The 121,896-nt window shown below is 36.9% G+C and overlaps 3 protein-coding genes across 4 annotated transcripts; 1 reads left to right on the forward strand and 2 right to left on the reverse strand.

Moving 5' to 3' along the window:
* The first annotated feature begins 47,585 nt into the window (after positions 1-47,585).
* Positions 47,586-52,328, forward strand: LOC145693948 (E3 ubiquitin-protein ligase MARCHF2-like). The gene is made up of 2 exons (XM_081770105.1): positions 47,586-48,265; positions 52,168-52,328. Exons 1-2 carry the CDS (start codon positions 47,649-47,651, stop codon positions 52,310-52,312), a joined length of 762 nt encoding a protein of 253 aa, XP_081626231.1. The 5' UTR covers positions 47,586-47,648; the 3' UTR covers positions 52,313-52,328.
* Positions 52,329-58,309: 5,981 nt separating this feature from the next.
* LOC145694543 (sin3 histone deacetylase corepressor complex component SDS3) lies at positions 58,310-87,773 on the reverse strand. Its single transcript, XM_081770859.1, has 8 exons — positions 87,495-87,773; positions 79,543-79,603; positions 78,217-78,330; positions 72,719-72,920; positions 67,164-67,341; positions 63,575-63,674; positions 60,442-60,526; positions 58,310-58,626 (listed from the first exon to the last, which is right to left on the reverse strand). Exons 1-8 carry the CDS (start codon positions 87,628-87,630, stop codon positions 58,531-58,533), a joined length of 972 nt encoding a protein of 323 aa, XP_081626985.1. The 5' UTR covers positions 87,631-87,773; the 3' UTR covers positions 58,310-58,530.
* Positions 87,774-103,997: 16,224 nt separating this feature from the next.
* LOC145694544 (uncharacterized) lies at positions 103,998-121,064 on the reverse strand. 2 transcript variants are annotated; one of them, XM_081770860.1, is made up of 6 exons: positions 120,921-121,064; positions 116,864-116,991; positions 112,150-112,334; positions 109,366-109,498; positions 105,712-105,875; positions 103,998-104,456 (listed from the first exon to the last, which is right to left on the reverse strand). In XM_081770860.1, exons 2-6 carry the CDS (start codon positions 116,957-116,959, stop codon positions 104,375-104,377), a joined length of 660 nt encoding a protein of 219 aa, XP_081626986.1. In that variant the 5' UTR covers positions 116,960-116,991; positions 120,921-121,064; the 3' UTR covers positions 103,998-104,374. The 2 variants fall into 2 exon arrangements, with proteins under 2 accessions (XP_081626986.1, XP_081626987.1); XM_081770861.1 differs by having other exon boundaries at positions 120,937-121,038.
* Positions 121,065-121,896: the final 832 nt, after the last annotated feature.

Genomic DNA, 121,896 nt, shown 5'->3' on the forward strand with positions numbered 1-121,896 from the left:
ATAATTACCTGTACCTTGGGTAGAAAGTGCTCATACATAAGCACTATACCTTATAGAATGGTAATTTAATAATAACAAAAGAAGAAGGTTTTTAATATCTGTAAGATATGAGAGTGTAATATATAGTTCATTGCTATGTAATTGTTTATGGATACCTAATTCTCGTGTATGTGCACGACAGTGTGAATGAAAAATACATTAAAAGTGTATCAACTAATAAACCATTTAAAACCGTTCATCTACTTTATAATTCTGATAGAGAAGGTGAGAATAGTGTTATATATATAATTATAAAAAAATATTTTTACATGAAAACAGTTACTAACACACAAGTTCTTTATATCATCGATCGAACCAGGTTGACGACTACCCTTGGTGAGTCGTTGTAAAAATTTTGGTTTACCTCACCCGGGATTTCTTGTAAATTCACTACCCGAAGCAAAGTAAGGGTGAATTTACTTTTGTAATAAAGTTAATGAATACAAATTTCACAAGACTGAGAAGTGGTAGAAGGCTTGTGTATAGCCCGCTCCCCCAGTTCTTTTTCACCGGAACTGGAAGAGTCACAACTACTACTACTGCTACTGCTACTACTATTACTGCTAGTATTACTACTAATACTGCTACTACTACTACTACTACTACTACTATTACTACTACTACTGTTACTACTAATACTAATACGTATATCAAGAACAGAACCGAACCAACCCCTGCGGGGCTTCTAACCCGTTCCTACTACTACTACTACTATTGCTACTAACTACCACTACTACAACTACTACTATTGCTACTAACTACTGCTACTACTACTACTACTACTACTACTACCGCTACTACTACTACTTATACTAAAACTTCCTTACTGAAAGATTTACATCTTAAATCTTTATAACATGCGATTCCGATTCATTATGAACTAGCATGGATCGTTAGAATCACTATGATTCGTTAAAAATCACTGGGGGGAGCGGGCTATACTCAATCCTGGTAGAATAATAATAAGAAAAATGAACGGTAACGCTATGGAGAATGAACCCAATGATAGTGACAACGGTGAACATAGTGTAACACCAGGAATGACACTAGAAGACCGAATCTGGTTAGCCTTACAGCGACAAGAACAATATCGTAAAGACGATTCGGAAGCCATGAAGCGACTGGAACAAAATTTGGTTCATATATCCAACAAACAATACGAAGAATTGAAACAGACGATAGAACAGAAGTCCGAAGAAAACAACAAGCAATACGAGGAATTGAAACAGACGATAGAACAGAAGTCTGAAGAATCCAACAAGCGATATGAGGAATTAAGTAAACGAATGGAACAGAAGTCAGATGAAACGAAACAATCAATTATACAGGCGATGGATAACATCACCTCCCAGTTCGAGGAAAAGTTAAATAGAATATCTGAGGATTGTCAGAATAATCACGACCACATTATACAAGAAATCAGTGGTGTAAAAAAGGATTTAGAAGTAATGGAATCTTCTGTTCGTCAGCAAAAGGTTCAGATCACCAATAATTCAAACAACATACGTGCAAATACACAACTGATAGCTACTCTACAGGAGGAAATGAGGAAGCTACAGGTCAAGGACAACGCACACCACAATAATACGGTCAGTGATCATTTGGAGTTTCCCCATTCACAAGAGATGACCTCGCCTCCACCCACATCTGATGAGGACCTTATTTTGGAAGAAATTCATCCGGAGAGTACTGATAGACGGATAATAGACGGTACAACAACACATCACGTTATGGATAGGAATTGTCACCCAATAAGTACTCGGAACGATAAAAGGAAGGTAAAGTTAAGCGTTAAGATGAGTGAAATACGTGCCATGAGTAAATTCAGTGGTAAATGTAATGAGAATGCTACTTCGTTCCTGGAAAAATTTCAGGACGAATGCAATATAATGTGTATAGATAGATCACAATATATGAAGCTAATCCCTCATTTATTACTCCCACCATGTTCCTTATGGTTTAAGGCAATACGTGATCACATCAATACATATGAGGAATTCAAGGCGGCGCTGATCGCCAATTATGAAAATGATTTTTTGCTTGCAAATAGAGATGCCACGATTAGAAATCAACATTTCAATCCTCGTTTACACAAATCTGTTGTCGAGTTTGTTGTAAATACCTACAACGAATTAAAAGTTGTTAATCCATTGCAGTCGGAATCTAGAATAATAGCATCCATTCGAAATTTGCTCCCATTTAAGTTACAACAAATCTTGTTTTCTACTCAGTGTATGAGTTTCAACCATTTGTTAATGCTCGTTCAATGTTATGAAACTCAATACCATGCTTTGAATCAACAAGCAGGTGTGAGTAAAAATAAGAATAATTCAGATCATTTTGTACCTGTTAGGAATCTAGATATCCGTAGTATGAACGATACGGAATACAACCGAAGTCGAGTAAATTCTAGCAATCCAAACGAGCAAAATAGGCAAAGCTATGTAGGAAATCAACCTAACCTAACCAATCACAATAATAATTATGTCAGTTCACCCGATCGAAGTAGACATAAAAATAATCGAAAGATATGGCGAAATTTCAGGAATACGACAAATTACGTGAATAGACATAATCGCTGTTCAAGAGATGGCACTTCGTATCAAAATCAGAATCACGATGCAATGCATGTACAACATATAGTGGAACCTAATCAAGATTGTGCCGTACAATGTACCTTATTAGAATCATATGCTAGTACAAATTTAAACTGATTCTAGTTAATGAAGTTAGGGTTAAACTCATATCAGTTATATATTCTTGTGAATTTTTATTTTTAAGTTTATGTGTTAATATCAATAATGAAAACAATTCTTATAACTTCGGTATACAGACAATATGAGGAATTATAATTCGGTTCCTAATTGATTAAAAGCAAAGATTATTTATATTAGATTGACTTGTGTTGAAAACTTAATTGTCAAAGATTATGTTAAGTATAAGATTCATTCTTTTAAGCTAATTATTCAACGACTATCTTGAATAAGATTCTTCATTATTCTGATGCCTTATAGATCCAATGTTTATTTTGAAATATCATCTAAAATAATTAATATATATATAATGCGCCCTGCATCACGGTGACTCATGTATTAAAACGTAATTGATTCTTACGATTTTGACTTCGTACCCTTCAAAAATTATATATTAAGCGACAACATTTAATAATAAAATATAATAATGTAATAAATGATAATGAAATGAATATAATTAATGTAATAAAATATAAGTAGTAATGAAATGAAAGATTTGTTATAAATATATATATATATATATGAAATGTAATGAAGATATACGAGGGACGATCAAAATGTACAGGACATATGTAATGTAAGATTTCTATTGTAAACGGACCAGTGATTCTTGAAGATAAAAGCCAAGTTCGTTTATGACTTTTATATTCAGTCCCATCGTCGGGCGACATTTTTATATAACGAAATATTGGATAGGTTAATAATTACCTGTACCTTGGGTAGAAAGTGCTCATACATAAGCACTATACCTTATAGAATGGTAATTTAATAATAAGAAGAAGGTTTTTAATATCTGTAAGATATGAGAGTGTAATATATAGTTCATTGCTATGTAATTGTTTATGGATACCTAATTCTCGTGTATGTGCACGACAGTGTGAATGAAAAATACATTAAAAGTGTATCAACTAATAAACCATTTAAAACCGTTCATCTACTTTATAATTCTGATAGAGAAGGTGAGAATAGTGTTATATATATAATTATAAAAAAAATATTTTTACATGAAAACAGTTACTACCACACAAGTTCTTTATATCATCGATCGAACCAGGTTGACGACTACCCTTGGTGAGTCGTTGTAAGGTAATGTTCACTGTTAACTTTTTTCATCACTTTGTGTTGGAAAGTAACGGCCCTTTTTATGGCCATGTTGATATCTGTAAGACTGTAGCCATTCTCTTGTAGCGTCGAATGAAGATGGTTGTGTTCCTCTTGTAAACTTTCCTGGTCATTTACAAAGACTGCTCTGTAGATCAATGTGTTTAACACGTAAGACGTTCTGACTTGTGGTGGAAGCTGCTTGCGTTGAGAGTGCTCTCAAACGGGTCGGGTCGGGTCAGGTCAACTCGGGTCGGGTTGTCGGGTCGGGTCAGCTCGAGTCGGGATGTCGGGTCAGGCTACTCGGGTCGGGTTGTCGGGTCGGGTCAGTCGGGTCAGCTCGGGTCGGGTTGTCGGGTCAGGTCAATCAGGTCAGCTGGGGTCAGGTTGTCGGGTTGGGTTATTCGGGTCGGGTCAATCGGGTCAGCTCGGGTCGGGTTGTCGGGTCGGGTCAGTCGGGTCAGTTCACTTTGGTCAACTGAGTTTAGGTTGAGCTTAAACTCGGCTGGAGTCGAAAACTGCTGTTTTTCACCAGCTGCCTAATTTTCATATAGAAACCATAAATCTATTTTGAACACTTGCAGCTAGTGTTTTTATGGTAAATGCTTATTTTTGTACTTGTGTGTACTTTAATTTTTAAATGTGGAAGATTGATTTTACTAATCGACTGTAATATTAATATCTACGCCAATATGGAGTCTGGATTTAGAACAAAACTAGAAGTTGTTTAAGCAAGGTCAAAAGAAAGATTGGATACTGACGACCAAGCCCAAACAGGGCTGCAGTGGCTCAGTGGTAGAGAATTCATCTCTGGTGCATGGTGTCCATGGTTCGATCCCAGCTTGTGCTAAGTAGGCTTTGTGGTGGAGAAACGCCGTGTAGTGGGTTTTCTCGGGGTTCTCCTGTTTCCTTCCACTTTCTTCATTCCACCATTTCATTCATTTCTCATGGTCACCATATTCCTTAGCCACGGTGCAGAATCGAGGGACCTTAAACTGAATATTTCATTTTATTTCACCAAGCCCAAGGACACCGATACAAGAACAAGATAAAGATTGGATATGCAAGACGAATTGCATAGTAATCTTGCTCTTGGCCTTGTTTTGGTGATCATCGAGTAGCGATGAGCGTATTTTCTTGCTTTCCGTAGGGTCTATAGTATGAAAGACCATAATCAAATCACACTTGGTCTTTATTTGTACCGATGAGGCGAGCATTCTTGGCTCTTGTATAGCATGAAAGACCACCAAGATTACGAAATGCAGGACCAAGACTTGACTGCAAGACAAAGAATAAGACGCAGTATTGATGACCAAGATCCAGGCACGTAGCCAGGATTGCGTGAAGAGGGGGGGGCGTGACATGAAATATTGTGGTCATCACACCAGGGCTCCATCATTCTAAACAATTTTATTGAAATATATATTGGTTAGTTTAGCCAGGATTTTGTAACGGGGGGGGGGGGGGGGCGTGACATGAAATTCTGAAGGAGCTCGATCAATCTAAACTACTTTACTATCAACATACAGATGGTGATCAGAAAAATGGAAACACCTGTAGTTGGCAACACGTCAGATGTATGAGTTGGCAGTGGTGTCGTGGCGCCCGCAGCGCCGGACCGCTGGTGGTGGTGTGTTAGATCGGTCTTCATACTACGTCAGGCGCAGTGAAACAGCAGTGTCCTGTGACTGCAGCAGACGGAGGTAGTGTAAAATTGGAGACCTCTCAGATTTTCAAAGAGGGCAAATTGTTGGTGCGTGGTTATGTGGAGTGAGTGTGACGGCAGTGGCTACTGTGTTAGGTGTGTCGCGTGGGACAGTGTCGAAGGTGATGACGGCCCACACAACACACGGGAAAACCACATCGGGGAAGCGGAACAGTGGGCGGAAGAAAATCATGAGTGACAGGTCACGTCGGGTATTAAAGCGCATTGTCACGCAGAACCGTCGTGCCACTTCGAAGCAAGTGACGAAGGAACTCAATCAGCACCTCCCCCACCCTGTTTCGACAATCACAGTCCGCCGCGAATTACATGACATGAACTTACGGGGTCGTGTTGCACGGGCCAAACCGCTCATCAGGGATCATAACGCTTTCGCACGCCGCAAATGGTGCCGCGACCATGCAACTTGGACCGTCGAGGACTGGAAACGTGTGATATGGTGGGATGAGTCATCCTTCACCCTATTCCCAACCACGGGCCGTGTTTATGTGTGGAAAACGCCCAAAGAAGGTTATGATCTGCAGTGTCTCCGCCCAACTGTGAAACATGGCGGCGGCTCGGTGATGCTGTGGGCCGCCATATCATGGTTTTCATTGAATCCTGTGGTCACACTTAGCGCACGAATCACTGCCAACGATTATGTTGCAATTTTAGGAGACCACTTGCATCCTATGGTCCGGATGTTGTTCCCGGACAATGACGCCATCTTCCAGGATGATAATGCACCCATTCACACAGCTGGCGTTGTTGCAGCGTGGTTTGAGGAACATCGGGATGAAGTTCAACACCTCCCCTGGCCCGCCCAATCCCCAGATCTCAACATAATTGAACATTTGTGGTCCGTCTTGGAAACACGACTCCGGCGATGATTTCCACCTCCATCCTCTCTCACAGAACTGGCCGATGCCCTGCACGAGGAATGGTGTAAAATTCCACTTGCTACCATTCACGACCTCTATGCCTCCATCCCACGTCGCATCAAGGCTGTTCTGAAGGCGAAAGGTGGCCCGACACCATATTAATCTGGTAAGTTGCAATTTCAGGTGTTTCCATTTTTCTGATCACCATCTGTATATTGTTTTGTGAGGATATGTTGGTAAGTATTTTAATAAACTATGAAGAAATCTCAAGTAAAATTAAAAAAAAAAGTATTGAAAAAGATTATACAATATTTACATCCTTCCTCTATTTATTCAAATATAACAATTTTCTTTTCATTATGAAATTAACTATTATAAAAAGTACATATTCACTATTATAAAAAGTACATACTCAATAATGTCTTGTAAAATATTCTGCAGTATCTGCGTTCCTTTTTCTGTTGAATCAAATGTTAACAGAACTTTCTTTCCACATACATTTTTATTATTCTGTCAACTACTGTCTGTTTCAAATGACAGGTTAAGGCAGCAGTAGAAAATTGTTTTTGAAATAACATGTTTGATATTGCAAGGATGCGATGACGAAAAATTATGATAAAAAATGTCCATGCTGTTACACAACGGCACTATGCTTTCGGAAGCTTGAAATCTCCCTGACTAGTAGCAGAAATTCTGAGAATTCCGCAACTTTTCTAGAAATTTCAAATTCCCTGACTCTTCAAGGATCATCTTGTAACCATGTATTGCAAGTAATACAAATTTACTCATAAGAAAGAGTAACCAAAAGCTTCATGTAGTTTATTTTTAACGCTGATCCTTCTTTTTCTCATTTTATTTTGTTTCATCCTTCCTTGATTTTTTCATTTCTGGTCTCGAAGGGGGGTCCGGACCCCCCGGACCCTCCTTGGCTACGTACCTGCAAGACCCAGGGAGCGAATTGTTTGAATTTCATTTGTTGGGCTGAAAGTGATGAAATAAAATTAGTACTTTATAATTAAATATCATACTGTATTTTTAAATTTTAAATTACAAAATTCATATTATATATCTTCTTACGTGCAACTATATATACTGTAAAATACGTTTTAATTACCGAGAAAGTGGCACGGGTCCCGGAATCATAACAACCTATTTTTGAATGAAAGTTGAAGGGTTGGAAAAAATCAGAGGTGTTCTCCTGTTTCCTCAACCCTTATCATTGTAGTTAAACGATTTCCTTTTATCTCCGCGGTTTTCAAAACCGAAACCGCAAAAGCGCTTTTCAAAACCGAAACCGCAAAAGCGCTTTTCAAAACCGAAACCGCAAAAGCGCTTTTCAAAACCGAAACCGCAAAAGCTCTTTTCGAAAGCGAAAGCCGCCCGAAACCGTGTTTGCGGTTTTATAAACGAAACACTATTTGTCCTTTTGAAAGCAGAAACAATGTTTGATGTTTTTAATTACACCTTTTAACAATTGTGAAAGCATCTATCGATCGAGACAATTGTATTGATTTATGTCTGTGTTTCCACTTTTTTTATTTGCTCCAAGACTATTATGGTAATATATGCAGCACTGTGCGAAAGGGATAGTTCGATGGTTGTACAAGTCACAGCTAAATTAGGGTTGCAATATTTTAAAATCAGAAAAGTGTGGAGTTCTAAACCGTAAGTACTGATGTGAACTTGTGTGTTACAAATACTGACCTGGGATCCTTCGCACTTTTTTTTAGTTACTTCTTTGATGACACTTCCAATGTACTTTTCGGCTGCAGGGAAGCAAACTGGACCCCACCTGATTTTTATATATTTTGTAAAGTAGAGCACGAGGAACACGAATCTGAAAGAATTTTGACATTCCGACTTCCCGAACTCGAGATACTAGAACTTATACAGTAGTTTTACATAGTATGTATAAAATTAACGAAAAAAGTTCTGTCGCTTTTTGACCTATAACCTTAGAGCATCGATATGTCACCTAAGACCAAGGGTGTAGCCAGCAGGTTTCTGTAGGAGGGGCCCGTCGTTTTTCAAGGGGGGGCAGCTACAATCTTAAAAAAATGCGTTGCAGCTAGTGTTTTTGAAGCCTGAAAAAAAATGGAAAATTTTGGTTTCCTTCCGGAAAACTAAAAACACTGTTTTTAGCTTCTTCTTCTTCTTCTTCTTCTTCTTCTTATTATTATTATTATTATTATTATTATTATTATTATTATTATTATTATTATTATTATTATTATTATTATATTTTCATTATTATTATTATTATATTTTTATTATTACTATTAATAATAATAATAATTTCATAAATTATATTACAGATAGTTTGTATTATGTTTAACCAAGATCTACTGCCCCCGACCAAACATTATACCTTTATGCATAACTATTTCAATACACAGAACCGATCTATAAAAGTAAACAAGAAAGTTCTATCGCTTTCTCACCCACCACCCCCGAACATTCATATGTCACCTAACACGTATCTGGAAGATCAAGAATAGATCGACAACCTTCTGCAAACGTTCTGGAAGGCCATTTATTCCATCGCGGTAGAGGTTGGTGTTCCGGGAAGCGAAGAAGGTATCAAGTGCATTTTGCACCTCTACTTGGGAGTTGAACTGGAGTTCTCTAAGGTGAGTGTCCAAGGAATGGTTCAGGTGATAATCGGACGGTGCAATGTCCAGGGAGTATGGCGGTTGCAATAGTGTTTCCCATTCAAGGCGTAGGATGGTGTCCCGGGTCACTCTAGTCATGTGAGGCTTAGCGTTGTCTCGTAACGGGAGAACCCCTTAGCGATTGAGAAGTGCTGGCTCCAGGGTTTTGAGTTTTTCTTGAACACGGCTCAACTGCTGACAGTAGACAGTTGCATTAATGTTCTGCTCTGACCAGCCGGTAGCAGTTCCCGATGCACGATGTCGCGAGCAGTCCACCAAACACACAGCAGGACTTTCTGCTGCATTACTGGTTTCAGCTGTTTTGGAACCAGTTCATGGGATTTTAACCAATGATGATGACGCCATGGAGCTTCTCATCACATGTCAACATCCTGTCCAGAAATGGCTCCTTCCTCAGGCGAGACAGCAAAGAAACACAGGTGTCTGCTCGCGTAGCCTTCTGGCCCGGAGTTAATTCATGTGGGACCAATAGACTCAAATTGTAGTGCTTCCCAAGTTGATGGAGGTGCTGCCGGATGGTTTCTCTACTCACATTGAATGTTAGCCCCAGTTCCTCACAGATTTCTCCACTGGTCGCCTCAATTGCTACCTGAAAATCTTCATTTTGTACATGTGTTGGTCTGCCGTGGTGCGTCTTTCGTGAGTGTTTCGTCCTTAAACTTTCTAAACCACCCTTGCACTGTCTGAGTAATCACGACACCCTCACGAAAGGCCTGAGATATCTTCCGCCCCACTGCAGTGGCGTTTGATCCAAGTTTGAACTCGTACAGCATACACGCCCTTATGACGCTCTGTGGAGGTTCCATATTCACTATGTCCTTACACAAGTTCACGTTGTAACTGAACTGCCACAAGCAGGTAGAATGTTGGATATACCCACACCAACATCTGACCTTCGCCTTTTCTCCATTTGCATTCAACTCACGGTGTGAGGATCAATTGAACACAGACCTCCACAAAAAGCGACAGAACTTTCTTGGTTAGATTTATATATCTCACAGGACATAATATGTTTCGTATAGAGAATATATCTATATTAAACTTAGTTTTAATATCTCGAGTTCCGGAAGTCGGAATGTCAAAACTCCTTCGGATTCGTGTTCCTCGTGATCTAGTTTACAAAATATATAAAAGTCAGGTGGGGTCCACTTTGCTTCCCTGCAGCCTACTTTTAAAACGAAATTGAGTTTTCCAGACATTTGCTTCAAACTGAGTTCTGCCCTGGCTAACATACGTAAATTCGCTTCTATAAAAGTCGTTAAAGTTACACTTGAAATTGTCGTTCGGCATTCTTGTAGCTTGAATAATTCAAATATGTTTGTCACAACATCTACAAAAGAATATTAATTCGTATAGAACCTCCAATACATTACATTAAAAACACATGAACTACACAAAGAAAACTTTTGTGCATTAGAGCAGATCTCTTATTAGCAAATGGCCCTACACCCGCGCACTGCTCAGATAGCTCACAGCCTAAGCCTGAGCGCGAGTCCAAATTTAAGTCAATCGCGATTAAGATTGTCAGAGGTGTAGCGGTTTACGTTGAATATACCAACACTTTATCCACTAAGTCGTCTTAGATTTTTCTCCAATCCCAAAAAGCGGGTGGTTTTTCGTGATTAAGATAGCGAAGGACGAATATAGAACCTGACAATCGGGTGGTACCCGCAAAAATCGGGTAATATGACAACACTAAGCTAAATAGAAAATAAGGTATAACCCTATTTAAGATCACTACACCTGCAACTCATGAAATCCAATTTGAAATCTCACCCACTTGGACTGAGATCTTTTATATTATCATTACTCTTTCACCTTGTTTCTAAACAGTACTGCCCAGTGGCGTAGCAGCTGCCCCCGCAACCCCCGCAGTGCGGGGGGCCCCGACGTATAGGGGGCCCCGAAGTCTTGCGATGAATAAAGATTTAAAGAAGTAGAACTTCAATCTTATTTCTATCGGCTTTACAACTAGGGCCCCTTCTCTATAGTTTGCGTGGGGGCTCAAAAGTGTGCTACGCCACTGGTACTGCCACTCTTTCTTTTGTTAACAAAAAACACCACCTCCCTTTCTTAAAAAAAGAAAAGAAAAAAATTAGATCGCAATACACAATTTTATTGTTGATTTCTTGCCACTCCGATAAATGTGAAGGTTGTGGTTTTGCATGTGTTGACTGGTTTCTTATCGCAAGTCCCAGACACCTGCAATAGTTCATACGTGAAGGGAACACCGATCATATTTTATTCTATATCTTTTTACTTCCCAATAACGATAGTCGTGCCTCTTTGTGAGAAACTGCAACTTATTTTTTTTATTCTGCCAATTGTAAAAGAATACTAAACAAGAATTTCCCTACACATTAAGACATTTTAAGAAAAAAAAATCTTTCACCCCTGCAAATTTTGAGCTTTTTTTCCCTACGCCGAGGGAAATTTCCCTCCATCTGGCAACTGTGAGCCGAAGATGGGATTCTTTGCTGTTTTCTCGTCGTTACTTGATATTAGTGCTGTCGAATTTTTGTGACTTCTGCAGTTTTCGGTTTTTGAGAAATCCGGTTTCAAAACCGAAACCGCAAATGCGGTTTTCAAAACCGAAACCGTAAATGCAGTTTTCAAAACCGAAACCGCAAGAGCGGTTTTGAAAACCGAAACCGCAAATGCGGTTTTCAAAACGGACATTTCGGTTTTATGAAATTTCACTTTTTTCAAAAACCGGTTTTCGGTTTTTTCAAAAACCGATTTCGACAGCACTAATGAGAACACTGACCTTGAATAAAAATTTCGTCACATAGAACTAAAGCAAGAAAAAATAAATAAATTTCTCCCACGTCGGACATTGGTATCAGTTATAAAAAGAAATAACCAAACCTCAAAAGTGCCAAATATTCATTAAGATGCATATACAAATTCCCCGCTTGATCTAGCTAGTGGTTAACGTATAATACTTCGGTACACGTGGTCCGGGTTTAATTCCCAATGGGAGTGCATTTTGGCGTTCACCCAGTGTCGTGACCATAGTGCTCTCAAACGGATCGGGTTGACCCGACCCGACCCGACTCGGATCGAGTGAGCTCGGGTCGGGTCAATCGGGTCAGCTCGGGTCGGGTTGTCGGCTCGGGTCAATCAGGTCGGATCACGGTTCGGGTCAGTCGGGTCGGGTCGGGTCATCGGGTCGGGTCAGTCAATTCGGGTCACGGGTCGGGTCGGGTCGGTCTTCAACCCGACCCGTTGAGAGCACTAGTTGAGATGAAGATCCGGATGTGTCTGCTTCTTATGTAGGCCCTATATTACATAAAATAAATAAATAAATGTACTTACGTCTTTCTCTAAAGTAGTAGCTGGCAAATTAACATGTTCTTTGGATTTTTTTCGCTATTTCTCGATGTCTTTACTTTTGTATTTTGAATTTACAATGGTATTGTCACTTTTCTTTTCAACAAATTTTCTAGCACCTGCTTGGGCATCTTACAAATTGCGAAGCAACTCTTAATTCGTCAACCCACAAAGAAATTTTAAACACTACTAAGCAAATATTTTCAAAGTAATGGTTGTATTGAAATGATCATAGATTGCTGCAACATGCTCATACGCTACAAGTCCTTCTTGACTTTTGTTTTCTACCCCCTTCTGTTAACAAATTTTCTTCAAATATTTTTTATCTGAATGAAACAAAAACAACACGGAAAATGTTTATTTTTATCCTCTCCCTTTTTTCTCAGTAGGTTGCGGGAAAACTACTACTACAGTACTAGCTGCTGAGTATTTATAGAAATCAATTTCCTCTTTCTGTGATTTCAATTGCGGCCACAAATGAGTAGTACTAATCCAAGGCTCGCTGTTGTAGTGCATGATATTGGGAACAACAGTGAATGCTTCAAATTAGCCCGACGATAGTTCACATGTGTTATTTTTGTGGGGGTCAACGACTTCTTGGCGCAAATATATTCATTTAATTTCCTCTTAACCTTTGAACTAAAGTAAAGACCACATTTTTTGGGACCTCCTTGCGTGATTAGAAAGGAGCTTGTTCCATCTCATACTGCCTCGCTCTAATTACATCAAATTGGCAGACTTGAATTTGGATCAAAGTGGGCATGAAAACTACGGTCATTTCTATGTAAAAACAGAAAAAAAAATCAATGTCACCTCATGAATATAGACTCTACTCCTCACCCTCAACTCTATCTCCCACTAATCTTTAGAAATGAAACAGTTATACACTGATCTTTAGAAACGAAAGAGTTCTGCACTGATCTTTAGAGACAACGCATCTGACATCTTGAGGAAAAACCACTGCAGGTTCAGAGTGTTGTTCTTCATTATAGAAGGGATTCTCGGAAAACTCGGTTCTCACACCCCGAAATGCAAACATTTTAAAATAATTTAGACATCATTCGGGGCAACAGCCTGACAACCAGCTGTTTAGTGAGATTTTTTTCTTTTGAAATACAGTACATGAAAAACAGTTGTTGTTTGTTCCAATGACGTGAGAATACTATGGATCGAATATAGCGTATATCTGCGTACTTCCTAAATTTTAGCTGGCTATACGATAGTTCCCAAACATTAAAGGTGGATATACGCCGCATACCCGCGTATACCCTCCATTACATCCCTGGTTGGGATGATATTCTTGCATATAAAGAGCAACCAAGGCAAATCAGATCTCGGAGATTTTTGCTGTTCTTGAGTTGCCATTTTTGTGGGACATGCTAAACTATCAGAATGTGGTTCCTAATGTCGGTACCAGAAAATACATAATTTTCTTTACAAATATCGATAATTTGTACTAAGTACTGACACCGGTACCGTAAGTCCAACATCAATATTTGTAGACTGATGCAGTTTTGTGTAGGAAGTGAAATGTATAAATACAGGAAAGAAAACATTGCACATAAACATTATGTTCGTATGTTGCAGTAGCGTAGCGTGGTATTTCGAAATGGGGATGCCAAAGTTAGTCTCTTGTGTGATACAATACAATAAAATACATTTTCAATGCGTGTTCTCCCTAAGAAGTGAAAAGGTTTACTATGCATCAAATGTTGTTTCGATGACTCATGTTTTCTAGCTTTATGAAACTACCCAAATCAGAAACACTGTTTGAATACCACTGTGACCCCTTTGCCCCAAACATAATGGAGACGAGGGGGGTCGCGGTGGCTCTGTGGTAGAGCGTTCACCTCTGGTGCTTGGAGTCCTGGGTTCGATCCCAGCCCCCGCCAAGTGAACTTTGTGGTGGACAAACACCGCGTGCGTGGGTTATCTCGGGGTTCTCCCGTTTCCTCCCACTTTCCTCATTCCACCATTTCATTCATTACTCATCATCACCGTTTCCTTTAGCCTAACCGGCATAACCGTGGGACGTAAAACTCAAAGATTTCATTTCATTTCATAATGGAGACGAAACAGAACATTTTATTTCTTACAGAGGATCCAGAAAGCCAAGAAAACCTGTCCTATCACGAAGACTGAAATGTTCGCGAATGATTGCTAGCTGTCGTTTTTATGGAAAGCTTGGGGTAGGTCGTCTCCCTTTCAGAGATCAACGCTGCTCGTAAGTCAGCCGAGATACGGGAGTTGTTAACAAAAAGTCAATTAAATTTGTGTCTGGTACTGTTATCGCAGTCATCATTTGCTAAAAGTTAGTAAGCTACTATACCTTGTTGCAGCCGAACACTTTCCACGCCTTTGTCTATTAGTTATAAATGTAATTTTCTTCATACTACACTAAACAATAAAACAACTATTAACTTCAAATCACAACGCAAAAGAAACTCTATACCGCCAATTTTTTCTTGACCACAAATGATCAGTGTTGCTAATCAAAAGCATAAATCTACTATAGAATGCAAGGGTGTAGCCAGGTAGGGGGGCCGAATCAAGCCCCATTTAGGGCAGTGAAGGTGTGAAACCGATTGACATTTTTAGGCGAATGAAGGTTCAGTATGGAGATGCGTGTTTGTCACAGCCACAAATCTATGAATGGTGCCGGAAATTTGCAAATGGTGTTACGTCTGTGGCTTCAACGGCTGCAATGGTCTCTGCAGTCACTACGCGCCGAGCCTGGCCGGGGCGTGGAGCATCGGCCACAGACGTAACACCATCTCCATACTGAACCTTCATTCGCCTAAAAATGTCAATCGGTTTCACACCTTCACTTCGCAAAAACCGAATCACAGAACGCTGCTCCTCGCTGGTGCATGTCGGGTGCATGTGGCTAGGGGGCTGCCATTTTGGAACTGTTGTTGCGCCGGTGTTTGTGCATCTGCCGGCTGCTGCCACCTAGGAGACATCCGTCATACTATCATAAACAGGCATGCCAACTTACAGCTCACTGGCGCCATATGCGGATTTTTATTTCTACTTTTATGGTTTTCATTTGACTCCCCCTCGTATTTAATACGACATAATTTGCGCCCATCCCAAACGATCACAAAACATAAATAGAAAATTAATAACAAATAGGCCCTACTATACGGCTGAGTCTGCTCATTAAGACCTGCAACCAACCACTAAAGTTTAGGGGAGGGGCATACATATGCTAGGGGTCGAATCGTCACAATCCTAAATCTCTTTGTATCAATAACTACTACAATAATTGATTTGGGAGGCCAAAAAAATTTAGAGGGCCAGGGCCCCTAATTGCATGCCTGGTGGAGCATACAGAAGCAAATGCGTGGATTACGTTAGAAGCCAATAAGCAATTGTCTCTGCTCCTTCTGCTACTAGCGTTGTGACGAGAAAACTCGGTCCCACTGATGTATGAACATTGTTTTCAGTATAGTTTCCTTTATTTCTCTCCTATGTGCAGCAGAAGAAGTTTTTTTTCTCTTATGTTTTTCGCATAACATACTTCTTGTTCTTAACAAAAAAAAAAAAATGTCGCCCCTAGAAATTTGTCATCTTGGGTCCGGACCTCAGGTGCCCGTTCGTGAATTTTTATCTCCGCACTTCTCAACGTCGTCTGCCCCAACAGCACAATTACATAGCAGGCATATGCCTATCATGCCAAGTAATCTTTACGAGGGGCGGGGGGGGGATACTGGCTCTCTTAGCCTACCAGATCGGCGACAGTGATTCTACAGAATGCATTATATTTATGCTTGTGTATGTGAGCTCCGACAAAGAGTTTCTGGCTACGCCCTAGGACATAATATGTATTTATGGTGTAGATTAATAGTTTGCCTTTAATTATGATTACAATTACAATACATTTAATTACTATTAAAGCACAACTATTTTTATACTATCACTTGCATAAGCGACTTGCTTCATAATGGCGTTGAACTAACCATTTGTGTTTTGTTCATTTTCCTTTACGTTAGCGCTCGTACCTTCTCTACAGAAACCATAGCTTATTTCAAAATAGAGCGAGTTGGCAATATTTGAGAATACGCCAACTTATATCTAAAGCAAAATGTATGGTTGTAAGGGATGACGAGGGGTAGGAAAGTGGATCTGAAAAGGTAAAGGGGCGGTAGGTAGCGGAATGACGTGACGCCGTTCCCCCTGCCTATCTTTGCCCATTGTAATTTTTCAGAAACTGGGGGGGACGGTATACATATTTCTTCGAAGAGGGAGGACGGCGTCCCCTGCGTTCCCCCTCACTTTTACCCCTGGCTTAAACCACGCTGAATCATTTGTTATTCGTATCCAGTGGCGTAGGGAAGGGGGCACCAGGGGCCGGGCCCACCCCAAAGAGGTCCGACAATGTACTTTGGTACTTTAATGTTTGTAATTTTTTATATATTTTTATGTTTATATATTTTTGTTTGTAATTTTTCTATATGTACCTATAACAGCACTCCCCCCAAACATCCTCGCTACGCTACTGTTCGTATCCAACCTTAGTTAGGGTGTGGAATTCCCACCATGCAGCCAGATTATATCGAACTATTACCAGAATGCTGTTGGTGCAAACAGTGGACGTGTGAAAAGGGCGTTTGGACGGAGGATGAATTCATACCAAGGTAGAATACAAAAAGAGAAATACCAGGATAGATTGACAGGGAACGTGAAAGTATGATTGGAGAGAAAAAACGTAGACAACACCCGTACTTCACGTAGCCCCCCGATGCAATGTCCTTAATGGCAATAATCTATAGACAGTTGCCTCTGACCCACTTTTACCCGCTGTTAGAGTACGTTTGTTTTATCTTGGCACGCTTCTCGCCTAAAGGATGGATCTGTCTGCAGCGCATTCTAGCAGTTGTGAGTTACAATACGTTAGGGAACAGCAAACGCCACACCACTCACAAATCACTGTAACATACTTGTTCATGTGTGGAAACTAAGCACTTCAACTACCCGCCAAATAGCAATGACCTCATTTGATGGGCCGGCTGACAACCAACGCCACCTACACGACAAGCCAATACGACGTCTATTGGATTAAAACGTTCACGTGAGTGCTAGTAAAAAATCTTTAAAAGCCAACCAACTGCCGTTTCCTAGCTGTGATTGTGATTGCCATAGACACAGATCACCATTTGGTGTTTGCCTGTGGTCTATTTCCAGTTCTGTGACAAATGCTATAAATATGGCTTATATTCTTGCCAGCTCCGAAATCCCTGAGACAGTATTTATTAGTTCATTTCTAGACGTATGAAATTTTAGTCCATAACCACTCGCTTCCATACAGCAAAATTCAAATGATTTTTTTCAAGTGCATTTTTGTATAATGTACACTTTTGACATAATAACATACAAAATTATGTATTTGTCAGCCTTCTGCTAACCGTTTCATTTCCAATTCAACACATTGCCAACGATACAGGAGCGGGCTTTTTTTTTTTTTTTTTTTTTTTTTTTTTCATTTTAGCGCAGATCCGCCTTCAGGTCGGTACTTAAAGATAAAACCGTACTGCGTTATCATAATTGAATATTTTCCTTTATTTATTTATTTTCATATCTATATTTTTAAGTTGGACATGGACAGGACATGGACAAAGAAACGCGACTGGTACAGATGGAGAGAATACAAAACTCACAATACAAGAAAAAGTACTCAACAAGGAAATAACAATACGTGAACTTGGCTAAACATTTCCCCAACGAAATCATTTTATGTGTATACGTATATATTCAATACTAAATATTACTACTAATACTTTATTTATTTTAAGAAACAGTGGAATCAAAATTTATCTTTATGGTTTAAACCTTATCATTGTTTCAAATCATAGCATGAAAGCTTTTTTGTAAGTGGTTCCACTTCTGATGTAATTTTTAATCTTTAATTCTCAATCTGTTTCACATTGTTTGGTTTATCTCTTGTTATAAAGCGTGTTATTCCAGTTGTAATTGGTTAATTTCTAGTATTATTTGCACACTTGAAATTTTAAGCTGTTTCATATTATTTCGTTTCTTACCTGTATTATGTATTAAGGCATTTTAGGCTATTTGTTGGTTATGCGCTTGCTATTATTTTTACACTTTAAAGCTGAAGCTGTTTCACACTGTTTGGTTTCTCATGTGTTTTAAAGCATGTTACCCCAGTTCAGGGGCGGATCCAGGACCGACTTCTGGGGGGCGGTGGGTTGTCATACTGCTACTTTTAAGGACTCCAAACTTTGGGATGGGTTTTATTTATACATATAAAATAAGAAAGCTTCCTATTCTGGGGGGCAATCGCCCCGATCGCCCCCCTCTGGATCCGCCCCTGCCCCAGTTTTTATTAGTTATACTCCTGCTATTATTTTCACACTCTACATCTGAATGTGTTCTGCGTTGTTTGGTTTCTTATGTGTTTAGAATACAATTGGGTAAGTTTCTCATCTAGTTACCATATGTTTGACGGAGTTTTCCATATCACTAGCAGTCTTAACACCTGTATTACATTCACGGCAATTGATACATGATCTACTATCACCGAATAAAGGGCATTGATTGATAACACATCGCGCAACATAGGCCTCAAAATAAATATGTTGATATTATGTTGATTTTGAATATAACAGATAATTCAATTCTGAAATAGGCTACTTCCTCACAAACTCACTTCTTTTACAGAGGTTGTTCAGTCTACATTTGGCCAATATCGACTTACCTAAAAATTTAGAAGAATCCATGGCGCCAGTCCGTAAGTGCTCGATGTGTTTCCCTTGGTTCCTAACAATAGCCCGACAGCGTAATTTCCACTGTAATACGCTTCTCTGAAGAACTGGAAGGGGAATCTTGTCCCATTCCCTTTGCACAGCTTTCCTAAGTCCTTCCACAGTTGTCACACGCCGTTTTCCCGAAGCCCGCTTCAGCAATCCAAATCCACAATAGTCCATAGGACTTGCATCCGAAGATTTAACAGGTACCTTATTGAAAGGTATCACCTGTATACCACTTGCCTCCTCCATCTCCCTGGAGAATGCGAGGGACGATCGTGAGGTATGTGATGAGGCCTTGTCCATGTGAATGCGCATCAAATTGGCGTCATTTCCGTACATTGTTACAATCTCATGCTCGTAGATCGGCCGCATGATCTGCTCCTGAAAATACTGCGAATTTATTTTGCAGTTCTTCGCCACCATACGAATCTTCAGTTTACCTCTTTAACAGTAGCCAGTAACGACCACGAACCCTTTTGGGAAATATTCTTTACAGACACGGACCCACCTTCTGAAGTTCTTGGCGCCTTTCTCTCGGTACATGATGGCTCTCGGTTTGCCGCAGTCGGAAAGATAAATCCATGCTTCATCGAGCGTTACGATGTACATCCACCTTTTCTTTTGCCAGATGCCGTTCGTACAGCTTCCGGGCGTTACACTTTCTTTCCTTTTGGTGGGCATCCGTGAGAAGATGGCCGCGAGCTTTCGTGACTTTTTCCAACTTGAGTTGATGGTGTAACGTCCGGCTCACAGTCCCCAAAGACACGTCAAAACGACTAGCCATACACCTTTGTGTTGGTGGATTTTCTTGCATTGCCATTTTGCGAAGTTTCCTCTGCATGGTGGAGGTGGCCTTGGTGCATTCCCGTTTCTTAGGCAACTTCGTTGGTGATTCAAATGGTGGAGCTTCGTTGTCCTTGTACTTTTTAATAACATTTTTTATTCCACTTAAACTGATGTTGCAACCATTCTTCTTGCATTGTTTTGTAATGACAGAAACACTAAAGTGGGCGTCATAAAGAGCCGAAACATAGCCTTCCCAAAACCGGCTTAGTTTGGGCGACATTTTGGTCACAGAGCGGAAACCCACACACTTGGAAACAAATTTAACACAACACTCACAACAATGGTCCTGTTTTGTGTGTTATTGTCGTCCGCGCGGAAAAACAACTCCGTTCCCAGGAGTTGAGAACGCTACAGGACGCTACGAGCCAGGTCGGATGAGTCCGTTCTGCCCGGGAGGAGGAAGGAACGAAATCGGCCAAACGTAGGCTGAACAACCTGTGTATAAATACCACTATCAGGCCTACTGTCCCGTCCGTTCGTTTGCTTCAAGAACACCGCTACAGCCGATCTTCGGTCATAGTTTGCAGTACCGTTCCATTTAGTGATATTCGTTCCATTTTGTCGTGTTTTCACTCATCGACAACGATAAATACTTCAAAGCTGATTATTGTGTGAAACAGCTCGTTCAACTGACATCCTGTGAGGCGATATTGCAAGTAAGGCAGCAAGAAGCTTCTGCAGCATTCCTGAGGCGACTGGTAATAGTCTCCTCAGTCTCACAGAATATTGCATTCCTGCATCAGCACTATCCACTAGTAATGGTACTTCTTCAATTGCTGGCCAGCTGTAGCATACATTTGAGACAAAAGTCTGTACTCCTTCTTTTCCAAATATTACTTCTACTAATGGACGAGCCGCATTTATTATCGACTGAGCTGAAGATGCGAATAAAGTAATCTGAATGGAGCTGAGAATGCCGTAATCTTCTATGTTCAGTCGAATCCCAAGGAAGTTTAAGCAAGACTGTACAGTTTCTCTTCGAACAGCTTCCCAGTTTCTGTTCTGACGAGTCACATGCGTGTTATCAGTTGTACGGCACTGGCGCCTCTGTTCATTGTCATCCACGTCCTTGCTAACTACGCAGTTCTCCTTTCCACCAGAAAGGGATTCTCCAACATTAAAATGAGTTTCTTTAATGCTGCATCCCTTGCTGTAAGAACATCAGGCAGTAGAAGATCAGACCGTGGAAGAATCTGCATCTGCATCTGCTGGAAGATACTGGTGATATCATACATGAGAACTGTTAGCTTAAACTGCATGGAATTTTCTGCCCAAGGCGGCAATCAAAGTATGCAAGTGGTCAGCAAATCGTACCTCTAAGTAGGCAGGAGAGATATGGAAATTAGGCATTATTTTGTACAACAAATGTTCTGAAGTACGCTGGAACACTTTTCAAACTTGACAGCCAATGTGTCATTTCAGGTATTTATATATGTGGCAATTGTCTCCAGATTGGATATGTGGCAATTCTCTCCAGAAAACATACAAGCAGAAAAAAAAACATGGCAATCTAACTAATTCTGTCGCTCTATTTCCTTCCTATTTACCTTAAACTCCTTTTCAATAGACAGGTTAGCTTAACCTCAAATATGTTCTAACACATTGGCCTACATTATAGATAACAGAGGACAATCCTAGCTTTGACTTCGCATAGCATACATTAATGATTCGGCGTGAGAAATTTTCACTAAAAATCCATCTGCGTCAACACTCTGAATCAGCAGCTCCTGCTTGTTATACATCTCGCAGTTTTCGATCTAAGTTTGTCAGGTCAAAAACACAATTGGTTAACGTCGCAACGCAAAGTGTTTCAGAAAAGTGTAAAAGTTCTATTCACAATATTTTATCAGAAATAATGAGTCTTAATTGTAACGAACCAAAACAGCGTTGTAAACAAAAAATAAGTAAAGATTCCATTTCATAAAAAATTAAATATTTAAATAGCAAGTTGTTTTCTTTGTTGTTATTTTCTCTCAGGGAGTATCCAAAAGGTAAGCCAAAAGTCATTGGACCGTTACATGTGAGAGTTCGGCTTCAATCTTTCTACCTCCTTAGGCGGACTATTAACTTTCTCTCTATTAGAGTAGAATAAAAGTGCTAGCATTACGAGATAGACAAATGAGTATGCGAAACGAAGGAAAGAGGAATGGCTGAAATTTCAAGAATGAAGCTATCCACAGAATACAAGCTAATACATATAGTCACAAAGCCAAAGTATATTGAAGTAATTTTAAATTTACAGTAATTCAAGTAATTTATTATTCAAGTACTCTTCTAGTAATTTAAATATTTATGAAGTGCACTGGGTATCCCAAACTGCTGGGCCTGGGTATCCATTTGGATACAAAAAGGTAGCTTAAAAAATGTCCTGGGTGTTTGGGTTTCCTAATTTGATCCCAGCGCACACTAACTTTTTTTTCGTATTCCTAGCGTCCTGCTGTACTTAACAGTTTACATTCCGTGCAGTATCAACACTCTCTAGGGGAATATCTATTTCCTATAGTCATGAAGTTACTAGATTAACGTACGGCACCACCGTACTAGAGAAGATTTTTCTCTTCGTGTAAAGCACCAGTTTCCTTGATTCATTTTTTTTCAAGGCGTTCGTAACGAGTGTTAGTCGGCCGCTGCTAATGTTAACTAAGAAATCAATCCTGACTCTCGTTAAGGTAATGCGTGATGACTACTGTTGGTCACTTGTATCGTTGAAATCAAGACGAGAAGTAAGTACGTTTTCTAAAGTTCAAAACGAGATGAGAAATTTCACAGTTTCGTGGCGAACACTGGTTCATCTAAGCTTTAGATCTCATACACTGTTTCAGTGTTACGTGCTCCATCCTCTAAGAGCTATAAATTGATAAAGTAATTGTATGAACGCAATGAAGAGGATTCATTAACATTTAAAGAGACTCAAGTCATTACACAATGCATTTCAATAATAAATATGGTTTAAATGGTGTTATATCACACTGTTTGTGCAGCCCTAGTGGCGCGGAAAAATTCAAGGCATAAATTTTGTATCGATACATTAATTTACCTTCTGATAAACATTAATGTTGAGGCACACGATCTGTGCGCCATCTATCGGATTTCATTGCATTTACCGTGCTAGAACTAGCTCTCTTTCCACTTTCGTCCTTCTGTGTAGGGAGGGCTACCATCTATATCTTGAAGAAATGATAATGGCAGCTGTTCATGTTAAACTACTGTACGAGGAAGAAGGGGTACGGGTAAATTTGTAAAAGTGCAAGTTTCAGGTTACGTTGTTTACCCGGGCGGCCTAGGACAAATCTGCCAATGACCAAATGCGCCAATCGTGAAAATGGACAAATCTGCCAATTGACAAATCCGCCAATGGACAAATCTGCCAATTACCAGATGCGCCAAACGCGAAAATGACCAAATGCGCCAATAGTGAAAATGGACAAATCTGCCAATTACCAAATGCGCCAAACGCAAAAATGACCAAATGCGCCAATTGCGAAAATGGACAAATCAGCCAATTGACAAATCTGCCAATTACCAAATCTGCCAACTACCATATCTGCCAATTACCAAATCTGCCAATTACCAAATGCGCCAAACGCGAAAATGACCAAATGCGCCAATCGTGAGAATGGACAAATCTGCCAATTGACAAATCCGCCAATTACCAAATCTGCCAATTACCAAATGCGCCAATTGTGAAAATGGACAAATCTGCCAATTGACAAATCCGCCAATTACCAAATCTGCCAATGGACAAATCCGCCAATTACCAAATCTGCCAATGGACAAATCTGCCAATGGATAAGTCACCGAACTATCATTTTACTTTAGATGTATTCTTCAATCATCGTCCCACAGTATTAGAAAGAAGAAGAGGAAGGAGATTTTATGAAAGAGCGGAAAAGGGTATTTTAATTTTAATGTGTGTTACTTTTATAAATTCGCAATTATGTTTCAAAATGAATGTTTACTGATGTTGGTTTTTGGAGTTTAGTATCCCATTGCTCTACTTAGGTTATATGAGACGTGACGTAACACGTTTGAATTTTAATGCCCTCTCACTGGGAATCGAACCCGAAAAGATTAATGTTTGTTGTAATTATTGGATAGCCAACAAGCCTATTTGGTTTTTCACTTAAGTAGCTATTGCTTCAATTCTGTTCACCCGATTATCTTGGTTCATATGCCATTCACTTCAGAATAAACCAAGCTTGCAAATGGTACTATGCGCATGTGTACATGATGTATAAGAAGAAGGAAATTCAAGGTAAAATTGGGAATTTCCCGTCCAAAAGTCCCTTTGTTCAAATGTAGCACCCCCTGGTACGGCCCCAACTAAAGGCACCCAAATATAATATACCTTTAAAACTACTGTAGTTTATAAATAATATATGTGCCAAGTTTCATTGTAATACCTACAATAGTTGTGACGGAAAAAATATTTCTCAGTTCTGCTAGACAATACCAAATTCCATATAGAAAGAAAGTGAGATAACTATAAAATCAAATTAGTCCGAACAGTATTATTTATTTGAAATGAAATGAAATCTGAGTTTTACGTCCAACGGTTATGGCGGTAGGGCTAAAGGAGACGGTGATGATGAGTAATGAAAAAATGGTAGAATGAAGAAAGTGGGAGGAAACGGGAGAAACCCGAGGAAACTCACACACACGGTGTTTGTCCACCACAAAGTTCACTTGGCGGGGACTGGGATCGAACCCGGGACCCCAAGCACCAGAGGTGAACGCTCCACCACTGAGCCACCGCGGCCCTATTATTTATTTGAGTATCATGACTTATACGTCATTCTCTTCAGAATAAAACAGGCTTTCAAATGATATCATGATAATATGTGTGTGTGTGTGTGTGTGTTGTACGAGAAAAGGGGAAATTAGGGTAAAATTGGGAATTTTCCGTCCAACAACAATCGGCAAGAGCAGAGTTGCTCCAGTAGCCCTGATATCGTTTCTCCATCATATATATAACTTGGTAGAAATGTTTCCCATGTTCATCAATGACTGCTCCGCAATTTTCTGGGAAGAAATCTATGTGGGAGTGGAACATATGTATTTTTAGTGATACATTACACCCTATTGCTTGGTAAAAGGTATTAGGTGCAACTCTACTTTCTTATAGTTCTGAGACCGCTCGTTTTCCAAAACATTCGTCACCACTTTTCGGAAAGAATCTCATGCAATCCTCTCTTCATTTTCTAACACTGCATCAAATTCAGGATCATTGAGGAGTTGAATTGAGGAGGCGAATTTGAGTGCCAATAAGGATTCATACCTGATTTTAGTTTCAGCAATTTGTGGAAGTTTACGCAGAATATATTTGAAGAATGTTTTGATGCGTCTGTGAATAGCCGCCATTCATTGAGATTATCGTCTATGTTAAGTTTACTCATAAGACCAGTTAGGCCTACATAGTTACAACGTAATATGTCACTTTCCACTGAAAATACTGTTTGGAGATTCTGACCTGTTCAAAACACGAACACTTTTAGATCTTCAGAATAAGCTCCCCACTTCTTGAGTTTGGATGCCAGCAGTTCTGCGCCACTTTTTGAAAACCTCAGGTAATTTAATTCAGGTTGAGTATCATATGGTGAATAGATAATGATATTTTGGTTTTGTGAGGTTAGAATCGTTGGAAGACGATGAATTTGCAGCAGAATTTGACAATGTGGGTCGACATTGTTCACCTTTTGTTCTTCATCGGGTAAAACACTGGAGTAAGGTACGAGAAGTTGTGGAACCTTTAGTTCTTCAGAGTGTATCTTAGTGATGAACATTTCAAGGAATATTTGAATTGAGTAAGTAGCAGTCCACTTTTTTCTTTTTTGGATATACCTTTAATTGGAAGAACTATGCAAAAATAGCAGTTTGAAGTATGATCTGTCTGTTCTCTCCATATCATTGGAACTGCAAATGGCACGCATGGCCTTTTTCCGTGTAGCCAGTCCCGCAAATTTGTAGAACAAGTATTACAACATATATGTGGTGCTCAGTTCTTGTCCACATCTCCCACTTTACAGCCAAAGTACAAGTGATAGGCTTTCTTTATGATAGGAGCGAAATACCTTTTTTCGCTTCACTTCGTTAAAAACAACAATTTGCTCTTCACTGCAAACACATTTACGCGACATGTTTCTGCTTAGTATAGTCATAGAAAGATAAATAATAATAATAATAATAATAATAATAATAATAATAATAATAATAATAGCAGCACCCACCCACCCGCCCAATATACCACCACCACTACGTCCGAGATGGCAAATTGTAACTACAAAATAACGTTACACAACATGTTTTCTCTGTCAAACTCTTCAATACAAACTAAACCGTGAAGTGGTTGATATTTCTTTTTCAGCGATGAAGTGCGAGCAATATGAATAGGCAGAGACTACACAGGAATTTATTTCGGGAGGGGCCCTAAGCTTTTCGGGGGTCCAAATACAATTTGAAGCTAAATTATATTAAAATTTGTAAAATTTAACCTGAAATTAGACTAAATTTACAAACAAGTCGGGGTGTCAAGACCCACAGGACCCACCCCTGCGTATGTTTCTGAGGGTAGCAATTAAACTAACCGTCAATCAATGGAAGTTTATTGAAATAAGTAGACAGCTTCTGTTGCTACGAACCCTTAATTTGCCCAGCAGAGCACATCGGATGATAACGTATTTCTTTGAAACCCGAACCAATCTTCAAAAACGAATTTCATATTCGTTATCAGCACCCTAAAATTAGTGAGAATTGATTAGTTTTATCTCCGAAGCATTTTCACTGTTGACCAGTGTTTTCAGAGCAAGTTTCTCTTTATGTAGTTAATACGTTTAATGTGGATTAAATATGATCCAAGATTAGTTGATATAAAAGGAAAATTAGTATAATTGAGTTAACTTTTCATCTATTAGTAAATCCACATTAGTAACTAGTGTTTTGTAACTTGTATGCTTAGTGCATAAAATAATTTTGTGATCTTGATAACAGATTCCTAAAGTGAAAAATATTAACTGCTAACAATCGGATTGTACCTTTTGTTGCTTGATTTCTCTTAACACTGACACACACATTTCCAAGAATGATACGCGTAGTCCTAACAGTCTTCCAATGACGAGACATATATCATTCCATTGATAATATTGAGGTAAACAAAATGCCATGTAAAAACCCGTATAAACTTTTCTAGAACATGTACTAAAACATCCTATTCGTAGATATGAAAATTGATGCTTTGTTACAGCTACTTACTGATATAAAAGTGAAACTGAATTATATCGTCATTAACCATGCGCGCTGATCTTGGGGATCGGCCTCCCAGGATATAGATATCTTTATTCGAATTTGTGACAAGGAACTACACATATTTCAATGCCTCCCCAAAGTTATATAGAAGTCGTCGTCTCTGTCATTAAGATCTTTATTACACCAATTCTAAGACTACATTACTCAGTTAATGAAATATAGTCCAGAATGTTGATTGATTTTCTTCCTTTAAAAATTATATATATATATATATATATATATATATATATATATATATATATATATATATATATATATATATATATATATATATATATATATATATATATATATATATATATATATATACTGTATATATGTCAAACACATTATATATGTATAAATAAATAAATCACATCGAACCAATTAAATTGAGATGCTCGAGTACACGTTTACATGTTTAGTTTATTTTTTAAAAAAATATGCTGCACTAACAACTGAATCTTTCGTTGCCAATAATCAGTGACAGCTTTCATTCATTGTCCTTTCAGTAGCGAACTAGCAGTTTGCTTGTCTTTTCGTAAGGTGACACACACATACGTTTTCGAACATGCTAGTTGTAATCATAGGTAATAACAATCAAGTTAATTAAGAAGTCTTGGTAATAAGTATTTTCAAATTGGTTAAAATGAATCCGAACCTGTTTTCGGGACGGTTAATTTGAATAGGGACATCAAAATATAGGCCGTCACTTTAGAATCTTTTTGAAGAAAATTACAAAAGTGTTTACTTAAAATATTTACTTTATTTATTATTTACAAGGCTATAAAAATATTTATTCACATTCTTTCAAATATTCACAACTTTCACAATTACAAATTAGAATTTCTCACTAAGTACAAGGTCGTACAAAAAATAAATACCAAAATTTATAGTTGTAAAACAATTTCTTCTATTATAACTTTCGGTTTTAAATTTCACGACTGTAAATCAGGTCAAGAGGACAACAGTTACTTGTAACATGGGCAAAGTTCCTAAAGTCTAAGAACCCAGCAAAGCTGACTCTCAGTGAACTATAGAAGCTGCTGGATGTATAAACTAAAGTCTTATGATAATGTAGCTAACTACGAGTGGTGGTGAAGCTAGAATTAGAATCACAATGTTGAAATTCTTTCTTCTTTTTTTTTAAGAAAAGAAAAAAATTAGGAAAAGTGCTTCGTAGTTTACCGTACTTAGTACAGCATTGCATAAATTGTGTTACATCAACTGGAATTTTTCATGTTACAGAAATAAAAGTATACTGTCACTCATGTGTGCCCGAAGGAGGGGCAGGGGGTCGCTCCCCTAGTTAACGAAAGCGTATTAAATTTCTTAATACAAATAAAAAATATCAAATGTAATAGGGTATATAGTAACCAGGGAGATGAGTTCCCTAGAAAGTTTTCATCGGGTACCCATGCTGTCATTATTTTTTCTGGATAAATGAATTGTTAGATTTGAAAAATATTTCTGTAAATATTTTTATCTTTAATTTTGTTCTGAGTACCTATAATCTGATCTGGTGTCTTGTTAATACATTTGAGCGTTTAATAAACATGCAAAAGTTCGATACTCTGGAAGTTTGGTGACTTTTTTTTTTTTTTTTGGAGCATTGATGCCACTGTTACATAATTATGCAAACAGGTATTTATTAATTTGGGATAGCGGATACTGGATACTGTAGGCAATGTTGTGAGAAGTCATATGGTTTTACACTTGTTTAGTCATGGTTCTGGCCATTCTAAACTATGTTGTCGGGTGCCTGCTTGGTTATCTGAAACCGTAATAATGCGACTAATCGAATGAATCTCTGATTAGAATATTTGAGGTCTATTAGTCTACTGGTACTCATAGCGAAAATACATGCGATAAAGCTAGTCTTAACACTGCAACAGAATATCGATTTATGAATATCTTAAAAGGACATGGATGTTTGTTCCAACTACATTTTCAAAGCGTGCGAAAACTCAGCTATAAAATTCAAGAAGTAGTTTTTTTTTTTTTTTTTTTTTTTTTTGTATGTAATATCGAATCCTCTTCTGGTGTTTTGTTCAATACATGACAAAATTGGTAATTTTGAAAAGAAAAAGCAATGTATGTTCAAGATGATATCAGAACAAGGGTTCGATATTACAAACTAAGAATTAATTTCAATTTTATTCTTATGGATGTTATGCACGTCGTAGGTGCAACGCTTCTTTCATTCACTTTTGTGTTTTCTTTAGTTAAGTAGTCTTTAACACCAGTGGACCAGCGTGCACTCTAGTTGCATCCATCCAGGAAAAATTATTGCTAGCTAGTGTGTGTACTGATGCAGTTTCCAGCAATTCGATGAAACTTGGGTCAATATATATTGCCCAGCAAGAATTCTTACTGGATCTAGCAAGAGGGCACGCTGGACCGGCAATGACCTCTAGATAGGGAATCTGTGTGATAATTACCGTAAATCTTGTACGGTAATAACACACCTGTGCTTTTTTTTAAAAAAAACGATCCCTAAATTTTACGGTAAATTACCGTAAAATATACGGTACCAAATTTGTTTCTAAACACGGTTAATATTATTTTGCTTCTAAATATACGGTCTGCCGTTTTTATGAAAAAAACGGTGGTCCGTAAAATTTAGGGTAATCGGATGGCAGCGAGAGTTGACGGTAATCGGTCAGTAAATTTAAGGCTAAATTTTTTACAGTGTATATGAAAAATAACTAAATATTCTAAACTTTCTAAATATAGTACTCAAAAAAGAATTCAAGATACGTGTTTGTAAACAAGTCATGATTATACTAACTACTGCTTACTTATTAACGATGTTATTATTGCTATAATAATTACATTTCTTCTTACTTTCCTTATCCATTTTCTGTTAAAGATTATAGCTTCTTATTGAAGACTTTTTATTATTAACTGATTACCAGCTGCATTCTTCTATTATAATAAGGAATACATATATTGGTTTATTTCGAAAATATAAAAAAGAAGCTGACATCCGCTTAATGAATTAGGTCAGCCATAGACAGGGCTGCTCGTAGGTTTTATGGTCTTTTACACAAATTCTATGAGAGGTCCAACCAAACTTGTGAAATCTCCATCCCCGTAAAGGTCGTCAGCACAGTTGTAACTTTGTTTTTGTTGAAATAGTAAAGTAACAATATTTATATGGTTCAAGTCCTTTTTTATTATTTCTTCCACTACTTTTAAAGGGCCTATGATACATCCATAAGGTGTCTGGGCCACAACCCTCGATTTTGAAGAAACTTGGTAGATTAATAGGACACTTTGCAAAACTAATGTAACTAGCAGGAATTTGTCGAAAAAGCTGTAGTTTCTGAGATTCGATTCAGAGCCAGTAGACTCATTAAAAATGACATTTGTCGTGATATCTCGGGAACGGTTCCACCGAGAACAAGCAAACTTTGCAAGCCATAGTAGATACATGATACCTTTGAAACGAAATTAAAACGAATTGTCTGCACCTACGCAGAGCGTAAGGATACACTTTCAGGCCTATGATCGCGGTCTATTGGAACACATCAGGGTGATGCAGCCATCTATGCATCAAAGAAACATGCCAAAATCATAGCCCATAGGGTTACCTATATATAATTAGTGTTGCCACGAAACGAAACCTTTTTCATGTCTCGTCTCGTCTCGACAACGAGCAAACACTTCGAGACGAAATCTGTCTATTATTTGCAAGACGAGACACGCGACAGTGTTGTAAGGAGACAAAATGCGACAGCCCCAATATCCCGCCTCGTCTCGTAGCAATACTACCCAATTGTATAAAGCAAAGGCTAACGTAAGAGATCCGCGACGGTAGTTACGCAGGCTTGTTCGGGTCACGACTAGCATATAGTCGGTTTTCCCTTCAATTTTATCATGAGTTTTGTCTCCTAATGTTCTACGAGACGACACGACACCAGGCACAGGCTTCGAGACAAAGACACGAGACGACACCAGCATCTCATGTTTGCGACGAGACTGTTTCACGCGACGAGATGAGACAACACCAAAGGTTTCGTCTCATGGCATGCATTATGTTATACTTGTCATGTAGTTCAAACTAAGCAAGAGAAAAATATATCGCAGTCTTCACGTTTTCGAGATATGCGAATGCGCACAATTATTTTCGCATTATGCGCAGTTTTGCGCAGGTGCAAACAATTCGTTTTAATTTTTTAAAGCTATCATGTATCTACTATGGCTTGCAAAGTTTTCTTGTTTTCTGTGGATTCGTTCTCGAGATATCACGACAAATTTGGTCTTTAATGAATCGACTGTATCTCAGAAACTACAGTTTTTTCGACAAATTCCTGCTAGTTACAGTAGTTTTGCAAAGTGTTCTATTAGTCTACCAAGATTCATCAAAATCGGTTGTTGTGACCCAGATACATTATGGAAGTGTCACAGGCCCTTTGAAAATTGAAAGAGCTTTTGTGTAAAGTGTATCCCTCTCATAGTGGGCTACTTACATGATGGTGCACCACAGGCACTTCGTCGGTAACTTCAAACTTGAAATACTAATAACTGAATAAACAAAATAAAGAAAAGAAATAAACTGGCTCCCAAAAGACTTGTCCAACAATATTTGCTACGGTTACACCCTTTGTGGTCATATTAGTAAAGAAACGCAGTTTGTCCTTTACAAGATAATATTTCCTCGACATACATTTACAGTCTTTTTAAGATTAAATAATCGTCTCTACCGTGACATTTTTTTAAAAAGGCATTTTTTTCGCTCATTGAATCACTTAAGTTACATTCTTGCACCTGGCAAATTGATGTAAGTTAATTCCCAATAAAAACGGATTTTCAGTTTAAAGTTTGGAAGACATGTTTCACAAAGTTGTTCATGTCAGGAAGGTTTATGTTCACTTACGAATTTGTCAGAAATATAATATTCACATTGCAGGAAACATATCTGAGCGTAAGTACAATGGATGGGCGTAAGTTGAATTCAGATCCGTATTAAAGCAATTGCAACTTCAAAATAAGCCACATTACGTTATATATTTTTTCTCCAATGCTTTATTGTAAGCGGTGAATAAATAAACTAAATAATGTTGCAGTTTATGGCATTATTGGCCTTTCTTAAGTTTTACAGTGTGTATGGATCTTGTAGTTGAGATGAAGAGAGTGATCAGGATGGACTGTGTTTCGCTATCGGATTAGGAAATATCCAGGCTTTTGGAGACAGACGACTCTGGACACTCCGTTACTGATATTAGACTATCGTACGATAGCGATGCCGACTTGGATTTTGAGGTGGACAAAGGTGAAAGTACTTCAAATGATGAAATGCTAATAGAAATAAATGTGGCCACAAAATCATCACATGCATCCAAAGCAAGGGACATACGAATCCCATGAACTGGAAGAAGAAGAAAGCCAAACTTAATCGTAATTTGTGTAAGAAATATGTTACCAGTGCTGGCAAAATTCGTGATTCGCGCAGAGTACCCAATTTTTCATGTAGATGCGTGTACAGTTGGTAACAAATTATCAAAGAAAAAAACCTGGAAATTTGTGCATCGTTTATACTGGAAACTAGGAGACATACATAGACAGAGAGATTATCTTCTGCGTCACATGAAGCGAAGGTTAAAGTTACGCGGAAAATATAACACCACTTCCAGAAGGCAATACACAGTTGACTATTATTTAACTATCGATGGGAAAATGATACAAGTTTGCAAGCAGTTTTTTCTTTGTACTCTTGACGTTAGTGATAAAGTGTGTCGTTTCGTTTTGCAGAAAGGGCTTTCTTCGGGAAGTACAGGTCACGAGCTTCGAGGGAAACACAAACCGAAACACAGTTTAACATCAGCAGTCAAAAATATTGTAAAAGAGCATGTGCTATCGATGTCCCGAGTTGACTCTCATTATTGTCGATCTTCTACCTGCTATTATTATGTTGAGGCAGGACTGTCGTATGTGAAACTTTACAACCTTTATAAGGAATACTGCAAGGAGAAGAAAGTCCCACCTGGAAATGTGATGGAGCTTACTTCATTCTGGAAAATTCTGAAAGAAATGAATATCAAGATACACAAGCCGAAGAAAGATCAATATAAAACTTGTCAGTTTTAAAAATTTGTCTTCTGAGGAAAAAGAAAGAGAGAAATTGGTTTATGAATAACATTTCAAAAGAAAAGAAGCAAGGTAAGAAGAGCAAAAAGACAAAGAAAAAGCAACAAAGGACGATACTCATATAGCTATCTGTTTTGATCTCAAACAAGTCTTGACAACGCCTTCACGTAAAACGGGTGTTATGTATTATGTTCGTAAACTTAATGTTTACAACCTCACCATCTACAATCTAGCCGAAGGGGTTTGTTACATATGGGATGAAACAAGGGGTAAGAGAGGCCCTGATGAAATTGCCTCCTGCATTCTACTCTACTTGCGAAATTTACCTCCTGGAGTAAACAAGTGACGATGTATTCAGACTGTTGTAGTGGACAGAATTTGAACAAGGAAAATGCAGCAATGTGTATGTATGCAGCCATAATACAAGTGTAACCTGTATTGACCACAAGTTTCTTGAACCAGAACACACTCAGATGGAAGCTGATTCCATGCATAGAGTCATAGAACGCGCAAAGAAGAACATTGATAATTATACACCTTCTGATTGGTGTATAGTTGCTAAGATGGCAAGACGAAAGCTGTAGTCATTCACGGAACATTCGATGACAACAGAATATTTCTATAATTTTGATGCAGCAAAAAGCTATTATAAGTTAGCTACATTCGAAGATCAGAACGGTGTTACTTTTCCATGGCAAAAGTTAAGATGGCTGAGATTCACAAAATACGAAAATAAGATTCTCTTCAAGGAAAGGATGACCGAGCCTTTCAGAGAATCCTCACATTCAAGATCCTTCCGAACACCTAGAAAGAAATACAATCCTTTTCATCTGTACTCAGGACTGCTACCAATTTCCAAGGAAATGAATGATTTAATGAAACTCTGTAACACTAAAGTAATCCTGTAAGAGTATCACAACTTTTCCATAAATCCTGTTACATTCGATTACGCTAAGGACTACTTAGAGATTTCCTACTCGGGCACTCAGTAAAAGTACTTGTGCATAATCTGAAATAGCTAATGAAGATTGGAATTAATCTTGTAAGTATTAATCAGCACTATTGAATCTCACTATTGCATCTCTATGTATGAAAAAAAAGTATTGAATATTCTCCTTCGTTATCTTGGTTGTGTAAACAGAACATGGTAAAGTCCAATCTAGAAAAATTACTATTCCTCTGATAGAAAAAAGTACTGACGGAAAGGACTACTGTTATAATTGTGTTTTTAATTCATTGTGTATAATGTATCATTGTGTATACTGTTTTATTATTGCGTAAGTAAACAACAGCGGTATGTAGAAATTCATTTAAGTACTTTGTTGGAAATAAATTGTTTATGACATAAGGGCGTATGTACGACACTAACATGTAGAAATTCAATAAAAAATGTTATGTATGAAAATGCACATGATAAAAGGCATAATAAATAAACTTTGACCTCAAATATCAAAATAACAAAAAAGATTTGTGTTTGCTTCTAATCTGAGAGAGTACCGAGAGATTCAAATCAAGCAAAATCTTTTTCTTCTCTCCTGTAAAAAATTAAAAATGCAAATTACGCCCCTCTGCCATGTGGCCGACGAACGTTACTCACATATTTATCTTCATACTCTCTTGTATTTCTTTCATTATAATATATTCGTGGGCATGTTCAGTTTCGTCCTTTGGAACAAATGCTATAACTTCAATAAAAGTATCACAAGTTGCCTACTTATAATAAAGTATATATAAAGTATATATATTTTCTTATTATTCGGGTAAGTGTTATTCTCTTACAATTTTCACTTTATGGTTTTCAATGAATAGGTTAGGTTCTCTAAAATAACGATTCGTATGACATGTTCCTTTTTCTGTACTTATAAATTTATTTATAACTATAAACTTATTTACACAAAACTTAACATTTCGTATTTCTTTGATTTGCATAACTACTGTAGTTATATATTTTTAATTAGTCATTTCGATAACCTGAGAATAGATATAAACTATAAATTTATAAAGTAAGTAGTCGTAACTTCGAAATCAACATGTATTCTTCTTCCATTTCTCATTCAGTCACCTTGTTTTAGATATATAATGTAATTTTTTTTACAATTGCAAACATAATATAGAGTCACAATTACACAATTTAATGGCATGTATAAATATTATAGTGTCTTACGTATGTTCGTTAAAATGTCATACATTAAAGCTTATACATACCACGTTCTTGATAAAGTTATTACAACCTATTGCATGCCAATAGAGGCATCTTAGGAAGAAGGGCAATGCATTATACGACACTACATTAGTAGAATCGCTTTTGGTGTTCTTTTAGGTACCTCATCGCAACCACAACATTGGCCTACACCACGGGATGTAGAAAGAGTAGAAACAACATTTTGATTTTTTTCCAGTGATTATGTAACAAATTTAAGAAAAAAGACGATAATAGTGAAATGAAAATGAGAGGAGCCGGAAATAACTAGAGAAAACTACACGATGTTTGTCCACAAGGCGCACTTGCTGGAAGCTTGGATCATAGCAGGGTCTTCCCCCTCCAAAAAAACACTAGATAACTTTGTTTAAGTCTGATGAAGATACTGTTATAGTTTTGAAACTTCTCATCTTATACAGTGTTTTTACTAAAAAGTGTTGTACCTTGTTACGACTATTGAGTTAAATATAAAATATGTTTACAAGGTCTACAGGTGGTTTATTTAACGTTAGAAATATTTTTTGAACATATCGTTGTGCATGTTAAGGAGATACAAAGAATTTTCACCTATACAAAATTAAACATCACTTTCATTACTGCTTACAGTAACTGTATACACACGTAATTTTCAACTTAACCGGTGGTTTTTATTTGATAATCAGACAAAAGTGTCTAGGATAAGCGCATATTATAATTACACATGAGACTGGATTTGAGACAGGTCTAGTGCCTAGGATATATCTGCCACACAGAAGTCCTGGGTTCGATTCCCAGTGGGAGAGATTTTAAGTTTAAGCGCATTGCGGTGGTTCGGATCCCATCTCAAACTGTAGGTCCAAGTTATATATAGCCTCGGTGCTGGAAAGAAACGCTAAACACTAATAATTAACTAATAAGATGGGTGCTTCTAGGATCAAATATTTATAGAGGATTTTTGATAGGCGTTCAGCACCCGTAGAATTTTTCGCTGGAATTTATTCCGAAATTTATCACTCTGATGCCGATCGATGCACCAATGAATATCCCTATTTAATTGCACGAACCACTCTTAAAACGGTAGTTACAATCAATCCAACCCACTTTCCCTCTACTGTTTTTATCAGGCGCATACACAGCAATTTCTTACTAGAGGGGGGTCCAATTTCAATTTGAGAATAAAGAATTTTAAAATTTGTAAAATCGCTCCTAAAATTAGACTAAATTCACAGAAAAGCAGCTTTGGGGGGAAGCTGAGTCCGGACCACCAGAACCTATCGCCTGTGTATGTCCCTGGTTTGTATTTTATTAGTTAAACTAGCTGAAATGCCCGTTCGTCGAACGGGGAGATCAGGTTTATTAAAATATTTGAACTCCCAACTACCCTAACAATATACATTTCAATAATTGATTACACGGTTCATCCCGACTATACATGTCATCCCCCATGTGACCCCGAAGGGTTGATAGGGGTTTATTAGCCACATTTGGACAGAAACGCCATCGGGTTTGGCACCATTCATCTCCACAACCCCGAAAACCATGGATTCCAAACAAATATCGCTCATTTTCGATTATTTGTACTTCATTCCCCCTGTGACCCCCCTAGAGATGGTAGGGGTATCTGACCTCCACTGAGACTGAAACGCTATCTGGATTGTCACCATTTATCGCCGTGACCCCGAAAACTGAGAAATCGACACTAATACCTGTCATTTTCGATTATTTGTATATGTCATCTCCTTGTGACCCTCTTGGGGATAGTAGGTATATCTCACCCCTACAACATTTTGTGTTGATTATAAGTAATATGTGTACCAAATTTCGTTAAAATTGCTCCGGGCGTTCCAGAGTTATGCTACACAATATATAGATACATACAGACACACCTACATACATTATTTTTTTACATATCATCCTCCTGCGACCCTCCTAAGGATGAAAGGGGTATCTTTCGCCCATAGTGTTTGTTTCCTCACTGTAAGTAATACGTGTACCAAGTTTGGTTGAAATTGCTCCAGACATTCGAGAGTTATGCTCGAACATACATACATACACACATACATACATACATACATACATCCTTTTTATATGTATAGATAATGCCTTAACAAGTTTGAAGTTTTTAATCTACGTACAGTATAACCTCGTTTATCCGGCCCTCGTTCACCCGGATCTCCGGATAATCCAAACCGGATTTGTAGAAACTTTTTAAAATTTAATGTTCACATAGATAATAATTTTTAACTATGATAGCAAGAACGTAACCATAAGTACGACAAACATTTTCTTTTTGTTTTGATTAAATGTACAGTTCGTGTATAGATTTCACAGTAAATTATGGTAATACTGTACATAAAATGATTCTTATCGAGTTTTAGAAAGCTTTACTCACAAGACGTTGAAGTGAATTGACTCAGGATTTGTTTTGCTTATTATCCATATTATCAGGATTATTCGGATTTTCGATTTTCCAGATTGCCTTTGGTCCCAGATAGTCTGGATAAACATGGATGTACTGTATATAAAAAATACGTATGTATGAACGGATGTAGACCCTATGTGTCTGTGTGTATATGTTCTAGCATAATTCTAGAACGCCTTGAGCAATTTCAACCAAACTTGGTACAAGTATTACTTACAGTGAGAAAACAAACACTATGGGCGAAAGATACCCCTTTCATCCTTAGGAGGGTCACAAGAGGATGATATGTAAAAAATAATGTATGTAGGTGTGTCTGTATGTATCTATATATTGTGTAGCATAACTCTGGAACGCCCGGAGCAATTTTAACGAAACTTTGTACACATATTACTTATAACCAGGAAAAAATGTTGTAGGGGTGAGATACATCTATCATCCCCAAGAGGGTCACAGGGGGATCACATATACAAATAATCGAAAATGACTGGTATTAGTGTCAAATTCTTATGTTAGTGTTCGGGGTCACGGAGATGAATGGTGACTCCCAATGCCATTACCGTAAAATATTGCCTCCACTGGTATGGGAAGTGAGGGGGGAGTTAAAAATAAAAAGTCACAGTGAGTATGACATGAACAAAGAATAGATTCAGTCGAAATAAACCGGATAATCAATCTTTGAAATGAGCATTATATGGGAAGTTGGGGGATTCAAATATTTTGCACAAACTTCGTCATACTGTGCGAAGAACTAGCATTTTAGCTAATATATATAGTGAAACTTGTATAAAACAGAAGGCGGTGGGTCCGAATTTTACTCGAAGGAATAACAGCGATAAGGACTGCGAGGAGTTTCCGTTATAGACAGATTTCAGTTTTATTCAAGTTCCGGTTTCTACAAGTTTCACTGGATATATAATCATAGTCAACCATTGTCAATACACTGCTGCGTGAAGGTCTTTCCAACTCTTTTCCGCAACAACCTATCTTCCACTTCCACTTAGGGGGCGCGGTGGCTCAGTGGTAGAGCGTTCACCTCCGGTGCTTGAGGTCCCTGGTTCGAGCCCAGCTCGCGCCGTGTGGACTTTGTGGTGGACAAACACCGTGCTCGTGGGTTTTCTCGGGGTTCTCCCGTTTCCTCCAACTTTCTTCATTCCACCATTTCATTCATTTCTCATTATCACCGTCTCCTTTAGCCTAACCGGCATAATCGTGGGACGTAAAACTTAAAGATTTCATTTCCATTTCCACTTCTATTTCCTCTTCTAAATGGCTTGTAGTAGGAGCATACACTTGAATCACTTGTAGTGTATATCTCTGGGAGAGTTTGACTTCAACTCTTGCTACTCGACTAGATATACTATCAACCTCAAGCACCTTGTTTTTCAATTTTTCGTTGATAAGAAATCCCACTCCGACAGTCTTGCCACATTCTGATCCTCTGTAGTAGAATAAGTGACCTTTCTTCAATTCGATTAATTCTTCTCCTTTTCTTCTTACTTCGCTCAATCCGACGATGTTCCAGTTGACTTTCTGTAGCTCTTCTTCCAGCTCCTGGAATCTTGCTTCTGAAGCCAGGGATTTTGCATTGTATGTAGCCATGACCAGTTTTAAATAGCAACCTAGTCCGTAACTCCGGGGATTCTTAGCACCCTCTGCCTGCATGTGATTCTGAACGTTGCCTTGCCCAGACACAGTTCGGCTTTCGGAGAATAAAGGTCTTCTTGGCTTATTGTGTCCTATCATGATTGTTTAGACAAGTTGAAGGTATTTGGCAAAAATCACCGTGCCGACCAGGCATGTTGGTGATAGCCCTCCGTGTTCGCCTTCCTATCATTAGGGAAACCTGTAAGTTTCACCGTGGACAGGAAGTTACCAGTCTGCACCACTAGGAGGTACGGATAGGACATAAGTGGCTAGCCCAGCCGGTTCTATACGTTGTCGACTAATTCTCAACGTGCGGGTCTCCTTCTGGTTTACTACTACTAGACACCATTTTGCATATATATATATATATATATATATATATATATATATATATATATATATATATATATATATATATATATATATATATATATATATACCGGGTGATTGAATAAGAATGTACCAGGCCTATATCGCAGCTAATATTGCACGTAGAGCCTTCAAACAAAAAATTGCATCACCAAATCGTGTGTGTAGGATGCAATAAAAATAGTAGCGAGACCAGTGGCTTCTCGTGAATACCTCCAACGGGGAGCAACTTCGAAATTTGCAATGCAAAGTGGTATAACTGTTGAAATCGTTCAAAAGGACATTAAATGCCATGCAAATTTTAGAGGACAAACTTTGTTATATCCCTTCCCATTTAACCGCTAGAGGCGTTGTTGCAGACTTGTATCTGAGTACCCGTAGCAGGCCTTTATCTCAGCTAATAATGCACATAGAGCGTCAAACAAAAAAATGAACTACTAAATCGTATGTGTAGAATGCAATAAAAATAGTAGCGACACTAGTGGCGTATCGTGAATATCTACAACGGGGGTCATATGCAAAATTTGACATGGAAACAGGGGTTGGTTGTGCCTCCATTGAAACAAGCGCATAATGGGAGAAACGTCGAGAGGAAACATCCTCGCACCATCTGACTTTCACCTAGTAATGCGACCGTGTTGCTGCCAACGAGGAAGAAATATGCCAAGGTGTTTCCTCTCGACGTTTCTCCCATTGTGACCAGAGAAAAACAAAAAGAGGAAAGGAAGCGAAACCTTGCATGAAGCAACTGTAGGAAGGGGGACACCTAGCCACGTATTGGTTAATATCACCGGATGTAAAATGTTGCCAACTCAACACAAAGTTGTATTTTTTGAATAGCACTACGTTAAGTTATTACAAATTTTAAGTCTACATACAAATCGAAAACAAACAATACCACTTTTATTGTTCAGTGTTGCAAACTAATTATGCTATAATATCACAAAAATCCAGAAACATCCCAATTTTGGAGGTCTCTATAACAGTGATGACGCAAGTGAGACGGATGGTGCATCGCACATCGAAAGCACCTTAGTGTCGAATACTATGGTCAGCATATGATGTATTTCTATCAAACAGAAGAAAAAAGCTACAAGGAATTCAAAACTTGACTTCTTGCAAAGGGCTTTATTTCGAAAAAGAGCTTAGATAAGCAGTGTGCGAATTAGATAACCTATATTGGGGGGGATAAAATTAGGCCAAAGGACATAGTCTGAAGGTTCAAATTTCAAAATGAGACAATAAATGCCTTACCCCCCATATATATATATATATATATATATATATATATATATATATATATATATATATATATATATATATATATATATAATGTATGTATGTATGTGTGTGTGTGTGGCATGTGTAATAAATAAGAGATTTATTAATTTAATAAATCTACCGACAATAACTATGCACATATATATTGTCTGACATACACACACCCCACTAAATCTTTCTGAACGTGTTTTAATGTTGTACTCACTCTTGTCCCCGTAGCTCTCTAAGGTTTATTTAGTTAATAATTCGGCTCGAGCGATAGCCATGATCACAAGCATATGTTAATTTTTCCACTCATATTGAAAGCTTCCACTTTGCATTAATACATACAGGTTGCGAAAAGAAACCTACTTCAGTCTTGTGAAAACCACTAAGAAAATCTAGATATTAGGCTATCAAAAAAGAAATGGATTGTTGCTGGTCCCGATTTCTCACCTCAAGGTCAAATCGAAGGCCAAATATTTCAAATCTCTCAATTCAAATTTCGAGCTTGTGCTTCTACTTCCCGCTAAAGCTGTGCTCATCACGACTTTTTTTTTTCTCCAAATATCGATTCCGTGATGGGCACGGAAAGTCAACACTTAAAAATTACTTTACTGTTAGGTTGAAGATGAGTTGATTCACTATGGGCTATGTTATTCAAATAAAGTAAAGTAAAACATTACACTGAAGTTTTTCAGACAACATTAATTGCGTGGACAGCAAACTGTACAGCGAAAAGATGGAAAAATGAAGGGTTAACTTTAAAAAAACCCGCTCCAGTTGAAATGCTTATACAGACACGGACAATGACACGGAGAACCAGTCGTATTAACAAATGCTGAAACCCCTCTTCACCTAAAAATCACCTTCATTAACATGTCTGCTCACTAGAAGCGTATCCCCCAGCGTGTACGTTAACATATACTTACGAGAGAATACCTATATCTCAGATTTTGAGTACAGTTTCAAAAGTTCATTTCCGTAAACTGTAAAAGCAGTGATTACTATGCTAATTATCACAAATTAAATGCAACTTTTGAGTTGCATACACACAACCTACTAGGGAATGAAGACCTGTGCTAACAAAGAGTACACTGGAAAATGAAATAACCTGTTATAACAAAAATTAAAATAAGATGATAATCGATACAAATATAGAGGATGAATATGACATATCCGAACTTCGCCAAGTGTGGTAGAAGAAGCTATTTATTTACTTCTTCTTGGCCAACCGCTAAGAACATTTATAAATCTATATGTGGCTTTGTTATACGCAATTAGTACATTCAAATTCACAAACGATGACGAACTGAAGGGTACGAAGGTACAGTTGCAAGTAACAATCGTAGTCATAATAATATAGTTCTACTAAACAACGTTGAAAATAGTGGGTAATTAGGTGGTAAGTAGAAATGACCAAAACTGAACAGTTTACATCGATCATTTCGAAATACAGCTAGAAGATTAAATTTACAAGAAATAACAAAAATCAGTGAAATTTGGAGTTATACTAAGCATAGTTTGAGGGGGAAAGCGAGCATCCCCGGTGGGGATACTTCAGCTGACTTCTTTGGGGGGAACAAAATGTGATTGAGGGGGAAAATCCCCCTCATCCCCTCCGGTAATTCGCACCCTGTAGATAAGTATCACATCTAATTACGTAGATTATTTTCAAAAGATGTAATGATCATAATGCCGTTTACAGCAATTTGATATGTTACACCGTTTTGGAGATGTGATAATGAATGTTAAAGTTGGCAATATTACTAAAAGTCGTGAAATTAGGAGAATATGTGATAATCACAACTACCAAAAACTGTTGGTCAAGTATCAAAGGTGCGAAAACAAGCAACGATCGCTTTATAAATTTCTTGCAACTGCGTCATTTTAAAAAGTATTGCCAACTGTAACATGTATATATGATGTCTAGTGATGGGTAAATTCCCGGGAAGATATTTTTCCGGAATATTCCCGGGAAGATTCCCAAAAATGGGAATTTTCCGGGAATTTATTTACAATCACAAATAAAATTGCATTCTATTATTATATTATGATTTCAAAGTTAAATTCGTTTTTATATCACAGTATATTATTACTCTTGTTCCCAGCGGAGCCTTTAAAATGTATATTCTGAACGATGTTATTTTATTAATATTTTATTATATTTAGAGAGTACGCATAAATCTATATTTATTTACAATATGTTTCAAAAATGGTATAGTAAGTCCACATACTTTTAAACCGCTAAAAAGTTTAAATTTACATGTAAGTGGATTATCTGAACTTGACTCTACTACTGATATAAACATATTAAATTTTTAAGTGTTATAAACAAATTAGGTTGGGTAACTGCCAGAAAACACATGTCCCACCATTTTGTCAACATTTGCGATTGCAAGATACTTTCTTATCTTTATAATTTTGCATGTAATATTGCCATACACGACATTTTCCTACCCATTTCTCGAAATTTCATGCTTTAATTCACATGTAAGAGAAGTCCGAGTACCTCTTCAGAAATTCGAGTCAGCGACAGGAGACAGACCGACGTCTATTACTAACGGTGGTTCAGGGTTTATTAATAGTACTTCATCTCTATTTCTACATAATTCTACATTACTTTACAAAATGGATTCTTTTCATCATTTGTAAATTAGTACTTTGCTACTTTTGGCTATTGTTTAGTTTGGTGGGTCCAGATTTTAACCTACTTATTTTTGCGATATTCTATTCCGATGCGGTTGTTTTATGGTTTCATACGTTAAATTACGTTCCCAACATTAAATTCAGACAGCATTGCCGAGCGAGAGTTAGCGAGTGAAGGCGGGGTAGAGCCCCGCAGGGCACGTTGTTTTCTATCTTCGTTACCAACAATTCACCTTCTTTTCTCACATAAATCGCTTCCACTTACCTTTACGGTTTGTACAAATCCCCTACTGTCCTAAACAAAATTGTGTTCAATACTTTCTTGACTACTTGAACACTACTATCAACTCATTTGTTCCATAAATCGTCCTACTTTTTGCTAGTTTTGGGCCCCCAATACTAAACAATTACCCTACATTTTAGTGCAAATGGAAATGGTACTTAAAAACTCATATTATTAATTATGTCAAGTACATCAAAAAAATTTTAAATTTTTTAACCTCCAAATCCTTTAAAATCTAAAAGTAAATCATAATATATTAAAATAATGTAATTAGTCATACGGTTCTAATAATTTGGAAGATAAAGTAAAGAAATGGATATAAATTCCTTCCCGGGAATTTATAGGCCAGGAAAAAACCCGGGAATATTCCCATTTTTTTAAAATCCCTTCCCACTGGGAATATTCCCACTGCCCATCCCTAGTAATATCCAAGAGGTCGGGCGCCCCAAAATATAACCTCAGTGCAGAAAGTGGCCAATCACTTCAGCAAATAACAAAAACATTCATTTTTAACAGTTATAAATTCATCAAAATTAACACATAATTACAAGCAAATTATCTCTCATTGCCTTAGAACATGTACGATTTATTGAACTTTTACATCATATGTCTCTCCGGTCTTCACAAAATAACCAACTTTTTAAACATATAGGAGAGACCGGGGCTGGTTGGCGAACTTTTCATTCTTTATTTTTTTTATGAGCAGATTGTGCACTGTATTGCAATGTAATGGATGTGTACGGACAGACCAATGTTTCCTCTAATAAATTCCATTTTTGTTTTTGTTTTGTTGCTTACAGTTTTCGAGAAATAATTTTTCTTTCTTTTAAAACGGAGTATGCCAACCGACCCCTACTGAGGGTCTGGTTGACTGATAGCTTGGGGCTAGTTGGCACTTGCCAACCAACCCCAAATGCTATACGCCAACTAACCCCAAGCCCATTTTGTGCAACAAAGTCGTAATTACTCAGCAATTGTTTGGCATTTTCCGTTTTATTGTTTGAATGTCCATAAAAACAAAGTTCAGATGTAACTAATGCTATATTACTTACTTCTGTACCCCAAGTAGTGACGATTCTGTGATGATGTAACAGAGAACTGAAAAAAATACTTCAGACTGGCAAAAACACTCTTTATCTAATATACACCATAATCCGCAAGTTACAAATTCCATATAAAGGTGGCAACTGCATCCATAGGTCGCTCTTTTATGACAGTAGCCACAGCTCATTATGTTAATTAATGAAGGAGTTATATGCAGTTCGTCAACCAGCCCCGGTCTCCCCCAATAAGTAAATGTTAATGCTATTGTAAATGGTTACCTCGTTCAAATCCTCAAATATTTGGGCGATGATTTGATTACTTTCTCTTAATTACTCTTAGTTTCTTGCTTGTTATTCATAAATACTTTCTTTCTTTATGTTTTTACTAGATTACAAACAGAGTTGGGTGTTTTCCGTTTGGCAGAATTGTCAATTGGAAGATTTGTCCATTTTCACGATTGGCGCATTTGGTAATTGGCAGATTTGGTAATTGGCAGGTTTGGTAATTGGCGGATTTGTCAATTGGCAGATTTGTCCATTGGCAGATTTGGTAATTGGCTCATTTGTCCATTCTCACGATTGGCGCATTTGGTCATTTTCGCGTTTGGCAGATTTGGTAATTGGCAGGTTTGGTAGTTGGCGGATTTGTTAATTGGCAGATTTGTCCATTGGCAGATTTGTCCATTCTCGCGATTGGCGCATTTGGTCATTTTCGCGTTTGGCGCATTTGGTAATTGGTAGATTTGGTAATTGGCAGATTTGGTAATTGGCAGATTTGGTAATTGGCAGATTTGTCCATTGGCTGATTTGTCCATTTTCACAATTGGCACATTTGGTCATTTTTGCGTTTGGCGCATTTGGTAATTGGCAGATTTGTCCGGGTCCCATTTACCCAATCATTCACAAGTTATGGATCATAAACAGAGTATGACTGTGCAATAATTTCAAGCTTTTCATTATTTGCCAAAATTTACATTTTTCTCTGATTTATATAGCATTCTGTTTCTGCCTGGTCTCTTGAAAAGAATAGGCCTACGACCGCGTATAATACTGTTTTCATGTACGGATTTAGCAGTGGGTGATCTAGAAGATAAAATATTGGGAGACCCAGAACCCAGACTATGATAGATACGATATATCATGAGTTTACGCAAATTACTTTAATTTGAAATCGGTTTACGAACGTACTGCGTTGAGAAGAAACCAAGAATAAAAACTGAATAATTCCCTTCATCAGTTAGTTAGACACATAGGGCCTTATGCAGAGTCGTTTTGACGTCTGATTAAGGCGATACTACGAGGTTGACTAAAGGATGGTTATCAAAATTGTATTCCGAGTCTCTGATTAGAACGTAGTATTTGACGAAGTTAATCACATGTGACTAATTAATCTAGAGCAGATGCTAATCTTTTACCCACGGTTTAGCGTGCGACACAACACTTCGTATTTCGTACTTCATGTATTTTCATTTTTACAGACTACGCATTCGCACATCTTTTCCGTAGTTGCCACATTTATTTTTCTCACCCGATGCATCGAGGTTATATTAGTTAATCATACCCAAATCAACTTTTTAGTTGTATTGAAAGTAGACTCTGAATACCAAAAAGAACACTTTCCTTAGTAAAGTTCTAGTATGCTACTAACTAGTCCGTGACTAACCCTTCATTAACGAATTCTCTCTGAATACGGTCCATGAAGTACAAATCAGCAATTAATAAATTGTAGCGATTTACGAGTACGGTAGCTAATCAGATAGGGGCGTCATTTAGGAAGGGCAGGAGGGCAATTGCCTCCCCGAGAGTTTGAGGAATACATATACTTTAATCTATCGTCTACTAATATACCAGTACAAAACGTGAAAATATTATGTCGGTGGTGCTCTTGCTCCCCTCAAGCGAAGTCTGAAATGACGCCCCTGGATTAGTCACAAGACATTGTGCTTTATATGGCATATATATATATATATATATATATATATATATATATATAATTCACATTCAAGTTAGAAATTGTCGGAGAAAATAAATGTTGAATATGAATATACAAATCACCATTATTAATACTGGAAGTATCCTGTGAACCTCTAGCGACAGAAAACTATTTTTGTCACTTAAACTAGGCTCCCTCGGCTCTGGGCTAGATACGCCACTGGGATTTAGTTTCCTGCATTTTCAATGAAAATTGTCACTACTTTTGACAACAATGCTAATGGTTCTTTTTAACAACGTATTGAAAATAATGCTATTCCGTAGAAACAAACTGTAACAAAGGTATAGAAGTCCGTAAACAAAGTAAGCAACAAAGGGATCAATCGTAGACTACATATGGAGCTTGATCAACCTTTTCCTTCTCGTAGTGCTGATGAAAATAGTGATCTACCTGCCGCCAGTGAATCTGATATTTCACTGCAGCACATTGCCGAACCAACTATCCAACCAGATAAAACTGCTGAGACTGCAGTCGCAATTGGTATTTCTTCCAGCTCAGAAGAACTTGCATGTCGTATCTGCCAAGATCCAGAACTCCCGGAAAAACTTGTATCCGCTTGCAAATGCCGAGGCACTATGGAATATGTGCACGTAAGCTGTCTGGAACGTTGGTTAGCTGAATCAAACAACAATGTCTGCGAATTATGTGGCTTCGTTTTCAGAACGGTGAGGATAGCACGTTATTCTGCGAGCATGGCTCTGTTCTTGTGGGTAACTCGACCTGAGATTCAACTGCGAGAAGGTGCCCGAGTTTTTCGTAGCGATTGTATATCATGCTGTGTCCTTACTCCGCTCATATTTGTTGGAATCTATTTCTGCATCCAAGCAGCTGACTACTACTACAGAGAGGATTCCAGTTCGTGGCCTCCTGCCAAATGGACGACGGCGGGTCTTTTCTCATTGGTGGCCCTGGTGGTTGTCTTCTACTATTTATGGGTATATGTTATATTCAGGTAAGGGTTAAATTGCTACGGGAAATAAAAATATCCTAATCGTTTGACATACTTGTGCATATTTAAATATTTTGCGTTCCAAATGTAATAATAATACACTTCCTCTGAATTCATTTAGTTGTTTGACTCTCCGTGACCACAAGGACCATATTATGCTATTTGATCCTGTTCTGTGCCGCTACTCGAAGCTTTTTTATGTTTAGGTTCATTGCTTTATGTCTATACTCTCCATTGTTGTTTACTACTTCTTGCCGTCGTTCAGAAAGTTTTTCGATGCTGCGGCGATAGAAATTTCTTTGTCTTGACTTAAAGAATTCGTCGAACGAAGCCTTCGGTTCCATGCTATTATTGAGTGATACACTACGCAAAGCGTTCGAAAGCAATCGAAAGAGATGAAAAACTGACAGCGCCATGTCTGGAGAGTATGGAGGATAAGACAGCGCTTCACATTCGAGTTCTTGAATCGCGGCTTTGGTCATATTGGCGATGTAAGGACAGGCGTTGTTGTGTAACAGAAGAATTCCATCTCGTCTATTCGATCTTTTCTACTGAATTAGTTGGTGCAGTTGTTGAGCGTAAAGCTTCGCATTGAGTGTTCGATGTTGCTCAATCATTTCGAAATGAATTATATCTTCTCAGTCACAGCATACACACAATATCGTCTTTTCGAGGATGAAGGTCTTGTTTGCTCGCAGAGTCATTTGTTTGTCGAGCTGAGCCTTCTTTTTGCTGCTTTATATTGATATAAAGGCACCATTTTTCATCCCTAATGACAATATGGTAAAGAGATTGCTGTTTGTGACCATGTGTTGAGCGATATCGAGCGAGAAAATTGGCAGCGATTGAGGAACGTTGATTTTTGTTGTTTTTGCTAGAAGTGTCTATCACCTCAGCACTAAGTTTCTGAACCTTGTCCATTGAATGAAGGTCGTTCATCACAGTTTTTTTTTTTAATCACAATCCCCCCCATGCCGTAAGCGTCGGTGGACCACCGATGGGCAACTAGCGTTATCTCGCCAAAAATTGGCGGCCCCGCAGCGAAGATCCGCGATGGCCCCTCTTCCGTTTTGAAAATTATACCACCAGCGGCAGAGACAAAACGATAATGAACCACAAAATTACTCCTCCAAAATATGTTAAATCGCCTATATGTGTGATTTGTTTACATTAAGGTGAGCCTAAAAAAACACTTTAAAAAGTACCAAAAAGCGCCCCGGAGGTGTCTCGAACCAGCAACCTTATGATTACTAGGCGGGCGTTCTTCCGACTTCGCCACGAAGACGATGAGGGAAACGTCGTTTGTAAAGGGATAAATCGTTGAGATCTTTTTAATTTGGTCAATCAGAATGCTCCTTTAACCATGTATATTAGACGGTAACTGTTTGGAATAACACAAAATGCGTTCGCCATGTAATTTTATAACAAAATTACGCGTGTCTATTTACTTTATTTCATAGTATCCCATACTCACTTTCTAATGATCGACGACAGCTACCATCTAAATTCATACAATTATCGCACTTATCTCAACATTTTTCACTTCGTGATGTTGAGCCAGAGGTTATTCTTGACCTCGAAGCTTACTTTAGGAACAATTTGTCAGGAAAAAATAATATATAATAATAACCGCATGCAGATGACTGGCGATAGTTCGTGTTGATTCCTTCGCGATTTTCCGCGACGAATCGAAGGAGCGCGGACCAAAACGAAGTGCTCGCTGCTACGCAGTGGTAACTTCAATACCCCGACTCGAGGTATCCGTTTCGACTCGACGAAACCCTGCCGCCAGTGGAACACTAGCGGCAATCCTTCGACGCGTCGCTATATCGACGATCGACATTTACCCGCAAGTGGGCCACTAGGTGCTGGCGACGTTTACGGCATAGAGCTGTTCCACCAATTTTCTGGTAGCTTGATGTGAATTTTCGTGAAGGTGATCCAATCGCTCTTCATCGTACTCTATTGGTCAGCCGATGTGTGATGCGTCCTGGAGGTCAAAATTCCCATTTTTGAAGAGCAGAAAACATACATGGGTTAATATTTTAGGCCATTTCTCCATCCCCATATACTGCACAAGTATCACGAGCAGCTTCGGCAGTAAATGCAGAAAAGAAATGGTTTCGAAAATGTTCAGTTTTGTGCATTTGACATTAAATTTTAATGTTCTCAAAACACACACAAATCAACAACAAAAACGAAACACAATATCTTATAGAGCAAACAATACTCTTTTTAATAACATAAAACATTTTGCCAATGCATTTTATTTATTCACGCATCTTTAAGTTTGAAAAAGTGTTCATGAAATTATTCCTCAACCCAATAGTTAGTTATTTTTCTTTGAGGTTCGTTTAATTTCTCTTTTTCGTTAACCTAGTAGTTTAGGTAGGTACTAACATCCTATAAAATAGGTCGGCCTACGAAACATGCATGAACATTTAAAAAAAAAATCGGTCTATGCGTTACGGAATTATACCTGAACATACACACGATGATAATATTAGCAGTGTCAGCCATTGAGAAGTGATATGGGCTAGCTTCGAAGACTGATCAGATACTAATGTGATTCACACTTGACCACTGATCAAGTGAAAATTAGTGTGTTTCCTAGTCGTAACATACTCCCACTCATTTTAATCCTACTAACCCCCATTTAATGGTTTGACACTTGTGATATTACACATGTAAGCACGAAATACTTGTTTCCTACATTGTGCACAAATTCTCCAACATTAGAAATTAATATCTTAGACAATCCTTTTTCATGTGCACTCACTCATATGTCATAAAATTATCATTTTTTATGACGAATTACTTACAATTTACAAGTAACTGTTATTATTAACATGTTATGGAAACCAATCTCCAAATTAAGAAGCCGTAATTTAATTTCGAATCTTGGTTGGAGAATTCGAGTTTCGCCTGTAGACTTCCCATATGTGAAATGTGGAATTGAAATCTACTTACCTTTCGTTGTCTATACCAAACTTGAAGTATCCGTCCTTTTGGTTATCTATCACTCAAGCAATACACTTGTTAGTATAAAACATTTTAAAACAATAAAATCCCACACAGTATATAAATATACAAAGAATCACTTTTTCATTCACACACAGAGACCCAACTCGCACAAAAGCCAAAAGCCGACGCTTCGCGTAACGATCTCCACAGTATAGGATAATAGATTTCAAATTTGCCGCTCCTACTCCCACTAGCCGCTTCCCCCTTCAAACGATGATATAGAGTAAACGATTCACTCTTGTTTTCAGTAGTTCGTGCTACCTGAACTGCTTTGAGTGGCAGCGCCACAGTCTTCAGTCACGTGATTTAGTTTCAGCGGGAAGAGCAGTTGAAACCTTTTTATACTATATTCTTACTCTATGCACGGGATCATCACGACAGCAATATTTCAAACAAAAGAATAATAATCAAGTTATGCGCATAATGAAGTCGCTCCCACAGCTGCACCCATTAAGATATTTCATGCTCTAGCTCAGAAGATTATCATCGTATTCTGGTTAAATTTACATGGAACAACCGGGGAAGTGTACTCTTTTAAACAAGAAGAATCGTCAAAATCAGTGCACCTATGCCGAAGTTATTTGTGAACATAGAACATGTATACAAACGGGTCGAATTCAGAACCTCGATTTTTTAAAAGTCGATTAAAAAAATAAACTCATTTTGCTCATTGGTAATGGGAAAAGGTAAGTTTTGGTCTTAATTTGCAGGCATTCTTATGGATTTTAGTCCTGATCTGGTGCAAATTATGACTGATATATTGGTAAGAGCATTTGTACTGTGTGCATAGGTCTGTTATGTCATTTGCTAATGTTATGTTGCATTAAACATAAGAGACGATCAAACAACCTACTAATTCTTATGCATTAATCTCATTCCAGATATCATTCCCGCGTCTGGTATATTTGGTGGCAAAAAAATTATATAGTTCGAATTGTCAATCAACCTACGATTCTGAATTCCAGGAAGAGGGGAACATCAAAAGAACGGAAGGAACAAGAGCGCGAAAACCCGGTGGAAACATAATTACAGATAAGAATAATAAGAATAATAATAAAACTTCACATTCTGTTCCTTTTTTATTTTGTCATGCTGCAAGAATTTGACCTCAGCAGTGACAATTACTCACACCACCGTGGGAAAAAGAGTAGATCCACAAAAAGGAAATGTAGGCAGACTTTCTTCTAATTAAAAAAAAATGTCCGGAGGAGCAAAATCAAAATGTGAGGGAGCTGCTCTGGGACACTAGTAGTTGCTAAAGGACGTCCTCTGCACAAGTGATATACAGGGTGTTTCAAAACAACACCGACAACATTTGGGAGGTGATTCCTGACACCAAGACAAGACAAAAAAGTATAGACCAACTTGGGTGCACAAATGCTTCTTTTCGGAATTATAGGCTGCCGAAAACATGAAAAAATGAACTTTAAGGTCAATAGCTCCAAAACTATGGGAGCTACCGTAGTCGGGTCAAGACTTCACATAGAAATTAATATGTGCCCTATCCGAAAGTACATGTTTCAGAATCCTAAGGTACTCACGCAACATTTTTTATAGAGAGAGCTTTGCTACGCGCATATAATTTGAAGCACTCACCAACTACCTCTATAAAAATTGTTCCATGAGTACCACAGGACTCTGAAACACGGATGTTTGGATAGGGCACATACTAGTTCCTAAGTGAAATCTTGATCCGACTACGGTAGTTTTGTAGCTATGGACCTTTTAAATTTCATTTTTTTTTTTTTCGTTTCCGGCAACCTATAACTCCGAAAGGAAGCATTTTTGCACCCAGGTTGGTCTATACTTTTTTGTCATATCTTGGTGTCAGGAATCACCTCCCAAACGTTGTCGGTGTTGGTTTGAAACACCCTGTGTAATTGCATTTGTTTTATTCCGGGGCATAGGCGCCCGAAGGTGGTGACAGGGTGAGGCCCGGTCCTTCCTAGCTCACGAAAATGTATACGTAATATAGCAAACCACCTATATTAAGTACCATAAATACCAGACGTAATAGGGGCCACGGTGGTTCAGTGGTAGAGCGTTCACCTCTGGTGCTTGGGGTCCCGGGTTCGATCCCAGCCCCCGCCAAGTGAACTTTGTGGTGGACAAACACCGTGTGCGTGGGTTTTCTCGGGGTTCTCCCGTTTCCTCCCACTTTCTTCATTCCACCATTTTCATTCATTACTCATCATCACCGTCTCCTTTAGCCTAACCGGCATAACCGTGGGACGTAAAACTCAAATATTTCATTTCATACCAAACGTAATAACCATGAAGATGACCCCCCCTAGAAAATTTTCTTCGGGCGCCCCTGTCCGGGATAGAAGAATGATTGGTTAATTCCTAAGGGAAGGAAGGAATAGACAGCCGTATGTCTGAAGTGGGGCACGCCCTAAAGATTCTATTCCTAAATGTTCCAGATCACGATATGTTGCTCTAGAACTTTCTCGTCTTACAGGTATAAGGGAAAATACTCTTTTTCTGTTGTAAAATTAGGGTTACTATATTTTAAAAAGGGAGAAACTTGAAAAATTGATTTTTATGACGTAGTTTTACATATTTTCGAAAGTTCTATCTTTCTTCAGTAAATCTGTCTTAGATACAATACGAACTTAGTAATCATCCGTCTCCCTTAGCCTAAAGGGCATAATCGATGGATATTAAAAAAAAAAAAAAAAAAATCAATTTTCAATTATACACATGAGGACTGCATGAAATGTGTTCCTGTTTGATGACAAATCTATACACATTGTAAAACTTCTTGGTAGGTAGAGCTAGGGTTAATAAAATCAAGGCCCGGAATTGATTCTCACTATTTATAAAAGTTTATTTTATAATTTTTATTTTATAATAAATAGTATTTACAGAAAGTATTATAAAATGCTTTCTTTAAAATTTGTTAGGTAGAAATTAGGTAGTTTTTGACTATAAGATCGCGGACAGGATCTCCACAGAGCCCCGAAGCAGACTAAGCAACTTAGGTAGATATTTTAACAGAACCCTGAATATGGTTAAGCGAAGTGGAAAGGAATAGCTAAGAGTCTCGATGCAGACTAAAGGCTTTGGGGTAGGTTATTCCTAATGCTCCAAAGCAAGCAGTAGGAGGGACACCAGAGAACTGGTACCGTACTGGTTTGCTGGGTATTATTAAATTTATAGGTGTTTACAGCGGCGGTGGCCCTGCTGCTGTCCTGTCATCGTGTACTTTTTTAGGAGGTACCAGTAGTTTATTGTCTAGTGCTCGTGGTGTGTAAAATAATTATGCGGTTATGTTTACAAACAAGAGTACATGGCATTGTTTGTATACATCAGCACGCAGTACATTACAATATAGCTTCATCAGTGTCTGTCAGAGACACCTCGCGGTTCAATTCTGTAACATCGACAACAACAAAATATGTTCTAAGTCAAAAATGTTCGCAAAAAATACTTCTATAGCCTACAGATTCAATGTGGGGTGCGAAGGTTTTATTTTGTTCTAATAACAAAAAATTCAAATCTAATTTTTTTTTACGAACTTTTATTTCACATAATATTTTCTTTTCATTGCCAACAATTTTATTATTACAAAACTTCGTTTAGAAAATTACTCTCCCTTTCTTTTAAAGTTTTTCGTCCATTAATAAATAAAAGTATTTGTAATACTCTGCATTAGACTGACCGGGAAGGAATAAATCACGAATAATAAACTATTTCAATTATTTGTTTTAGGTTTCAAATTTCACAATAATGTATTAGTCCAATTCCATTCTAATATTACACGGGGAAATGTTATACACTTTTATTCAAAACAGAAGATTTAAATGCACAAAAGCGTATTCTTAAGAAAATGAACTTAAATTTAATAGGCTTCCTTATGGGGCGTTTACACTTAGTCGATTTGCGTTCGATTCAGTTGAATTGACGTCACTTTCAACTTAATCGGCCATGTAAACGGAATTTCAACTTAATCGCTTGTTGATCGAAGGCGACTAATCGACTGGCAACTGAATTGAAAGACGTTCTATTTTCTGTGGTTGAAATAATTGAACACATCCATCAATCTGATTCGGCCTAGTTGCTTCGATTTAGTGGCAAATGCAGCGAGTCGATTTAGTCGTGCGACTAAATCGACCAAGTGTAAACGCCCCATTATACTACACTCAGTCACTCGGTATAATACAGTTTTGCGTTTGTAGACTACCGCCATTTTAGCTTTCTCGTAGTTCATTGATTTATAAGGGAGATTATTGTTTTACTTTGCTCAAATAGACGAAGAATTTAAAACTTCTGAGTTAATTTTATTACTTCTTCATAATTATTGTAAATGACTCATTATTTCAACGAAGAGCGGTCAAAAAGTTCCCGGAATTCCGCAATATTTAATTAATCGCCGTCAAAGTTGGCACCTTCGGAACACACACACACATATACTTGTTCCACCGCTTCTGCGATTGCTGGAAAGTCCTCCAAAGTCTTCTTTTGGTATCTTCCGAAGTTCAGACGTTGCGTTAGTTTTGACCTTTTCTACGTTCGCGAAACGGAAACGGCCCATTTTTAGCTATGGAAAGAGGCAAACATCCGATGACGCTAAACTGTTTTTAAGACTATCTGACTCTCTGAATCAGATTTTCCCCAATTGGCACATGAACTTGATGTCTGCGAATTGTTCCATCTGTGAAATTGAAACGACTGATCACTACACTCTTCTTGTTTCAGATACACTACTCGTACACTGCCCGTTATGACCTGTAAACACTTGTCAAGTTCATAATTATGCAACCTAAGAAGTATACTGTACAAGATTGCATCACAAATGCCAAAAATTAAAACAGTATTCCGAGAACTTTTTGAGTGCCCCTCGTATCTTTTAATGTATACACATTTAACATTCTATCCCGGGTTCGATTCCCGGCGGGAGCTCAGGTGGTTCGGATTCCACGTTAATCAGTAGGTCCACGTCTCATATAGCCTCGCTGCTGAACGGGACGCTAAACTAAAATCAACTCAACTCAACATTTAACATTCTAGTTTTAGTTATCTCCCTTTTGGGAGATTTATAAAGAAAGTCCTGGCCTTATAGCCCAATGGACTGCTTCACTAAATTTGTTTTAATTGTATTTGAAAACGTAGATTTGTATAAAATGGCGCGTTCCAACATGGACGAATTCGCCTGTTCTACGTAGATTTGTTTTCACACAATTTGTAAAATTACTTGGGGGTTAGAGGCTCTGGACATATAAAAAAAGATGTAATAATATATAAAAAATTGTAAAAAAACTAAATTTTGTCAAAATCTAAAATTATGTACGAATTCACAAATGCACAATTGAAGGAGCATGATACCCCAGGTGTAAAGATGTCCATCGCCATCTTGTTTCCCCAAATTTAATATTACTTAAAATAATTAAGATTCATGAATATTAGACACTACAATAATCATGAAGAGAAAAAAAATGGAAGCTTAAAATTCTCGGAAAGAATTAGTCCTAACTTATTATCCATGATCTTGAGAAAAAAAAAAAAAAAGAGAGAGAGAAGAAAAAACAAGACGGTGTGGATAGTCTACAATCTTACGATTTAATAACATATTCAATTTTCATGCACTGTATATAATTGTACATACTAAGGGCAGCCCGGAATGTTGTTGAAGTTCTAACATGTGTGGTGCAATCACAATGAATCTTGTGCAATATAGTCCCTTGGTTGCCTAATTCTAATTTAACAAGTCTGAACATGTCTTAAAACGCAGTGTACGAATAGTGTTGCTAAGCGGAAGAGTATGTAGTGTTTAGTTAGTGCAATTTCACAGATCGAACAGCACGCAAACATCAAGTTCATGTGCAAATTGGGGAATATCTGATTCAGAGTTTGATAGCCTTAAAAACAGTTTAGCACCATCGAATGTTTGGCTCTTCCCAAAGCTAAAAAAAATGGGCCTTTTCAATTCGCTACCGTAAAAGAGATCACAACTAATGCGAAGGCTGAACTTCGGAAGATACCAAAACAAGCCTTTCGTCGGTGTTTTCACCAATCACAGGAGCGGTAGAACGTGTGTATATGTGTTCCGAAAGTGTCAACTTAGACGGCGATTAAATAAATATGTACTTATATTGTGATGATAAAGAGCTACAACAGAATTCCGGGAATTTTTTGACTGCTCCTCGTACATACTACGTACAGTCAAGTTCAAAAACACTGGATAACCATTTTTATTTTTTTAAAAAGATATATATACTCTGTTCTCTATGCAACTTCGCTCCAAAATGATTGAAAATATACTACAAATGGATGTTAGAAGAGGATTCTCTTTTAAAGTTCCAAAGCTATACATTGTTCAGCGTAAGCTCTGAACTCCGATAAACAAAATATTTGTATCCTTCCGCTTGTCACAAATACGATTGGCTAGTGAAGTATCACTCCCACTCCCCACGGGGAGGAGCAAATTATGCACGTGCATTTTGACAATACTGTCTCGTGTTGTCCAGATACTTACAGCAGCAGCAGAAAAGAAAGAAAAACTCGAAAGATTTTAAAAATATATATTTGAATTTCGCTGGTAAACAATTGTTGCTTGCTTATTGAGTACAGGTTTGCCTTGTTGGTGTTTCACCACAACACTCGCGGAACCGGGATTCATGCCAGTCATCTTTCAGACTTTAAAAGCGGAACACCCGTCCACAGTTGAGTTGACGCCATAATTACTGCGCATGCTTAGTGTTTATTTCTATTGTTTCATTAGCCACACTCGATTGCAGTATTATTAGATAATCCGTATTATATTTTTGTCATTTATAATAATATAGCAGTTTTATATGGAGCTTCATAGTAAAAGTAATAATGCAATCACATGAACTATTTTGCGGAGGAGTACAAGCGTCGGTAGGACAACAGCAAATCAGCGAGATTTAGTTTCACGTGGCTTTGTTTATCGCAGTTTAGAGCTTACGCCGAACAATGTATAGGTATTTTGAACAAGACTGTACACTCAGAACAGTGGAATGTTACGCAATAGAACTATATATATATATATATATATATATAATTTTGAAAAAAAAAAAAATCACAATTCGTTTCAGCCCAATAAGGCCCAGGAAAAAGAATTTCGCACATAAATGCATACACACAGTATGGATGAAACTTTTATTTTATAAGTCATGTTCGATTTAATCATTTTAGAAAACTAACAAGAACATTCTTCCAAAAATACTTCTCTTATATTCACATGATTAACGAGTTCATATTTGAGACAGAATACAGTGTTATGACGCTCTTCTTCTCACTGAATATTTCCCTCGACATAGCAGCGATAGTGGAATCCTTTGTTTGGAACTATCCAATGTCTTTTTCACCCAGATCTGCAAATGAATAGTAATAATTAAATAAATAAAATTAAAAATCATATTAGCAAACATGTAGAACAAATGTGAACTAAAGAAATTTGTCACCAGAGAACATACTGAAGTAGTAGTCAAATGACCAATCCTAAAGAAACACTAAAATTCAGATTGATTTTATAAATTCTTGTAAGTACGAGGCGCGTTCGGAAATTAACCTCCGATTGGTCACCGTGCGTGAAGTAGTGAGAGTAGCGCTACCATCCTTGCACAGACGCGCGCGACAGATCAGTCTGAATCCAGTCGTGGTAGAATGAAGGTTGTTTGATCACTAGTTCCACTTGTGTAGCACCTCAAAATGTGTACTGCAACAGAAAACCCCGTCAAGTGCGAGGTACGACCTGTTATGCGCTTTCTTACGGCAAAACAATATTCGGCAGCAGTTATTCATTGGGAACTTTGTGCCGTGTATGAGCGTCGTCGTCACGCCGTGTGCTGTCATGAGTGTAGTTGTTGTTCGTAAATAGGTTCTTTAATTTGAAAGTGGACAAACAAACATCCATCATGAAGAGAGGAGTGAAAGGCCATCAGTGGTCACTGAGGAACTCGTTCAGAAAATTGATGGAAATGTTCGGGAAAATCGACGTTTCACTATCTCGGAGCTTTCCGATGAATTTCCACAAACTTCCAGGACTGTGTTATATGAAGTTATGACACATGCTGGAAGATGCGGTCACCGGCTGGCTCAAGGCACAGGAGAGGGATTTTTATGCTGATGGAATTTCTAAACAAGTGCACAGATATAATAACTGCTTGAATGTTCATGGAAACTATGTTGGAAAATAGAGTAAAGAAGTAGTTTTCAGATGTGTATAGCAAATTCTTCTTATTTACTTTGGTATTTCTTTTTTTTAACCAATCGGAGGTTACTTTCCGAACGATCTTCGTAACTTCTTCAAAATTTCCTAGTCATGATAGACATATGACACACGATAATTTGAAGTTAAATAATTGAAATTAGGATTGGAAAATTTGAAATTCTGCAACAATAGCGTCTACAGCCTCTGATATACAGTTAGATCATATTTGTTAACACAATTTATGAAATATAGGCAAATATAGCTTTAGTGTAAATTCTGATTAGTCGGGTAAATCTTATCATTCTTCGCAATTCTGGATACGTACGCTAAACTCATTAGAAGATAAAAATATATGTTCTGGTTGTGGAGAAGAAACTGCCCAGACAGAATCAAAAAGAGGACACAGATCAAACCGGATAGAGAGGAAAAACAGAAGCTGAAGAGAAACAGACCATCAATATTTACAGATGGGTCATAATGCCCAAAAACCATTTTAACAGCCTCCAACAAGGTACATTCGCGAAGTATCCCACTCGAGATTCGTGTAAAATTTATTGAAATTCAAAGTTCTCCGCGGCCCAATGTGTATTGTGCTAATTTTAGCGGCCCATACCGGTAATTTGCATATTTATGTGCCTTCCTATATCCGGAATTCAATCATACACTACTATAACGCTTGGACACAAAATTGCTTTTAGTTTCTTTAGATGTAACTGGTCACTGATGTGGGCATATGCAAAACAAATAGGATCAAGTACTGCTTCTCTGACACATGTTACCCACCTCGGGCGCCATCTTGGATCCGCCATATTGGATTCAACTTTCGGTTTTTCAGGTGAGAATTAACAGATGGTGAGTTAATAAATGAATGTAATCAATTATCAAGCCAACCAATCTTGCTTCAACAACTTCATGCCGATTTGGTTTGTTTGACGGAAAATTTATATTATTATTATTATTATTATTTGCTACTTACAGCTTCTGCTCCAATTGCCGATATTACAGCTGCATAACGTGGAGTATCTTTCCCTTCTATATACACTGGTTGACCTCTATGAAACCTACAAATAACAAAAGAAGGAAAAAACATTAACAATCTTTAGAATCAACTACCTTGAATGATTCAATTGACCCTACACAAACGATCAAACAAACAAAAAACGTAAAACAAAGAATGAAAACAACCTATAACTTTCGAATATATGATAAAAGGAAATAATTGAATTTCTAACACCAAATTTTACCTTTTTAAGGTGAAATTACATTGAATTGATTGGAAACGTGCGAAAATCGAACCTAGATCTCTAGTATACCGTAACAATGTATTAACTAATACAGTAGGGTGTCTACTAAAATTCCAAAATGAAATATCATGACTTATCTTTGCCAAACCATAAAATTTCGTAGCATTCACAAGAACGAATCTGAGTGCGAATTAGATCGAATTTTCACGCAAGAGATAAAAGCGTTTTTTGCTTACTATTTGGTAGCGTCTAAAGTCGACCAGACATTTTTGATGGTGAATTTTGACGTTTTATAGAACAAAATTATCCAGTCTGTACTTATATTTGTACAGATAAGAAAAAATCGTTACCCAAAAGCCAAATTTCTTGACTTTCAAGACTCTTTTCTGACTTCGTGACGTTTTCATGACTTTCGTGACCGACAGACACCCTGTACACTACAGTCCCCCCATCTCCTTCTTGAGCGAAGTGCTCTACGTGTGAGCCGCAACTGACATTTGTTGCTCTTGGAGAAACTCAGCGACCCTTTTGAATGTATATTCCAAAGGTTAAAATATTTTTTTCAAATATAGTACGATATTTTTAGTATAAAAACAGTTTTATAAAAAACATACTTGTACTATAACTATAGCCTGGCACTTAATTATACAGGACTGTACCATCTGTAACACTTCCTTACGATCATGCCATGCCGTTGCGTGACTCGTTAAAGTCTGGCGAATATAGGGAATATGTCATGCGTCATCGTATGGTTCAATCTAATTGACACCTCAAATTTATTAATGTATTTTCTCCATGTTTCCACACGGTATTCAAATCAATCTGACTATACCACCATACCATCTGAATACGCAGCGATAACCACCGAAGAAGATGTAAAAAGACAGGGATTTAAATACTAAAAATAGTTTTAAATCAGTATTGGTGTGCTGACCATTGCCGCTACAAAGTTCTTCCCCAGACGCAATGATTAATACACTGGGTCGGTAGGCTGGAAACCCAGGTTCAATCACCGAACAAGATGCACATTTTCCTCTTTCAAATCTATATCCTCATCGGCAAAGCAGTGAGAATGTCGCTGTCGACTCCGATGGAAGCAAGAACTCTACAACTGATCTACAAGGTGTCACTGCTTTCGAGGGTAAACGTAAATGCTCCAGAGCTACAGTCCCCGTTTTACCCCTAATCCTAGAATATTAACCCCCTTAGGCTTAACTATTTCCTTTAAAGTATACCCATAGTCAGTAGAATTTGGAGATTCTACAGGCCACTGCGCAGGACTTTCCTTCAATTCATTAATCTGGCAAACTGGAAGTCAGTATTTTTCTTTCTGTGATGGCAAAGTTGAGGGATATTGTGGAAGAGTGTTAAAAAAAAAAAAAAAAAAAAGTTATTTATCAAATGTCATTAATTTGTTCTCGGTAAATCATAGTGACAGTACACGATCGATCAAAGATGTAGCATCTCTTACCCTCTAAAATACCACACGCACATAGAAGTATAAGATATTTTGCCTGATATTACAAAAAATGTATGCAAATTAGAAATGCTTCAATACCAATTTGGGAGATTCTGCTGTTCTAAAGTACTTATGAATATAACTTCATCATTAAGATTAGCCATAATTCGTTATAATGTTATATTTGTACTGTTATTCCTTTATTCTAATCCTATATACCTAAAAAAGTCAACATGTAACTATTGCTCTCACGTGGTAGGATTCACCGTAAAGAACAGAATATTTACATTTGACGGGTGTCGTGAATTTTAAAACAAGAACGCCTTAAAACCGTTTCTCACAAAATACAGCATGAATCCATCTTTTCTCATTTTGAGCTTTTCGTTCTTTGTCATTGGCACAAACTCAGAAGTAAACTCACAACTTCAAAACCATCTATATGAGCAAAGGATCTATAGTTTAATGTGGAATTCTAAGAACACGAATCGAATTTAAGGACAAGGTACAGAAAGTGCAAGTGCCAATCATACGGTTATTCAGACGCTCTAGTTTAAGAGTAAACTGAATACTGACTGAATACAAAGATTGAAAGGCTTCAAATGCAAAAGGAACGTTACGGCGCATGTGCAGCGCAAAAATGTGAAAGTTCCACCATTGAAGCAGTACGTTATGTGTCTGCTAGCACAGTAACCTTTTTGTGCAAAATCGAATGGCGCCGATGCATACTTCAGTTGTTACTGCATAGTTAAAAAGTAACATGAAATTGCTATTGGACACTCCACTGCGAATGTCATAGTCCACCAACATGCAGCGCGACCGCCTCTGGACTGTATATCACTAACTAAATCAAATACGAAGTGGATTTCATTGAAGTTAACACCACCGGTGTTGTGCGGAATTAAGACATTAAAAGTATCGATAAATCAACAGATGTAGCATCCGGTTCCAAGTATCCCAACAATTATCCACCATGCCATTCACAAAAAGTTATGTATCAAGACAGAGTTACAGACACTTCGTTTCTTGTGTTTATTTCATTAGAGTAAATCATTATATGGTACAAATACTCGGATGCTCCAGGTAGTATGTGATTAATTTCATAACAGGAATATGTATTTTTTTTTTTTAATTAACTCTCAATATTACCGCTGGTAACTCATATTCCACAACAATTTAAGCAGTGAGTGCAAGTTTCATTTAGCATCGTGCTAAAAGCTCCAAAACAGTCAACGAACGAAGTAATTTCAAAGTTCACTGTAAAATTCTCTTCAATTTTGGCAAATTGTTCTCGGATATACTTTTTAATCCTGTTTTCGTAGTCTCAGTAGGCTGTATTTGACTAAATAATTATGAGACAAAACGTAAGTTTTAATACAAAACTTAGTCCATTCAATTAAATAACTTACCATCTTTTTTCGAACAACAGTTTCCCATCCTCAATCCTTGTGTCTGGAAGCGTGTTATCGGTAGAGGCAGGAGTTAATGAAGCTGTGCTGGGACTTAAGGCTAGAAGAAAAACATAATATATTAGCTACACTAGAAAAAACACGTGAAATAAAAGAACGAAGAAAGGAAATAAACTAAATTTCCAAAAAAGAATGTGCTTCATCCAGTCAGATGACGAACTTACTTTCAACTTGGAGATAAGTAATCACGAATCACCTTTATACGTCGTTATTTAAGGGTTTCTAGACTGGAGTGTACCAACTCTTAATTGAAGTGACTTACCAATATCTCAGGATATTGGTCAACACTGAAGACAACATAAAAGTTGTCTATATTTCTCACTGCACTAAAGTATTTGTTCATAATTAATAGTTACTGGGTTTGTCCAAGCGTAACAGATCTAAGAATTACAAGACCATCCTCAAGAATGAAAGTATTGCTGATCTGAGGTATGGCTGGACCTAACCAACTAACTCTATGGCCTATAGAACCCAGAAGTTCAATGCCGCGTTCACAAAAACTCTCCATTAACTTCTATCATTAGCCAACTGGATCCAGCTTCTACTTTGCATTCCTATTTCTGCGAGATTTATCTAATATTGTTCTCCCATCTGCGCTTAAGTCTTCCTAATTGGTCTTTTTCCGATTGGACTTCCAGTTAATACTTTGAAAGCGTTCCTACTTTCTTCCATTCTAGCTATATGACCTGCCCTCCTAGGTTGATGACCCTAACAATGTTTGGTAAACGGTATAAACTGTGTAGTTTCTCGTTATGAAGTTTCCGCCATTCCTCATTCCCCGTTCCTCTTGGGTCCGAATATTCTTCTCAAATACTTTCAACTTAAGTTCTTCCCTCAGAGTATGCGAGTATGTTTCGCAACTATACAGTACAACAGGCATAATTATCGTTTTATGTATTTTAACCTTGAAATTCCTAGACAGAATTCGCGACGACAAAAGATTTTGAACTGAATAATAACATAAATTCCCCGCTTTAGTCGACATTTACATGTAATTTCTTCGTAAATATGGTTTTGGTCTGTTAATTTTGATCCTAGATATTTGAAAGTATCCGCTTTGTCGAAAATATTACTTGATATTTTAACGCATCCATAACTGCAAGTATTACAGGTTGTGGCCAATATTGCGCATTTTCATTCTTAGAAATTCAACAAAATATATCATTTATCAGCTGTCATAAATTTACATACAGATTTGCAAATGTCCTAACATAGATTTAGTAACTTTATGTACTTGTTCTTTAATTTTACTCTTCCACGTTTTGATGTATTTGTGTCATGCGTTTCATATACTCAATCCTAGATCATTTATTCCCAACCGTGACGCGAAATTTTAGAATTTAAAAACCATTACGCATTAAGTAATAAGCTAAAATCAATTCTGAGACAGAGTAGACAAGTCAACACCTCCAGTAACAGTAACAATGTTGAGTACTGCATAGTCAGTACTATATAGAAACTTATAGGCTTGCACTAATAATTATCAGAAAAAGTAAACAGGTGTGTCACGACGTCATGGGCGCTCAGTAAAGTGTGACATCATTCAAAAAAGGTTGGGAACCACTGCTCTAGATTATGCCCTAAATGAAATAAAACGAAATTTCTAGTTTTATGTCTGACACGTTCTGTCAGCTAAAGGAGATGGAAGAATAATGAACGTGAATAAGTATGAAATACTTAGTAGAATGATAATGTAGGAAGAAATGGGAGAACCCAGAGAAAACCCACAAACACGATGCTGTCAATCACGAACTCACATAGCATGGATGTACCCAGACTCCCCGTACCAGACGTGAATGGCGCTATACTATTAAGCCAAAAAAACATAATGCTTATAGTTTGTACTATTTTTGCTGCACAATATTTCGTAAAATTATAAAATTACAACTTTGAAACATTCTCACATATAGAGATTTTATGTTATATCAGAGGAATTTCACATGTTACCATTTTAGTAGCAAATATGTCTTAACAAAAGAGACACTGACCAAAGCTTAAAACCCACTTTATTTTAAATTCCGAAACAGTTACAAATTATAATTTAAAATAAAGTGGGTTTTAAGCTTTGGTCAGTGTCTCTTTTGTTAAAATAATCAATCCAAAGCCATGAATAGTCTTAAATATAAGTCATTCATTAAGATGCCAGTGAGAATTGAAAGTTAAAAAGAATTTTTAATTCTTCGAATACAACGGAAAATCTTTATTATTATTAGTAATATTAGTAATTACTTATATTATTAAGTGTGTTGCACAGTAGTGCATATTTTAACAAATGAATAGTATTTTTATTTCTTTATTTCTTCGAATATTTAATTGCTTGTAGCTTCAAAATACTAGTTAAAATGAATATCGAAGAAGGAAGTTCAATGTAAAATTCTTTGCTCTTAATAGCAGATCTCATACAAATACTAATAGGTACAAGCCATAAATACTAAGGAATGTCATCTACTATAGAATCATGTGCGGAGATAGCTTGAACCAAGTTGGAAGAAAAGGACAAGAACTTAAGGGGGGAGACTACTAAATATTTTTCAAAAGCTAATCCTAACAAAAGCTAAGTAATATTTGTATTTGTTTTGTAGTAAACAGAAAGTTATTAAAATTACACTTTCCTCTATTACAAAATATATACAAATATTATTTAGAAAGTAATTAACAAGAAACCAAGACAACATGATAGGTCATCAATTACCGTTGAGTTCATTTTTCTAGTCGCTGCCTTAACCTAGACTTTTAGGTAATTCAAATTCAGGTCACACTGTAATTTTTATAGATGGCAACACTGAAAATTCTTCCGATTCGTATTATCCGGTGTAGAATAGCATTATCTATTATTGTCATAATTTACATTTCATTATCTCTTTTCACTTACGAAAAACTGGCAAGAGAAAAATTGTTAGCGTTTGAAAAATATTTAGTAGTCTGCCGCCTTAACACAAAGAAAACTGTCTTGGATAAGAATATTAAATTGCTCCTTCCGTGTCTGTAATCATACTGAGAATACAGAATCTCTTGGAAGAATTTCAGTAGTTTCCAACCTAGGGATAGGTGAATGTTAACAAGGTTGATGTAGCTCCTTAAACATTGTGCTGAATAGAGTGAAGAGATGATGGTGAGTAATTATTTAATACATCCTATCTGAAATTCAACCAGGGACCACTTGCACCAAAAGTATGTACAGTACCAGACCAAGGAGAACATGGAGTACTACGATTTGTTAAGAAAGGCGCAAGGAATAAGAAGCTGAGAACCTATGCTTTAAATGAAGAAATATAATGGCAGTGGAAAGAAAAATACGTTACTAATATGTGCGCCGAAGTAGACTAACTTTAGTCCGACCACAATTTCGAAAACTTACAGGTAAAATAAACTTTCAGCCTTGAAAGACATACGTGAGTAGATTGAAAAATAATGCGTGAAAAGCTATGACTATTGTTATTATTTTTGTTATTAGATGTACCTATTAAGCCTATTGTTTTCAGTTCTTAATGAGACAGGTTATATTTCAAAATACACGAAAGAATCTCACCTGGCTTTTTCAATGGAGGAAGGATTTTGCCCCTAGCTAAGATCTTTAGGTCCTCTTCTATTTCTTTCTCATCCAATAAATAGTTCAACTGTGCTGGAGGAGGTTTTCTTCTTTTCTCTGGGACAGGAACTGGGTCATTAGGACGTCGCCTCAGCTTACGAGTCATTACCGGTTTCACCTAAAATTAAGATCATAAAATGAATTTTTACATATTTTTGAATGTTAATCTCAATTTTCTTCGATGAATTATCGAGATGCAGCTTACAGTTACTGACAAATATAAATCCTTATCAAGGATTAGTTTTGAGAAGTTGATCTACTTCGCCTTCAAACTATACTGTTTATTTGAGATCATCATAGGATATATATGCGAGAGCACTGAGCATTAGGGATGCACTAATTAAACTAACATTTGATTGAATTAAAAGAACATATGAAGTTTACATTCTTCACACGCATTTATGTCCCTCTTGATAACAAATATACCAAATGACCTATGGTGAAAGTGATATCATACTCAGAGAGATTTCCAGCACATACCTCTCCTCCTATCCACATCGGGCCATTCACTTGTCCTTCTGGTAGTTGTTATAACGTGTCTTTCATTATGGATTATAAAGCGTTGTACAGAGGTTCAACCAACAGTAATCCTTTGTCTCAACTGACTTCCTAGGTTCAATTCATTAGTTTTCTACCATTAAACCCGGCAGTACACTAAATAATGCGGAATCCAGAACAGAACAGAAATGAAATGAAATCTTTAAGTTTTACGTCCCACGGTTATGCCGGTTACGCTAAAGGTGACAGTGATAATGAGAGATGAGTGAAATGGTGGAATGAAGAAAGTGGGAGGAAACGGGACAGCCTCGAGAAAACCCACGAGCACGGTGTTTGTCCACCACAAAGTCCACACGGCGCGAGCTAGGATCGAACCAGGGACCTCGAGCACCGGAGGTTAACGCTCTACCACTAAGCCACCGCCTCTCCCCCGAATTCAGAACAGAGTGGTATGATCTGCACAGAGTAATGTACTCATACTAAATACAGTAAAACTTCAATGAAACATTCTCTCCAAGTATGATATAAACAACATATTGACCTATCAAAAATATGAACACGACGTCTTAGATATTACGTAATCTTTCTTTTACTGGACTTGATAAAATGATTCACAAATGCCAAAGTCATTGAGAGGAACTCGTTAATAGAGTGGATTACTACAGTGTATTGTCTAGCGAGCAGAACATCTAATTAAAAAATGCTGCAAATTTTAGAACAATATCAGCCGAAACAGAAGTGTGTGAGTGCACCTTGTAAAATGTGATGTGATAAATTTTAATACAAAATGGGGAAAAGTGCAACATACATATACGAAGATCTGAAACACGTTCATAGTAATGACTGTCTCTCCAGAGCTAAGAACGTATAGAATATCTTTGTTACCAGCTCAAGAAAGGTGTGAAGACAATGGCTATCTTCTAAGATGTCAGTGGCATAGTCGGTGAGAAAAATGAAATCTTTATGTTTTACGTCCCACGATTATGCCGGCTAGGCTAAAGAAGACGGTGACAATGAGAAATGAATGAAATGGTGGAATGAAGAAAGTGGGAGAATCCCAAGAAAACCCACGCCTACGGTGTTTGTCCACCACGAAGTTCACTTAGCGCGAGCTGGGATCGAACCAAGGACCCCATGTACCAGAGATGAATGCTCTACCACTGAATTACCGCGGACCTCGTCAGTGGCTTAATCGCTACTGTAAAGTTCCAAAAGTTGCATTTTCGGTTCCAAACAATATGACAATTAGGTAAAGAAGCACAGTCCGATATAAAATTCACATAATTTCCATGGAACTCATTTTATTAGTTTTCTTACCTTTGATCTATTTATTTCTTAAAGTTTACTGTCTCGGAAATTCAGACAAAAATTAAATTCTTTCTTTCATTATAGTGTTCATACGTCAATGCAAAACACAGACATTGTACGTTCCACATGCAGTACATTTCTTTAGAACCCGCCACAAACAAATAATGCCGGAAGTACGTCATACTTCTATTGATTTTAGCTACAGGGCACATATTAGGAATTAGATTTCTGGGTTTTCAGCATCTATGGCCATGTTAGCCTGTCACGTATGAGGGATGAGCCCCTCGGCGAGCACACTATCCGAGGAAAGGGAAGAAAGAAAGGATTGGAGAGGGAAGAAGGCGGCCTGGGACGTGTATGTTAGTACCATCCCGGCATTTGCCTGGTGTGAATGAGGAAAACCCAGGAAAACCTCACTTGGGATTGCTGACCTGAAAAAGCTTTTACACTTTTTCGACCGAGTGTCTCCACTGGGAATTGAACCCGGATCCACTCGCACCAAAGGCGAGAGCGTTAGCGACTACGTCACGCGGGACCACAGGGCACATATTCATATGAAACATGACTTACTTTGTGCCTCAGTTTTGTTCCATTAATTGGATATTTCCATCTTCGTAGGGGAACATCTTCAGCACTATTTTTTTTTTCTGCGTCACCAGATCCTTATCTTTGCGTCTCCAATTGTGGTTTTAGCTTTCCTATAAAACACAATTGTACATAGTGTATTCCGTAGCTTCATTTTGGTTATTAATTATCACCTGTTAATTGTCACTGTAATTTTAACAGTCTTCACGATATTTTATGAAAGAACTACTTGTTCGAATTATTTGCACACAAATGAATTCCATTCGAACAAATAGTTCTTTCATGAAACAGTAAGTAGACTGTTAAAATTACAGTGACAATTAAGAGGTGATAATTAACAACTGATATCAAGCTACGGAATACACTGTGTAAAATTGTATTTTATAGGAAAGCTAAAACCACAATTGGAGATGTAAATTTCTATTCGATTTGGAGTTTAGCGTCCCGTTTAGCAGCAAGGTTACTTAAACGAAGACCTACAGCTTTACAATGGATCCAAGCCAGATGAGCTCCGGCTGCGAATCGAACCCGGGTCTCCTGCTCTAAAGACGCATACGTTAACCATATAGCCATGAAGGAGCTCATAGGAGGTGTAACAGGAAAGCATCCAGTGACGCAGCAAATAAATAAATAAAAAAAAAACTATGCTGCAGAATACCTGCGCAGAGAGAAACATCCACTTAAAAAGACAAACATAAGGCATGCGATAAGTCACGTTTTTTACGTCATGTTTCATCCACATATTGTGACTGGCATCAATTACTTTTTTTTTTTTTTTTTTTTTTTTTAAATTTTGAAAACATAGTTAGCACTCGTAATCAGTCACAATTTCCTGAGGTACTTGTAATTTAGCCTAGTCAGTACTCTTAGCAAGTTTGAAGTAACTAGTACTAATGCAAGGTGTCGATAAAAGATAATGGCAACATTGTTATAATTTGTACCTGGGTTTATGCACAGAAGAACACGTTAAATTCTTTCAATATACCCGATTCCCATCTCTGTTGCCCTCTGCTACACGTGTAGAAGGCGTCGTACACCGTCTGCGAGCCAATCTTTATTGATGTTAAGCAGGGACCGCCATATGGCATGGATGAAGCTTTTCTTGTGTCACAGTGCCTCCCGTGAAGTGGTTTCTTCATTTTGCTCAAAAATTCGTCACGAAGTTACTGAAAACATTGTTGTATACTGCGCCCATGCACCACTTCAATCTTGATCCACACACGTTGCTCGTCTTCCGAAACATACGTTATGGTGCTTCCATTTATCGCCGGACCAGATGAAAAGAAAATATATATTATTTGGTACCCCCCTCCCCAAATTACTAGGTTGTGACCCTGACTCACTTGGTAGTGATTATTGGTCAAAATACAGTGTGGACATTTGGTATTAAAACACAAACCAACTTGTGCTAGGTGGCCACTGAAAAGCACGAATGCTATCTAACCGAGTCAAGGCAAGAATCCGAGCAGTAGAAAGGGAGTTAGTCCATAGAAGCAGGCGCGTCCGCGATGGTGGGCACACGCATAAACGATGGTAATGGAAAAACACTTCATTGGCATAAAATACATGGGTTATATGTTGTACTTCTTTCGGGGAGATACTAAATGTTATCTGAAAAAGTATAAAAAGGTACTAATTAGGTTAGATGTTCTTTTCTGTAGTCACAATTCGTTTCTACACTTACGACAAACTGTCGCCTGTTTAGTAGATATGCCTTTCACACAATTTCAACAACTGACGCTCGTTAATTTTAGTATAACTCGATAAAACTTAAACACGATATATTCCAATCTTGTCATTTACGCACCCTTTCGACACTGCCTTTCCCACCAGCAAATCATAGCAAGTGTACCTCTCCGCCAAATAGTCCCTTCGGCCTTCACATACGGTGCCGCTTACAACATCAAAACAGCAACCATTTTCTTAACTTCCAACTATTCTCCTCACCTGACTTTCACTTACTCTTCCTCAAAAAAGCAAAATAAATTATCCCATTCACCCGGTAAATTTCCTAAAATTGGTTCGACGATACACTACTTAACCCTACGACACTGCTGCTTTTGACTAAATAACACAGGGTAGTTACCACTTACCACACTTCATCGCCTCATATTTCCTTATTAGATACGGAATTCTTGTAGTGCTGAACCCTTGACGTGGATAGTGTTGCCACTACTTTTTATCCAACCTATGTAATAACCAGGGCCCGGATCTTGTTGACAAGTCAACTTTTTTCTCTTACGCATAGGACAAGGCAACTTCAAATAAAAACGTTATCTTTCAACTCAAGGTTCTAATATATTGTTTTAAGTTAAGGTCAACTTTTGGTCACTTTTTCCGTTTTGAAGTTTCAGGTCATTTTTTTAATATTTTAAGGTAACTTTTAGGTCACTTATGGTCAATTTAGTCTTTTCCTTCTACATAAGGAAATCTTGTTTACGGATTTGAAAAATACGAAGGTACCTCTTTTCCTGCTTCCTGACTATTGGAGTGGAAAAACTGCATTCCTAAAAAGCTAATGAACACTATGCTTTAGCTGGTTGAGTAGGGGGTAGGAGTTCGTAGGTGGCCAAACAGATGGTTTTGGATTATTGACCACAGAAAATGTGATCACGTGAGTAACTAAAAATGGATTAGAACAAGTACAAAGATTTTAAACGGGGTTTTATCTATTATTCTCATATATACAGTCTACACTTGCAAACCTCTATTCTTAAAGTGTACTTCCTAGTTTCAATTCGGAAGTGAATAGACGCTTTTAGTACGTACAATGCCGTACAATGGACGACTGATCAATAGACTGCAACTAACTGAAACAAAACTTTCGGAAATGAATAAGAAATGGTAATTAAAATCCAATAGATATACAAAAAATGTCAATGTTTAACGAAATAAACGTTTTAAAAAAACGCAAGTTTTAAGGTCAATTTTTGTGAATTTTAGGATCATTTTTCAGGAATGTTAGTGTCATTTTATAGGTCACTTTTTAGAAAATTTTAGGTCAACAAAATCCGGGCCCTGGTAATAACAATAATAATAATAATAATAATAATAATAATAATAACAAAAGTGAAAATTCTTAAAAATTGTAAAAAGTTGCTTACTTCCATGGAATCTCCTGTGAGTTCCATTGTATGTCTTTCAGCTTCGATGATCTTCCTTTTCTCCTCCAGTTCAGCGATGAGATTCTCCCTTAACTCAATCTTCTTCTCCTCAAACTCTTTGGCCGCTGCCTTCTTTTCGTTAATATAATCTCGCTCCACGCACTCGATCTCATAATCCCGCCAAATCGCATTTAATCGGGATCTGAAAATTAGTCATTCTATTCATTAGAAATAATCAATGGTAGGTGTTAAGAATTCTGAACACTCTTCAGAAAATACGAAAATTCTAGTCAGACCATAATGATTTGATAGCAGTCAGAGCTCGGAATTGATTATAAAAATATTATTAAACAAATCAGCAGGATAGAGAAACTAGAAAAGATAATTTAGCTGGAAAAGATATATTCTAAATAAAATATTACATAAAGAACTTATACAATATTATATGTTTTAACATACCATGAAATTTCAGCAATTAAATCCAGGGGCGAACTAAGGACTGGGCAACCCGGGCGACCGCCCGGGGTGCCAGTCAGGAAGACGCCAAAACAAGCCTCAAAAAGTAAATTTTATAACATGTTTTCTACTGATCTTTTTGGTTTACATTCTCGTAAAGTAGCGTCAATTACATCATCTATTTCCATTCCACTATGGAAGAAGAGAGTTTCATAGTGCTAGGGGCTGTATCGACAAATGGAGACATGGCATGTAGAAAAAAGAGTGGAGGAGGAGTTGGTATTGTTTATAGCGGACCAGGTTCTTTGTGAACTTTTCCCAGGCAATGAATGTTATTGGATTTTATATATGTTATTCTTTTCAACGTGGTAGTCGAGGGGGAACAGTATACACAGCACTTACTTTTGATTACTTAGAAACGACACCGCCGCGCCAAACTGTCAGCCTTTGTTGAAAGTAGTGTCTAGGATCAATTTACGAAACTTAAGCTTTTGTACAAATTCATGAGATACGTTTTATGAATGCTACAGATTTCAAGTACTAGGAACCACATAAAAAGGCTTGTTTACGTTGCTGTGCGTAAAACACGTTCAACATACGTGAAATGTATTTTTTGGTATTTCATGTTATTAGACTAGATTGTTACATAGCTGGATATATTGCAGAATGATTCCTGATGTTATTGATATAACAAAACAATTTACACTATAGCAGTAATCAGGTCACCATTAGTAGTATTCAATAAATGCTGTTCGATATTGTTTTCGTTTATACATATCGGTACATAATAACAATAACGTATATTTTAAGTACTAAATATATCTATATCATGTATTTGAGTATTAATTTTTCTTTTTGAAAAATGGGTTTAAAATATTAAAATCACTGTAATAAAATGTAAAATATAGGTTAGGACTAGGGGAGCTCCAAATAGTCGGGTCCAATACCCGGGTGAAAATTTTGCCTTGGTCCGCTCCTGATTGAATCAACAGATCAAGTCATTCCGGTTGGACTATATGTTATTCAAATTCAAATAAACTATGGATTAATTGGACAAAATACTGACTATCATATGATTCCAGTAGTGATGAAGACGATCAACAATATTTAATTTTCAACTTTCTGACAATTTAGCTTATTAAATATCCTGAGGAAAGACATTCAAGTAACATGCTATAAATATAAATGGGAAGTTTAAAAAAAAATAAAACTTATTTATCATTCAATTAGCTGTTATAGACTAATTACTTCAACGAATAACTGGCAGTTGGTCGGTTGGGACTTCAAGAATACAATAATAAAGAAAAAACTGGCTGTAACAGGTAGGTTAACTGATAAGATATCTTCCCTCCAAGTCAGTGGTCGTGGTTCAAGTCCTGGCAGTTGAAGATTTCTCTGTTATTCCAATACTGTTTTTCGCATTACTATAATTGAGTGCAAATGTGATACAGAATCTGTTCCGCGTATTTGTGACAAAATGTATTTACCAAATATTTACGAAAATCCATGGATTCAAGTGTGGCAGTGCTCAAGGTGTCTCCTCTGGTTATGAAGGACGGCCTGCAATTGTATTTTCCACTGCAGAAGGCTCCGTTTCAGAACTACGACGGGATCTTGTTCTATTCCGCTTTCTCAGCTTTCCAGATTCCACTTATAGTCAATTATCACACGTCTTATGCTCAAGTCCCTTTAAGCAGTCCAAATCCACAATAGTCATTGGACTTGCATCTGGAGACTTCACGGGTATCTTGCTGAAAGATATGGCCTATATTCCAGTAGCCTCCTTCATATCCTGGTAGAATGCGAGGGATGATATTGAGGTGTGTAATGAAGTTTTGCCTTGATAGATGCGGACTATGTTGACTTCGTTTCCATATATTCTGGTAGCTTCTCTTTCTGGTAGTACTGCGAGTTGGTTTTGTAGTTTCTCTTTACAAACAAAATCTTCAGTCTACCTCACAGACAGTAACCGACAACCACCACGAACCCTTTCACGAAAGCCTTTTTGGATGTTCGGGCCCACTTTATAAATCGCTTTGCGCCTTTGTCTGGCTCTTGGTTTACTGCAGTCGGAAAAGTAAAAGTACGCTTCATCTAATGTAGCGATATACCTCCAAGTTTTACCAGATGCCGCTTCGTACAGCTTCCGAATATTTCACTGCGCTTCCGTCGGTGGGCATCGGTAAAGTGATAACCATTAGCCTTGAATATCTTTCCAAGATTCAGTCGTTGGCGCAAGGTGCGGCTGATAGTTCCCAACGACATATTTACTTTAACAAACGAGACACTGACCAAAGCTTAAAACCCACTTTATTTTAAATTATAATTTGTAACTGTTTTGGATATCTAGCATATCCTTCTTCAGACACTATCGAAAATAAATGAAAATACAGACATATATATAAATATTGTTATGACAAAGTTTAAATTAATGCTCAGCGGGAGTGTACTGCCATGAGAGGAGCGACGTGGATAGGAGTACAAAGAGAAATTTCATAACAAATATAAGAAGAATAGAAATGCTGGAGGACGAAGAGGAAGGAAGGAAGGAGAGCATACAGAAATTCTACAGACAGTTAGAGAAGAACGGTTACAGCAAGAAAGAGTTAGAGAAGGAAGAAGAACGCAGGAAGAGGAAGAGAGGGAGAAAGAAGAATGAAGAGGATGAGAGTGGAAAATGGCATGGCATAGAAAGTATGGGAGAGGAAACGGAGAAACTGAAGAATTTATTGAAGAAAGGAGGGGTCAGAACTTATAGAAAGAGTGGAGAAACTTTATTAAGATCAATAAAGAAGAAGAATAGAAAAGGAACTAAAAAGATTAATGAAGAGGAAGAAGGAGTCATCTATAGGGTATGGTGTGAGGACTGCGATATGTCATATATAGGAGAGACAGGAAAGAGAATGAAAGAAAGGATAAAACAACATGAAGATGATGTTAGAAGGAAGAAAGATACCAATGCCATATACAAACATGTTAAGGAGACGAATCCCGGAATTAATTGGGATAAGACGGAAGTATTGGAGATGGAGAAAAGAATGATAATAAGGAAGTGGAAAGAAGCAGATTGGATAAAGAAGGTAGGAAGAGATAAACTGATGAACTGGACAGGGGGCTTACCTATTAATGAATTATGGCAAGGAAGTTTGAATAGCATAGAGAAAAAGAAAATAAATAAAAAAAGACCCTTATAAGAACCAAAAATGAAGGAACGTGATTAGTTGGAAAGTGAAAACAAAGACTTATGGGATTGGCTGAAGGCCTCAGTAAATAGGAAGAAAATAATAATAATAATAATAATAATAATAATAATAATAATAATAATAATAATAATAAATATAAATAAATAAATAAAAATAAAAAAGTACAACAATAACTATACATATGTCTGTTAAAAGAATTTAAATTTTTTCATAATAATGACTATATATATGACGGTTAAATAATTTAAACTTTGTCATAACAATATTTATATATATGTCTGTATTTTCATTTATTTTCGATAGTGTGTGAAGAAGGATATGCTAGATATCCAAAACAGTTACAAATTATAATTTAAAATAAAGTGGGTTTTAAGCTTTGGTCAGTGTCTCTTTTGTTAAAATAATCAATCCAAAGCCATGAATAGACATATTTACATGACTTGTCCTCTGTTTTTGGGTGGAGAGATTCTCTTGCATTGCTATTCTGCGAAGTTTCGCCTGCGTGCTGATGGTGGCTTATGTACACGGTCGTGTTTTCGTCCCCTTTGTTGGAGAAGCGAATATTGGGGCCATGGAATCCTTATACTTCCCGAATACATTCTGGATTAGAGTCAAGCTAATGTCACAATTCATGCTCTTACACTGCTTCCTGATCATTGAAACACTAAATTTTGCGTCGTAAAGGACTACAACATAACTCTCCCCAAAGAAACTCAGTTTTAGCGACATTTTCCACCCAACTAAAAAAAAGTAGTTCGAGAAGTTATACAACGTACTCCACTTGAAATCAGCTCAGTTTTGGCGGGATTTTCGGCCCAGCAAAACACACACACCCTCTAACATACGCGCCTAACCAAAGTCAAACGAGATTAATCTGCGCATGGAAGGAAGGAATGGCGTTTGGGCAAACATATATGGAACAGCTTCTGTAATTTAAAAAATCACGTAAGAAAAACTAGTATACAGAATGGTCATGGCTTAAAAAAAAAAAAATACCTGGGGCAAACATCTTCTCAGACCGTAATTTTGTGCTGACCAAAGTTGATATTTGAAAAAAATGTAGCGAAGATAAAATTAGATGTTGGAAAGTTGAGAAACGAAAAATAGATTCGTTGAAAACTCCAAGAGAAATCTGCCACTTCAGAAGAGGTACGAAAAATAACCAAAGTACCATAATTTGCGTAACGCAAAGAAGTTGTGGATTACTGAAGCAATATTTACGGAAGAAAGATGATAGAAACAAGGAAGGAAAAAGAGTGTCCACGAAGTTGAATAATAAATTACGAAGAGAAAGCAACAAAGGCAGGAAGCATAGTATAGAACTGTGAAGAGACAGACGAGCAAGCATTTTTGACATGAGAAAGAAACGGGTAGATAATAAATTTTAACCTCATTAGATATGCTACCTTTCATCTTCAAAAAGTCCTAACCTCGGCACAAATTTCCATGTATGGAATATAAATAGTCGCCGTTAGCCGTGAAAATATTAACGGATTAACTGTATTTAACGAACTCAGCCGAGATGTCATCGTTACCAGTCAAAATGTTATCGGATTGACTGCATTAACGAATTCGGCTGAGATAATCTCTCTAGCTGTCTATTGCAAAAAACATGATTCAAAAATTCCCTTTCGTTCAAGAGTTATCGTATGGAGCAAAAGTCGAATGGGTATGCATAGTATCATCATAATCTTATACGGTCTATTCGAGACCTCCTGATAAAGAACTTCCTGAAAGTATTGTGGGGTAGTAACTAAACATAATCTGTAATATTCACTTATATTAAATGTATGAGAACTTTTATTTACTGTTAATGTATAAATGATAATAAGCTCTTACCTTTCACGCTTAGCTATTTCAAGTTTTTTCAACTTTTTATTGTACTCAGGGTGTGTACCATCTCTCAACTGTTGAAGCTGTTTCTTAAGACTAGCTAACTTATCTTGGTACATTCTGAAACACATTTTAAAGGAAGGAATTAGTTTAGATAACGAACAAAATTGAAATAAATAATGGATCAGCCAGGTTGCCTACGTTTAACTGGACAATGCATTGCTTTGTGATCTACATTTCGCTATTTCTAAGTTCAAGTAGCTCCTCAACTGTCCTACTATGATGCTAAGTGGCTCACGTAATTTAACAGAATCATATACTTAGAGTAAACCTCCCAAAATGCGAATACTAAGAATTAAATTTCCTGGCATCAACGCCAACATTATGGCCGTCTAGATATTTTTATTGATGTTATGTGGTCAATCTGCTAGGGTTATTTCTGGATTTCTAAACCCGAGTTCATTGTTAATTCAAGTAATTTATCAATTGTATCATGAAAATCACCAGCTACTCTTACATTAGATTACACGGAAGCTCATCAAATGAAACAGAATTAAATAAAAAGCATTACCTACTTTGACTCTACCTTTGAATCCATTACATGAATTCCAGGTAATAAGAGCGAGATCAACAAAAATTACGTACAATCTGAACCTACGTTATGGAACTCCCCGAAATTTACACTTGAGGTCTTTGAGTAGTCATACCAAACTACTCTGTGACAGTCAGTTGTCAAGTCTATGTGTATGGTTTGTGGGAGTTGCTTCTCTTATCCTTAGAAAATGCAGTTTCAAAATAAATGGACCATTGTTTTGATTCTTCAGAGTATATTTTCAGGAAATCAGAATTTGTTGAGTTCACCCTTACTAGTCGGAACGCCTCATATATACCTCTTTCCAGCTCTTTAGTTAACTGTTTTAGTATCATGAGTAATGGAGATTCGAAATAGGCGCCTATGTTTGTTGTAATCCTTCGCAATGAAGATATTTGAATATAACTGATCGTACGTCAACTTGAATCAAATCTATCCGAGCGAAGACACCGACTAACCTACTAACACCTACTAACTGCATTGATTAGAGTTCTGGCGCGATTCAGAGCGCATGTAAGTAGTAAGTATGTTCTTTTTTTTTTTTTTTTTTTTTTTTTTACAATCTCGGTGTTGCACATAGACGCCCGAAGGGGGGGGGGGAGAGAGGAGCTCGCTCACGAAAGTGAATACGTAATATAGCAAACCACCAAACAATTTTCTTCGGGCGTCCCTGGTGTTGCATAAGGACAAAACGCGAAAATCAATCAATAAATTCTCCCTGAGTAACTGAATCCACTTACTGTTCCTTAATTTCGGTGTATTCTGTCTTTCCCATGTCTGTTTCACTCGCTTCTTCAGTATCTGAAATGAAATAAATTATTACTACTCTTGTGGAACTTCTTAAAAGAAGATAGAAAACCAAATTCCAATGACAACTTAAGTTATGGATAAACTCAGTGTTAGTCAACTTAGATAGCTGTCAAGCAGTCAAAACTATCTGATTTAATCTGCGTAAGGTCGTGGCTTTAATTTTACAAGGAGAAAGCAGAGTTTGGTAAATGAACTTCGGAGCCATCTTTTGCAAGGTGATAGTGCACATTTAAAGTGTTCATACCACAAACTGGGGTAGCGCAATGGCCTAATATAGCAGAGAAAAAGCGTCTTAAAGTTTTCGACTCAACGCATTTGTCGTACGTTGTGCAAATTTATCAAGTGACGGCATGGCAGAATCAGTAGCATCTGTGACTCACGTGCAAAGGGTCCCGCGTTTGATTCTCGCTGGAGTCAATTTCCTTTGGTTTTAGCTTCAACCAATAAAGTAGCCATTTGTTGCTACAAGTAAAATGTTAATTCACTATATGTTTTTTAATGAATTAAAACAATAGAAATATTCAAATCAGTTGTAAAATATTTCAATGTTTCATGTTAACTAGTAACGAAATGTAATCTATTTCGTAAATATGCTGGTATCACGAGTTATATTATGGTTACCACAGTCGTTGTTTAAAAAATATGTTCTTGATGCTTCGTGTGAGAATTACAAGGAAGATGAGAAGGAAATCCCCTTAAGTAATACTGGATATTACTATAACCAAAGGAGATTTCCCCCTTGTAATAAAGGGCGAAAATCTGTCTCCAACATTGGGGGGGAGGACGGGTAAGACCGTTCCCATATTTTTTTAAAGCTATGTTCAAAATATTTATGAAGTTAAAAAAACAATGCTGTGGAGGATCAGGGGAGCAGAGTTGTCTTCAAGATTGGGAGGCGGGTATATTTGAGGCTTATTCTGGGGGAATATCAATTTCATCTCATTTTCCTTTGTGGCAACCGGACACAAATCATCACAATTCTCCCCCCACAAAAACACATTTCAAATCGGATTACTGGGGAGACAGTCCATCAGTTCCAAGATTGGAGGGGACATCCCCCTTCCCCCGTGCCATTTGCGCCAGTGCTTGTAATACACATTGTCAACAGATGTAGAGACGAAGCGTCAAGAACATTTTTTAAAACAATGACTGTGGTAACCATAATATAACTCGTGTTATCAATATATTTACGAAATAAATTACATTTCGTTGCTAGTTAACATGGAACATTGGAAGATTTTACAACTGATTTGAATATTTCTATTGTTTTAAGTCATTATAAACATGGTGAATTAACATTTTACTTGTAGCTACAAGTGGCTACTTCATTAGTTGAAGCAAAATAAAAAAAAAGTTGACTCCAGCGGGAACCGAACCCGGGACCCTTTACACGTGAGTCCCAGATCCTACTGATTCTGCCACGCCGTTACCTTACAAATTTGCGCAAAGTACGACATATACGACGAGTCGAAAACTTTAAAACGCTTTTTCTCTACTATATTAGGCCATTGCGCTCTCCCAGTTTGTAATATGAACACTTTAGATGTGCACTATCACCTTGCAAAAGAATAGCTACGAAGTTCATTTACCAAAGTCTGCTTTCTCCTTGTTAGACAAGTACAAAAGACTACATTGGATCAATTGCTACTTTACCCAAAAGCCTTTGCTAAGAGAATGAAACTTAGTGCACTCATTTGAATGGAGTAACCATATTATATTGTTACTCGCGACTGTACAATTGGAACATAAATATTATGCGCTTTCGATAGGAAACAAACATCAACGAAAATTTTGCAAAGATCACATTAATATCTATGAATCTCGTAAGAATACTAAGCAAATTACAAAATATATTAGCTAATAATTTTCCCTACGATCTCACCCAATCAGTATGTCAATTATGGAAATTAGGTCATATTTTAAAATATTACTAAATAATTAAATGGTTATGGGAAGAATTTTGAGTGCCTGACATTTCAGTGAAACCTATTTAAGTTGGTCATATCAAACTTACAGAAAATAAATGTTTTTTGAATAAAAAAAAAAAAATCTTGCAAATTGCTCCATAGCAGAACATGCCGCGATCTGCAATGTGATCGCAGAAAATTTGCCGTGCCTATGCAGAAAAATTGCCAGAGAAAAAAAAATAGCTAACAGAAAAGTATAAAAACATGCCTACTATGTGTAAATGTCTTAAATGCACGGACGACTCACATAAACATAGTTCGAACTGTTTTTCACATCGCGTAAAGAGTATTTTTAACGATCACAAGTGCTTCTTCTGCAGAAACTTTTTGCAAAATTTCTGCAGAAAATTTCTGACTTACAAACCTCATCACAGGAAGAGAAAGAAACTTCTGCCATCGGGACAAATTGTAATATAAGCACTTTAAAAAGTACCAGGTTATTATCTACGTACTAATTTTCATTTTAGAAATGACCTCTAGTAAAAATTATATCTGCAACAGAAAAATATCTTATGTAATAAATATCTATAATAACTTATTTGCACGTTGTATTACAAACGTAATTTCAACACGCTAATTAGCCTACCTACAAAATGCTTTTCTATAGCAATTTTTCTCATCTATCTATGACGATAGATACAAATACCATCAGTTTGGGGAAATACTCAAAACACCCATATTATCTCATTACTCTAAGAGAGAAATATCAGTAAGCAACCTGATCTGCATTTAGACATATATATTCGAATGATTTGTCTTATTACTTGTTCTTTTTTCTTTTGTTAAATTGCAATATGAATCCAATGGTTATTTGTTGTAACTTTCTGCAACCTACGGCTTAATCATGCTAGTCTGTTCCGCAACATAAAAGCAATACGAGCCTCCACCGCCTCTTGTATTTCTATCTTTGTACATTTATTTTGAGGAGTTACTTCCAATGTATAACTTGTTTTCCGTTTCACCCATTGGTTTTGTTGATCTCCCGAAATACGAGGTGTGTTCAAAAAGTATCGAACATTATTTTTTTTTTTTTTTTCGTGTAAACCAATAAAATGCGGAAGACTTTCTTCAGTGTAGATGTAGAAAGAGGAGGCGTGAATATTTTCTCGTCCGTAGAAACCGTTAGTCGCTGGTAGTCAACCAACAAGTGAAGTAGTGAACGGTCTTTCTTTCTTTCTTTTTTTTTTTTTTTTTTTTTTTTGTAAATTGACAGAAAAATATGAGCAACGATATTGTATCAAATTTCCAGCATTCTTTATTTTCTTCAAGTTGTTCCTTAAAATTAAAAAAAAAAAAAGTGGAAGGTGTAATTTTCATACGCTTTTTGGCACAGTCACAGACCAAAGGACATATTACACAGACTACGTATCTTTGGTACACGGTCATAATGGCTTACGTCATTTTTTGGTCCCGTTGTAGTTCGCGATACATTTTTGACTATTATCGCAGGGCCGTGCCGTGGAAAATCAGCGCCCGGTGCGAGAGTATACGACGGTGCCCCCATACATACATTCCAAGCAATTTTTCCTATTTTTTCCTTTTTTCTCTCCCGAATTTAACGCCCCCCTTACTTCGGCGCCCGGGGCCGTCGCACCGCTCCCCCCCGGCGGCACGGCCCTGCATTATTGTGGGCGTATTTCTGGGTGCAATGACAAATGTGCCCCTTTAACCATATATTCATAACATTTAACCATTTATTTTATAACATTTTGTCGGTTTTAAAATCTTATATTTTGGAGTTCGTTTTGGACCATCTGGAAAAAATTATTAATATTTTGACTTTTAAAAGCTCTTGTGACCGTGCACCAAAGACAATAAAGCATACTATTTTCTTCAAATGCGAACTGTACATAAATCAGTAACTTTGGCCATAATATGGATAAAAGTTATGAACAAAATCACATTTATTCGGAAAGTTTATATGTGAAAGTTATATCAGAAGAAAAAAAAAATAAGTTAATTTTGTAACTTATGCAAGAGACATACACGTAAGGTAAATAATAATTAAGAAACGAGGCAACACATATAAAAACCTTACACGAATCCTTCATTACCAAAACATTCTGCGCTGTCAACCCTTGGATCGCAACTAAAAAACCACAAACGTGATTTTTACTCAAAGACTAGACGTTATGCGTGGATAGGGATACCGTGCGCCGAAGATTGTCGTATGACGTTAGTGGTATTGATTTATGATCAAAAATAGTTTTACTTGTTGTGTCTGTGCAAGAACACCAACTGTTGATGATCATCTAACTTGAGCTTCCTTAAGTATAATTGCCTGTACGTATCACCCGCCCTAGAACCTTCACTGTCTGAGGTACTCAGCTATCTTCGATTGCTTTTGTTCTCTCAAGCTCCTGCTCTCCCCTCTGTTTACGAAATAAATTCCCTCATGCAAGGCATCCTACTGGAAGTTGGCGACAGGTTCATTTTTTTTCTTTTTTTTCCAAGTTAGATAGAATTTTCTTCACGAATATCTTGTACTTATGATGCAGATATATAATAGGGACCTCACTAAAATCCATTACATATACCTTTTCGATAAAATCGACCTTAGTACGTTAATTGTATATGTAGCATTGGAGGCTTATTTTTAGGACGATATAACCATTATTGCCATAAATATTATTTTTAGTTTGATAAAAACTGCTATCAACCTTAACAATGCACCAACCAGCCTGGAGTTTATCTACTCCGGTCAGAGCAAGGTGAAGTGACGGTTAGTATTACATACATACATCAATCTGTGCTAGATAGTTATTACAAGATAAAAAATGAAATGAAATTTTTGAATTTTACGTCCCACGCTTATGCCGGTTAGGCTAAAGGAGACGGTGATTATGAGCAATGAATGAAATGGTGGAATGAAGAAAGTGGGAGAACCCCGAGAAAACCCACGCACACGGTGTTTGTCCACCACAAATTTCACTTGGCGGGAGCAGGGTTTGAACCCAGGACCCCATGCACCAGAGGTGAACGCTCTACCACTGAGCCACCGCGGCCCAACTTATTACAAGATAGTTTTCCGAGTTATGATTGTATAATACTGCATCATGCTTTTCAACCCAAATACCCTCCCCACTGATCTTGTGGCCGGCGATTCGATTACCGGTGCAAGAGCATCATAAATATCATTTCACAGTCATACATTTTCATTAATCATATATCTCCCATAGGCATAGTTGAGGAACGTTAAACTAAACTTCATTCCATTTTATGGGGGGCATAAAGTTGTAGTTTAGGGAATAAATATCTTACTTGCTTTCACAGACAGAAATACGAAATGCAAAGTGTGGTCTTCATCACGTAGTACTCTATTAAGTAAGACATACCTTAGTATGGTACTATATAGAGGCAATGTACAACTACCTACAAAGTGATCATCCAACTGTACCACGCGCAAGCCATGCGTTTTTATGCCGTATGAAGTATATTGTTAACATCCTCGTTTAAGTGCATACCAACCGTCGCTAACGCGCCTGTTTCCTGCACAAAGTACCCCTACGTGACCCCCTCTCCTACGCTCCTGTTCTCATTCGGTCAGATAGCATTCATGCTTTTGAGTACAACACAGCTTACGCTGTTTTGTGATTTTAAGTTGGTTCGTGATTTACGCACTGTAGTTTTAATATGTTTACATGCTGTATTTGTATCAGCATTTCTAGTCAATCTCCACTCATTAATGTAACTCCCCTCTCAATAAACATTTTCTAAGGCAGTAAGAGTGCATTTCCAGCTAAGAAATATGAATATTTTGTTGAAAACAGGATAGCACAATTTTTTTTTTCTCCTACATGTTCATAAATTACTTACATCTTTTGACATACATATACTTCCTTCAATATACTTTTGCTTTGCGAGTCAACACATGTTATATTGTAAATCTTAATATAAACGATACCTCCCAGAAGAAAGTATGAAACCTTTCAGTTTAACGTCCCACGTGTACACTCTTTAGTCTAAGGGACACGGGCGATTACGCCAAGGCATAAGTGAACGATGATGGAAGAACTTGTGGAATAACAATGCGGGAGGAAAAAAGGAAAACCCCCGAGTTAACCCACGCGCACGATGCTGTCCATTACAAACTTACTTGGCCCCTAAGAGTAAGAAGTAAAACATCTTTATTTCTCACATTACACAATGATTGCCTCATGGAGAACTGTTTGGCAGATGGCGTTCACTTATGTTATCCAATTTCTCCAATACACTTACCTCACAAGTATGTCGCCAACATAAATTACTTACTAATTCAATACTCGGATATGGTATACATGAAGCTGCATCAATTCCCGAAGGAGCAGGACGCTCATACTTTTAGGGATTATTTATTGAGTATGTACGAACTTACAAAGGGCTTTTCCCACTACCTTAGTACTTTGGTTTGTACAACTCCCCTACCTCCATCAGAAAATCGTGGACGATTCTTGCTAACGGTCTTCTTTCTTTAAAGAGGTATTCAGCAAGATATCCTTCAAAGTGTTCCGACTTTTTGCCCATCACAGGGAGAGAATATTTTATGCATCGCCAACGACTTTCAATTCCTTGCGTGTGCACCGGCACGTACTCACCATCTAAAACTTCAAGATTTTTCGTATGCACCTCTCCACTATTTTCTGTACAGAGAAACTCAACACTATGGTTAACACGGAGGTGTTTAAATCCCTCATCGTTTAGAGTATCGTACGACTTGAAGCAGTCTGATATAATTGTTGTTCCAGGTAGCACTCGCTCTTTTATTATATTAATTAAAGTTTCTTTGTCGCGTTTGGGTACAGTGACAACAAAAAATTTCCCGTTCACTCCACGTTCCACACCTCCAAAGATCCATTGCCCTTCCACTCTTCTGCCTTGGTTATATTTTCTTTTACCAAGTTTTGATTCATCTACCTCAACAATTTTTCCTTGTCCACCTACCGCTGTTGTATTTCTTATTGCCCAATTTACGCATACTTCTCTGCAATAATTTGACCAATCCACAACCGTTTCACTTGAACACTTTAATTCATTCTGCAAGAAATGTTGTTTGTCACGTTTCAAATAACACCACAAAACTACGAAATATAAAACTTTCTCCAGAGGTAAGTGAGCATTCTCAAAAAATGTTCCCTTTGTTGCTGCCTTTTTCCAGCAGCATCGTTCTCCATTTGACTTCCCATTACACTGAAAACTATAACTTTCTCCCCGTTTCTTGGCTTTCACATCCTTCCCACACTTTCTACAATTTGTTTTAAGGTTCATTAATCCATGTTTTTCGCACAGTTTTAGAAGATTTTCCTCGTTATCAATGTGCTGCTTTACGAAATTGATCACAGTTAGTTCACATCCAGTACATAAATTTGGAATATTCGACGCCATGTTGATAATATAAATGCTGGTTACTTTCCCACAATGCAACTATTATGTTACCTTGCGCCAACTAGTTCCCTCCGCTCGCCGAATAGTCCCATGTTTGTAAACGTTTATATATAACAAATAAAGATATTTTTCTACATCCTTATATATTATCAAGCACACAAACGATAAAATTATTCATATCTTACCTGTAAATTTTATAAATTTTGCTAGAAACGGACGCCCAACTTTGGAATTTAACCCCCTAAATCGAACATACAGCAAGAAATGCATCATAGCTTATGATTGTTGAAAGTACTAAGAGTCGATTTTGTCCATAATACAGGATATATATGTATAGTGTTTTTCTACTTATAAATCCATTGTAAACAATAAATATATCATGATACAGGCTATACCTAGTACGGTATATTACGACAAAACTTAAGGTACTTGTAATACACACTTGCACTTATCATGAGGTAAACCTGAAGGTTTCAAATATTAGTACTGATATATATAATTTTCAAAAAACCGTGTAATTTAAAATCATCTAATACGTAATACTGAACACATACCTTCATCGCTATCATCTCGTTCTTCGTGATCTCGGTCATCATCGATCTCATCATCGTTATCATCTTCAAATTCATACTCATCATGCATTTGAGATAAAGGGTACGTAGAACCATAATGTGACGACATTTTCAACATATTAACGCTAATATTTTGCCTTCCCTTGATTCCACCACTTATTCTTGTCTTTATCAGTTAATATTCCACTTTGTAGGTTCGTCCCTCCACACATTTCGAGAACATAAACAAACACACATTATCGTTAGTCATTTATTTGATGTTGCCAATGGCACCAGGTTCTTAATGGTAAAATCCTGTAGGAATAAATTTTAAAATTTAAAATCCTAAATGTAAATTGATAAAACAAAAAAGCTGTCAGAAAAAACAATCCATAGATATTGGATTGGGTGCATGCAATAATTTTAAGTTTTAACGAAATACTGAACAATACCGACAGACATCAAAATAGCAAACCACATTCAGAAACCGATATAAATCCAGATTGACACTTTGCCAGTCACTCAGCATATAGAAAATGATGTCAATATATTATTATTATTATTATTATTATTATTATTATAGATAAAACAAATTATTCTCTTTCATTTTAGATATAATTTTAACCATAAGATTATCAATTTCATCGTCAGTCCTTCAATCAGCGGGGGAAAGTTTACAGAAAGCAAAGCAATTTACAAATTTTGTATCATTTTCAGCAGCAAAAGGAATTTATACCCATTCCTCGCATAAGGGTTGTGTTTGGAAGTCAACGCCTGTGGCAGTATCACTATTCATTTCAGCGACCGCGAAAATTATGGATTTGACATTGATATCGGTCATTTTGGGCTATTTTTTTTTTTACATGTTTTGGTATCCTCCCCCGCTGACCCCCGGCCCGTATGCAATGGTAGCTGAATGTGCCATAATGGAAGTGTCACCATTGATCTCAGCGACCACGAAAACAATGGATTTGGCACTAATATCGGTCATTTTGGATTACTTTTATATGTCTTGGTATGCCCCCCGTGAGCCCCGTTCTGCAGCGGAATAGGGTGAATTTGGATGTTAATACGATCAAAGTTTCACCATTGATCTTATCAACCGCGAAAACTATGAATTCGACACTGTTATCGGTCATACTTTTACATGCCCAGGTAAATGCCCCCTGAGACTCCACTGGTTCGAATTAAAAAAAAAAAAAACGCCGCTTTGGTCTGGAGCCTGGACCAAGGTATCCGTGACTAAAATGTGGTAACTCTTGGTCAACTTGTCTGGTCCCCAGGCCGGTCCCGGTAAACTCGCTCCCCCCTCGAGCTTCCCTTGGTTCGAAATTTAAAAAAAAACGCTTCTTCTTGGTCCGGGATCTGGGCTAAGGTACCCGTGACCCAAATTTGGTAACTCTCGGTGCACTCGTCTGGCCTCCAGGCCGCACACACACACACACACACAAACTCTTTATTTTATTTATATTAGGTAATGGACAAGGGATAAAAAATAAACAATTGTGTATCAAAAAGAAGTACAAGAAAAGAAAGTGTAGTAAGTGAAAAGTAATGACAATTACATTTTAAAAAGTAGACATAGCCTACTATCTTTAATATACAGATTGTCTAAACTAGTCATCATCATCATCATCAGATATTCTGATGCCACTTTTGGCAGAACACTTGCAGCAAATAAGAAGCTCCCACGCTCCATAGTTTTCAGGTAACCTCTTCGTCTTCACGTGCAATTTTCATGTTTTGATACCATCTATCAATTGTAGCCTCCTTCGCCCTCACCTTCTCTTTCCTGCCACCATGCCCTCTAACATGTCCCTCATGATACAGTTTCTTCCTATCAATTTCCAACCAGTTTCTCTTCCTCTTCTTAATAATATATAAAATTGTTCTTTTCTCCCCCACAATTTCTAACACCCTCTCATTCGTTTTCCGCTCTACTCAGCTAATTTTCTCAATTGTTCTTTATACCCACACTTCGAAAACATCACGTCGATTTTCATTACTTTTGCATAATGTTCGTTTCTGTCCCATACAGTATAATAATTCACACGAAGTATTTTATGAATCTTTCTCAACTTGTTATTCAACGTCCCATAAAATAGACTTTTCTTCGTCTTAAAGGCTTTTTCTACTACTCCTATCCTTGCTTTTACTCCACGTTCGCCCCTACCCAAGTATCGAAAATTAATCACCTGTTCTATTTCCTCCCCTCCTACTTGTATATTTGACACCAACCGCTTCGTTCCAATCATCATGACTTTTGTTTTTTCTAACATTTATTTTAATCCCATACCTTCACAACTCTTCCTCAAGTTTTCTAAATCTTTTTGATTTTCCTTTCAGATTTCGCAACATGCGCCATATCGTCTGCAAACCGTATAAGCTTAATCATTTTACCTTGTACCAAAATACCGTCTTTATTATGTAGGCTTCTTTCACTTTCTCTTCTAGATAGATATTAAATAATGTAGTAGGCGAGAGACAATATTTCTCTCTAACTTTCCTTCCAATTACACTCTCCTCTGTCATTTTCTCTCTTATTCTAACACTTACTTGTGGGTTCATAGGAGTTAAGTTTCTCATGAGTCTTCGATCTCTCTATTCCAACTAAACCTTCTTTATAACTCCCAATACAATTTCCAACTAACGGGGTTTAAAGCCTTTTCTAGATCAATAAATAGAACATACAACTCTTTCCCTTTTTCCATACATCTTTTACTGATTACCCATAATTATCCTATTGGATCTCTTGTGCCCTTGTCTTTCCTGAACCTGAACTGTTCGTCCTCAACTTTTTTTATTTGCTCTTCCATACAACGTTATGTTCAGTATTCGAAGCAAAATTTTTATGCCAAACCACACTAATAGAAGAGGCATGCCGAGAGATTTTAGATATTAAAATTCAAATAGCGTTGCCGTACTGATACGTATCACGTTTAAAAGCGTATGTCCTTTAGTGATGAAAGGTATAAGTACAAGGCTGCATGTTTGTTTGTTTGAAAATTAGAGGGCTTATTTGAGCCTATCAGTTGGCAACCATGAAGCTCGAGGGACGTGATTTTCGTGCAATGATCTTTTACGAGTTTAAGTACGGTTTAATGCAAGAGCAGTCCCATGATCGTTTAGAAAAGTGTTTTCGGGACTCTCCCCCTTCATTTGCAACCGTTTTTTAATTGGTTTGCTGCATTTAAACGCCGTCGACAAAGCCTGACAGATGAGCCTCACTCTATGCACTCCAGTTTTGGATGAAATTGTTGCAGCAGTAAGAGTGGGTGCTGATCGCATTACGTGAGGTAGTTTCAAAAACTTGATAAAAGTGTGTATTAGGATCTTCTAAATAACATATTAAATTTGCAACCTCGTTGGATTTCTGCTGGCGTCGCCATCTTGTTAAAATGGCGCCTGAAATTACATCTTCCTAAAATAGTGATTTTTTTTTAACGAATAACCGGCTCCCTTACATTCTAGCACAAATATGTTATTATCGAAAAAAAAAAAGAACATAACATTTGCTACAATTAAGATCCTATACTTTTTTCTCGTAGAATCAACAGTATAGATGAAAGTTCTAGGAAATTTATATTTCTTCTATCTTTCGATCTAGATCTAGAATAGGAAATGATCTAGAAAAGGCTTTTGACCGCGTGAATTGGGAATTGTTGTTGGGAGTTCTAACGAAGATAGGGTTGAAATGGAAAGATAGAAGACTAATAAGAAACTTATACATGAACCAACAAGTAAGTGTTAGGATAGGGGAAGAGCTGACGGAAGAGAGTGCAATTGGAAGGGGAGCTCGACAAGGATGCTGCCTCTCGCCAACACTATTTAATGTCTATCTAGAAGAGATAGTGAAAAAGAGCCTACATGATGATGATGGCATTTCGGTAGGAGGTAGAATGATTAGATGCATAAGATTTGCAGACGATATGGCGCTTGTTGCAGAATCTGAAAAGAAAATCAATAAAATGTTAGAAAAAATGAGAAAGGGCTTTGAAGAATATGGGATGAAAATAAATGTTAGAAAGACCAAAGCCATGGTGATTGGAACGAAGGGTTCTGTGTCAAATATAAAAGTAGGAGGGGAGAAAATAGAACAAGTGAATAGTTTTCGATATCTGGGTAGTATTCTTAGTAATAACATGAAGTGCGAACGTGAAATAAAAGCAAGGATAAGAATGGCGAAAGAAGCCTTTAGGAGGAAGAAAAGTCTGTTTTGTGGGACCTTGAATAAAGAGTTGAGAAAAAGACTCATAAAATGCTTCGTGTGGAGTGTTGTACTGTATGGGGCGGAAACGTGGACATTACGTAAAGGTGGTGAAAATCGACTGGAAGCCTTCGAAATGTGGGTGTGGAGAATTAGTTGGGTCGAGCGGAAAACGAATGAGAGAGTGTTAGAAATGATGGGTGAGAAAAGAACACTTTTAGATATTATTAGGAAGAGGAAGAGAAACTGGTTGGGACATTGGCTAAGAAGAGATTGTATCATGAGGGACGTCCTAGAGGGTATGGTGGCGGGGAAGAGACGGAGGGGGCGAAGGAGACTACAATTAATGGATGATATAAAAACAGAAAGATCATATGCGAATACGAAGAAGTTAGCGGAGGACCGTGGAGCATGGAAGCTTCTCAGCTGCGGTAAGTGACCTGCCAATAAAGGCAGAATACCTATGATGATGATGATGATATTTCTTCTTCCATACCTACAGAAAGATTTCTTTAATTTTATGTCATTTATTTTCTGTATCCGCCAGATTGTATTGTTTTTCTTCCTGCATGCCACTTCATTTTCATATTGCCACATTTTGCAATATTTCTTCAATAGCTTGTTGCAATAATCTCATTTCCACACCAACCTTTGAGTTTTTTTTTTTTTTTTTTTTTTTTTGTATCCCCAGTAGGTCTACTCCACAGTGAGTAATACAGATCTATTGTTTTCCAACACTTCTTGCTTTTATTTCGGATGTTGGCGGAATAGGATTGCTAAAATCATACAAGCACCGGAACTAGTGAAGTTTAGAGGAACTTAAAAACAGAAGAAAAAAATGACAGTTTTTTTTGTAGAAAATGTATTAGATAATATATATTAAGTGAATATTGTTTACACAACATTGATTTCAAGGCTCTAAATCTCAATATAAGAAGTGTAATTTTAGTCCCTTTACACTGGAAATGTAAAATTTTAAGATGACTCAATTGATTTGAATTTATTCTTTGTTTGTCTGTTTGTTTTTAAGCATATTGAATCTAAAAAGTTTTAAGATTTCTTTTGATTTTATTTATATTTATAGAAAATATATTTATTTCTCTCATAATTTGTCTGAGGAAGGCTATGTTATATAGCCGAAACTGTAAAAAACAAACAAACAAACACACACACACACACACACACACACATATATATATATATATATATATATATATATATATATATATATATATATATATATATATATATATAGGGTGTTTCAAAAGAACAGCGACAACGTTTGGGAGGTGATTCCTGACACCAAGATAAGACAAAAAGTATAGACCAACCTGGGTGCACAAATGCTTCCTTTCGGAGTTATAGGCTGCCGAAAACATGAAAAAATGAACTTTAAAGGTCCATAGCTCAAATACTATGGGATCTCCCGTAGTCGGGTCAAGACTTCACTTAGGAACTAATATGTACCCTATCCAAAAATACAAGTTTCAGAATTCTGAGGTACTCGGGCAACAATTTTTATAGAAGTAGTTGGTGATTACTTCAACCCCATAAGCAATTGTCCGCCGCACATCATCGGGCCGATCACTACTATGGCGGTATATAAGTCGGTTGAGTAACTGCAACCACTGGCGGACCGATGACGGTTATGTCGGGGTACCCGCAAACGCGGTACTGCGACGGATGTAGCCTTCGGACCATTCGCTGATCGTGGCGGTTGTCCCTGCTTACGGTCGTGTGGCGGGCAAGGATTGGCTTTCCATTACCCACAATTCTTCACTCTTCGCGTGGTTTACGTCATTTGTTCTGGTTTTCATATGAACAGAAGAGAACTTGGTAACGTCTGCTGACCTAGGATATAAGAGCAACAGGTGGAAGCACTGCACTCATGTAACTATTGTCAGACAGTTCGTTGGCTTGCAAAACTATTTTCGTGGCCGGTTACAGCAGAATATGTTACGTTATTTGTTACTTGGCAAAATGTCAAATATACTGCCTAAAGCTTTGCTCATTGCAAACAATCAACTCCAAAATTACAATTCTCACTGACAATTACTAGATAGTAGTTCAGATATGCTTGGAAGGTATTGCCTTCAACAGCCCACCCATCCCCGGATGGAAATGGGGTTATTGAAAACAAAAATGGTGTACACATCTTTGTATTTTAACCATGTATTGGTATACAGGTTTCAGCGCTTAAGTGCCAATACGTTATTGCCAAAATTGAGAGTAGATGATTAAAGGCGGAATGAAGAGAAATTTTGGGGGGCAATCCGCCGTGGTTTGCGGTAGATCCGATTACGTCTTGCACATGGGGAAATACGTGGGGGGATTTCAGCGGCTGGGTATCGGCTAAAGGCGGGGAAGCAACGGGATTATATCGGATACCCCGCCGGCGGGACGAAGGCGAATCGAGCAGGTGGCCCGGCGGCGGCACGTCGATGGGCCTACGGCGGCCCGCTGGCGGAATGCTTATGGGGAACTTATATGCCCGCAGCCGAACTGTCTCTATAAAAGTTGTTGAGTGAGTACCTTAGGATTCTGAAACAGAACACTACGCTGAAAGACTTCGGATAATTAGGAAAGGATTGATGTATCAATCAGTGAGATACAAAAAGATGATTTAAAAAGCAGAAAAGCAGCTCATGTGGGACACCGTAAGAACTAAAGAAGTAGAGGACAGTGAGAAAGGGATTGAAAAAAAAAGAGTGAAAATTGAAGACAAGTTTTCTATATTTGTGAGAGATCTGAGCAAGTCAGAAAAGAAATTTGAAGAGAAAGAAAGAGAAAGGAAATAAACTAGGATGGACTTAGCAAGGAGAAGTAAGTGCAAATAGGGTAGTAGTAATAGGAAACGTAAAATTAACAGGCCAGGAAAAGAAATATTCGGAATTAGGCTACAAGTTTAAATTGAAAGAAGAGAAGGGAGAAGTAAAAGGAGTAGTATTCACAGTAGAACAAGCAGTTATGAAAATAAAAGAACAAGGGCAGAGGGAGAGAATTAGGAGGAAAGCAGTACCCATAGTAAAACAACTCATAAATAGAAAAGCAGAAAACCTTAAGAAAGAAGGTAAAGAAGGATTATGTACGTTGAGGAGGAGAAAAGACATCGTGATAGAACAGGCAGATAAAGGAGGAGCGACAGTGGCAGTGGAGAAGGAATGGTACAAAAAAAAACTGGAAGAGAGGTGATGACACGTATGAAGTAGTGGAATATAAAGATGTGAAAGACGATATAAGAAACAAAATAATTAAGAATGGAGAAAAGCAAGGTTTCAAGAAATTAATGAATAAAACAGGAGGAATACCGAACAAGAAAGGTTTTCCAAACATACATAAAAAAGAAATTAAATTAAGACCGGTGATGGATTGTAGAAACAACATTTTCGAACCGTTGGAAGAAGAAATAAAGTAGATTGCAGAAGAGTTGAGTTGATTTTGAGTTTAACGTCCCGTTCAGCAGCCAGGCTATATGAGACGTGGACCTACTGATTAACGTGGAATCCGAACCACATGAGCTCCCGTAGATTGCAGAAGAGATAAGGACAAGAGAGTAACAGAGTGAAAAACACAGAGGAGATAAAAAGTGCCCTAGAATAAGTGGTCGACAGGAGAGAAAAAATATATTGATGTAAAGACAATGTTCCCAAGCATTGAGAGAGAGTACGTACTAAAAACAGTAGAAGAAGAAATGAAAAATAAGATTATAAGAAAATGCAAAAAGGAGAGTGTTGGAGGCCCTAAAGCTGATGATGGAGAATAGTGTATGTGATTGGTGAAAAATTGGTGAGGGGCTAAGCATAGGTTCCAGACAGCCCGGTACTAGCAGAGATCGTAATGAACAGATGGGAACAGAAAGTAAAAGGAGGAGGAGGACAAAATCTTATATTGTTTTGTAGGTATGTAGATGATTGCCTTGAAATATGGGAAGGAACTAAGAGACAATTGGAGAAATTTGTTAAAATAATTGAGTGCGAAGAAAAAGGGATTAGGTTAGAAATGGAAGTAGAAGAGAGGAAAATCAACTTTATGGATATGACAATATGGAAAATTCGAGACTAGGTGATACAAGAAAGAATGAGATGCTAGGACATACTGCCATAAGAGGAGTGACGTAGACATGAAGATCAAGAATTTTATACAGTACATGAGAAAGAGGATAGAAATGATAGATAGCGACGAAGAAAGAAGACATAGAAATACTGTGCCAGTTATTAAAGGGAAGCGGATACAGAAGAAAAGATTTAAAAGAAAGAAAAAGAGGAATAAGCAGAGAAAGAAGGAAAAAGATGTTTTGGAATTGTTGAGGAAGGAAGGGATTAAAACTTACAGGAAAGGAGGAAAGAGGATAATTGACTTAGTAAGAGAGAAAGGAAAGAAGAAAGAAAAGGAGATAAGATCAGAAGAGGAAGGAGTAGTATACCAATTTAATTGTAAAGAGTGGGATATGAAGTACGTAGGGGAAACAGGAAAGAGATTAGACAAAGGTTAAAACAACGCAATAAATAAATACATTAAAGAAACGGGATATGAAGTAGATTGGGAAGGAATAAAAGGATTAGAAAGGGAGAAAAGGAGTATGATAAGAAAATAGAAAGAAGCACAATGGATTAAGGAATATAGGAAGGAGAAAATAAATGGTATAAATACTAAAAATTAAGTTTTTGTAGGTACGGAAAAAGAAATCTCAATTTCCCAGGGTTGTTTCATCGAAACTATTGATTCTCTATAATTAAAAAAACCTTAATTGTAACAAATTTTATGCTCTTTGGTTTCAATAATAACATAGTTTGCGCTAGAATATAAGGAAACCGAGTTATTTGTTAAACAAAATTTATCATGCTATTTTAGGAAGATTCTGTTTTAGGCGCTATTTTACCAAGATGGCGGAAATCTGACTAAGTTGCAAATTTAGTATGTTATTACACACTTTTATCAAGTTTCTAAAACTACCTCACTTAATGCAATCAGAAACTACCTATTCACTGGACTATTACAGGATCCCAATATCGCGTACAGGGAAATTCAGTCAACTTAGAATGTTGGAACAACTGCAACTTAGTCCATAATGAAAGATTTTTACTGCCTTTCCAAGCACTACGGTTGCTGTGTGCCACATATACCTTTGCCTGAGCAAAAATATGACCGTGTGGAGTGATGCCGCTATATGTTCAAAACACTTTCGTAGGAGCAAAATACTTTTATAATATCATCACAGGTGAAGAAACATGGATTTACAACTATGACCCCGAAACAAAACAGCAGTCAACTGTATAGTTTTCAAAATGAAACCACCCTCAAAAATTAAACGATGACGGAACATAGGTCAAGTTATGGTGGCATCTTTTTTTTCTCTTAGACCGACTATCAGACAGATTATCGACGTACAGTGACAGCAGAGTGGTACGTCGCTTATTGCCTTCTGAGTGTCTTTGAAACTTGGAGATCTGCTCACCGCAATTCTCCACTGCCTCACTTTTTATTTCATCACTACAATGCACGACCACACACAGCAGTGAAAACTGGAGTTTCTACGGGAAAGTTCCGAGTCCGTATTCTACCGAACCCGGCTTAGTCTCTAGTTTAGTTTCTTGACTTTTCTTTCTTCCCAAAATTCAAAGAAAAAGCCTCGAATATGCCGCTTGCAAACAAGTAAAGAGGCTGTCGCATCGCATAATAAAATTTTTGAAATTCTAAAAACGAATTTTAAAAATATATTCGAGTAGTAGCTTTTAAGAACGCAGAAGTGGATTTATGCTTGTGGGAACTACTTTGATAAGTTGTAAAATGTTTTATGATTTTTCTCCCAGTGCAAAGAACTTGTATTTCAGATATATACAGGGTTTTCATAAAGTATGGACGGATTTAATTCGCTTATAATTTACATAAAAATGCTCATATTGAAATCAAATAAAGCGCAAATGGTAGCGGAAGGATTAAATTTTTACCTGTAATCTGCACCAGCTCAGTTCATTCACCGCCACACATCCAACTGGGCGCCATTTACGTCCACACATTCGCGTAGGCGGCGCTGGAATCCACTCACAGCGTTCCGCCGTGTTTGATCCGAAATGCCAGCCACAGACGCCCTGATTTTGTCCTTTAAGTTCTCCAAACCACTTGGCTTCTTTGCATAAACTTTCGTTTTCACATGACCTCAAAGCCAGAAGTCGCAGGGGTAAGGTCGGGTGATCTTGGCGGCCAATCCATCGGTTAGGGAATTTCTCGTCAAGGAACTGTCTCACCTTGATTGCATAGTGAGGGGGTGCCCCGTCCTGTTGGAACACGATGTCGTTCTGGATTCCACGTGCCTCCAGTTCCGGAATGAGGTATTTCTGCAACATATCCAGGTACGAACAACAATGAAAACAACAATGGATGGAATTTGGTGAGAAACTGACCCTTGCCATTTCTCTCCCTCTCTCAACGTGTTCAGAGTTGCCGCTTATCTAACAGTGTTGCCAACTAAAAATATAATCCTTCCGCTACCATTTGCACTTTATTTGATTTCATTATGAGCATTTTTATTAAAATTATAAGCAAATTAAATCCGTCCAGACTTTATGAAAACCCTGTACAGACATGAACAAACTATTAGCAATTTTAGGGTTTTCAAGTAAAAATTGAACAAAATCACAAATTAAAGGAAAAATACGTTTTTAATATCTAAATAATTTTGTACCCCATTACATTCTACGTAATGTTACATTATTTCAGTACTTTGTATGGAAACCCTTGACTTCATATAGTGCCTAGATTCACTTTGGCATCTGGTTTATTAACGTACAGCAAGTTATTTATTTCTGGATCACCGTGCCATACATTATTCACAACTTCTATCAGCTGGTTTCTTGAAGTTGAATACTGCTTCGTAACTTTTTTCATCAGGAAGGTCTACATAGACCCTATGGTGTTCATATCTGGGCTGCTTCCAGGCCATGGAAGAATTCTGAAGCTTTTCTGTTCCAAAGTCTTGAAAACAGTCATAGCCTTGTGACACGGTGCACATCAAGGATGAAAATCGGGTCACTAGATGGAAACCACTCATGCAACTATGGCAAAAAGAATTCTGCGATAACTTTTTGATATTGCCCTGCGTTCACGTTTCCTTCTACTAAATAGAGATGTCCCGTTTCTTTCACACTAATGTAGTTGCATATCATCACTCATGTTGGATATTTCACACTTTGTCTCACACCACTATACTGAGGTTAAGAGAAGATTCGGTCATTTTTGTCGTTCCAGCAACCCGTGTTCACTAACATGTTCATCGATCTACAGGACTCCTATGATTACTGTGTGCGACGTAATGGTTAACATTTTTGTGCAGTCCCCCCTTGTCAGTCTGAAAGCTCAGATAATGCGCTAATAGACAGTGTGATTGGGGATGTTAGAACTGACAAGTTGCACCCAGGATTTTATAAACATTGAATTCGGTAGAGCGTAAAGTACAGGATCTGACCTGGGTTGTATATAAATAAAATCAAACATATACAAAAGAAACAGATTGTGATGTTGAAGGGGTTGAAAGGGGTGAGGAAGGAGTAACTTTTAGGACTGGTTAATCTTCTTGCACTTACTTGTAAATCTTGGTGTTGCCTTCTCGATGATGCTCCCAGTGGATTGATGTCCGTCCATCCTTCTCTCTGGTCAGCTAGGCGTCCAGGTAGTCGTGTGTTAAGAGTCTGCGAAACCCGGGCAGGAAAACCAACGTTGCGAACACAGTAAATCTAATCAAAGTCGAAATAGGTCTTTAACGGATTATTCATCGCAACTGATAGCTACAACGTTTGCTAAGGCAAAGTGCTCTCTAAGTCAGAGCAAGGTGAACTTCTTGTAAATTCGAAATCGTGGTTCGTGCTCCTACATGTTGACTCGCCTCTCATACGATCCGGACTACCTCTTCCAAAAGTCTCTCAAAGGTTTTTGTTCGATGTCCCTTCCGGGTTAATATCCTGGGTCGTTGACTATTTCTTCAGTTTCAATGAAAATTGCGTGCTCATAGATTAACCAAAAGTGAGGTGATGATAGGAATGCTGACAGGGAAACAATCTGTCGTTTTTATTGATTGAGAAATTACATGTATAAGAAAAAAATGACAGACAGCAAAATATGTGTCCAAATACACATATCTTCACATTTTGAACACATGATGTACAGGCGCGATTCCTCTTAAATTTACATGTGTTGAGTAACATTTAATTGACATCTATTTGACAACATTTCTTATGTTTCATTATGTTGTACAACAAATTAATAAATAAGTCTACGATGATTTTAGTACTGTTTGTTTTGACGCATACTGTATGATCATGATATGACGGATTTCGAATAAAAAGGAACAAAATTACAAGGGTTTGAAAATTCGACTTTTTTCAAAAGCTTTGATTTCGGAAAACTGCTTAGATAAGTACCTCATTCAATTGCATAGACAGTTCTCAATAGATGTAAAGATCACAATGCCGGTTACAGCAATTTGATATCTCAAACACACTGAAAATACGGTAAAAAACGGTTGGTTTGCAACACTGATTAAAATTATGTCATTCCGAGAACTTATTGTAATTACACTAACATTATGATCTTTATGTCTATTTAAAACAATGCACTTAAGTTGACGTGATACATATCTAAACACATTTTCGACATAGTCCTTTGAAAAAAGTCAAATTTTCAATTTTTTAAAACTTTGTTTTCACTTATTCGAAATACGTAATATGATGACTGTAGTATTCGACATTAAGGTACTTGGATGTGCATTAACCTGTCCATCTCATTTGCATTATTACTGTTGTAGAAATGTCCAAAAATTGGCTGTTTTTCGATGTTTGTAGCGTCTTTAACTTTCAACACTACGTGACAAAAATGGTTTTGTGTTTTCTTTTTACATGTGGATCTGAAATATGTAATGCCTGACGTAGTGCTATTTGTAAAAATACAATTCTATGTTGGGTCAGCAACAGTTAACCTTGTGGTAGTGCAGAGTATGTCAAACAATGTCCCCCTGCCGATACTTGCATGGCACAAAATTTCAGCAAGTTACATGGATGTATCAAGATAAATGGTCCACCCTGTATATAAAAGAAACTTCAGGATCAATCAAGTTCCTTTTAGGCCTCGATTTTCAACTGTCGTTTATGAAAAATTCAAACTCTTAACATACAAATACATATCAAACAATTAAGTCTGACATTGAAAAAAAAAAAAAAAAAAAGATAATTGCCCCTCCTCGACTCAGAAAAGGGCCGCTATATGCAGGAAAGTCTATCTAGAAATTCCCCGGTATCTGGGAAGCCCAGTTTGTCTGGACGGTATGGATAACGCTCTAGTATACTGGACTTAGTTGATGTTTCATTTTAGTGTTGCTGGACAACGTGAATCAAAAATAGCTGACTTTGCTTTTGAACTACGTTTCGCTCATTTAACGCGCTTAGAATAGTAGTCCTTTTTACTTATCTATTATGGATAAGCATAAATAGTAAAATAAATATATAAATAAATAGCAGAACAGAATCTTTTCTAATGTCTTTTATCTAATACAATCTAATTAAATTAGCACATTCAACATTTAAAACTTAGGTATTTAATTTCGTTCATCAAGATAATAAGAGGATTTCAGTAATGAAGTGGAACAAAATAGTTATTTACGTTTAATTTATACATAAATTACAAAATAATATAGAAAATCTTTCACAACAAAAATATTAATTTATGACATTTATGGCGCACACACACAAATATATGCAAATGCAACCGAAATTATCGACGTAAATTGATAGTTCTTTCTCTTCTCATAAATATTCTTAAGATCTTCCACTAGAAATCAAATTTAGCTTGTTTAAGTCTAATAATAATAAAGCATTTTCACTGTACAGTATTCAGGAAAATATATCGAAATTTTCTACTAAAAATAATTGGATTGATGAATAGGTTTCTCTTTTCTTTCTTCATGAGTAGCTATCGTTCGCAAAAAAACAACCACATATCCAAAACCAACAAACACTTTTGTGTTTGTTTTAACTGAAATTCTCATTAAATAGAATCTCCTTTATGATAAAATAAAAAGAAAGTATTGTGTGAAGGTATGAAAGAATATTACTGAAGTATCTCATAACTGATTCAAAACATTAAGTAGAACTATTGGACGGGCAAAATCTACAAGCAAGAATAAAGAGAGAATATCCTTTAAATTCAGGCTGATGCATGATAGTTTTAGAATGACAAATAATCTAATACAAAGAAGATGATTAAGAAATAGACGGTTCACTTGATTTCCGGTTCGATTCCCGAGGGAGAAGACAAAAAATTACTTTACAATCATTCACTTCCATGTAATCGGTCTCTTTTAGCCTAAAGGGCATAACTGTGAGACGTTAAACTAAAAAAAAAAAAAAAAAAATCAATTTCATTAACAAATAGACTCTTTACAATATGAAATGAACAGAAAACAGCACACTTTGGTTCTACATGGTTACATATAAAAATACGTTCAAATTACATGACTAAGATTCATGATTTAGGACTACACAAAATAATTATTTAATGTATACAGGACATCATTCCACAATTACGACATTCTGGGAAAAAGAAATACTAAAGGTAACTGAAAGAAAGAAGAACTGGAGAGGATATTTTTTAAAATAAATTTTATTTTGAGAGATGTAGGGATAAAACGAAAAAATGGAGCTGACGACGCGACTTGACAATAATGAGAACAATTTTTGTATGTTAAAGTGCAGCAATTAGAGGAGAATCATTGTGTACGAATCGACTCGGAGAATTATTGTATTCGATTTCCGCACTGACATCTCGGGAGCGGATTATGATTATGATTTGCATCGCTCCTAGGTCCTTCATACAATTATTTTTCTATCAAAAATTAGAAACTATAAATTAACACATTTTTCAGTATTTCTGAGATATGAAACACCACTAGTAGCATTTCATTCAATACTTTTGTAAGTAATATTCACTTTGCATTCCACTTACAGAATAACTCAAAACAACACTTCTTAAGATCCTTCAGTGGTAACATGTGTAAACATCAAATTATTACTATACTGCACACATATAAGACACTTTCACGTCACAGAAAAACTAGAAACCATTTCACATATACCAGTATTATATCATCATAAAGGACAAAGGAAGTTTCTGTACGTTCTTCTCGATTTGCATTTTTTTTCTAATAACTTTGGAATGAACAAAGTTATTTTAACGGAGTTTTCAAAGAAAGAAAAAAAAAAAAAAAAAACTAAATTAAATTTGATACTAAGAAAAATGTTTAGATTGGAACATCATATGAATAGTAACATTGAGAAGTGTTACGCTACAATGCTTGCATGAGAAATACCGTACGTGTGCCGTGTCGAGTGGGAAATGTCGGGTAGATTAACACAGGGGAACTAAGATTGAATTACATAGAATGTAAGCAAATACTGGACTTTTATTTTTTTAATGGATATGTCCAAGCAATTAAATGTATAGAACACTCCTTTGTAATTCACGTATGTAAGACCAGACTTGAACTGAACTGTCACCAGACTCACTCTCATCGTCTACGAAACGATTTCTTAAGGCCATGGTTGAATTAAATCTTTTAAATGATATTTTAAAAGTATTATTTACGTGTTGAAAATGGGTAAAAACCCATATCTTTCCATGAATGGAAAGACTTCCAACATCATTATATACAGTATAGCCTTTCTTTTTTTCCAATTTTTGGTAGCTAATTACAACTTTTTCACATCATATATTTTATTTCTACAAAAATACAGAAGCAACTACGAAGAAGGTATGCAAATGTCTACCACATAATTTCCACAATACATATTAGCGCTTCCTCGCGGACAAAAGAATTTAAATGAGAAAAACAACAAACAGTTGATGGTGACTAAGCCATCATGCAGATATAACAGTGTCATTCCAAATCACAACTTTTAAGAATTTAGTTCGTTACATATAAAGTGAGGAATTTCCAGAACAGTACGAAAAATTATAGGAAAAAGTAGGGAAAAAATTCCATGGCATTTCCTATACCTGATTTTCTTTCTTTCAATTCCATCTTTTCCAAGACGCATACCGACCTGGAGTGGTGGGAGCCGGTAAAGCGGAATATAATGAGACAAGTTCAAATGACGCGGAAGTAACAAATTCTGATATTTCGCCAGCCGCAAAAGATAATGCATGTACCTGATTTCAGAAGGAAGCAATACCTTCAAACAAGAAGTGTAGCATTGATCGTTTATTTGCAGTACAGATTAATTAAAACGATTTAAAGATAAAAATAAAACAAAATCATTTTGCCATCATTTGATATAATACACGAATATCATATACATAAATATACATATACACAAACACACACTATTACACTGCAAACAGATCAAACTACGATTTTTCTGCAATTTACATTCAGAAAACAAAACGCAAAATCAGTATCTTGTCTTCCTGTTACTCTTGAAAGAAAGAAAAGAAAAAAATAAGGAAACTTGTTTCAAATGAAAGCACGTAGTGAATATATGATAGACAACCACTTGCTGGAACTTGCTGGCACCTGCTGCCTGACAGCAACCATTTCTCAGGAGATCTTTTCTGAAGTACAAACGACATTCAAATGGTTATTTTAATTAGCACCTTAACGTTGTACGCTAGTGTTACTCCTCGGAAGACCTGTTCACTCTGGAATGTCAACACTCAAACAATCTTCTCCCATGTTACTGGGAGACGTCTCCGCTTCACCCAGTTCATTGGATTCACTGAAAGGCAAACCATTGACAATTATCAGGATACAAAGAGCAAGATAAAAAAATGAAATAAATTCAAACAAATAAAAATAAAAATTAGGAAAGTGGGAGAGTGGTAAAAAGAGATGTCATAGCATGTCAAGAAACACTGTGCAATTTTAGGAATCACAGCTCGTAGAGATCATAAAGAGAGCTGAGGAAAAGAGAAATCTGAAATCAGGTTAACTAAGCTGCCCACGACTTCAAACTTACTGATTAAAATTTGTTCGAATTGCTCACTTAAAAAGTACGCGTACAGACAAGTCAACTCTAAGATAGACTAGACTTTGATTCCTCCGAAATCTACGGAGATTTTCTGTGCTTCTTCGAACAACTTACCTTACAAGTACAACTATTCTATGAAACTTATTTCTAAACATTTCAAATTCGCTTAAAATTGTATTTTCGAAACATGCAGACCTATTCGGGGTCGAAAACTGCTTTCTACAGCAGTTTTCCAGGGAAAATGGACTTTCCTCTCCAGGATAAATACAAATGTTTACAATACTAACACGTATAAAGTATCCGAAGAAAAATTTGTTCACTGGTGGTTGGCAACAATCTTTTACGAATTAGCTTGTACGTTTGTAAGTTGCAACATACACACTTGTCTAATCATTTTTTTTTTAAAAAAATTAAATTTATTTTACCACTGTATACCAGTAATTTTATCTATACTAATTTTAAGTGTATTATTCAGTGGGTCTCACCCTTAATTAATGGTGTATTAAATTGAAAGTGCACCGGTGATTTGTAAAAACTGTGTTGTTCAACACTACTATTGTTTAAGTCCACTTATCTTATTATTTTTATATGTGATCTACATTGATATTCTTTAGTGATATAAGGAAAGCGTACGGATGTGATCTTACGCATACTTCTCGGCCTGAGGAAAGTAATAGTTTACTTTTCGAAGCCAATGATGCATTCATCTGTATGTCGATGAAGAACACTGTCTGACCGTTGAGTTTACAACTGAATCGGTCATTGTAGAAAGGGCACATGTTGTTAATAATAATAATACAGAATATGTTCTCTTTTTGCAATGACCGATTCAATTAGTTTTGTAGACAGAATCAGTTTATAATTAGTGTAATATGTATTTCATACGACCTTATCAAACTGTCAGCTTCTAATTTTATGAATATCTAAATTAATACATCCTATTATGAAACATGAGTTTTGTGAACATATCTATCCGATACACTTCATTCAAAATCTAATTTACCTGTCAAGGGATGGTTCGTTACTGAACATTTCCGTTGGGACAGTTGGCGGAGCTTTTTCCGGAACCAGCTCCAAATAAGTCTGCCGAGATTCCAAATGACGTTCCACCTCTTCAGGAGTCATATGACCATCAGACATCAATGACGGAGCCACTGCAGGAACTGTCTGCGGAAAAGATGGAAGAACATGTATAATTATACCTTTCTGCACAAAGCGATACAGGACAGCGATATATATATATATATATATATATATATATATATATATATATATGTCTGAAGAAGAAAGAGAGAGTTCATGCAACTTTGGCTAAAAAGGTCAACCTTCATCACGAAAATAAAATGGAGCTGTTTCGAAGGTTTTGGATAAAAAAGTGGAAAATTAAAATTTTGGAACTGCAATGTAAAGCGCTGTCTTATAGAGGCTAAATATTTTATTAAGGTACTTATTTTACACTATCTTGCTTATTTGTACATGTAATATGAAGTTACAAGAACATTTGTCTAAAACCCATACGAAATTCTGACGAAGGATATTTTCATAAAACACAAACACTACTATTGACTAACAACAATTTACACAATAGAAATAATCACAGTGGTTGGAAATACTAAATTTCATAAAAGAGAGCGTTCCATCTCGATTACTACGATTTTTGCCGAGCAGTTTCTAAAACTTTCATTGACTACGACTTTTTAAAAGAATTAATCCTGTCTCTTTGATCAAGGCTGACAATCTTGCAGCTGTTCAAGTTTTTATCTACCACTTTACCATTTTAGTAATAACTCTACTAATAAAATATGATATTATTCCCATTACTTATTTTTGTTCGTTTATTCGTTCAATTTAAAATTTCATTTAGAATTAAAGCTAAGATGCATCTGAATAAATCATTATATAATGGGCTTTAATGTCTCGTTTATGGTTTGAAATTGAAGAACTGGGTAGCGCAAAACCAAGGATAGAAAACCGAAGACCTCGGTTTGATTCAAGCCCAGTTCTGTATTTTCACTTTACTTTCATTTTATTTATACCGTTATTATTATTTTTTTTTATTTTATTTATTTATTTATTTATTTATTTATTTTTTTTTTTTGTTCTAATCTCATATTTATATCGCGTTGGTTGTATTCGTTCTATTATTCGAAAGATAGTTTTGCTTACTTTTCTGTCACTGACCTCAGGGAAACACAAAATATTAAAATTTAAATTGCGGTTTTTTCTAACATCTGGGAGAAAAGTCTGTGAGACGATTGTTCAAATAATATCAAAAAATAAATACAATATAAGACTGATTTTCTGAAATGTTCGATAGCACACGTTGTTGAAGTTCTCAAGTTCTTAAGATCAGTGTTCTCTAGTGTAAGAGAATTCATAAAACTTGTGTATTTCATATAATAAAAAGAATGTTAAAAAAATATATATCTTTTGTATATTTTCTTAGTCTGTGAGACGATGATTTCGGCACCTATTTAAACACTGGAACCGTTTCAAGTCCCTTCCCCCTGTAGTCGAATTTATTCTTATATATATTTCTGGGCATCATCGATATCTATGGCTATAAGCCCGTCACGTATGATAGATGACGTTCCTCAGCAAGTACACTATCCTCGGAAGGAAGAAAAGAAACAACCTGGGACCTGTGTGTTAGGTACCACCCCAGTATTTGGCCGGTATGAATATGGAAAAGTCAGTAAAAAACCTCACTCAGGATGGCTGGCCTGAAAAAGCTGTTACACCTTTTCGACGAGTGTCCCCACCAGGAATCGAACCTGGAACTGCTCGTCGCAAAGGTGAGAGCGTTAGCGACTACGCTACCCGTGGCCACGGTCGCAGTCGAAGAATCTAATCTTTTCCCTACATCTCGGATTGTTTATCCCAAGATATATGCTTATTAGTTTCGAATTAAGTGGTATATTTACTTTTGTACTGAATCTTGTTTAATTCCTCTAGTAACGACTGAACATCCGTACCATATTTATAAATCAGGAGCGTGTGATCACCGAATCTATAATGTTTAGTGTATTTCAAGTCTTCTTTCGTTAAAATTTTTTGTTTCAAAATGGTTCATGACAATATTAGCTAGTAACGGCATGCCCTTCACAAACCTTCTAATTGTTGATAAAAAATATTAATAAGCTAGTACGTGAACACTGCAGCAGTATAAGTAAATATTGCAAAATCTCAAAATGTGAAGATAAATAACCCCAAGTTCTTCGTCTACAAGGAAAAAAGGTTTGACAAGACTTCATTAATTAAATAGGCATAAAAATCATCGTCCTATACAACAAGGAAAATAAGCACAAGACATGTTCTTTACATTCTTTCATTATATATAAAAGCGCATCAAGCAAAACGAAGACTTGCGTAATTCAGTTTTGTAACAACGAAATGCTACGAAATTTTAGCAATATTTCATTAATGGTTATCTTTCCATAAGGATATTTTAATTGCTAAGCAAAGTGAAATGACGTGTCATCGCTTCACATCTAACAGATAGATGCCAACTCTTGTTTCGTGGTTATTGCAAGCAAATGTTGAAATGACACACTGGAGTTAACCCTGTTCAACATAAAGTAACAAGGCAGTCGAATAGAGATCTGTCCATAGGTACAAAAGTACTCATTATTATTATTATTATTATTATTATTATTATTATTATTATTATTATTATTATTATTATTATTATTATTATTTCAACCATGTCTCCATTATACACACTGAGGATGTATATAATACATATGCTTCAAAAAAAATTCTTGAACTAATTAATGTATTTTGCCAGTGACTATCTTGCCACTGTATTGCTGAGTTTATTTGATTTCAGCGTCCCTTTCGGGAGCGAGCCTATACGAGGCGTGGATTTACATCTTAACATGGGATCCAAACCACATGACCTCCTGCCGGAAATCGAACCCGAGTTTCCAACGCCAAAGGTGCGTATGCTAACCGCTTACTCTTTTTTCCCCATTTTTAAATGCACCTTACAATACAACACACAAAGGAAAAAAGGGAAAATCCTACGTTGGAGAAACCAAATAATCCACAAAGCCAAACATACACACACAATGGAAACTAGCCATGGAGAAAGAAGCAATACGTAAATAATATAAGAATAGAAAATAGGAACCAAATACACACACAAGCACAAAATTGTAAGGATATGTTTTTAGATGATGGTTAGGTACCATGTCAAAAGTCTAGTTCCATCTCCCTAGACGTGAACAACAGCTAAAAGTGAGAACTGGAAAGAAAGGTAAATGTAGCAGCAGATGGGGCAGAGAAGCAGTAGCATTATTTTAGAGTTCGTCGGGGGGGGGGGGGGGGGGGCACGGTTTTTAATAGTATACACTTTTTTATCTCAAACCCCTGCCCTTCCTAAATGACGTCCTTGCAGGAGAGTCGGTAAGTCAACTAAGAGCGATGCGAAGATAGTGGAGAGAGAGAGAGAGGAGGTTTTATTAAATGACAATGACAAATACTGAACCTTAAGCTATTCTCACTCTAAGTTCCACAGAAAAATGTTCCCAGTAATTAACTGTAACTCTTCGAACTTTGGCTAGTCATTGTAAAAATTTTAACAGTAGATCTTCTACAAACAAAACGCAACATTACGTCCACCATGTTTCAAGTATTCACTGACCTCTACCCTTACCTGATGTACACTATTCTGCTTTGGAACTTTTGGTGTGGACTTCTTTTTCTTTATGCTGGGCTGATGCTTTGAACTAACTCCCGCGTGCTGACTAAGCATTGAGAAGGTCTGACTTGACAAATCCAACTTCTTCCTGCACAGAAAAAAAAAGTAAGAATTCATAAATCATTAACAATTCTCATCACATATCATAATGACAAGGATTTTGAACCTTATTTTAATTGATGGCTTACATTTTTCTCACTGAATTCAGAACCCACACACTAGGTCGACATCTCGACAAGATACTACCAAAAATTGTTATGAAAATAAAACCTTTTAAGTTGTCCAATGTTATTAAACCTTTGTCAGGAATTAAGGATGAGGGATATGGCAATCTTGAGCAATGGTATTCAACCTTTTTTAACGTGTCCCCCTCACGATATTTTCTTGCATATATCCCCAGGTTTTCAAATTATAGAGAACTATTAAAATTATGTAGGCGCATGAGAAGATGATTAAACTTAAAAAAAAAAAAAAAAAAAAATTACCAATATATTTTCCCGCAGAAAACTAAATATTCTCCGGAAGTATCGATACAATAATCTAATAATCTAACTAGCAGCGTTCACCCCGCTTCGCTGCGGTCACCCCGGAACGCAATAAACTTTGTTACTTAGATAATTTTTACTTTTTCGCTTTCAAGTGATATGATAAAAACCATAGAAGATTGCAGTAAATCTTAACATTATATCGCCTGTCATTTATGTTAACCCGCCCCGCTTCGCTGCGGTCATCCCGGTGCTGGCATATTGTAAAAGTGTCTGTAAAAATAAGCAAATCAATTAAAAAATTTTAAACAGAAGATTCAAGCTATTTTACGCTGTATATCGCCTGTCATTTATGTTAACCCGCCGAGTGACACGGTCATGCGGGTTGCATATAAATACGTTTATTTTTACCTATGATGAACTAACAAAGGATTTGTGGACACCTGAATGGTCAATTATCTCAAGACACTGGTAATTAAAAATTAAAGTGATATGATAAAAACCATCTAGGGTCCAAATCCTAATAACCCCCCAAAAATGAAAGAAATTGGTTCAGCCGTATTAGCGTGATGAGCGGACAAAGAATTGTACGTTCTCTTTTATATATATAGATTGCGGCATCGTTGGTAAGGTAACAAGGATAAAAACGGATGAAAAAATTATGGTATGGAAACAGAAATACATACCACAAAATGAGCGTAACTTACGAAATGCCGCTAAAAAGAACAACCGACATCGCTTGCATTGCACCCGTCCGTAGTGTAGAGTTTTAATTAGAAGCCTTTCAATGGACTAAAAATGAGAGATGGGTAAAACAGACTCTTATAAAAACCAGAAATTGATTTCGGTTTTCTTGAAAACAGGTTTCGGTTGGTTCAGTTTGTTCACCGAAACAGTTCTCAGTTTTCTTTTAAAAAAAAGTTTTTACTGAAATTTGCCGGTCTATACCCATTCTTGTTCTTGTACTACCCATTTCCAAATTAAGTTAACAAAAAGCAAGATGTTAATTTTTTTTCATAAAAAATCGAAAAACTATTCCTGTGTTCACCACTACTAAAAATAAAATAAGAGCTCCTTTGTGACTAAGCGGTTAGCATACGCGCCTTTGGCGTGGGAGACCCGGCTTCGATTCCCGGCGGGAGCTCACGTGATTCGGATTCCACGTTAACCAGTTGGGTTCCGTCTCATACAGCCTCGCTACTGAAATGGACGTTAAACTCAAAATCAACTCATCTGAAACAAAATGGTTGAAATAATGCAATTCGCTATGCGTGGTCTGACAATTTGGTGACGGACTGAGGCACTTGCCTCGAATAAAATCCCAGTAATAGCTCTAATCTCACTTAAGGAGTAGATGTCTTATACAGCCTCGATGCTGCAAAAGACAAGTCCAGTTAATATATATTACTAGACAGGTTGTTGTAAGAATAAGCATTTACTGATGGATGCTATAGGAGGCATACTGGATATTAAAAACAAATCCTTCCTTACCATCTGCAGCAGAATAATACACACTAAGGAAGGACGAAAGAAACTTTGAAACTGTATATGTCAGAATTTAGTACAACGATGTTTCCGTAAGATGTCTTCCTTATTTTAAATCCAAGCTTTAATAGGAAAATGAGTGATGTTGGTTGTAAAAAGATAAGAAGCACAAAAGAATTCCTTATAATATACACAAATATCTCAATGCGTAATGGTAATTTCTAATAATACACAATCATGCTAACAGATGTTACTACGTGCGTGCATTTGGTACAAAGTCACGCTAACAGATGTCTATGTGCACTTGATACATAGTCACGCTAATGAAGTTGCTACGTGCACTTAGTACAGTCACGTTAATAGATGTCTCTCGATGCACTATCACTTGCCTTGCCTGACACTAACAAATGTCGCTACAAGCGGAGTTGTTGTATAAGTCCTTGAATAACTAAATAAAAAATATGGGTGGGGGTGGTTGGGAAGAATGAAAAAAAAAAAAAATAAATAAACAAACAAATAAATGTAAACTATTAGAGCTTTTAATGAAGCACGCCTTTTAACCTATAGTATATGGCAGGTTGAAAACGTGGGCGCAACAATTAGGATTAATAACAATCATGTTTACATTTGATTGGCACAAAAAGGAGTCTTATTCTACGCTTTTCTTCTTTCTTTCTTTCTGTGACGTTGACGGTGGTTCGAGTTCTGTAAAACGATAGTGTTTTGCGTTCTGTGTAAAAGGTATGAGTCAATAATAGAGAAAATTTACCTTTTCGCCATGTCAGAACGCATTATCTCTCCATCATCTGAAGATTCTGTATCCTCGCTTCCACTTGATGAGAGCTCCACCTTCTCATATTGCAGAAGCCTGTCTAACAAGAAGCTACGATCCCTTCCAGCCTTCAGAAGTCTACGCTGCGTTGATCGAAGAGCTTCCTGGAAACACTCGTTTTCCTATGAAAGACGTAACGAATTTCGTTATTAACTTCGATACAGTCACACGAAAACAATTGCTGAAAATAGCAATTATGTTAAGATCATTTCGAATTTATGGTACAGTAACACTACTGAAGGAATTAAACTGACTCACGACTATAACTACTAACGTAAACCCAGGACTGCATCTAAATATTTATTAACGTCGAGATTTAAATGGCAAGGTTCCCACTTATTTTTGGTGAGAACGAATTCTCTGACCTTTCCAGGTTACGATTTATAAATTTCCAGGTCTATATATAAAAATGCAGACATAAAAAACAAACTACATATTTCCCTCGACTAGGGTCTCCTCATTTACTATGCATGTACAGTCAACGACAAAGGTTCTTTCCGTTTGGTAAAATTTATTTTGGGAATAACGGTGGTATGTTTAGAACGTACAGAAAATTAATATATATATATATATATATATATATATATATATATATATATATATATATATATATATATATATATATATATATATATATATTTTAATTTACTGAAAACTGTACTCAAATTGTCCTTCCATTTTGAAGTTATTTACGCAACTAATTTCATCAAATGGAAATAACTTTTGTCGCTAACTGTACTTTTGCACAGTGTGTGTGTGTAAATTTATTTTATAAAATATCCTAAACCAAATAGTCGGGTAAGGCGAAAAGATTAACCCAGCAGATCGTGAGTGATCAATTCTCAAGTATTTTGAGAAAGAAAAAAGCAAGTACAATTTTTTTGATGAATTATAACAGGGTTCACACTAATATCAATTTTGAGACACGTACCTTGTTGCAGATTTTCTCGCTACAATAAAGTTCACTAACTTCTAAAGCTCTGTCGCCAGGACGTAATGCATGCGCATGCGCAGTAACCATGCCTTCCAAAAATCGAAAGACAAAAGTAAATCATTTTATGAATACTATCAGCAATTGTCCTGCCTTGAAGCAACTTTTTGAGTGCAAATGTTAAACCACTGGCTCCAGTTGCAAGAGTCACCATCCCTTTCAAACATTTCTTATTATATAAGAGTGCCTGCTGTAGAAAATTTAAAGGTCTAAAAGAGTAGGTTTTGAGAAGTAGAAATCCATACTTAAAATTCCGACTTTTAAACGGTCTTTCGGTTTTATGAAATTCCTTGACTCTTCCAGGACTTCTAATTAGTAAGCTGAATTTCCTGACTTTCCCAAGTCAGTGGGAACCCTGAATGGGAACCTTTACTTTCATCAACGGGTTACATAAACACACACTGCTGATTTAAATCACATCTCATGATTTATATTGTATAATGAAATGAATAACAAAATGAAAACTTTCAGTTTTACATCCCACGGTTGTGCTGGCTAGGGTAAAGGAGACGGAGATGATGAGAAATTAATGAAATGGTGGAATGAATGAAGTGGGAGGACCTCAAAAAAAACCCATGCATATGGTGTTTCTCTACCACAAAGTCTGCTTGCGCGAGCTGGGATCGAACCAGGGACTCCACACACCAGACGTGAACGCTCCATCACTGAGTCACCGCGGCCCTTTACTATATAGTGAAAAAACGAAGGTTAAGTATACCTGAAAACAAAATACATAAGCAGCAATGTATGCTTCGTAATGATTAATAAAAATGCTTAAATAAATATCTAGAGTTAGGTTTAGCAGATGATTTCAGAAACCGTATCCCATGCTGTCGTATTAGAGCACGAGAGACAGGTTCTAATCTCTTCTTTATGGAAGTAAAGTAAAAGAACCCTAAATTACCTCAAGATGCTTAGTTACAATTTTATTTACACCATGTACATAATGCGATTATTTGCACAATATCTACGTTACAAGATACTAATATGATTTTCGCTAGGAAACCAACTACGATGGCTCAGATTGTCTTTTTTAGCTGAGTTTTTTACTAGAGGATGTACTTGGACTTACAGGAAAATGTGGAATCCTCTCACCCAATCTCCGATGCTTCTTCCTTGCCACATGGCTAACTCCAAATCACCCTTGACGTCTCGGCTGCCTCCGTGATTTTCCTTTTCTCTCTCTCTCTGTCAGCCTGAATCCCATTATATTGCCCAATTTTATCAGTCTTTTAACTTCACATTAAAGACTTGATGATTAAAAAGTCTCATTACCTTATATATCTATTGTCCCTTAGGAGCACAAGTCGTTATAACCAAAAAACATATTAATGGTTCCTCTTATTTTTCCTCATTAAATCTGTTTTCAACACAGTAACAAACATAATAAATCCTCCCCGCTGGTCTAGTGGCTAGCGCGCACGCCTTTGGTGCACGCGGTTCCGGTGCGAAAGCATTGAAATTGAACGGATTACGATGTTTGGGATTCCATCTTAAACTGTAGTTCGCTGCTGAAAAGCAAGGCTAAACTTCAAGAAATAAATATAATAGCTTCAAGTACATTATTTTTTCTGTTCCAATCACTTATTGTGGATTCAATTGTATTGTAAAATATTTTAGCACTCTAGATATGCTTGTCGGTAATACGCGAAAACAAAACAAAACAAGAAACTAAGTTCTACATCCCACGGTTATGCTAGCTGGGCTAAATGAAACGGTGATGATGAGAATGAATGAAATGGTGGAATGAAAACCGTGGGAGGAAACTGGAGAATCCCGAGACAATCCACGTACATGGTGTTTGTCCAACACAAAGCTCACTTGGTGCGAGCTACGATCCAACGAAGGACCGACCCCATGCACCAGAAGTGAACGCAGTACTACTGGGCCACCGTAGCCCCCAACATGCTGAAAAAACTAAATAGTAGATGTCATTACCTTAGTAAATAGTTTATAATAATTACAGAAGCTTTAAATACACTATTGATTTTTCACTATCACTGGTAGTTCGAAATAACAAATGTGTCTTGCTTTAAACTTTTGGAAAGTTGTACACGATTGCGCTAAACTTTAGACTTCTATCTTACACGTTTTATTGGGCGAGCAAAGTGTAACCCAGGGTGCGTCATAATAATTTATAATGGATTATGTGAAACTGTGGTGTATTATTCCCTTCCTATATTCTGCAGACTCATATATTTAATCTCGTTTCGGCACAGTTTCAAAATAAACGTTTGAACACACCTTGCTTTGATTTATTTGCTTGTGACCTTGATATTTATCTTCCTTTACACTGGAAGCATCACCTGAGAGATCTGACTTTGAAAACAGAAGTCAGGACTTTATACACATACTTGTCAGACTGTCCTCACACGATGCTTCTCGGGAGCACGGTGGCACAGCAGCATGGTGCATGGGGACCCTGGTTCGATCCCCGGTCAAGTAAGATTCTGGTGGGCGTGTCCGTGGATTTTCTCGGGGTACTCCCGTTTCCTTCAACTTTCTCATTCCACCAACTCTTCCATCCATTCACTTTTATTTTCTATACAATATATGATTACGTAAACAAAATGAAAACACTACCATATTATCATTTCAACATAACTGTCAATTTATTCACTCTGTCTACTTTAATACAGTGACAACTATTTTCTTCTAATCTTTTAAGTCTGGAATTAACGTAATTTTGGATGATTCTTTGTTGATTGTTTTCTTATTGTTTTTATTTCTATGTGTAAAGTATCTTAGTATGCGTTAGCATCCAAAACTTTCAAGATTTATAATACAATTAACGCAAGTATAATAACCTTGAGACGGCTATTGAATTGATATAAGCGTATTAATCTTCAGAAATTTCTGAAATTAGAAATAACAATCAACGAAATAATATAGCTTGACTTTATTGTACCTGTATATTTAACTTGTATGTGTTCCAGATATTACAATTAGTAACATGGAGCTTTCTAGCAGTAATGGGTACATCTAATTCTGAATATTATAGATGTATTTTATTTCGGCATTAGGAAATGAAATGAAATCTTTAATTTTTACGTCCCTCGATTATGTCGGCTAGGCGAAAGGAGACGCTGATGATGAGAAATGAATGAAATGGTGGAATGAAGAAAGTGGGAGGAAACGGGAGAACCCCAAGGAAATCCACGCACACGGTGTTTGTCCACCACAAAGTTCAGTGTTTGTCCACCACAAAGTTCACTTGGTGGGGGCTGGGATCGAACTCGGGATCCTAAGCACGAGAAGTGAACGCTCTACCATTGAGCCACCGCATCCCGCCTTTTCGGCATTAGATTTTCTCCGTAAACTGTAATGTTAATAATTATGTGTCACACATTCGACTTATTACGAATAGTTTGAAGAAATAATAGCGCGTTACAATTCAAGTATTAAAATAAAGAGCAATTCATAATATGAAATATTAAAATTTAAAACACTAGTTTATACCTTTTTGATTTGTATATGAAACTGGTTTTGGTAGAACACTCACTAATGTACGTCCCTTCCTACAAATGACATGCAAAACATACGCTTATTTTCGTTCGATGCATTTGTAGAAAGAAAAAAAAATGCGCAATAAAGCGACCATTTTACGTGTTAATTGTGGCTAATTTTGTTTTTGTCCCAAGAACATTTAGCTATACTCACATAAATAAGAAATTTCAGTTTTCTTTTAAGATTCCTATATTGTGTCTTGTAGTTGATTGTTTCCTGGGAACTTTCGCCTTCTGGATTAGCAACCATCCTAATATTTTAGTCAATTACGGAATTTGTACCTGAAAGTAGTATAGCAAATGTAATTTACAGCTTTAACAAACGCATATTAAAACTTAGTAATTAAAACTAGTGTTAATATAACGACCTACATACAGACCCACACTTTCCACACAATCTCCTCTCCTTGATGTTTCTTCAAGTCAGTGGTTTCCAACCTGCGCGGCACACTCTCTACATTCGAAATTACAAATACCATGAAGTTGTAACGAAGAGGCGTTAAATTAATTACCGCACAAACACGAAGTAACTATTGAGTAAGAACTGTGGTTTCAGTAACAACAAAGCTGGTACAAAATAACACTGCACTAGAAAGGTATGAAGAAATCTTGCTGGAAATAAGATGGTAAAGGAAAGGATACTTTAGTTTAACGTCCATGTGACTAGCGTTGTAAATAGGAAAAAAAAAAAAAAAAAAAACATTGCCTCGTTTTTTTTCTAAATTTCGTTTTTTTTTTTTTAAATAGTTATCTGTAATGCATCTTACGTCTATTTAAGTATGAAATATTTTTATGTAGGTGTAATTACCGTAAAATGCAACATAAATTAAACGCTAGATACTAATACGCTACAAATATTTTACAATTTACATGGATACCATACCTATTAACAATTCGGGTTTCAGCAGTTTTCATCAATATCAACTAAGAAATAAAAGTAGAAATGAAATTTTGTTTTTTCGTGAAAGCAGGCCTTTAATATGTACGAAAATAATGTCACGAACAATATAAAATTCAAATAACTTGTCTAAAGGTAAAAACTAATACTAATTTGCCTAATAGTATTTTTCTAAATATCATATATAAATAATTTGTCGACTAGATATATATGATATGTAGAGCCGGCTCTACCGTATATGCGACACGTGCATTTGCATAGAGCGGCAAGTTTAGATGGTCCGGCAAAATTTTTCATAAGTATATTATTTAAATTAAATATTTCTTGTTGGAAACAGACTTCATGATGATGGTACTTACATTTACTAAGCTGACCTATTTGAATACTACATTCATAAATTATGTTTAGGTTGCATTAGTTTAAGGTTACATGAACAATGCTAAAGCAAATGGTCGAATCAATCCGAGCACAAATTGCTTGATTGTTTTCAAATGCAAGAATTCAATTCTCGAATAGCAGCGAATATCTATTCCATTTAGTTAGCTATCACAGTTTTGATATGACAACTAGTATTGTTTTTGTCAGAAACAAGTTTCTTATCATTGAAGATAGAAACAAGTTCTTTTTTTTTTTTTAATGTTAACAGATGTAGAAGAAAATCAAGAAATAAAGATGGAAGAGTTAGTTGCACTGGAATTGAAGCACAATATTGAATTCTATAAAAAGGATACCATCTTTCCTCTGCAGGTGTGTCTGCTTTATCTTTCACTAAAATAATAGATTAATATTTAAAGAAGAAAAAAAAACAAACGGGATTGTATTTTTAGTAAGTATTTAAGCCTTTCTGAGTGCTACTGCACTTACCCTCCACTTCGTTGTTCATGCTGGAGTAACATACTTAAAATCATGACTTTTAAGATTTGTTTTTTCTGGAGAAAGGGGGAGGCGGCAAATTATGCCGTTGCACGAGTTGACAAATTGACTAGGACCGGCCCTGATGATATGTATAAAAGACATGAATATAGGATGACTCAATTTGAAGTAATGCAGGGTGTTTCAAAATTAATATTAGGATTTTGAAACTTTGTAGTATCTATTACAATTAACTTACAATTATAAATATTATATCAAATGAAAGAGCAACTCAAACAGTTCTGTACGCACGCATGTACATGCATTGTTTCTTATGTCTGCCGTTAGAAAGAGCAAGTAGCAAAGATGGAGACTAGAGAGCAGAAAGTTTTTTTGTGTTTTAATAAAAACTGAATCTGTAATTACAGTGCAACCGTCTGTGTGAAGAATATTAAGGAGATGCTTGCAACTACATCCTTATCGTTTGCAGTTGCTACAGGTCTAAAGCCTACAGACTACGGTTTACGTGCCAATTTCGCAAGTGAAATATTTCTGCATAACAATGAAGATTTTCTGGATCGTGTTGTCTTCAGTGATAAATCCACATTTCACCTAAGAAGTAATGTGAACACTCATAATGTTTGCATCTGGCCTTCAACAAATCTTCAGGAGATGGTACAGTAGAAACGAGACTCCCTTAAATTAAATGTGTTTTGTGCCATATGGCGGAAAGTTTATGGGCCTTTCTCGCCTATCGACTAGATGTGTGCCGTGTGACGAATGAATCTCACATCGAACATTTGTAGCAAAGACTGTTTGGGATGGTATTTTATTTGTTATAATTGTACGTAAAATGTAATAAGTACTACGAAGACTTAATACAACATGGTCAGCCAGCTCCGATTTAATCTCCTTATCGGTAGTGTTTAGGAGGTTCCAACATGATATCACATCACGCTGGCCCTTCCTTCGGGAGCACCCCCCACGATGGCCCACCAGCTTCATCCTATCATGACTCGGTAAGATAGTATTCGCGCTTTTTAGTGGTCACCTAGAACAGGCTGCTTTTTCCCATTGTAGTTTTTATGCCACACATCCCGAAGTCGTATTTAAACACATTGTAAAAAGTATTTGTAATTTTTCAACAATTACTTCTGGTGCTCTCCTTGAATTTTATCTATACAAAGCGAGATAATTTCAAGTCGCCCAGCGCAAATCTTTTAGGAGACAATAAGAAGTAAATTAGTGAAGGAATTATATGTTTTCAACAATTAAGCCTATTTCGAATGGTGTGCCAAAAGTAAATCTCCACGCTTAATTTATATACATTTTCCCGCATATTTTTATGTTGCACAGGTTCATCAAATAACGCTCGTCTATCATCTTCTATGTCCTACGCTTCCCCTAATACACTCCAAGATGGGTTATGAAACAAATTCCTAACGTAAAAATACCTAAGTAAAAGCAAGGTTCTACAACACAGGTCCCCCTTCCCACTTAGCTGTAATAAAGACAGAAAACAACGTGCCCTGCGGGGCTGTAACCTGCCTTCACTCGCTCGGCAATACTATATGAATTAAATAAACTTTGGTACAGAAAAGAACCAACCTATATGGGGGAACCTGTGTTCTAGAACTTTCCCCTAAGTGAACATCTCGAACAGAATAGGAATTTTTAAGAGTGCAGCTTTACTATACGGATCCAGATTGGAAAAATGCACGGGAAAATGAGGGGAAGTCTTTAATTTGCCCATTTTATGTCGATAATAGAAGCCAATGAACCCCTGGGCTACCCCGTTCCCGTTCCTACTACTTATACTAACCCGTTCCTAATACTACTTATACTATGGATCCGTACAGTAAAACTGCAAGTTTTTAAGATATTAGGATCTATTTTACGCAAAATATAGTATTGAATAGTCATCTTATGCGCCACTATTATGCATGTGGAAGCATGAAAAAAAAAATCTATGCGGGCGAATACAATAAAATGCTCTACAAGCATTACTGAATAAAATATTTATAACCATTAAACAAGAACACTTAGTCCTTAATTGAAACTGGGCAAACTTTGATAAGAAAGCATTTATTTTCTCAAATTCATACAGCGAAAACTAATGAGCTTCGAACGTTATTAGTTTTATGAAGCACAATTATAATAAAACTCGTTAATTTTCAGTGCGTATAATTAAGGGTTAGAACTAGTTAATTTACCATTCTACGGTTCGCAGGTATGCACACTTTCGTCGTTACAAAAGATAATAACCTAATCAACTTCTGATAGTGTGGTTGTAAAGCAACTTTGGATATTTATCTTAATGAAGCAGACGTACTATAACATAAACAAGAATGAATCGTACAAAACAAAAACAAAGCTTGTCTGCCAACAACGGAAAAGAGGATAACTTAAATAATACTCCAGTTTTCTTAATTATGACAAAATTAAAGATAAAAATACCTACCTTAGTCCAGTATTACCTTGCTCACACTACTTCCAAAATTACAAGTAGCTTTATGACAGATTGATGGAGCGAAACCAAACACAGCGTAACGCATGAACGTAAACAAACGAAGGGTGAATAGATGCAGGGTTGGAAATCATTTACATCACAAATAACGTGCAGCATTTATTTGCAGTTTTCTAATAATAATTTCCATCTCTGCATATGCAAGCTATCCTATTTTATGGGTGCATTCCTATACTCCTGAAATGTGAACTTTTATTGGCAGGAAAACAGGAAATGCACACTACTGCGCTACTGTTTCTTCGAACTCTTTTTCAAAAATGCTTTCACATGTCATGTGTCTTCATATACAGGAAAACAGAGTGGTTTCGCGCGTGGTACTGTGTAGTCGAGTGATTACATAATCGCGAGTGAAGTGCTGAGTGTTATTAATTGACGTGTTTCCTTAATTTGTTCTATTTGTGACAGTGATACATATCATTCATATTACACATTATATGATATAGGGAAGTGTTAATTATGGCTGAACAATCGGGAGGAGACCCTCCTCCTGCACATTCCATGGTCACGGACCCTCCAACAGAAACTACATTTGCTGATTCTGCAATCCCTATAGCGACAGAGGTCACCGTTGAAACTATACCACCGGTGAATCTGTACCAAAACCATCACTTTCCTGATTTCGTAGTGCATGTGACATCTGATCATTCTTCTAATACCAATCCAAATATTGGGCGAAAACACCCCTTAAGTCTGGGTAGATTACTATTTCACAATAAGGTTCCAGGAATAAAATCCTTTCAACCTACGGGACGAAATCTAATTAAAGTGCTTTTTTATACCGGACAGCAAGCTAATGACTTTCTGACTAACCCGATTCTACGAGGAAACGGATGGAAAGCATACATACCAACCTACGCCACACATTCCGTTGGCGTGATCACAGGGGTGGACACTGACATAACGGATGCCG

Source organism: Thermobia domestica, chromosome 9 (genome assembly GCF_964235325.1).
Source record: "Thermobia domestica chromosome 9, izTheDome1.hap1.1, whole genome shotgun sequence".
NCBI lineage: Eukaryota > Metazoa > Arthropoda > Insecta > Zygentoma > Lepismatidae > Thermobia > Thermobia domestica.

Bases quoted from the DNA above. Each gene is read 5' to 3' on its own strand.
- LOC145694544 (XM_081770860.1), bottom strand. From the start codon at position 116,959: ATGGTTGCTAATCCAGAAGGCGAAAGTTCCCAGGAAACAATCAACTAC. The intron at 109,499-112,149 runs GTAAATTTTCTC...TTTTCTGTGCAG, and splicing joins CGTTCTGACATGGCGAAAAG to GAAGAAGTTGGATTTGTCAA. The intron at 104,457-105,711 runs GTAAATTAGATT...TTTGCCTTTCAG, and splicing joins AACGAACCATCCCTTGACAG to TGAATCCAATGAACTGGGTG.
- LOC145693948 (XM_081770105.1), top strand. From the start codon at position 47,649: ATGGAGCTTGATCAACCTTTTCCTTCTCGTAGTGCTGATGAAAATAGT. The intron at 48,266-52,167 runs GTAAGGGTTAAA...ATCTCATTCCAG, and splicing joins TGGGTATATGTTATATTCAG to ATATCATTCCCGCGTCTGGT.
- LOC145694543 (XM_081770859.1), bottom strand. From the start codon at position 87,630: ATGTTGAAAATGTCGTCACATTATGGTTCTACGTACCCTTTATCTCAA. The intron at 78,331-79,542 runs GTAAGTGGATTC...AATGTGTTTCAG, and splicing joins TACACCGAAATTAAGGAACA to AATGTACCAAGATAAGTTAG. The intron at 72,921-78,216 runs GTAAGAGCTTAT...ACTAATTTTCAG, and splicing joins GAAATAGCTAAGCGTGAAAG to ATCCCGATTAAATGCGATTT.